Raw genomic sequence first — 144179 nt, forward strand, 5'->3', positions numbered from 1 at the left:
TTTAAATCAGGTTAAACCTAGGTATTTTCTCAAATATTTATTTTTTTCTGCAGTGGTAGAATAAGATTTGAAATCAGGACCTTGGGACTGCTAAGCAAGCAATCTATGGCATAAGCCTGTACACTCCCAGCCCTTTTGGCTTTTATTTATTTTTCAAATATGGCTTGAACTTTTTCCCAGGGCCAACCTGGGGCTGAGATGCTCCATAGTTGTGTTTCAGGAGTGAGTTACTACACCTGGTCTTTTATCATTTCTCTGTGTGTGTGTGTGGCACTGGGGTTTGAACTCGGGGCTTCACACTTGCTAAACAAATAAACAAATACTCTACCACTCGAGCCATGCCCCCAGCCCTTTTCCCTCTGGTTATTTTGGAGGTAAGGGCTTGCTTTTGGCCCAGGCCAACATGGATGGCAATCCTACTTTATACTTCCCACCACAGTTGGAGAGACAAGTTCATTCCATCGTGCCCAGATTTTTTTTTCTGTTGAGATGGAGTCTCACAAACTTTTTTGCTTTGCTTGGCCTGGCATCACAATCCTCCCATTCTCAATCTCTTATGTAGTTAGGATGCCAGGCGTGAGCCACCAGTTCCTGGCACTTTATCTATGGTGAATACAGTAAAATATGTTTCTTCTATCTTTTAAAAATATATATTACATTGTAATTATGTGTAGTTATCCTACTATGCAACAACATAGCAGAACTTCTTACTCTTGTATAACTATAACTTAGTCCACATTGTTCAATTGTCTCCTTCTTTGCTACCCTCTCCTTTCTGCTAATCACCATCCCACTCTCAGTTTCTGCGAGATAAACTTTTTTAGGTTTCACATATGAGTGGGATCACACAGTATGTGTGTTTCTGTGCCTGGTTTATCTCGATTAACATATGATCTTCAGATCTATCTATGTGTCGCAAATGACATTCTTTTTGTGGCTGAATAGTATTTCGTTCTTTACACCACAACTTCCTTTACCCATTCATGGACTCATGCTTTTTCCATTTCTCTGCTGTTGTGAATAGTATTGCAATGAACACCAGAGTGCAGATGTCTCTTCAGTATGATTGCATTTCCTTTGAATAGATGCCCACGGTGGGATTGACAGATCATGTGGTGGTTTGGCTTTTAATTTTTTGAGAAATTTCCATATGATTCTTCCTAATGACTGTAATAATTTACATTCAGTGTGCAAGGAAGGATTCCTTTTCTCCACATCTTTGCTAATATTTGTTATTTTTAGTCTCTGAGTCATTCTTATAGGAACTTTGCATTTCCTTGGTAGGAAAATGGTATCGACCATTTTTCATATGCTTATGTGTCATTTTTGTGTCTTCTTTTGAGAAACATATATTTTGGTTTATTGTCCATTTTTAAATCAGATTACATAGTTTTCTTCTGTTGGTGGTGGTTTTATAGGGTGTTGTTTTAGGGATTGTTGTTTGTTTTTTGCTCTTTAATTATTCTGAGTTTTTACTGTATTTTGGATGTTAACCTCTTGTCAGATTTAAAGCTTGAAAATATTTTCTATCTGTGGCTGTCTCTTCACCCAAATGTTTCCTTTGCTATACAAAAGATTTTGTTTATTTCGAGGAAATTTTCTTTATTTTTACTTTTGATGTAATTTCTTTATTTGGTGGTACTGGAATTTGAACTCAAACCTTTGCATCTCTAGGCAGATGCTTTACCACTTGAGCCACAACTCCAGCCCTTGATGGAATTCTTTTTCCTTTTATTTTATCATTTTTACATTTACTTACAAGTGTTTACATTGTTTGGGCCACCTCCCCTTCCCCCTACCCCTCACCCCCCTCCCCTCTGTCTCCTCCCTCCTCTTTGCCCACCTGTACTTCCCAGCTGAATCTATTCTGCCCTCTTGTTCTCTGATATTGTTGAAGAGAAAACATAAGAGATAATAAAAGAGACACAGCATTTTTGCTAGTTTAGAATAAAGATAGCTATACAAAGAAATTCCTGGCGTTGCTTCCATGCACTTGTGTATTGCAACCCACATTGGTTCATCTCTGTCAGACTCTTCACTACTTCCTGGTCCCCTTCCCACAGTGGACTCTGCCAGTTTAAGATTACTTGATTTGCTCCTGTACAGTGAGCACATCAACCACATCCAAGTTTTAGGTTTCCTTCCCTTTCCCTGTTCCTCCTGTGCACATTCTCCTCTTAGTGTGTGAATCATGTCCAATAATATTACTGCATTTGTTTTAGGTCTACAATCTGCATATGAAGACAAACATGCGACTTTTTGCCTTCTGAGCCTGGTTAACTTTGCTTAAGATGAAGTTCTCCAGTTCCATCCATTTATTTGAGAATGACAAAATTTCATTCTTCTTTGTGGCTGAATAAAATTCCATTGTGTATAGATACCACATTTTCTTGATCCATTGATCAATATTGGGGCATCTTGGCTGTTTCCATAACTTGGCTATTGTGAAGAGCACTGCAATAAACATGGGTGTGCGGGTGCCTCTGGAGTAACCTGAGTTGAATTCCTTGGATTTATCCCCACGAGTGGTATTGCTGGATCATATGGCAGATCTATGTTTAGTTTTGTGAGAAGACTCCATATTGTTTTCCAGAGTGGTTGTACTAGCTTACATTCCCATCAGCAGTGTATGAGGGTTTCTTTTTCCTGCATCCTCACCAACATTTGTTGTTAGTGGTGTTTTTGATGGTAGCTATTCTGACAAGTGAGGTGGAATCTTAGTTTTGATTTTCATTTCCTTTATGGCCAGGGATGGTGAGCACTTTTTATGTGTTTTTTTTTCCATTTGGACTTCTTCCATTGAAAAAGTTCATTAATTTGGGGGGATAGTTTAGTTTTTTCTGGTTATCAGTTCTTTGATGTATAGCTAGCAAATATTTTCTCCGACTCTGTGGGTGTTCTCTTCAATTTAGAGACCATTTACTTTGTTGTGCAGAAGCTTTTTAATTTCATGTAGTCCCATTTGTCCATCCTTTATCTTAAGTTTCTTGGCTGCTGATGTTCTACTGAGGAAGTCCTTGCCTATACCTATTGTTTCCAGAGTACTCCCTGCTCTTTTGTGTACTAATTGCAAGGTTTCAGGCCTGATATTAAGATCTTAATCCACTTGGAGTTGATATTAGTACAGAGTGACAAGTAGGGATCTAGTTTCAGTTTTCTGTAGGCAGATATCCACTTTTCCCAGCAACATTTGTGGAAGAGGCTGTCTTCTCTCCATCATGTTTTTGGTGCCTTCATCAAATATAAGGTGGGCCTAGCTGTGTGGCTTCATATCTGGGTCCTCTATTCTGTTCCACTGGTCTTCATGTCTGGTTTTGTGCCAGTACCATGCTGCTTTTATTGCTATGGCTCTGTAGTATAGTTTGAAGTCAGATATTCTGATACCTCTAGCATTGCTCTTTTTGCTCAGTATTGCCTTGGCTATTCGCAGTCTCTTGTGTTTCCAAATGAACTTTAGGGTAGATTTTTCGATCTCTGTGATGAATGTCATTGAGATTTTGATGGGAATTGCATTAAACATGTAGACTGGTTTTGGTAGTATAGCCATTTTTACTGTGTTGTGTCTGCCAATCTATGAGCCTGGAGATCTTTCCACCATCCATAGTCTTCCTTGATATTTCTTTAGTGGTTTGTAGTTCTCCTTGTTAGAGGTCATTTACATTCTTTATTAAGTTTATTCCTAGGTATCTCATCTTTTTGAGGCTACTGTAAATGGAATTATTTTCCTATATTCTTTCTCAGTTTGTTCATTTTGACCTAAAAAGTTCCAAAGATGTTGGTTCTTTTGTACTGTAGGCACATTAAATATGTCATTCCATTTTCTACTGCATTGCATTGCTTCTAATGATAATTTATCTGTATCTTATTAATTCCCTTATATATAATGTATGTCTTCACTTTTTAAGGTTTTTATCTTTGATTTTCAGCATCTTCAAAGATGTGTCCTCTGTGTCTGTATGTGTGTTTGTGCGTGTATTTTCCTTGGGATCTGTTTAGTGTCATGAATCTGAAGATTAATAATTTTTACAACATTAAAAATAGTCATTACTTGTTCAAATATTTTCATCCCAATCACCTCACACTCTAGAATTCTGATGACATATATTTTCAGCTTCTTTACATTGTCTAACCTCTTTACATTGTCTAAAACCTCAGATGAATTTTTAAATTTCCTCTTACTGCTTTGAATCAATTTAGAACATTTCTATTGACCTGTCCTCACATTCAACAATCTTTTCTTCTGAATGCCAATTTGCTCTAAGTCCGTTCTGTACATTTTTTCAGTGTTAGGATCTAGACTATCACTTCAGTTCTTATTTTGATTCCTTGTCTACTAATATTTCTCTGTACAGTCCGTGTATGAGCATATGGGATTTACTCTGTCCAATTTTACTTTAAGCTATGTTATGGCTGGTGTAAAATGGTTGTTACTGTCATGCTGTTGGGGACCTCACTTAATGAATGTCCTCTCTGGGATATCAGGGTACCTGAAACTGGGAAGTAGTGCTGCTATTTATAAAATAATTGTCTTATACAGAACTGTACCCTTCTGCTGGCCAGTCTTTCATTCTAATAAAATGATGACACTTCTGCTTGAACTTTGCAAATAAGAAGAAGCACACTTTCATTGTTTCTCACTGTGAGCCTTTGATTTCCACCCTGAGTTACTTAACTTTAAATCTGTCCTCTCCAGCAGTAACCACTCTCTTACTGGTGGATTCTTTATCTTCAACCTTCTGTTTTCTGTTGGTTCCTTCCCATCCCTTAAATATGTGTAAGTCTCTCTTCTCTAAAAGATTTCACTCACTGAACATCATTGATCCATATGGAATTCCAGCCACCTGTTGTCTCTTTCTTCCCTTCCATATCACAGCTTTTTGAAAGTTTTTTCTGTAGTCTTCAGTCACTCTACATACACTCATCAATTCATTGCTCCCTGATATATATAATATAAGCTGGTCTTACCAAGATCATTGTTGGTAAATCCACTGTTCCATTTTCAATCTTTTCTGCATCATTTGATGCTGTTCAATTCTTTCTTCTTTCAAACCTAAGACTCTGTGCCCTCTTGGCACTCATCCTACATCTGGTTGAAATTATTTCCATCATAATCGCCTCTACTTCCTCTAATTAAATGTTAATTTTCCTTGAGGTTTGGATCCTAACCCTGTTCAATAGACAAGTTCCTTTCTCAGAACTTCAGTTGCTCTCTCCATCATGCTCTGAAGACTTCTCCATGTTTTCTAAGTCTCTCCAATTTCAGACATGAGATCCCCACTGAACTTTTATACTTATAAGTTTACAGATCCCTTAAGTTTACCATATCCAAAACTAAACTCGGCATATGCTATCCTTCCTTTGTGTCCTCAGTCTCAGTGAGTGCCATAGTCACCCTCCCAGTGGCCTAAGTCAGAAACCTGGACACAATGTGTCACTCAATTTTTTTCCTTCTTGTTTAGTAATGACTGTCAATTCTTCATCCAGTGAATCTCAAGAATCTGTTCAGGCTTCTTAACCTTCATAGTTATTCCTATAATCAAGTTATTGTCACCTCCTAACTAGATAATACTAGTGTAAGTACAAATTCCTCCTGGTGACTCATTCCAATACATAATGCTGCCCCAAAGATCTTTTGTAAGTGCAAAGCCTTCTCACATCCTCTCCTTTTGCTAAGAAACAGTCCAACCTTTTTTTTTTCTTTTTTTTTTGTATTTACAGAGCTTGTGTGACCTGGTCCCTGCTTATTACTACAGGCTTATTTCTCACATTCATCTTTTCTACTTATCATCTAAACATAAGCTTTACAGAACTTTCTTCAATTCCCAAAGTATATCTTACATGTAGTAGCTTCCAAGGCTACTCTTACCATTACTCATCCCGTCTTCTGGAAAATTCCCATGTGGGTTTCCCTGTTACTTACCAGTGAAAGTATGTATCACTTTATTTGCTTATACTAATAAATAACAAAAAATATGACTACAGCACTGAGACTGTCCTTCATCACTGTGTCCCCAAAGCTAGCTGTTATACACAGCATATAAATGCATGTGGAAAGAGAATACAGGAATGAATGAATATCTGCATTAAAAATGTCTTAGCAAAACATTTTTCAAAACCAAATTAATGACCTTTGTTTTTCTTTGTGCCTCTTTCTGCCCTTATCACCTCCACATAGCCCAGCACGGTACATTATACATACACCTATGGTTTTCCACGTGGACTGTGCTCTCTCTTCGCTCTATGGGCATATCCCAAGCCCCTTCTCGGGCATACCTCCAAGTCACTTCTCCACATAGATTACTGAGTTGAGCCTTTTCCTCTCCTGGACTCTGACTTTTTCAAACATTCACTGACATGTAATCTTCTACCCATGGGACTTCTTTATTATTACACCATTTTCACTGCTTTACCAATAGGATTTTTCTGCTCAAAGCTGAAGGAGATATTTTGGTATACATTTGTTAAAAAATCAAATATCCTGTAGCACATGGTAAGAACTAATTACTGCTCACTGAATGGGAGAAGAAATAGGCAGTCACCAAGACTCAATTTGTGCCAGTGCCATGATTGGAGCAGAAAGTTTTATCCATGAACCTAAATGGCTAGGTGAGAAAAAAGGCCAATTCTTAGGTGAAACTTAGTCAAATAAAAATGAAATACTAGCTTATTTTACACTCTATGTTCATTTTGTCTAATCATTCCTTCATAATCTTGAAAATGAACTATTTACATGTTAGAAATAAATGTTAAATCCTAACTCCTGAAAAATCTTACTTGATTCCAATTGATCATGCAAGCCTTTCTAACTTTACTCCCAGAGACAACTCCTATTGCCAACCATATTGACATTACATGGAAAGGAAGGAAGGTTTCATTTATTCAGCTACTCAGTTATCCACCAGCCAGTTGGAAGGGGACTGTTATTTTGGTGTGACTTTTAAATATTTTACTATTTCCACTTTTCATATAATATTTGCATGACAGAAAAGTGATACTAAATGTTTTGTATACAGTACATAAACTAAAATAAGATTCTTTATACTTCTATGGATGTTAAATTAAGAAAGGCTAAATGATTAAAAAGTAATTCACAAAAAAGAAAACCAGAAAGTAATACATAAATTCTTAGAAAAACAGAAGATAAATAAGGTTGTGATAACTTTTGGATTTTTTAGTGCAAAGGGACATTAGTTATTCACTGCTGCTTTGAGCAGTTGATGTATTCCTGTCATGATTAATTTCTTTTCATGGTTATATCATGTTTGAATTTGCTACACGATCCAGTTTTTAGGTTATAATACACCAAAAAGAAAAAAGAGAAACGTGTCATGTGAATTGCTGGTGATATCGTGATGTTCAAGTTTGAGAGTCATTAAGTAGTTTCCATTCTCGCTTCCCCAGCATCAATTACTCCACTCTGCATTTACTTACTCCACTCTGTATAATGAGCCCCCAGAGCATGTTTCATTGCAGGAGAAAGCACACATTCTTCACTTGCGGTCAGTGGGATGTGGTTAATTTGAAATCACTTAAACTATTATATCTGTCAAGTGCAGTTATTTTATTTTCAATTCACTCCCGTGTTTTAGTATGCATGTCGATTACTGGGTCAAACTGGCAGATTAATTTAGAAGCATTCTGTTGCAATGCTGTTTGTCACTGCCGTTGTATGCTGGCCACTGCTGAAAGTGAATACCTGTCCATTAAAACTGGTTGCCAAAGATACCACACTTAACATAAACAATAATGTATAGATAAGGAAAAGGTGCTAAACCAGAGATTATGGCTCACAGCTCCTACAGTATGGAACAACCAGTTATAGAAAATGTTTCAGGAAGATTAGAACCTAAAAGCAACAAGATGCCGAAGGAGACCTATAGAATATAGAATATAGAATATAGAATATAGAACTGGAAAGAGCCAGGTGAGGTTTTGTGTTGTTGTATTCTGTTATTCTTCATAATAGCCAGGATAGCAAAATCAAACTCTGTGTGAGTGTGTGTGTGTGTGTGTGTGCGCGTATGTGCGCATGTGTGTGAGTGTGTGTGAAAGAGTAAGATAGGGAGAGAGACAGAGAATGATGGAGAGTAAAGGCACTTCAAGACCTAATTGCTTAAAGTTGAATATTGGATTCCCAAAATAAATGATCTAAGTCAAACTTGTGAAAAGCAAAAGTAAGGATGCCAAACATGGGCTTAGCATATTTCATTCTAAATGGTCATGTATTAATAAAGAGTAAACAAATTTAAATGAGCACCTGAGGAATATACTGCTACCATAGCTCATATTCTGCATGAATAAATGTAATTTACCCTACGTACCAAGCTTTCATCACTTTATAATACTGTTGATATTAAGAATTCAATAGAGTAAAGCATTCCTTAATAGTTCTGTAAATAACTGGTTTGTAGTATTGTGGTACTAATGACACAAAATTCACAACAGTAACTGATGGGACACCAAAAGATTTCATTTCCTCAGGAAGGCAAAAGGATATACTTTGGAAATAATGCTTTGAAGTTATGCCTTTTCACTAAAATTGTAGGACAGCAGGAAATAGAACACCGCTTTATTCACAGACACCAAGGAAAGTGCTACCTTCATACACGGGCAAAACTGGGAGCTATGTACAAAAATAATGATGAAGAAAAGTCCAAAACCAAGAAAGGTATACACAGATGAAACCTACATGAAATCTTCTGAGCTGGGCACTGGTAGCTCACACCTGTAATCCTAGCTACTTGGGAGGCTGAAATTGGGGGAGGGTATTACAGTTTGAGACCATCCATGGAATAAATGTACTGAGATCCCATCTCAACCAATAGTTGGGTGTGGTGGTGCCTGCTTATCAACTTGGTGACAGCAGGAAGTACAGAATAAGAGGATCATGGTCCAGGATGATTTGGGCAAAAAGTGAGGCCTTATCTCCAAATTAACCAGAGCAAAAGGACTGTAGGTATGACTAAAGGAACAGAGCAACTGCCTAGCAAGTGTGAGGCTTTGAGTTCAAACCACAGTACCACCCAAAAAGTAAGAAAAAAAAAGAAATCTTCTGACCATCATAGGAACTTCAATTCAAAAGCAATTACTTTGAAAGGCTGCACAATGCTATATCAAGAATGAGTGTGCAAGGAAGCATTCTCATAGAAAGTAGTCAGGTCTTTGTTATCAGATGGTGTGGGTCAGGACCAAGCCCATTTCCAGTCACTGTCCTGATGTTTATCTATGAGTGTTGATCCTTTACAAATAAATACATATCTCTTTTTAAAAGTCATACATAAAAATCATAAGCTATATCTTTAATAAAATTTCTGTTTTAAAGTAAATCTGTTAACAAGAAAATGTGAACTTTGTTAAATTCTGAAACACTGCTTTAGGGAATATGCTTATATCCTTAATTATTCCACTGAGTTAAAGGTTGGGAGAAGGAACTCCAAGTTTGCTTTTCTTGACGTCTTTCTAGGTCTTTTGATAGTGTCAATTAAATTCTACTGGCTACCTGAAAAGCATACATTTATGGAAGAGAAGAGGGTTGAACAGGAGACATCATTCGCACTCTCTTTATCTTAGTGTTAATAATTCACTTGATAGGCTAAAAGTGGAGATATTATGATAGATATACTTATTGTGTCAGATGTAAGTGAAGACAGCTCTGTGAAACCCACCAAACACTGAAAAGGTGGGAAGGAAAGGGAGAATGGAAATATGATGGAGGGTGTGATCTTGTTGAAGGTATAGTATGCGTGAGTATGGAATTCCCATAATAAAATTCCCTGTATTACTAGTGCATGCAAATTCACTAATAAAATAAAAATGTCAGAGGTCAATTCTTCAGAAAATATGATAATACTTAACATGTATGCTCTTCACAAAGCATCAAATGACCTGAGGCAAAAACTGATAGAACTACATGAGCAACAGATGAATTCACTATTACAGTTGGAGAGTTCAACAACCTTCTAGAAGAAATCGATTTGTCCAACAGGCAAAAAAATCAGTAAGGATACAGATGAACTCAGCAAAACCATCAAGCTACTGGGTAATATTGACACGTGTAGACTACTTAATCCAATAGCAACAGAAAATATGTTCTTCTCAAGCTTATATAAAACATTCACCTACAATCATAAACCATGTTCTGGGCCACAAAAACCCATCATAATAAATTTAAAAAAACAGAAATCATACAATGTTTGTTGTCAGACTTCAATGAATACAGAAAGATGATAGAAAAATCCCAAAATATGTGGAGATTATATAACATGCTTCTAAGTAGCACATGGATCAAAGAAGGAGCATCAAGAATGATTATAAGATATCTTGAACTAAATAAAATCAAAACATTTGTGCTATTCAACAAAACCAGTGTTTAGGTGGAAATTTATGACATTGAATCCATATATTTAAAAAGAACAAAGATACATAAGCAATAATATATATTCCATCTCAAGTAATTAAAAAAATAAGAGAAAATTAAAACCAAAGTAAGCAGAAGAAAATAATAGTAAGAATTTGAGCAGAAATCAATGGGATTGAAAATAGGAAAATTAATAGAGAAAAATAAAACCAAAAACTAGTTCTTTGAAAAGATTTTTAAAAAGTCAATAAAGTTCTATCAGGAACCAGTGTAAAGATCAATTAGAGATGAATCAACTTGGGTTGTAACATATTTGTACATGACAGCAATGCTAGGAATCTCTCTGTATAGCTATCCTTCACTTAACTAGCAAAAACGCTTTGTCTTTCTCATTATGCTTATGTCTACTCTTCAACAAAAAAGTCAATAAAAGTCAATTTTTAAAAAGTCAATAAAGTTCTAGTCAGGTTAAAGAAGAGAAAGTATACAAATTACTAATGTAATAAATGGAAGAAGGATCATTGCTACAGATCCCATAGGCATTAGTTAGATAATGATAACTTTATACACACAAATTTGATAACCTAGATGGAACAGACCAATTCCTTGAACTACTTAATCCACCAAATTTACATAAGAAGTAGACTTCTATCTAGTCTATTACTAGAATTGATAATTAATAATATTCCAAAACAGACACCAACAGTCCCCAGATGGGTTTACTGATAAATTCTACCAAACATTTAAGGAAGACAATTACCAGTTCTATACCACCTCTTTCAGAAGATAGTAATAGAAGCACTATTTCCTAACACATTCTTTGATGCCAGCATTACTATAATGTCCCAGACACACAAAACATTACAAGAAAATAAAAGCCACATATGAATATCTCTAATGAAAAAAATATGCAAAATTCTCCAAAATATTACCAAATCAAATCCAAGAAAAAAAAACCACATATACAACCAAGATGTATCCATTCTAGTTATTTTTATTTATTAAATTTTAGTTAGTATATATTCATTATACAAGAGGGGGGATTGGAAGTGATAATTCCAATCATTATTTATATATCCCCCATTGTCTCTCCCTCTCAGCCCCCTCCTCATCCCACCCAAAGCAATTGCAAGAGGTTTTTAGTTCTGTTTCATATAGGTATATGAAGTCCATCTACCATATACCATCATGTTAATCTCCTTCCTTCGCCCTCCCCCTTCCACAAGTGCCACCCTCCTGCACACACTGTGCCTATTTTACAGTCCTGGTTTTTGTTATTAATATTTAATTTGACTTTCAAAAGGGTGTCTCAATGTGTGCCCACTGTGGGGATGCTTTACTTTGGGCTGTTAAACCCCTTCAACTGCTCTCTCTTACCTCTTTACCTCCTACCCCCTGCTTTTCAATAGCTTGGCCATTGTGAATATTGCTGTGATGAACATCTGTGTACAGGTGTCTCTATTGTATCCTGCCTTACATTCTTTGGGGTAGATGCCCAGGAGCAGTTTCACTGGATCGTATGACAGGTCTATCTCTTGTTTTTTGAGGAATCTCCATTCTGCTTTCCATAGTGGTTGTAAAAATTTGCATTCCCACCAGCAGTGTATAAAGGTTCCTCTTTCACCACATCCTCGCCAGCATTTTTTGTTGTTGGTACCCTTGATTTTGGCCATTCTAACTGGGGTAAGATGAAATCTAAGTGTTGTTTGATTTGTCTCTTTTATAGTCAGGGCAGTTGAACACTTCTTCATGTATTTTCTGGCCATTTGAACCTTTTCCTTTGAGAATTCCCTATTTAATTCATGTGCCTATTTCTTCATTGGGGTGTTGATTCTTTCAGGGCTCAGTTTTTTGAGCTTCCTGTAGATTCGGGAAATAAGTGTCATTATCGGATGAGTAGCTTGCAAAGATTTTCTCCCATTCTGTAGCTGTCTTTTGAGTCTGGTGACTGTTTCCTTTGCTCTTTAGTACAGAAGCTCTTTAGTTTGATGCAGTCCCATTTGTTCATTGTTTCTCTTAGATACTGAGCCTTTTGAGCTCTGTTTAGGAAGTCATTCCCTATACCGATCTGTTCCAGTGTATTACCTATTGCTACTTGGAGTTGTCTCAAAGTTTCATGGATTATGTTTAGGTCTTTGATCCACTTTGAGTTGATTTTGATACAGAGTGAAACTCAGGGGTGGGGGATCAGGTGTGTTGAGCTGCCAGTTGTTCTTCCCATTCTTCCCATGGTTAGTTGGTTCTCTATTTGAGGATGAGATTGCATACTCATCTACATAGAGAACCCAAAATTATCAATAAAAGAACTGGAAGTAGTTAGTGATTACAGCAGGGTTGCAGGATAGAAGGTTAATATATAAAAAGGCTCACACTTTCCTATTCACCAGCAAGAAACCAGTAGAATTTGAAAATAAACCCCAAGTCCTTTACATTTGCAAAAAATAAAATACACATGTATACATCTAAAAAAATATGTACAAAATGTACATGAGAGAAACTTCCGTTACATTTAGCATTTTGGTCTATATTCAACTTTTCATAGTATAAAAAGGCCTAAATGTTTAATTTCCAAATGTTTAATTTCAAATAAACATGACCATGATCAGTAATTAAATCAGTGTGCATAACATCCATCTGTTAATAGCCTGGATTGGTTGCCAGCTACAAGAGCCCAAACCAAAATACTTAGCCAAAACTGGAACACATTGCTTTTTTTCATGGAAAACAAAGGCTCAAGCAGGCATTGGTAGAGTTGAACCGAAGTGCTCAACAAAGGCATCAGTAATCTTTCTCATGTTAACACCTCTGCATCTTTTATTTCATTTTTTAAATTTTTTGGTGGCACTGGTGATTGAATTCAGGGACCCACACTTGCTAGGCGGACCCTCTACCACTTAAGCCACCATCCCAGTCTCACCTCTGCATTTCTTCATTTGTCAGACTGACTCTCCTTATTAGGAACAATAATGGTCAACCAGTAGCTCTAAGTTCCCAATCCACTTACTTAGCTACTTCAGAGGCCAGAGAATGCCTCACACCGAAAGTGAAAAGCAGAAATTCTGGAGTCAACTCTTCATGGTTCAGCTTCAGTCACAGACCCAGCTCTGAGACAATTACTGAAGCTAGATGGGTTGAATATTCTGATTAGTCTGATGCTTAATTATATTTTTAGAGATAAGTCCTTTGTCCCTTCCCCTCCCACCAAATCATTGAAACATAAGGTTTGGTTAATAGCTAATCTTTCAAGTAAATTAAATCTCTTAATTCATTTATCAAAATTATCTGCTTTGGCACATGAAAGATGGTTAAATAGGTATATTTCATAGTCAGGAGACTTAAGTGGATGATATCCCAAACTACAATGATACCAATTATTGAAGTACCTACATTGCAAAATGTTATATTTCTGTGGCTTTCTTTCTTTCTCTCTGAAACTTAGCAAGTAGACTTCTAGTTTCTTGGAGGTACTGGGGTCTGAACTCAGGGCTTCATGCTTGCTAGGAAAATGCTCTACCATTTAAGACACTGTACCAGCCTTTTTGTGTGTTAGACATTTTTGAGATAGGATCTTGTGAACTATTTGTCCAGGCTGGCCTCCTACTGGGATCCTCCTGACCTCTGCCTCCTGAGTAGCTAGGATTACAGTTGTGAGCCATTAGGTACCCAGAAGCTTCTAGTTTTTTTTTTTTTATCTTAAAACCAAAATATCATTTACTTAACTAAAATCAGTCATATCAATTCTACCTTTAAAAAGTGCTAGAGGATAGACCCTGGATTCAATCCCCAGTACCTTAAAAAACAAAGACTAGAATATTGTACCTATGAATTCTAAATTTTAAAAACAGAGAAAAATACAAATACATCAAGGAAGCTGATATAAAAATAGTATCTTTATAGTCCTCACCATGGCATATTTTACTTTCTCTCTTCAATGTTCTGCTATCTTAAGACATGTTTTTTTAAAAAAAAATCCTTTTGGGAAAAGCTTTTGAGACCAGTTTATGAGCATTTGAGGAAACCATCTTTGTTATTTATCATCACATCACTCATATTATCTACAATGAATCAAAGCCTCTTAAATCCATACTTAATTCAACACATTTTACATCAAATGATGTCTGTTTAATGCCTGTTGCCCTATATATCCATTAAGACCTGGCATTGTGGACTATATTCAATGAACACACTACTTAAAGTCAGACAGCTCTGAATAAAATATTTTACTCACTTAAATTATCCAAAAATGTTTTAAAATTTCATCTTCAGATTAAGTGGATAACATTCAAGAACACTGTTGCAGGAAAAAACAATCGTAGCAGGTGTGGAATTCACTTAGATTCACCTTTATTTACATATTTGTTGCAATAAATTATGCAACTTGGCAATAAATTCAGTTATGTAGGTACACATACTTTAAATCAAAAGATCTTATTGAAGGTGAGGCCATAAAAAGAAAGGATAATATGAATTTATCAAAGGCTAAATGTCCTTACTGACTCCAGTGTGCGAGGAATTATATATATATATATATATATATATATATATATATATATATATATATATATATATATATATATATATATATATATATATATATATATATATATATATATATATACACAAGTATCTTTTGAGCTGTTTTTCATTAAATCTTAAATTTTAATATATATTTTTAACTAAAAGCTATCTTCATCTTAGCATTCTAATACATTTTTTTCTGCAGAGAAGCTGAGATCAATCAGCTGATAAAATGGCAGATTCTTGTCTCTGCTAAAGGATCACTGTGCTGATGAAGCCAAGTTCACAGGTTTGAGCCCTAACTGGGCCAATTTACCTTGCTACCGGCAACTCCTCAGACCCTGGTCTGACATTCTGCAAATGGGAGCCATCCGTCATAAGGACAAGCTGAGCGGAAAGTGGGGGGTGGTGTAGAGCCAACCCATCCCCACTGTGGGAGAACAGCTCCAAGTCCAAACCAGCTCAGGATACATACACTGTGGCATTTCTCGTTAATGAAAGAGAGAACTATCTTCCAAATGCAAGTGAATTGTTTGGCACAGGTCAGAGTATAAATCTGATTTCCAAAATGTACTTTTAACAGCAAGTGTGTCAACAATTACTGAACTTAGTCATCAATAGTGTGTTTGATGAGGGCTAAAGACTAGTAGGAGGTGTGGGGAGAGCTCAAAATAATGTACAGATTTATAATGCACTTTTACCAGTTTTCAAAACAGATTGCTTCTCAAAGAGAAAATGTAGTCATTAGATGAGAAATTGTAGTCATAGGTTAAATAAAAAAACCAACAAAGCATTGTAAGTCAAAGTTTTATTTTACTCATTCATAAGGAGAATGCAAGACGGCAAAGTCAGTTCCAAGGGAAATTTGAGAAACTGGCAATTTTAGTCAATAGGAAAAGAAAGCTGAAATAAAGTGTCAAATTAGATACAAAGTTGATTAAGCACAATACCACAAAAAACCCATCACATTTTACCAGTTTATAGAACTATAAAATGGCCCTGATAAGTTGTGTAAAGAAAGCAACATTCCCTCACAGCATATCAGGAACGTCTGGGAGATTTTCTGATGACTTGATTTTACTTTTGACTTAAAAGTGAGTGAAACTTGACACGGGAGAGTTTTTAGACATCCCCAGGTGCAGCTGAATTTGGGACTCAGTGACCAGCATGATTTTTTCCATGGGCTTTTAAAAGCTTGTCCTACCACCTTTTATCTCAATGGGTGTGCTGTGGCCAGTCACAATGCTGTCACCTGACTGTTATTTGGAATTCAGAATCTGAGCCCTCATCTAGGCTACCAAGTCACACTGCATTTTACAAACATCACCCTGGGTTTCAGGTGCACATTGAAGTTTGAGAACCACTTCTCTGACATGTTGAAATGGTTATAATCATCTTTTTACCTTATTTCTGAGGTTAAGAAAATTCTGTAAGATAACTGCAACAAGAAACTGCCACTGAACTAAATGCTTACATGAAATAAATGAGCAAATCTCTCTCAAAAGATCACAGGCAGCACTTTAAAGGTCAGAATGTCTGTGCAGAGAGAAGTTGGCTGTATGCTGGGAAGGCTGTACCGCACCAGTCAATGGTCCCAGGGTTTAGGCTCCTCAGCCACCAGGAGATCCTGGGTGATTGGACTTGAAGTATTTAAAATCAACAGATGGGCACTTGGGAGCTCATAAAGCTAAGCATTATGTTTTATGTAGCCATCAATTAATTACCTTTACTAAGAGCTGCTAAAAACAGTGCCAAAGCTTCCCAAATGTGTAAATCACTTTTAGTCACTCCCAAATCATGTGATTAGGAGATTTTAGCTATGAAGAACAACAAATCAATCAATAGAAAACATTGAGTTTGAATGTCTAATTAGGGTAGAATACAAGGTTTGGGGAAAATGTTGTAAATTTACTGAACATAAAACTGTTAAAATGTTGTGGGTCAATGTGCTAAACCAGACTGTTAACGACATTTTGTGAAGTCCATGAAGGGAATTCATGGCCTTTTGACTACTAAAATTTAGGCATAGCAATAAGCAACAAGACCGTCCATCTGTACAGCTACTGACACATCAGAAAAGACAATCTCCTAAAACAGAATTAAAGTCATTTCACTTTGACATGTAAATATGATTACCATACATCCTGAATTTTTCAGAATCACCACCAATTTTCAAAATAAGACTGTGTACTTTCCTGGATTGACAGTAAACAAAAGCATGGCCTCTTTGTTGTTTTTCCTTATGAAGCTTATACTCTGGTAGGGAACAAGGATATTGAACTAATCAATAAGGTAACAAATATTATAACAAGGTTATATAACAAGGTTGATAGTGTGATAAAAGACACAGGATGATTTCCCATGAATGTGATTTATTAGGTGTGCAACTAAATGAGGCTTATTACCTATACCTTTATAAGGTTTATAAATAAGTTTGTAAATCACAAAACAATTTTAATCATAAATTATGTAAAATAGGAGCTACATATTTAATTAAAGCTGTCAAAGGCACTTGACTCAGCTTAACTCCTCACGTGATAGAAAATATCAAAAGCTTTAATAAGACTTCTCTGATCTTTGCCTCTTCACCATGGTTAGTATTGATGGCATTCACTGAGCAATAGAATCCACAATGGCTTCCAAAAACCTAAAATCACAGGGACTTAAATTAAGGTCACAGAGATGACACACAATATCGAACATATGTACACACATATGCACACACATATGAACACACACACGTGCACACACTCACACATCCACCTCCATGCATATATATAATTAGACATACATACCTGCTTCCACCTTTACAGATGCTGATTTGATGTCATAGCTTTTGTTGACCTGGTAGAAAATTGCAAATAATGCCACAATTTAAAAGATACGGCAAAAAAGAGACCGAGATTTGCCTGGCTTTCTGTTTCTCTGTGACTGTTTAAATATGTTTGACATCTCTAGATAATATCCTCATTTTTATTACACTTAATTTCAGCCATGATAGTAGCCGCTATCATCTGCATTGCTTATCCGAAATGATTTCACTCCTCTTAAATGATTTCACTCCTCTTAAATGATTTCACTCCTCTTAACCCATTTCTTTCTCTCATCGTTCCTGGCTTTTCAATCTTTTAACACCAAACTTCAACTCGGTGCCTGTTTCCTAACCTCTTTGTTCTTAGTAGTTAATTAAAAACATGCTTTACCCCTTTTCACTAAAATGGCACTGAAAGCAAAGAAGGACTCTCCCACCTTCCCAAAGCCAAAGCAAAGACTTTGGAGGTCAAGAAGGCAGTGCTGAAGGTGTACACGGCTACAAAAAGAAGATATACAGGTCATCCCCCTTCAGCCAGCCCAAGATGCACAGCTCCAGAGACAGGCCAAGTACCATTTAGAAGAGCGCCCCAGAGAAACAAGACCTATTCCATTATCAAGTCCCCGACCACTGAGTCAGCTATGAAGAACACGAAAGACAGCAACAACACACTCGCTTCCATTGCGATGTCAAGGCCAACAAGCACCAGATCAAACAGGCTGTGAAGAAGTTCTGTGACACTGATGTGGCTAAGGTCAATCAATACCTGATCAGACCTGATGGGAGAAGAAGGCACATCTCTTCCTGGCTTCTGGTTTTGATGCTTTGTATGTTGCCAACAAAATTGAAATCATTTAAACTGAGTCCAACCGGCTAATTCTAATATACCTTTTTTCATCATAAAAAATACGCTTTTCGAGTTGTGATCCTCAGATCTAAAACTCACATTCTGTTTCTGCCAAATAGCTCCAGAAGAGGAGAATTTGCTAATGAGTATTTATTAAGGAAAGGTACTTACACATACTCCACAGAGAACTGGATCAAGTAAAGATGCTTCTACGTTATTAACTCCTAAATTGTTCTTATTAAGGTGAATGGACCAAATGCAGAACAAAGCATGAACTTTCTCAGTAAAAGAAATGGAGGTCTTTTGCTGTTGAAAAAACATGTATGATAGTGGGAATTCAAACTGTGGAAATGCTTGTTTCACTCACATAATTAAAAAATATGAATGTTTGTTGATTCCTGTTGTAATGATAGACACTCTGCTGACATGCAATATCGAATTGCCCAGCTTAGTTTCTGTCTCATAGAGATTGGGAGCCAATGATAAAGATAGACAGTACAGTCATAACAACAGCACAAAAAGAGCACTTAATTTGAAATTTATCAAGGTGCTAGGTAAGAAAGAGAGTAATGGAGTGGGGGCTACTTTTATGGGGTATTCAGAATATCCTTTCCCATATTAATTAATACTTCATACTTCCTATTAAAAAATTAACTCAGCAACCTCCTCTTCCCTCACATCTAACCTGAGGCTCATCTCTGAGAAACATCAAGTCACCATTCTTTCCAGAGCCTGTTGTTTTATTTTTTTCTTTAACTTATTCCAGTTCTTGGGTCTGACTCTACTCTGGAAGATGAATCATATGACAGTCACTGTCTTGTCAATAAAAAGTCAACAAACTCCACTCTCCTGATACACAGATAGCATTAGGTCTATATCTTAGCTTGCAATTATAGTCTCTTCTTACTCACACCTATCATTTTATGTGTCAATAGAATAAAATTTGGGGCCAGAAAATTCTTTGCAGGGGAGGTGGCGAACTATCCGGGGCATTGTAGAATAATGACAACATTCCTGGCCTTTGTCCATCACATAACAATGATAACTCCCCCATACACACACACACACACAAAGCTGTGACAACCAAAAATGTCTCAGCATTGCCAAACATCCCCAGGGGAAGAAGCAAAATATGCTCCCCCATCTCCGTGGAGAATCAGTGAATTCATACTTTTGCTACTCGTTGCAAGGTAGAAATGCACTGCAATTCGACATTTAAACTACACAACTTAAATTCTGAGAACAGAATTTAAGACCTCATGATAACTAACACTCAATAGTTTTGTTGCTTATCAAAACTGCAATCTCACTAAAAATAACTAAATTTAAACACTGAAAAATTAAATGCATTGAAACACTGGAACAAAAGTTTCAATAAACACACATGAAAGTGCTTCTCACACTATAGGTGACTACTCTCTATCCTATGCCTGATGCACAGGAAAGGCACCCTGGTCATTATTTCCCTCAGTTGCTACAATCTGTGCCATTTCTACAGGAGAGCACTCCATCTACCTGCTCACCTGGATCAGTGAGGAGGCCTATTGACCAGTGTCCCCACTACTCAATCTCCAAATCTTTAACACTTTGACTCCATAGAGATGAAGCTGGAAGAAAAAGAACAAACAAAGTAAAGGAAGTTGTAAGGCAATGAAGCCTGACTGACATTGCTGCTAATGGGGCTGCAAATTCTCACCTAACCAAAGGAGTAAAGGAACCACCTTCCAAATTCTGCTTGAGTCAAAATTTTATTAAATTAATTTGCCTGTGATGCTTAATTAATTAACAATCATTTCAAAAACTGTGCCAGTATCAACCTGCAACTTCTACAAACTATCATAGCAGGAGCTTTGAAAATTGACAACATTTTAGCATGGATTTAAATTAAAATGTATCATGAATGCTTAAAATTATATAATTCTCTCAGAAATTTCTTTAGAAAACAACTACTTTCCATTTTAAAATATTTTGCATGTTGAATTTTAAATGACAAAACTCTTTTCCAGAAATGTTAACTATTTCATAAAGTAAGATTACATGTCTCTGTGGTCAGCAATTCCACTTCTATCCAAATGAAAGCATATGTCCTCAAAAGGTTTGGGCAATAAAGTCTATAGCATCATTGTGTGACCTTATGTAATGATCTAAAATTGGAAACAACACAATAGCTTCAGAAGACTATAAACTAACTGTGATGTGTACCTATCTACAAGGGAAAACTATGTAACAATAAAAAACACATGAAGCATTGAAACATGAAGCATGACTCAATCAAGTATTTCATAGCAGTCATCTGAGAAAAAGCAAAACAAGTCATTTATATGCAACTCTGACAAAACTTATCTGTGTTGATCAGAGTAAGAAAATTATTGAATCATGGAGGGGGTAAATTCAAGTATGATATATTTGATATATTGTAAGAGCATTTGTAAATGCTACAATGTGCCCCCACCCAGTACAACAATAAAAAAGAAAGAGAAAGAAAATTATTTAAATTGTATGTGTGTGTGTGTGTGTGTAAATGGGGAACAGAACTACAAGAAGACATAATAGAATTCTCTGTGTTCATGAAAAAATATATATGCTATTTTATAAAATAAGAGAAATGGGGGAAAAATAAATATAAATTATTCTGCTACCTGAGGATTATTGTGCACTTGTTTGAAAATATCCTTGTATTGCCATTACTTTTCTAGATTTCCTAAATATCCAAACAGGAGTGCACCAGGTCTCATCCCTGAATTCCATGTACATATATATATATATATATATATATATATATATATATATATATACACACACACACATACATGTATATGGCCCCCAAAAATATATATGGCCATATATAAACACATATAAATATATGTATATATATGTATTCATTCTCAGTCTTGTTCTCTTCATCTAGCCTCAGGCTTTGATGTGGTCTGTATAGTAATGGCTCATCAGTTCTTTCTGCCTACTTGACATCTGTGAGGCATCATCTTCTTGTGCCTTGAATACACAGGATCTTTGCACCTACTATTCCCTCAGCCTAGAAACTTTGTCCCTGAGACATTTGCATTACTTTACTCTTCATTTCTGCATTGTATTTATCTGTCACCTCTATGGGGCCTCTCTACTCACTAATGAAAATTGCAACCCTCCCCATTCAACACTCCCAATGCACAAGGTAATCATCCAATTTCTCTCCCAATGTAAACAGAAGCATCAAATCATTTTGCCATGACCTTCAGTTTGTATTATCAAATCCTCTACTTTCTCCTATTATAGGAGAAGTAGTTACTATTCTGCAAAATATGAACAAGTTTGCAAAGTGACAGAAAGAGGCAAATCCATTTGTGGAGTCAAACTCAGGAGTGAATTAGGAGGATACACAACAACTAAAACAAAAGAACATGCATACCCTGAAAATAGGCCTCAGTGTCAGCTTCTAGTATTGGAAAGATACATGACAGAACAGGAAATTTAATTTAAAAAGTCGTTTAAAAACCTGGATATGTAGAACTGAAGGTCAAGGAATTGTGTAGCAGTAGAGCAGAGAATTCGTGAAGTGATTATAAGAAGAGAAAAAGAATGCACATCCAACTAGTCTTGTCTTCCTTTCTTCTAAGTCTCATATAACATATCTCTGGCTAATTCTACTTAGTCCCACCACAGAGCTCATCCTCCGGGAACACTTTCATTCTATTTATATAGATTGACTTGAGTTAGGGAAATGCCTAATTCTTCTGCATCAGCATTACTGCAAGTGGTTACAAGACTCAAAGTTAATTTACAAAAAATGAAAAGTATAGCTCACAATAAGATTAAATAAAAGCAAACAAAATAGAAACAAAATGGTTAAGTTACAAAGTGGAAGAATGAGTTTTAGTACAAAAAAGAATCAGTGACTATTGCTTCTGTTGTAAAAGTGGGTGGTGTGAAAAGATCCCTCTTCCCTGCCAGTGTTTACACCACTGGTACAGATTTGTGAATTGAACCACTTTCCATCCTGGTATTTAAGACAAAAATGGATGGGAGGGATCCTAAGCTCCATTCTGCACCTCATTTTCTCCAGCTGAATTGCATTCTCCTGTAAATCACTTATCACTCAGGCGCTGTTAGTATTTAAGAACCCACCCTTTCTTCTCCATTTCCACTATCACATCCCTTGGTGTATGTGGGTTTGTATGCAAAGGCTTCAAACCCCCACCATGTCGTAGCTCACCTAATATGAAAACCTCCTCTTGTTACCCACTCTGCTCCTCTTGCTAGTATGAATTTTCCAAATGGCAAATGAGATCTTGTTACTCTCCTTTCAGAATTCTTCAGAAATCCTTCCACAGCTCTGAGGCTAAAGTTGACAAGCCCTTAACTGTTTCCCAAGGTCTTTGCCTTCTTTGTCCTTGCTTTTTTTCCAGCTTCCTCCAGTTTTCTCTACTCCCTCTCAAGCATTTATGTTTTGGACCATCTGATAGATGCCTCTGAGAGTACAGAAGGAGTACACAATACATGGTCAGTGAGACCATGGAAGGAGCTTGGTGGGGAGAAGGGAGGACAAAGGGAAATTCTTTCTAGACCAGGATGAGCAAAGACATGTGCAAGAGTCTTAAGGCCTGGTGAAGAACCAGGACCAGCTTCAGTGCAGCTGGGGCTGAGCCTCATGGTACAATGTGAGGTGATGGGAGGAGAAAATCCTGAGTTAAGGAAACAAGTTGGTAAAATCCCAGAAGTCTTTGTATGTTGAATTTCAATTTGAATTTGAAAAATGGAGAGGCTTTCATTATTCTTCTAAGAGCATTGCAGGCTAGTTCAGAAGAGAGGTGAGAGATGAAAAAAGCACAAAGTTAACAATGTCATCTCTGAAAATAAATTATTTCATGATTGATCACAGTCATGATACGGTTAATAATTGTAAAGCATCATATGGATGGCCCCCCTTCTTTCTTTCATCCACCATAATAAATTATCATAGTAGCTAAAGTGAGATTTTAAACACATCCATCAGATCATATCACTTCTGTTTAAAAAATTAAATTCTACCTTGACTTCCCAGGCATTTAGAATAAAGTTAAAAATTCTGGCAGAGAATGGTGGTACTAGCCTATAATCCCAGCTACTCAGGGGGTGGAGGTAGGAGGATGACAGCCTGAGGTTGGATGGGCAAAAGTGCAATACCTTATCTAAAAAGCAATCTAAAATAAATGCTAAAGGACTAGGGGGGACATTACTCAGGTGGAAGAATGCCTATCTAGCAAGCACGAGGTCTTGAGTGCAAACCCCAGTGCCACCAAAAAAACCTGAAAATTCTCTTTTTTTATAAATTTTTATTAAGATATATTTATTATACAGTTGGGATTCATAGTGGCAATTCTGATTAGACTTACATTGTACATTAGTTCCATTGCCCCCATCATCCATTCCCCTCAGCCCCCCTCCTCAACCCACTTAAAACAATTGCAAGAGGTTTCTTACCCTGCCATCAAACGTCCTATGTAATCTGTCCTGACTACCTCTGCACTGCATGGAGCTGTTCTCTCTGTACTGCTGAGGGCTGCTTCTGTCTCTTCTTTCTCAGCCACACCAACATCAGTCCTGCTGTAGTGACTTTGTACTTTTTCATCTCCCTGGAATTCTTGTTGCTTGACTAGTTTTACCTAGGCTCTTGCTCTTCTTCAGTTTCAGGTCACTGGCTTCCTCTCACAGTAAACTGAGCATTTGCATACTTATTTGTTATGTGTCTTCGCTCATGCTAAACTTCAACTTCTTTGAGAAGGGAATGCTTTTCACTTTTTACCTTAATCCTGGCACTCGGAAGAATTTCAGGCACATAAAACATGCTCATCAAATATGCGGTGAATGAATGAAAAAGAAGATGATATTTCTCTTTATAAAAGTAAAGGGGAAAAAATCTATACTGAAGTAACTTGTCATCCCATGCTTTACATATAATTGAATATCTTATATGTTCATTTACATATTTTTCCTGCTTTGTATGAACTAGCAAAGCTGGGGGGGGCAGGAAATCAGCAAATATGGCAGCTGCAAATATAAATAACATATAAAACAACATGAAAAGGCAAAGAAACAAATCAGGAAAATGTAGGTGGCCATGTGTGTGAAATATCTAATGTGTGAAGTTCACCTCTTCCTGTTCATGCAAACGAAATAGTTGTAAGGAGAGTAAAATGTGGAGCAGAAAGATCTCATCCTTGATCCCATCTGGAGAGCTAGTACAAAGACTTAGAAGAAAGGGGACGAAAACATGCTGGGGTCACAGAAGGAAATTGAGTTGAAAGGAGGAAAAAAAATCTGCATTCTGAGTCATTTGGAACGAGGAAGGAAGAGAGACATTATCTGAAGACCATGTTCACCAGAGGCAAACAGGCTGAAAAAGAAATCGACATCTGTGAAAGTCTCCTGCCCCCAGATCTGAGGGCCCAGATGAAGATTGTTTATGTAGCACAAAAAGGTGTTGGGAGAAGGAAGGAACAGTCTCACATGGAAACATGTGCTCTGCAAAGCTACTTGAAAAATACAGCCTGCCGTCGACAGAGAAAGAAACATCTGTGTCACACACAGGCAGACCACCAATACTGCAGTAGGCTCAAGGTAGAGGAAAAGGCATACACAAACAAGATCGGACATTGTGCCTTGTCCAAATGACATGCTAGGACATTGGGTCTGCATCCTATTCCCTGGTGAGTAGGTGGGAACTTGGCCATCTGGGGAAATCAAGGATGAGGAACATAGCTGCTCTGCTCTTTTCATGGTTTTGCAGAAATGACAAAGCATTCACAAAAGCTTCCAGGACTTTTTTTTTTTCCTACTGGGAAAAAAATTCTTTAGAATACGGTTCATTTATGTATATTTTTGAGAAATATATTAAGGAGTCTTTATTCCAAATCTTCTGCAACAATATAAGCAGCTGGGTTTCTTATCCCCTGACCCCAGGATTTCAGTACATTATAAGTTCTGAAAGCATAACTTCACACTAGTCAGTAATGAGAGGAAATTTCTGTACTACCTGATATAAGTCCCCTTTTAGATATTTAGAATTGTAGAGTGTGAAGTATTCATCATAAGGATATATACAGAGTTTTAGATGTATACTTAGTGACTAAAACTACTTATATCATTCAGTACTTTACTAAAGTACAGACATATATTCTCAACTCTTTCTGCTACCTCCATTTGATTGTTTAAACAAAAAAGATAAAATTAGAGATCAAGCCAAATGCCTAGTGAAAATTACATAGTGTAAACTAAACTTGGTAATAACTTATTATGACTTCAAAGATATCTATAGGTAAGTTTATATATAACATACAGCCATATAAATGCATAAATATATTTATTTAAACTACATACATTTATAAATATGAATATATTTCTAAAATCTAGGATCTCAGATGAACAATAGTGCCAAAATGGGAAGAGAGAATTACTTGAAGGCTGTGGTATCTGATACCCACTGTGCAATTCCTGAAACTATTTAGAACAAATTTACACAAAACATACAGAAAATGCACGTGTTTAAGGGAAGGAAGAAAACTGTTGAAATCATTGAGCTATATTTTTCTAATATCTTGATAGTGGCACAATGCCAAAGATCTAAGCATACACAATAATCAGAGACAAAAGATTACACATGGTGCTAACAATAAAATCATAGAATAACTTCAGAGCAAGTGAGAGTTAAGTGTAGACCAAATGTGTTTGAGAAAATGAAACTGAAAAAAAATCATTGATCTTTACTGTAGAAGTAATAAGCCAATTCCAGATAAAAATCACAAAATTTGAATTAAGGATGTTTGACTTTTGTAAACATGTTGGAGTCATTTCTGTGCTTCTCTCTAAACAAGTGCCCAGGACTGGAGGTGGGGCTCTACTGGTAGAGTGCCTGCTTCTCAAGGGTGAAGTCCTAAGTCCAGATCCCAATTCCATCAAAAAAAAAAAAAAAAAAAGTGCCAACATCTAGTACTGCATTAATGCATTGGTCTGTTCTGTGTGGGCCCAGTATTTCCTCTTCTTCTTTTATCCACAGGACTATTTTCATTCTTTTCCACTTCAGCTATCCTTGATTCCTGCTATGCATGGCAACCTGACATGTATTGAAAACTTACTAAATGTTAACTTTCTACTAAATTAACTTATTTAATTCTTGCAAAAACCCTGTATTTTTTAAGACATGGAAACTAAGATTTGAATACAGAAGTAATGCAAAACATGAAATTAAGATATAACTCACAGATGTGTCTAACTTCAGGAATCATGGTATTTCTCTTAAACTCTAAATAAATCGTTCCTGGATGAATTATTAGTATCTGATAATGACATTATGCCACGACTCCAAATTATTGCCAGAAAGTTCAAAAAGATACTGCTTCTCCACCCTTGTGACCATTCAAGTAATACGTTAATCATAGAAATTGCTGGCACATAGAATGGGAAGACAAAAAATAATTGTCACTGTGACCAAATCGTTCAGAGTGAGAAAGTCACTGCTAACATTGCAGAATAATACCTTTTAGATTTTATCTGTGCCATGTGGGTTTTCTATGGTCCTCTTCTCTGTCTTATCTACACAAAGAACAATATAGGTCATTCTCCTGCTCTCTCTAGAGGTGACCTGCTTTCAGTCAACTGAAAGTGTATTCCTTTCCTAATAAACTTTGCTATCACTTTCACAATAAGTAAATAAACAAACAAGTCTGTGGGGTGAAGTATCAGTGATCAAGGGGAGTATTTAAGAAAAAAAAAGAACCAATTTATTTGGGAAGTTCTGAGTAGGATAACTTTTGAGAATCATTGCTCTGGTGAGGGAGATATCTTTCAATGTCCCAACAACTTATGTCTTTTAATAGAGAACCTTCCAGAGCAAATGGCACAATTCTATGTTCAAATGAAGGACATTCGGCCTGGCATAGTGGTTAAATCCTATAATCCCAGCATGTGGGAGGTGGAGGCAGGAAGATTGTAAATTTGAGGGCAGTCTGGGCTATAAAGCTAGAGCTTGTCTCAAAAATAAATTGATTAATAAATAAATAAAATGAAATTGGACTTCCAGATTGGTGGAGTGAGAATCTCAGTGAACCACTCATTCTCCAACAAAATAATAAAATATGACAAAAGTCACCATTTGTAGAACTGGATTAAGCCACTAGTTGACTAACAAAAACTGTACTATGAGGTCTCCTATCTCTGACCATAGTCTAAGACCATGTGTTGCCTGGGTGGCTTTGAGCCTCATAGGGACCCCAAGATTCTTGCCAGGTGCTGCCTGGTTCCCCACTGATTGCCACGATGTAGCAAATATGGTGTCCAAATATCCAGTTTCATGAAATCTCTGTATTCCCTGGTTTTTAGATTTAACTCAGACTTCATTTAAGTCTGGGGAGCACTAACCTCAGTTCCTGACTAAAACAATACAGTCTGGTGGCAACACTGTAGCAACAACAAAATTTGGACCATAGGAGGAGGCCTGATGCCAAAGTTGTTACAATATTGCTCTTGACTAAAAGTTTGTGTTTCCCACAAAATGCACATGTTGAAGCCCTAACCCCTGTTGTAACTGAGTGTGGAAATGGCTAAGGAAATGTTTAAGGTATTTGGAATCAAATGATATCATAAGGATGGGGTCCTGATCTGACAGGATTTGTGTCCTTATAAGAAGAAAAAACAGAGCCCTCTTTCTTCTCCTCCTCTTTGTGGGCACAGATCCAAGGCCTCGTGAGCTTTCAGAAAGATGATAGTCAGTTGTAATAGAAGGAGTGAGTCACTGTCAGACGTTAACCTTTCTGGCACCTTAATCTTGTACTTCCATTTTCAAAACTGTGAAAAAAATCATTTCTGTTTGTTCAAATCACCCAGTCTATAATATTTTGTTATAGCAGCACAAGCTGCTATATATCAAATTTTATTATCTAACACCATCTAATTTTGAGACATGTAAACCAAAACAAGAAAGTGTGCCACATAAAAAGTGCCCTGAGGGGGCACTGGTCTTTTTTTGGATTTAATTCAAAGACTTTAAATCACCTATTATAAATATGTTCAAATAACTAAAGGAAATCAAACCTAAAGAATTAAAGGGAATATACTTATGGGTCACAAAGAAAATCAATAGTTTTAAAGAACTAAAGAGAAATAATTCTGTACTCAAAAAGAATTATAAATTAAAATAAAAAATGTTAGAGGGACTCAATTAGAGAGTTCAACTGACAGATGAATCAACCAACACTATAGTTCAAGAGTGATTACCCAGTTTGAGACTGAGAAGAAATGAAGACAGGTGAAGGGTCTCACACCTGTAATCCTAGCGAGTAGAGATGTGGAGATTGGGAGGATCATGGTTCGAGGCCAGCCTTGGCAAAAGCTGGGAGTGGTGGCAAACAACTATACTCCTAGCTACCTCAGAGGCATACGTAGGAGAATTGCAGTCTAAGGCCAAGGCAAAAAATTGCAAGAACCTATGTGAAAAATAACCTAAAGCAAAAAGGGCTGGAGGAGTGGCTCAAGTGGTACAATAAAATAGCAGATGTAATCTCACCTTAGCCCTAATAACATTAGATATAAATGTAAACATTAGATAAAAAGTAGAGTATGATTCCAGTCAAAATGCATAGATTAGAAGATAAATTTGAAAATCACTTCATTATTTGTTGACTGCAAAATGCATACCTTAGATTCAAAGGCACAAGCAGATCTACAGTAGAGTGGAAATGTAACAAAAGAGAACACAGGAAGCTATGTTATTATCAGACAAAATAGACCTTAGAACCAAAATTACCTCTAGCTGGCAGTGGTTCAAGTGGTAGAGCACCTGCCTAGTAAGCATGAAGCCCTAAGTTCAAACCCCAGTACTGCCAAAAATTAATAATAATTATCATTTCTAGAGATAGAAGCAATTGCTTCTACAGATAATTTGATGAAAAGATCAATCTGCAAGGAAGACTGAACAAGTTTAAATATATATACATTGAACATCAGAGCCCCAAAATATATGGCTCAAAAACTGACAGAATTGAAGGAACACATAGAAAATGCAGAAATAGTAGTTGAAGGCTTCAGTACCCCACTTGCCTAACAAAGATTGCATGAAGAATGACTAACTTCTTAACTAAAAGCACCCTATAGTATCCCACCAGGAACCAAGAATTTAGGACACACCAGCTCTTTCCTCCAACATGATGTCCAGTGAACAATGAAATCTCAGCATACATCTTAAATTGACAACTCATTCTCTCCACCACTTAAAAAATAAAATATGAAACAGCTAAAATAGAAACACTACCTTAGTCTAATCCACCATCATCTCTGCTTAGACTTGTCTAATAAGTTTATATATACTAATCATTCCTTTCCTCTGAAAGCATTTGCAATAGAAAGTGCAACATGCATCATGATATTCTTTACAGGGTTTACATCCTATTTAAATAAAAATCAAATTCTTGTTAGTGGCCTGTAAAACTCTGCAATGTGTGGGTCTGCCTAATTCTTGTAACAATGCATTCCTGAATTCTTTTTTGGCACATGGCCTCTTTCTGCTTATCACCCCCATTGAGGTCTTTTAAATTTTTTTTCTCATTTGGTGGTACTGAAGTTTGAATTCAGAGCCTCACACTTGATAGGCAGGCACTCTACCACTTGGGGCACTCCACCAGTTCCTAGCTTTGCTTTAAATCCACCTGGACCCCTCCAGGTCTCAGCTGAAACACATCTTTCTCCAGAGAGGACTCTCTTAATCCCATAATTCAAACCACATCCCTCAACACTCTGTTTCAGTGGTTTCTAGACATCTTTTTTCACAGAATTTACCACTCTGCTTTTTGGTATTTCTCAGTGGTGTTATTTAAAAGATTCTTTAACAACTGAAACCAACCTTCATCAGTTTTTATCCAATATTTCAACAATGCAATTAAGGAAAAATTTATGAAGTATATTTAAATTTCACATAAAAATAATTATAAAAGGCAAATGCTTCCTGTGACTTCTTCAGACTGTATCTGTCTTCTGTGGAAGATTTTCCTTCTGAGAGGGACTATGAAAGATTTATGAATCTCTTTAGCTTTTAGTAGCCTTAAAAATATGTTTTATGGCTACACTCTACCTGGATGTCTCCTTCCCTAGGATCAAAAAACCTTTTTATCTCTGATTATTTCATTTCACTCACTGTCAATATTCAACATCATCAGTATCCTCGATTTTTATAAAGGTCATTCAAATATTCTTTAATCAGACTTTGAACACGTTCTTTCATGGTCTTCACTACTAACAATGGCCAATGGTGTCATGATGCATGCTTACTTCAGACAAACTTTGAGGTATGTTTATGGAATATAGGGCTGAGGAACACCCGTGAGTACAGCTCAGAATGCTAATGTATATAAGTATAAAATCCATATATGTTTTGAGAATGCTTTTTCTTTGTAAATTTTTTTTAGTTTCTAACAAGTGAAATTGAAACTTTTTCACCATATTTCATTTTAATAAAACCTTAACAGTCTCTTCAATTCCTGCTATTTAAAAATAGTGGTGGCTTCACTGGAAAAATCCTTTTCCACTAAAGATGATTGATCAAACTGAGACTGTTTGGCTAGGATGAAGTACACTACATTCATTCTCATTCCTTCAACATTTGGTGCCATTAGCATAACAAATGTTTCTGGCTGACATAAACACATGATTATGCCTAGGAATTATTTATCAGATATTAATCTTTTGTATTAATATTTTTGGAAGAGATAGAATTTAATTAATTTTCACTATCAATGTACAAACAGGACATACCTTTTAACCATAAAGCTACCTACTACTTATTTGTACAAGAAGTTAACTAACACCATATAGGGTTTTTTTAATGTTATAATTTGCTGCACAAGCCATAGTTTCTCTCTCCCTCAGCTAGAAAATATTTTTCTATACATACAGACACATATGTGTGTATATAAAATGTTTCCATGCATTTTCAAGGTATTTTGCTGAAAATATTTTATGAAAATTAGCAGATGACTAGAAGCTGAAAAATCAAGAAGCTGTATTTTAATGATTATGCCTCTCTGATCTGATACTCTTGGGTCATAAGTTTCAAATTCAGTTTCCTTGTCATCCCAGTCACATTTCTGTCACTGTGACAAATTATCAAAAAAGTCAACTTAAAGAAGGAAATATTTAATTTGGTTCACAGTTTCAGATGTCTCATTCCATGGTCCTCTGGCTCTATTTCAGGGTCTTTGAAAAGTCAGAACATCATGGCAGAAGGACGTGGTAGAAGAAAACTACTCATATCATGGTAAGCATAAGACAGAGAAAGACAGAGAGAGAGAGAGAGAGAGAGAGAGAGAGAGATCTCAAATCTGTGCAAACCACAATGTAAAGGTCTTAAAGAAATCACTCCTCAGAAAATAAATACCAGTCCTGACTCTTCCTGTATATAACACAGACTTTTAAATTTTCAAATTCATGTAGACTTGAGGGAAATGACTTATTCTGTTGCCTAAAAGTAACTATAGTCATCAAAAACATCCAGAGGGAACTCACAAATTCCCAGGACAGGGAAAAACTATGAATAGAAAAATAGGTGCTGGGAGAATGGTTTGCCTTTTAAATGTGAAAGAATCTTTAATGGGGAGTTAAAGATTTTAGTGCTACACCTGGGTCAAGTTCCTCGACATGCTGCTGTTTGCCACTGGTATTACTTTGAATACCAGGGAATCCATGAATACTGTGTTAGCCTTTCTGTCACTGTGACAAAATACTTGAGAAGAAAATCTTAAGGGAGAAAAGATTTATTTTGGCTGATGTTTTTAGGGTTTGATCCATGCTGGCTGACGGCACTATTTCTGGGCTGTAGTGAAGCAGTACCTCGTGGTGGAAGTGTCTGCTTACCTCATGGGAACTAGGCAGCAGAGAGGAAGGGTCCAGGGACAAGGTATAGCTTTCAAAGATCACAACCCCATCCCCACCCCCGTGTACTGCTTTCCATAACTAAGCTCCACCAGCTAATAGCCAGCTCGGCTATGAAGTCATAGATGGACTAATCCAGTGATGAGGTTAGTGTCCTCATGATTCAATCACTTCTCAATAGCATCAGCAGCTGGTGACCAAGCTGTCAACACATGACCATTTTTGGAGGACTCTCCATAGCCAAACCATAACAAGGGTTAATTCTGAGCTTCAACTTCACAGATAACTTTTTAGTTCACATTTTTACAATATTATTGTGAATAGTTGAAGCATTAGCATTGCCCTTTTGTACCACTTTACAATAAAATAATGACAAATATAGCTGACACACATTTATAAGACTAAGTCACTGTGGTGCTAGGAGCTGACAACCCATTAGAGATTGAGAGCATTTGGCAAGGGACTCTCTCAATGTCACATACTCTTATTGGCAATGACAAATCCAGAATTTTATAAATATGAATGTAAGGAGCAAAAGCCTAATGGTCCAGAAATGAGAAAAGGTCATAGTTTTTAATGAAACAACAGAAATTTATTCTTAGAGTGGTGAAGGCTACAAGTTCAAAGTCAAGTTGCTGTCAGATTTGGTTTCTCTTGAGACTGCTCTCCTTGGCTTGCAGATGATGACTTTATCTCTGTGTCTTCTCTTTGTACATCTTCGTGTCTCCTCTCATTTTTGGGGGGGAGCTTGATAGTTAAATTTCACATATGTTCTATTTACAATTTTGTGAGGTTTCAAAGCCAATTATCATTCTGTGGCTACATTAACTATTTTTTTAGTATGTATTAATTGTACAAAGGAGTTTCACTGTAACATTTGCGTACATGCATGTAAAATGTATTAATTGTACAAAGGAGTTTCACTGTAACATTTGCGTACATGCATGTAATGTACTTAAATCAAATGCTCACCCTCTACTATTCTTTCTTATCCCTCCCCATTTTTTTTTACAATTTTAATGGGTTTCATTATTCTGTTTTCATATATACATGTAAAGTATTTCAATCATATTCACCTCCCTGCTCTTCTTTCACCCTCCTCCCTCCTGTTGCTCCATCCCAATCTCCCAAGTCAATAGTTTTTATTAGGTTGCATATTTATTTGAAAGGATTTGAATCTGTATTGCTTAGGAAGCATAATTTGTAAGTTAATGCATCTTTATCTCATGACTTGGTGAACATAAGGAACACAGCTCAGGACTCTGAATAATCTACTCTGTACAAAGAATTAAGACCATAATAATTCCTGCACTCTACTTGTTTAATCATGACAAATATCCATACAAAAAAGAAGTATTACTATCATGTTTTGTCTGTGACTGAGAATTAGAATTCTAAACATGTTCTTAAGAAGATGTGCTTGAGGCATGGCACAAAGGGTAAAGCACTTGTTTAGCAAATGTGAGGCTCTGAGTCCAAACACCAGTACTGCCCATAACTGGAAATTAAACATGTTCTTAAGAAGTTTACCTCTTAACATCCATAACCATTCATATATTGTTACCTTTATGCCATACATAAAGGCACTTCATAGAATTCACTTTTATACCATCAGTCATGTCCTTAACTGCGGTCGTTATGTCAACCCTGGTGCGTGACTATATCCTCGTGGTCAAGGTCTTATAGGCCTGATTAATTGTTACTTAGGACCTATGATCTAGTCAGTACACCTTGTGTCTTTCATTATAGTCAGTACTGATGGAGTAAAGGTTTGCAGAATTGAACAGGGAATCTACCTTCAAGGGAAATGATTGGTTTAGGCTGGTGTTAAAAACATTCTAGAAATATTCAAGCAGTGTTTTAAATACAAGTAAAATACTGATCTTTCCCACATGGAATACAGGCCAAGTTCACATCTGGCTATGTTTGAAATGTTCTTCTCTGTTTCTTAGACCTCTTCTACATTTCCTTCCAGTTCTACCATCTATCTATCTATCATCATTTATCTATTTTTCTCTACATCTCTCTCCCTGTCTCTACACCTCTCTCTCTCTCTCTCTATCTATCTATCTAATAACTCCTTTCCTTCTTACCTATTTCTCTGTTTTGGAATAAGAATGTCTGTTCAGTGTGTGTCACAAAAATATCTTTTGGAAATATATAACTTTTGGTTTCAAAGGTTCAAAACGGAAGAGGAATTTTGCCTCAGGATGAATTATACTCATCTCACCCACATCTGATTTAAATGGAATTTAGATGAGTCTTTGGACTTTAGAGTTGATGCTGGAATAAATTAAGATTATTGTTGGCTGTTGGGATGTGACAAAAATATTTTTTGCAATCCCAAAGGACATGAAATTGTAGAACCAGGGGAATGTTTATGCCCACCCCTACCAAATTCCTATGCTGAAATCCTAAACCCCAATGTGATGATATCAGTAGATGTGGCCTTTAGAACATAATGAGGTTCAGATGAGGTCCATGATGGGATTAGCTGCCCTACAAGAAGAAATAGAGAGAAATAACCTTTCTCTCTATTGGCCACATGAAGATACATGAGAAGGCAGACATCTGCACATCAGGAACAGCCCTCCACAAACCACAGATCTGCCAGTGCCTTCATGTTAGACTCTACAGCCTCCAGAACTATGAGAAATAAACATTTGTTCTTTAAGCTGCACTGTGTATGGTATTTGGTTTGGGTTTTTTGTTTGTTGTTTATTTGTTTTTGAGACAGGACCTTGTTATGTAGCTCAAAATGACCTGGAACTCATGATCTTCCTTCCTTAGACTCCTAGGGCTGAGTTTACAGGAATGAACCACCATGACCCACTTTCTGAACTTTTTTCTTTCTCTTTAATTAGTCATGATTGGCACACCACAACATTTCCTCCTTTGTGCCTTTCTGTTGACATATGCCACTTTTTGCCCTGTATAATGGTCATTTTTATCCTGACTTTCTATCTTTAAGTATAATCTTTTTTGAGGGAAAATGATAGATATTATTCAGACTCTTAGTAGATTGTTTCAAAGTGTTGTTAACTGACCTGCTTATTTATCAAAGTGACGGTCCTCTGCTTGGCATGCACATAATTGATGGTACCAATCATGCTGCCATTACTACAGTGTGACATAAGCTTGCTGGAAGCAGGTCTCACACCCCGCTTAAGGTCCCTGAACCAAGATTTATGCTTTTATAATATAATTTGGTTGGTGTTGCATTAGAGGCTTAATAATAATTAAATAATTAGAGGCTTAATAGGAGAGATAAAGACTTTAGGTATAAAGCAAAAACACAAGTACAACTCTTATTCTCTGTAGCCCATTTACTTATTATCAGCCATCTTTTCTATGGTATCATTTGTGAAATGAATTTCATGGTCTATTTCAATTTGGTAAGGATATATTGGTTGCGTTAGTTATAGAGAGAAATCACAATGTTCAAAAAATCCATGCCATCAAGTATATGCATAATTTTGTACTTTTTCTTGACTTTATCTCATGGAAGCAATTTAAACAAGGCTTGGGGGAAAATGTATTTTAGGAGCTTCAACACTCTAACTTTCTGCTATAGTTTATCACTGTAAAAATCATTTCTGTAATTGTGCAGTCTTGCTTGAATTACTTGTTAATTAGCTTTAATTATACTTTCAGCCAATTACTCAAAATGTGACCTTTTCTAACAAAAGTCAGGCAAGAAGAATGTGGGTGAGGTTCAAGAACTAAACTGTGCATAATAAAGAAATTGATGATAGTAATTTTTTTATTTTTTGCTTATCTATTCTACATTTGGGTAATCCATTACTGATTACATTTTTTCCTTCTCCATTTTTATGAAGTCCATTACCTTTTTCACCAAATTCCCTAATAAACTAGTATATATGAAAATGTTCCTTAACCTTTACAGAGAATGTAACTTAAATAGACTTTTGATCATCTGGAATGAATTAAGTTGATAGTTGCCATGTAGTTAATTCTTCATTTATTAACATACATTTGAAATAAACATACTATATCATACAAACAGAACTTTGAGTTATATTATCTGTGTGGAAATGTATCTCTCATTCAATTTTAGTATGCTAATACTATTGTTTTTCAGAAAAACATTACCAACTGCATTACATTCTAAAATGAATAAATTTAGTACAAGCTGCTTAGTGGGACATGGTAAGCTGACAGTGCCTTTGTCTTGTCCTGGTCCTGTGCCATCAGTGAACTACACACAGACGATAGATAAGTAGAGCCTGACATTCATCCTCACCAAGACCTAAGAGCAATCAAAAATTCTGTGAACTTGTGAATTGGGGAGGAGATTAAAGAGCATGTCATCTGTTAAATCATAGATTAGATTAAACTGAAGTGCATGTGGTACTTATTTTAAATAACTTATATTTTTACCACTAATAAGTATAAATTAAAATCACCAATAACCTCTAGAGTATATGTCATTTCTGGGTTTTTTATGACTCTTTGTACATGGCTAAGATTACACTATATCATCAGGTTTACATCATGGTTTTATACCAAGAATTATATCCAAAAGGTTTCAATATCTTTTAAGTATTTCATAGAATTATTTTAGTAGTTGTATGCTTGTATCGGTAGAGTCCACAAGTTGTACTTCCCTATAAAATTTACTCTTCAGTCTGCCTGGTTCTAGGTAGTAGACTTACAAGGGAGGTGTTCATGGCTTTAATCACATTTTAAGCACTTAATCTTTAATCTTTTTCCAATGCTGTGAAGTTCGTATAAATAGCTTGCTTGCATTTTAGATATTTTCTACAATTATTTAGAAGTCTTTAGTATTCTTATAGGTTTGGCCAGTGTATTAACACAGGAATGAATGACATTCTGTATAATTTGATATTATTAATAAAATTAATAAAATTAATGCATATCATCTGGCATGATATGGGAAAATATGGGAAACTTTGCTTAGAGCCAAATTCTCCTTAATTTCTTCCTCGATGCATGTACTTCACTTTTGATGTCCTTTCTTTCCTCCTAAGTTCCAAATTCCACTGAGATTAGGGACCATTTCTTAACATTCTGGAATCACAGTTTCTGATATAATGTTCTTTATATTAGAACGGTAGTTATTAAAGGTGTTATAAGTGATAATAATTATAATGAAAACACAGGGGAATGAAGGCAAATGTCCAAACATGAGCAATCAGACCAAAATTGATTTGGTTTCATGTGCAGTACCACAGAAACTCTTTTCAAAGCTTCCCATCCCCCATACAACTTTCTTACTGAGAGACACAACACGCAGAGCACTGAACATGCAAGCAACTCCTCGGCCTGCCCTCCTATGTCTGCTTCTTTGGTTGAGTTGCATGTCTAATAAAAGTAGGTTGGTTTTGGACCTGTGCTATTTATTTTAATTGGTCTTTTTAGCAATTTACATAGCTTAATTATTTTGCAATTTAGGGGGATTTAAGTATGGGAAAAAGATCATTTTTGTTTTTCTGTGAAAGATGAATAGTTTGGAAAGAATATCTAAAGATCAAGATCTTAAAAAAATACAGATTTACATATAAGTATAGAAAAAGAACCTTTTTATCTTGAAGAGTCCTAAATTCAGCTTACTTCAAATGCATTCTATTTTTTTTATGGAAACGTGAGTCGTTGGACTGTCAGGATAGTATAATACCAGTTGTATGGTGTGTTTTTATACTGCGCTAGATTTTATGTGAGAGATTTGAGAGGACAGTACAACATAAAAACAAAATAAACAGTAGCATGTATGTATATAAACATTAGAACAATCATTACCATTTTTTAAAAACAGGAATTCACAGAAATCATGAGGTTAGAAGATCATTAATGTATAGTGTGCAATTAGGCTTATCATTAATTTGGTTGTAGAGCTAGATCTTCAGGGCTGTGGAGACACTGATTCAGTTGGAATATAAACAGAGCACACAGCTTTTATGAAGCCACAAGGGCTTCCTTGGGCAGCAATAAGAAGGTTTAGGGACATTTTATTTTGAAGAACATTTTGTTGTGGTATTTTCACTTTTGAATTTAAGAGAGACATGTTTTGGACTATGTCATAGAAGGTCTTCTGAGTAAAGTTGGTGAAGGATTTTGTGTATTGTAATTTTTTATTTTGATGTCACTTGGGCTTGAACTCAGGGCCTCATGCTTGCCAGGCAGGCACTACAAGCCACTGCACCAACCCAATACACGTTGTATTTTTAAATGTTATTAAATGGATAAAAATAGATGCTAATTGATCATACCAGTGAAAAAGAGATCTTTTTATTTATGATGAAATACTGGTAAATTAGTAGATTTTGTAAGGTCTTTGTCTATTGTTTTTCTATCTAAGGAAGTGTGATATTACATTTTCCTATGCAACAGGGGTAAGGTAGTGTCATAGGTTTCTTTTTTTTTATGTCTCTATCGTATGTAAATGTTTTGTTGTGACTCTTTGCTTTTAGATTTTTTTCCTTATTCATTTATTCATATGTGCATACATTGTTTGGGCCATTTCTCTCCCCTGCCCCCCGCCCCCACCCTCTCCCTCCTACCCCCCTCGTTTCCAGGAAGAACCTGTTCGGCCCTTTTCTCCAATTTTGTTGAAGAGTAGACATAATCAATAATAAGATAGACAAAGCATTTTTGCTAGTTGAGATAAAGATAGATGCCTAGCATTGCTTTCATGCACAAGTGTATTACAGCCCAAATTGATTCATCTCTACCTGACCTTTTCACTAGTTCCTGGTCACCTTCCCATACTGATTTCTGTCATTTTAAGGTTACTGTATTAGATCCTCTGCAGTGGGGACATCAAACACTTCCAAGTTTTGTGTTTCCTACCTATTCCCATTTCTCCCGTATGTGGTCTCCCCTTGTCATGTGACCCAAGTCCAACAACACTACTGTATTTGTCCTTGATCTAAAATCGGCATATGAGGAAGAACATATAATTTTTGTTCTTCTGAGCCTGGCTAACCTCTCTCAGGATGATGTTCTCCAGTCCCATCCATTTATTTGTGAATGACAAGATTTCATTCTTCTTCATGGCTGAGTAGAATTCCACTGTCTATAAATACCACATTTTCTTAATCCATTCATCAGTAGTGGGGCATCTTGGCTGTTTCCATAGCCTGGCTATTGTGAATAGCACTGCAGTAAACATGGGTGTGCAGGTGCCTCTGGAGTAACCTGAGTCGCATTCCTTTGGGTATATCCCCAAGAGTGGGATTGCTGGATCATATGGCAGATCTATGTTTAGTTTTTTAAGAAGCCTCCATATTATTTTCCAGAGTGACTGTACTAGCTTGCATTCCTACCAGCAGTGTGTGAGGGTTCCCTTTACCCCACATCCTCACCAAGACATGTTATTGGTGGTGTTTTTGATTATGGCTATTCTAACACAAGTGAGGTGGAATCTTAGTCTGGTTTTGATTTGCATTTCCTTTATGGCTAGAGATGGTGAGCATATTTTCATGTGTTTTTTGGCCATTTGAATTTGTTCTTTTGAAAAAATTCTGCTTTGTTCAATTGCCCACTTCTATATTGGTTCATTGATTTTGGGGGAGTTTAGTTTTTTGAGCTCCCTGTGTACTCTGGTTATCAGTCCTTTGTCTGATGTATAGCAAACGTTTTCTGTGGGTGGTCTCTTCAGTTTACAGACCATTTCTTTTGTTGTGCAGAAGCTTTTTAATTTCATGTAGTCCCATTTGTCCATCCTTTGTCTTAGTTGCTGAGCTGCTAGGGTTCTATTGAGGAAGTCCTTGCCTATACCTATTACTTCCAGGGTATTCCCTGCTCTTTCCTGTACTAACTTCAGAGTTTTAGGTCTGATATTAAGGTCCTTGATCCATTTTGAGTTGATAGTAGAACAAAGTGATAAACATGGATCTAGTTTCAGTTTTTTTTCAGGCAGATAGCCCCCTTTCCCAGCAATATTTGTTGAAGAGGCTGTCTTTTCTACATCGTATATTTTTGGTGTCTTTGTCAAATATAAGTTGGGCATAGCTGTGTGGCTTCATATCTGGGTCCTCTATTCTGTTCCATTGGTCTTCATGTCTGTTTTTGTGCCAGTACCATGCTATTTTTATTGATATTGCTTTGTAACATAGTTTAAAGTCAGGTATTGTGATATCTCCCAACATATTTTTGCTAGAAAGAGAAATTTGCCTTGGATTTTTGCAGTCTCTTGTGTTTCCAAATGAACTTTAGGGTAGATTTTTCAATTTCTGTGATGAAAGTCATTGGGATTTTGATGAGAATTGCATTAAACATGTTGATTGGTTTTGGTTGTATAACCATTTTTATTATGTTGATTCTACCAGTCCATGAGCATGGAAGGTCTTTCCACCTTCTGTAGTCTTCCTCAATCTCTTTCATCAGGGGTTTGTAGTTCTCCTTGTAGAGGTCATTCACATCCTTTGTTAAGTTTACTCTAGGTACTTGATTTATTTTAGGCTATTACAAATGGAATTGATTCCATATAGTCTTTCTCAATTTATTTGTTGTTGGTGTATAGAAAAGTTAATGATTTTTGTAAGTTGATTTTGTTTCCTGCCACCTTGCTGTACCTGTTTATGGTGTCTAGGAGTTTTTGCATAGAGTGTTTTGGAGTTTTAAGATATAGGATCATCTTCAGATTGCCAATTTAAGACTTCTAAATCTGGAGAAAAACGGACTCCTTATTTTCATTTTTTAATCTTAGCATTGTCTGGATTAGTAAGCACAATTATAGAATAAAAAATAAAGACTGCAATATAGTATGGAGAACAAAAGTTCAAATATAATTGACTGCTTTGACTAATTAATACTTTTAGAGTATTCATATAAATTAGGTCTCTATTTGCCTGCTTCTACTACTTAAAAAAAAACTGGAGACATGTTGTAAGTGAAGAAAGAAAAGGAAAGGAAACAAGAGGTCGGAACAGGTTGGGGTCCCAAATAATGTATACACATATAAGTAAATGTAAAAATGATATAATAACATTTGTACACACACACACACACACACACACACACACACACACACAAAGAAGCCTACCCCCCAAAAAAGAAAAGGAAGGTAACAAGAAAAAGAGACAGACAGACAAGCAGATAAAAGACCAAGCAACAGAGACTGGTTACAATGGTGACAGCAATTTCTAACTTGACACCTGCATTCTGTATTTTATGGTTTCAGGATAGAGTTGCATTCTGAGACCAAACTCATTGCAGGAGGCCACTAGCTAGAGACACAAAAATCACCTGGTGTGGTGGAAAGCTATATTCCTAGCCAGGAAATTAAAAAATGTAAACAGATTATGCATAGTCTATTTTTGCCAACTTTGGGTAATTATCACATTGACTTGCTTATATTTCCACTTGTTACTCCCATTGTCTGATAGTGCAGTGAAAAAGCAAGTTGCCTTGGCCATTTATGGGAATTTTCTTGTTAATTTAAGGCAGAAATATACTCAGTGCACCTCACTTCTTAGTCTGTAATCATTGCTCAAGTAGGAGACTACAAGAAAAGGTCTAAGAAACATGAAAATAGATCAAATAAAATTGATGCCTTCAAAAGTGAATAAAGAAAACTTAAGGAACAACAACAACAACAAAAAGATATAGGGTCATGTCGTCTGCAAATAGGGGATATTTTGACAGTTCCTTACCTATTTGTATTCCTTCTATTTCTTCCTATTCTTTAATTGCTCTGGCTAGGAATTCCAGGACTATGTTGAATAGGAGTGGGAGTAGTGGGCATTCTTGTCTCATTCCTGATTTTAGGGGAAAAGGTTTCAGTTTTTCTCCATTAAGTATGATGTTGGCTATGGGTGTGTCATATGTAACCTTTATAATGTTGAGGCACATTCATAGTTTTCTTAGAGCTTTTATCATGAAGCGGTGTTGGATCTTATCAAAGGCTTTTCAGTATCTATTGAGATGATCAAGTGGCTTTTGTTTTTGCTTCTATTAATGTGCTGTATTACATTTATAGATTTACATATGTTGAACCACCCCTGCATCCCTGGGATGAAGCTGACTTGGTTGTGGTGAATGATCTTTCTGATATGTTGTTGGATTCAGTTTGCCATTACTTTATTGATGATATTTGCATTTAAGTTCATCAAGGAGATTGGCCTATAGTTCCCCTTTTTGGAGGTGTCTTTGTCTGGTTTTGGGATAAATGTAATACTGGCTTCATAAAATGTATTAGGCAGTGTTCCTTCCCTTTCTATTTCATGGAAAAGTTTGAGGAGAGTTGGTATTAGTTCTTCTTTAAAGGTCTGATAGAATTCAGCAGAGAATCCATCAGGTCCTGGACTATACTTTTTTGGGAGACTCTATTGCTGCTTCAATTTCATTTTGTGTTATAGATCTATTTGGGTGATTAATATCCTCTTGGTTCAATTTTAGATGGCCATTAGTATCTAGAAATCTGTCCATTTCTTCAAGATTTTCAAATTTATTAGAATATAGTTCTCAAAGTAATCTCTGATGAGAAGCTTTCTATGTGCTAAGGGCTCAGGGTGTCAAGAGTTTTGGTTCTCCTTGGTGCTTTATTTCCATCAAGTGTGACTCCAGCATCTCAGCAAGGTTTTTGATTCATGAGCTCACACTTTCTGCGTCTACACCCCAGTTGCCATCTTGGATCCTCCTCAAATGCATTCTTAAATTCTATCTCCAGTTCAATAAATTGAAACTAAAAATTCTAGATAATTTTCCAATGAGATTGAGCCAAGAAAGATGGGGATCTCCAGAAGGCATGTGCCATCCGTAAACAAATCCAGCTTTTTCACCACATACATGTTTTAAGACTAAAAGGGAGATAAAGGCATTTAAGTTAGAAATGTTTTATGATTTCATATTTTTAAACTACTTTTTGAAAATAAGTCATCTGAAAGAAATCAATTATAGGTTGATATCAGGGTTTAAATTTGTATCAGATCAATTATTAAATAGAAGAAATTTGTGTTGTGTAATACTCTTTAAACCATATTCCCCTCATCTACAAAACATAACAGATTGCCTTTGTGGTCACCTGGTGGGGGAGGAGAACTATGATTACAAAGCCAGTAAGTTACAACATAACATGGGAGAGAAAATAAAACCAAATTTGGTTAAACTAAGTATTAACACCATTGGGGAAATGAGGAATCAGACGATTTAGTGAAGTATGAAGTGATCCCATCTGCTGTCCATCCTTGTCTTCATTCTTTTTGTAATTGACTGTCTCCCATACCAAATTTCAGCAGGGAACATAATGCAAGATAGTTCTTTGGCAAACTTGGATTAAGCCAGTCCCACCCATCCCACTCACTTTCATGCTTGTAGTTCTCAAGAATTTCTGTAAACTATGCTGATTGAGAATGCAATATCCAGAGATGGGGAAGAACCACTTGAAACCTTATAGACCTGTTCTGTCCCTCTCAGTGAATGTAATATCATAAGTGAAGGAGAAACTGCCTGGGATAGTCTAGGTTTTACCCTTCTCTATCTTGGAAGCAGGATGCCCTTCAAATCTTTGCCCAGTGAGTCATTACCCCTGACTAAACAACCTAGGATTGGCTGCTTTTCTGAGTCTCCAGTTATGCAGTAAGTTAACCATGAACAAAGAAGACTGGATCCACCTTGGGCAGCTTTCTTGAGCACTGGGAGCTGGTTCAGAATAAATCGGAAACTCTTCTATCCCTTGCTGCTATCTGTAAATAACTAACCCACCTTGAATAACTTTTGTATGAGATTGTTCTACCTTATCTGATTCAGACAAATTGGTACCCAGTACATGGTGAACTTCACCAATATCCCAGGATGCACTGGGCAGAAGTATTTTTACTCCTGTCCATGGTGGCTGGCATTGTGATGATGTTGCAACTGTCCACTAAGTGAGAGTCCTCCCTGAAGTCAGTAATTCAAGAATCTGCTCCTTAATGTGAATTGCCAGGCTGAGATGAGTTTCCAAAATGCCTTTGCAACAACCGAAGCTAAGTTCTTATTAGCAGAATGTGATGGATGTAATTTATGAAACACTTGAGTGCTTTAAGGGTGCCAAAATGTTGATGTGCTATTCATAAGTCAGTCATGACCACACAGACCAGAGAACTGTGTTAGAAGATGGTGGAACTCCCACACAGAATAAACCCTATTCTTTGCCTGGCACTCCAAGCCAGAGAGTGCTTATTCAGACCGCTGAACTACCTGAGGACTATTACATGGATTTTAAATAAGCTTAGAACTTGCTTGAGTTTGGTGTTTTTGTAGAGTAGCTTACCCTATACTTGTATATCCATCACAGGTTCCACCATCACTAACTATCTTTCATCTACAAATGAAATAATTATTATCGATTTTATGATGCAATTTATTTATATTTACTTCTGCACTTCAATCCCTGACCAGTATAACAAAATTAACATTATTTAAATATATTCCTGAGCATCACTATAGTCTATAAACATTGTTCGATTCTCAAGGTCAGATTCTTCTCTTTTTTTTGGTACTGTAGTAAGGTCTTGCAATTGCTAGAGAAGTGCTCTACTACTCAATCCACACCCCCAGTCCTTTTTGGTTTAGTTATGTTTCATATGAAATCTCATGCTTTTTACATGGGAATGCCTCAGACCATGTAGCTGCAATTACAGGCATGCACCACCACACCTACATTATTTTTTGACATGGGAGGGTCTCATTAACTTATCTTCTTGCTGGTCTTGAACAGCAGTCCTCCCAATCTCTGCCTCCTGAGTAGAGACTCATACTTCTTTGAAATGCCACTACCAGGAACACATCCCGATAGTGACAATAGTACACATACTCAGAGTGTGTGAGAAACAGCTGGATATGTGGACAGAACATGGGCTGGGAGTAGTTCAACCCCATTGCTTGAGCTAACTTACCAAAGGACTTTTGGCTCACTAGGTGCTTAACAAATGCTGTTATCTAGAGTTACTTATAAAATTCAGAGACAATTGCAAAACAAGGTGCGCAACGCTTTGTAGATCATCACAACTTCATTTACCTGTTTTTCCCCTCCTATTTTTTCTTTTGTTGAGCTCTATCATAAACTACTTTGGAAGAATTTTCTAAGTGGATTCCATTTATGTTTCTGCTTTTTGCCTTATTTAGTTGAAATCCACTGAAAAGATAGTTTGTCTAATCACAGATACACAAAGCCTAATTCTCAATACCTCTTGGTTTCTTAATTACCTGGAACTTACGTTTGAAGATTTCCCCATTGTTTGAAATTATTATATTTCATATTTAAAAACTCAAATTGCTATAATAAAAACTATACAGAAAGCATGTTCTGGTGGTATAAATGTAATTTAAAACATTTATTATTTTTTAATGTTATTAATATGAAAACTAATACTCTAGCACTATGCTATTATTCAATCATATTTGTGGTCACACTTTTAAGAAATTTGAATTAATGTACGTGAAAGGCAATTGTTTCCATCTTTGTTTACCTGTTAATAATATCCTGTCCTTTGAAGAAATAAATATTAATGGATGATGCTTTGTCATACTTCAAAATGAATTTGAATACCACCATTTTTGAAATTTATTATCAACCCTGAATAAATACAGAATTTTAATGAATAATTTTCCAATTTCAGAAAGACTTTTTTTTTTTGCCACTCCAGTAATAGCATATTGGGGAAAACAGGTATTCATATTCAGCAGTAATGGAAATGTACAATATCATCACATGTTGTAAAGAAATTTTTCAATCGAGAGTAACAGCTTTTTTAAATTTGCACTCTTTCATACAGCAACTGATTTTTGGAAACTTGTGCTAAAGAAATGACAGAGGTGGACAAGAATTTATGCAAAAAAATTTTTATGGCAGCATTACTTGAATAACAAAATTCAAAATAACCAGAATACTTCATAGTATTCTGTAGCACACCAGGTAAATTCCATATGTAAGTGACTCAGTTAAAGTTAGATGTTATGAAGAACCTAGACTGTTTTGTAAGATGCCCATGATATAATATTATAAAGATTATTTAGACTAAAAATCTTCATAAAAATAAATAGGTCTTGATTCTGTAATTTTATAGCTAAGTGAAAATATACTGAAGGATTTTGCTGTACCTTTATGGTTTTCGTGTATTTCCTCCGATTTTACATTAAGAACTGTTGTATTTGTGATTTAGAGAGAGGTATTATTTTAAAAAATGACTCCGATCTCTCCTTTGATCTTAAATTTCACTATCTGTACAGTATTCAATACAGTTAATTATTGGGAAAGGATTTTCAGTATGCTACAAAAGATTATACATACCATTCTAAACACAGTTGCCATATTAAAATCACTATTTTATTATGTTTCTGGTACTATTTAAAGCAATATTTTCATGGTGGAATTAATCTTTGTTCCCATCGTCTCCTGACTAGGAATTCTCTTCTTTCACCTTTCATTTTTAAGTGACTGGTAGCCTCCAGGTTTTTCCCACACTTTCTATTTGCACAAGGCTCTGTGCCCTATTGCTCATGCTCCAGCAAAAAGAAGCAACATCTGGGTTTTGAAAAAAGCAAATATTGTAAGAACAAAGGCATGAAAGATGGATTTTATTTTAGTGCAGACTATTGTTCAGTCGTAGGACTTTCTTTTGCACATAAATGCACATGGCAAATAAAACATGCTGAGAGAGCCTGTTTGTCTCTTTCAGAAGTGTCTATGGAATGACAAAATTAAAGAAGAAAACTTAGAGAATGGCCTGAAATTTGCCTTTCTAAATATGCTGTAAAGAGTGAAATAGGAGCAGAGCACTAATTATTCAAAATTTTGCATTTTCCAGCATTTCCAACGGAAACTTTTTTGATGATGTAATGCTCTAAGTCTGTTGTCCAATCCCAAGCTGCTAGTCACATGTGTCTCTTGAGCACTTGAAATGGACCTAGTGTGAGTGAAGAATAGAATTTTTAATGTCATGTAATTTTAATTAATGTAATTCTAACCAGTCACATGTGTTTATTGTCTATCATATCAGACAGGGAAGGCCTATTCAGATTTAGCCCTAATTCAAAATAAATGTGCATAGCTTCACTATCACCATTAGCTATAATTGCTTATGAGCGACTATTTAAAAGAATTTTGATTTTCAGAAAAGTCAAGGAGTCATAGCTATTATTATTGCCAAATTTGATCACACTTAGAAAATTCAAGACAATTTATAAAATGTAACAAAATGAAATCATATTACACAGTACTTCTCTTTATGTAGTATCAAATATTTGTCTAATCAATGTAAAAATACAAAACTTAAAATTGTGTGACTGTAAAAAATCCAAAATGAAAGAAAAAGAAACTATGAAACCTACTTCCATTATGCATTCATGCATTAGTATGTCCACTCAGTCTAAGGAATTAAATGAGACTGAATTGAATTATTTTAAGTTTCAAAACACAGCTAACAAAATTTCACTTGTATCATATGCATATAAGGGGGTTTTATATTTTTTACAAAAAGTTCTAAATCATTGTTCAACACAAAATTTTTTGAATGTATAGAAAAGTAGAAATAGGCAAAAAAACCAACTATGCTCCAATTAACCAAAGACAGTTAATATTATCATCACACCTGTTTCCTTTGTTGGTTTAAATCACTTCCTGGCCTTTACCCATGCAATTATATAATATTAGTAAACATTTTAAGTATTTCAATATTTCATGTTGAAATAAAATGAGGATGAACACCAATATTTTTTAAAATATCATTTGTTATCATTGACAACTAATGTCATCTTCACATAAAAATATTTATCATGGACATATTCCAAAACAACTCTTTAGAATACAATGACAATTTCTAGATAGAAGAAAGAAAAAGGGGGCAATCTTCACAAAAATTTGTTTGAATAACTAGAATTTAAGCTTAGTTTATTGCCAACATACCACAACAAAGCAGCCATTAGTTTTGCCTATAAATTTAGCTGAAAGACATCAAAACAAATAAATCTGCACATTTACTTGCCCACAGTAACAGGTTACTTCTTTCAAATCTATTTGTTAATGACTGCATACACTTATGTACTCCTGCTCTGATCTCCCTCATGATAAATGATTCTTGTCAACAAGGAAAGCACAGAATCGAATCTGCCATTCCTTTCTGGTCATGGATCAGAAGAGCAAAGTAGAAATCTGTCCATATGGTCATGAACCCCCAAATCTTTTTTTAAAACAATTCTTCATATCAAATAGCAGACTCTTTGGAGATATTGAATCTATTTTGAATATAGAAAGCCAATAGAATTACAGTTTTCAGTCTTAGGGTTTTCAACTACTAAAAATGAAGACAAACTGTTCTGTTATTAGTCCTGTCCCCTAAAGAATTAAGTAAGCTTCCTGTTAAAATAAAGCAAATACTTCACAAAAACAAAATAACAGTAATGAATACAAAATGTCTTAAAGACAAGCCAGAAAAATATTTAGAAGGGAACATCTCTATGCCACACAAATCAGATGGAAAGGGAACAAGATGAATAACAGAGAGTCCCCTTTATTTACATTTATCCAACTTATTATCAGTGGTGATCAGATCTCGAGCAATTCTAATATTAAGACCTACAGATATATGTGCATATTCTTTATTAATACATTTCTTCCAGTTAATAATAAACAGGCTTCTATATATTTTGCTTCACTACATTTTTGGTCATGTAAAAGGTGTTGAAATTCAATTTGAAGGCTAAAACAAAAGCTTAAATGGTGTGCTTTCTGTTTTGTGAGTTGCAGACTCTGCTTTACTGATACAACACCCAAGATTCTTAGCTGACATCAAAGCCAAAAAAAAAAAATCATCTGAAATGACAGCAGCAGCTGCAGCATCCGCCTCTAAATGAGGATGTGTTTCAAAGTCTGGACTCAACTGCTAAGCAGTATAAAGACCCAGGAGGAAGGCTGCCCAGAAACGAGCGAGCCTTCCGACCTAACACATCAAAGTAACACATGCTAGGAAGAGCAATAAACGCATGTGGCTTACATTCACGTGCCGCCTAATTGCGCTGGGCTCAGGGAACCAAGGCAAACCTTCAGCTGATTCCTGGTTTAAGAGAGGATTTGAGAATTTTTTTTTTCTATGCAGAAAGCTGACACAAATTGGTTGCAGATTAGAGTCTGACTTTGCCATGAAGCACTTCATAATTTCAAAAGATGGCCATTTTGGTGTCATATGGCATCTTCAAAACACTGACTTCTTAATGTAGTAACACAAACTAACCATTAGGTATAAATAACGGTTAAAAATAAGGTTCATAAATGAAGAAAGCCTTAATTTGTATGTTCGAAGATAGATGCTTTGAGGAAAGGCTTTTTCACTTGTTTTGCATATAAATTACCAATTTTGAGGGCATTTATCTTCTAAGGCATAAGCTATTTAATAAGAACTTAGAATACTAATATCTATTAAGAGAGGAGATAAATAGTTATACCTTTTAAAAGTAATTTTTAGTAGAAATGCCTACTGTTATAGGTCTATATTAAGGGATCATTATTATATATATAGATGATGAAATATATTTAGAACACAATTTGCAATTAGCTACACACGTAAGAAAATCTTAATGTATTAGAACTCTGGATTCTTTTATTTTGTATACATAGCCTTTATGCTGTTCACTGTATTTTGCAGTACCATGTGCTATTATTCTACAAAAATTCTCCTCTGTATGTGTGAATTGCCAAAGTTAACTTGCACAATTACCTGAGACTTTAATTATAATTAGTGGAAGGCTGATAATTAATCCTATTAAGTGAAATATGCATGAGTTTTCACTGAATATATGCACTCCAAGAAAACCTCAGCAATAGGGTGATAAGAAATTGCTGGGAATCAAAAGAATAAATGTGTCTGTCCTAAAATCCTAGAATTTTTGGCCATAAACTTAACTAAACAAATATGATTTCATAGGATTCAGAGTCAAAATCTCTTTAGTGCTCAAGTGAGATATACCACAAAATAAATTCTGCAAGAATATAGTTTTTTAATATATTATGAGCCAGTTCCCAGAATTCTCACATTCCATTCATGTTAACCACCTCTGAGTTCATGTCTAGGATATTTGATAGTTTAAGTCATATTATCTCATTTCTTGGAAGATATAAGCATTGAACATTTTGTAGAATAATGAGCATATAATGAATCATCTTTCATCCTGATGGGGGGAATTGAAGGAATAAAATAAGATAACCACCCAAATAATTCATTCTGCAGTTTCTGTTGCCAATCTCTGGTACATATTATGATGTCCAAAAGGTAGGGAAAAAATACCTTTATGTTTGTGACAATTGTGGCTGCCGTGCTCCTCAGAACATTTATATGTTTTTTTAACATCACAAGATTGTTCCATTGTATAATGTACAGTTACCTAAGTGGATGCCTTTTGTCAAAGCCATAAAATTGGAATATGGCCAAATCTCAAAGAGTTCATGTCCCAAAAGGTTGAAATGAATTAGTCCCTTTGGGATATTGCCCTGAAGTACATCCACCCAGAGTCACAAAGCACTTGGGACCAGCACAGGTGGATCCTGGTACTAAAGAAGATCTGCCAGACAAGGTGTGCTAGGAAGAATGAAACCTAACAAGAATTTGGAATTTGCCTGGACAGGCAACAGTGCCTCTACTTGGCACACACGGAGCTCAGACTGGAATAGCATCATTCCTTCTGAGAGGTGTTGACTTTCCTGATATCTTAACTGTCTAGTAACTGTAGCCATCTAAATATCACTGCCATTGTTTGACGTTATTTCCATAACACAAGTAGCCAGAAATATGGCATCAGAGACAAGTCAGTGGCAAACAGATGAATGTGCATTGTCCTGTATGTGTACAGCCCACATTGGAGAAGGGTGAGGGCACGTTCCCTTCTTCCTTTGAGTTTTCATGGACATACTAGCATTTTATTCTCTCTAGTAGTGGTTCTGAGCTCAAGGCTGATGATGATTCTACACTTCTGTAGACTCTCAATAACTATAGATGATTTCAACCCAGAACAAACTCTTTTATGTAGATGCAGACCTTTGAAGAAAAAAATGACATTTTCAAAACAAGTACAACTGGCAACTGTCATGTTTCATTCCCATTATCTTATTTCTCATTGTCAACCCATGAGACATATATATGCCCAGTTATAGGTGAGGAAATCTGGTTCAAAGGGAGAAAGAGAAATACACTTTAACTCTGACAGCAAAGTGGCACATTCTACCTCAGTCCCACACTATTGACCTCTTCCTCCTTTGCAGTTTCTGTATCACTCACAGCCATCTCCAACGCATTCAGTGCCAGAGAACATTTCACCAGTGAGTTCAAAGGGAAGTTGTAACTCTTCCAGTGTTTCATCCTTGAGGTTATCATGAAAATCATATTTTGAAAGCCCTTTGTAAAGGCTTATTTGTGATCTTTCATTAGTTAAGGTCTTAAGTAGCATTATAATTTTATCTGATTTATACAATTATAGATCCATAATGGAACCTTGCTATATCAGTTCTTAATTTTCTCAAGCATGTACCATAATGTGTTTGGCTTAACCTATAATGAGGTAAGACTTAATAAGAAAATTAATAAGATGGAAAACCTTTGTGTTGGCTTCTTAAAATCTTATTTTCATTCCATTAAAACATGAATGCATAGTTTATCTTCCTTTCTTATTTTATAGTGTGATTAAATGTATTCTTAAATTAGGAATGTTATGTTCAGACAGCATTATTTATTAGTGAAATATTTAGAAGCATTCATCAACAAAAAGTGAAATCACATCAACTTTAAGTAGGGTGGCCCAGGGTAATCCTGTGGAAAAACAAAACGCATCTCAGTTTCCTTCATTGATACCCCAATATATTGACTTCTTTTTCATTATGGGTACACACACACACAGATGTGTGTGTATATACACATATACATACATATGCATATATTCTGCCTTCTTGAAGCACTTCGTCTATAAGTATACATTTGTCTATAAATGTAAATACAGATTTTGATAAGTGGTATGGAGTAAAGTAAATGAAAGATTGCAAAGGTCAGGATTGGCCTGTCTGAGGAAATGGCACTTCAGTTCACTGGGTGTTAGCCAGGTGAGAGTTGGAGACTCACTATGGATGACTATTCAAAGAGAAGCATTAAGATCCAAAAAACAATAATTGAAAGTTTATTGTACAGCAAGCTCCAGTATAGGTACTGGGTGACAGAAAAAGGCTTCACTAAGTGGGGGAGGAAAGTAAGAAAGACGGAGGGGGAAGGAAGGCCAGCCAAGTAGGAGAAGAAGGTTCTGAGCAAGTGAAAGAGCAAATTCAAGAGCCATGATGTGGAAATAAGTGTGCTGGGTTTAGGGAGTAAATAATCAGAGGCCAGCATGATTAAAACTGGTGCCTGGAGACATTTGCAGCAGTAGCAGAGCTTAAGAAGATAAGGTCACAGTCCTAACATAGAGTTTGGCTGCTATGATTTGAGAAATTCCAGAACCCCACTTAGAATGAAAAAACCAGAAAGGTAGGTAAGCTAGAAGAGTAATTGGGGATGGGGTTAAGATTTTTTAATTTTACTTAGTATAGAAGGAGACCATTGGCAAATATCAAAGACAGTTTACCTGCCTTTGGTACAGCTAGAGAAAGTCTCATATTGGGAACAAGAACAGAAGCAAGGTGAACAGTTAGAAAGTCATTTTAGGAGCTTAGACAGAAATACTATAAGCACAATTATAGTGATGGAGAAAAGTGGCAGACTGAACATTCTATGGTTCTTACAAAAGACAGTTAGAAAAGGGCCCTACCTAAAGATTCCAGCATGCATTCTTTCAAAAAATATTGAGTATGCTGTAGACATGAAAATAATTGTAAGTAATGCACCCCAAATAAATCCTATATATAGTCTTCTTTTCTCTTAATTTTGGAATTTTCTCTCAGGAGTAGGCTAAATTGGTTCACATCATTATTAAAGCTTTCTGTTTAAAACAATTTTTTATCATCACATTGTAGATCCCTGAATGCAAAGGGACACACTGTAAAGCTCATATGCATCTCCAACTTTAGCATCAACTTAGTTAAATGGAAATTTCTTTACTTTTCCCATATTTTAATAAAAACATTCTGCTTTGTGATAGACAAAAAAATTATATGACTGCCAATAGATTATAAACCTTCTAATTGTGAAGAAATAATACATTATAATATTATTTATTGTCTTATAAGCAAAGCTCTACAAAGGAACATGAAACTCAGCTATTTGCATTCTTATCTGAAGAGTTTCAAATCAAAATGTTATTTTCATCACTTGCACAAAGAATAGCAATTGATTCTGTCAGAATGTAATTGATGTACCTACAGATTGTCAAAATATTCTTTTCCCTCTCCTACCAACTGGTATAGAAAAATTTGGTAAAGGTATAATTTTAATATAGAATCTTTTAAAGCTTAAACCTTTTATATTGATTCTAATAGAGATTCCTTCTACTGTGCCTTCTTCTAAGGATATAGACCAAAAGCAAAAAGCACACTCCATTGGGAGACAGAACATATCAAGATGTTCTCTTAGTGTTGCTGACTATGATGACCTGTATGTTAAATATGTAAATGACAACATGGTTGGAAGGCTTTGGGAGTATAGTGGCAAGCAGCGAGCTGGTGATCAGTCACAGGGAGGTAGACACTCTTGGTAGTTTTTACACTATGTTCTAAAGATCAAAATAAGGGTTAATTTCTGCATCTTCAAAGGTTTAAGTCACAAGAAGTTAAATTTAAGGATGTGAATTATTTTGAAAAGTTTTCTGTTACTCCCAGGAACTGAATACTTTGGGGATCCCCAAGAAAATTGCAACCAGCTAGAGGACTGCTACTGGACAGGAGCTAAACATAAGCCATAGGCTGACTCAAATGTCCCTTTCTAGTCAGTAGACATGAACTTTACCTTTGTAAGATAATGAGCAATGAGTTTCAACTATGGGCTATAACAGGTTCTCTAAGGTTACCTTCAAAGGTCACCAGACACTTTGGGGTTTCAGGGAAGATTAAGTGTCCTTCCTAGATGTTACTTCTGAACCCATTCTTGGCATCTAGTTACAGCCAATGAGCATAGTCTGACTTTTGGAAAGCTCACATGGCCCCAGTGTGTTACCCTAACACAGTATACTAATAAAAGCCAATTTTTTAAGGACCATTTCTGAACAGGCCTTAGGATTGTGTTTTACATACACAGTATAACTTACCTTCACAATCTCTGTTCTTTATTATTTTAACAAAACTATTCATTATAATTGGCAAGTACTATGTGGCTGTATATGAAGTAACCAAAACACAGCTTTATTTTTCCCTTATCATGACTGTAAAATGTATTCAAGGGCTTAGATTCCTGCTTCCAGGAATTTTGTGTTCATTCTTATGCAACAGGTAATCTTTTATAATTTCATAAATACAGGACTCCTTAAAGACCCTTGTTATGGAGATCTCTTTTCTGAAATTCCCTTGACTTACCTAGATGCTTTTGCCTTTGGACAGTGTTCCCAACTCTTCCCAAGGCCCCTATAAATCCAACATTTCTCCTAAGCTTCTTACAGCTGAGGTCACTCTCCTCCTCTATTCAGCTATTAAATAAAGTGAAAAAGAACCCATGTCACTTCTGTTTCTCTCAAACATCCCATCTCTGGTTTTCAGGAAATACACTTTAGTCTCCTTGACAAACTGAAGTTTGGATCCTCTATGTCCTTCTGGAAACACTTTCAATATAAACTGATCTCCTATATGCAGTGGACATGTTTCAGGATGCCCAAGTGGGCCCATGCAACCACCTGTCTCCTTGAGATGAAGAAAGCAACCCTCCTTCTAATATGTCTTTGAAGGGGAGGAGACATACAGGAGAGGACTAGGTGTGTCCAGATAATTTTGCTCATTAAATCCTGTCCCCTTTTCTCCCTTCTCTCAGCATTTTCTAGCCTTAAAATGAGCCAAGATATTCTGGAGTCATGAAATCTATTCTCAATAATTTCTTTAGTAAATTCAACTTGTGGTGGCATATCTCATGCTGACTTCCATACCTGATATATATTTATTTGCATAAAATTTTAAAAAGATAACAGAAATTCCAGTCTCACATCTATTTACTGAGCATCTACTGTGTTGTGGATACAGTGTTCCATATTCTAAACGCAAGGCATAACCTGTGCACTACCCTTTATTTTAGTTATCATTTATCTTCATATCCAAATAAAGTTAAAATTAAGCATTTTTCACTAAGCAATAATTTAGCATACTCAAGTGGTATGAACCATGATTCTTGATGGATCTTTCTAGATGATCTACCATCCAAAGAAACTACACATTAGTAAAAAATTTAAAAGGTAAGTAATAATTAAAATCTCAATAAACGAAGGTAATAATACAACACAGCACATGATTTTGGAGTTCATAGGAAGTATGCAGCCCGGCTTGCAGTGAGGGGAAATCAGGAGGATAGTTAGTGAGTCATTCGGAGGATATCACCATCTGCAGAGGTGTCCTAAAGACTGTACGATTTACATTTGTGCATGGAAGTAATGCTAGGAACCTCTCTGTGGAGCTGTCCTTATCTCGACTAGCAAAAATGTTTTGTCTTTCTTAATATTGCTTATGTTTTCTCTTCAACAAACTTAGAGATAAAAGCAGAACAGATTCTGCCTGGAAGCCAGGGGAGGTTAGGGGAAGAAGTGAGGGGGTAGGGAGGAGAAATGACCCAAACAATGTATGCACATGTGAATAAATGAATAAAAAAAGACTGTACGATCTACAGAATACATACAAGCTAGACAAGTGATGAAGAGTGGAAAGACAGCAATCAAGACCGAGCATAGTAGACATGGCTGTTTATAAACCCAATAGTTTCCTTATTTCTTCTGTCAGTTTTACCCTGACATCCAGCCTTCCCCTATGTAATTATATGCCTCAGAAGATGCAAAGCCCATCCTTAAACCAAGACTGATTCTGATTCTTCTAAGGTAGCTTCTCAACCATGGCACAATTGACATTTAGTTCCTGGTTTGGGTGGACAGGGGGAAACAGGGGATGAAGGTACTTTGTAAAATATTTAGCAGCATCTTGGCCTACTTCCATTAGATGGTGCTAACATACAACAAGTCCCTTCCCTCCCTCCCCAATTTATGACAACCAAAACCATCTTTAGACATTGATAAGCATCACTGGGAGGGACGAAATTCCTCTACTTGAGAACTACAGTCCTAAATTCAATTGATTCTGGAATGATATGTGACTGTTTTCTGGGTTTCTTCTTGTTTTGCACATCTTGGTGTAGTGATATTTTGCAAATACTATACCCATGTTGCTTCAGGTTTTAAAAACAAGTAGTGACGAAAGATAGTAGAGGGAAGAAAGAAAGAACCTGGGTCATTTGTTGTGAGAACCTGGGTCCTGAATGTCCTGATATATGAAATAATATATTTATTGTCCTTGACAGTTTTATTGATGTTTTCACAAATTATAGACTAGAGACTTTTGGTTTTCTGGTGGTTCTATGATTTGAATTCAAGACCTCAAGTTAAGTAGGTGCTTTACCACTTGAGCCACAACACCAGCCCTCTATGTTTTAGCTACTTTGTGAATAGGGTCTTGCATTTTTGCCCAGCCTGGCTACTCTGTGATCCTATCTATACCTCCCATGTAACTGGAATTGCAGTCATGCACCACCACACCTAGCTTTATTGAAATGGCGTCTCACTAGATTTTTGCATTGACCAGCCTGGAACCATGATTCTCCCAATCTTTGCTTCCAAATTAGCTGGGATTATAAGCATAAGCCACCACACTTAGGCTAAACTCGAGAGTTTCAACTAAGATGAGAGGAAGCAGGCATGTGAATCATCCTGAGCTGGGAGCTTTGAATAATTCAGTGTGGACAGAGTGCAGACATTGAAATGGTGACATGAAGAAATTTGAAATAAACAATGATTACAGATAAAAAAAATTCTGTGACTGGAGGTTTCAGCAGGGTCCTGGTAGGGTTTATTGCTTTTCTTTCCATTTTTGGTGATACTGGAGTTTGAACTCAGGACTTCATGCTTGCTGGATAGGCACTGTATCACTTAAGACACCTCTAACCTTTTTTGGTCTAGTTGTTTTGGAGATGGAGTCTCATGAACTTTTATCCACAGGTCATCCTGGACCACGATCCTCCAAACCTCAGCCTCCCAAGTACCTAGTATTACATCCATAAGCCACCGGCCACTGACTATGATTGGGTTTTTGAATGCAGGTTTGAATGTGGGCTGAGAATTGAATGTGATGAAGAGAGGGAGACTCAATCCAGAGATAAGCAATAATAGGGATTTGTCATGGCACGGGGAAGAACAGATGAGGGGGCGTCTTTACTGCCACTTCCCAAAAACAGATTGTCATCATAACATTCAGAGCCCAAAATACCAATTTTCCATTTTGTAGTATTTCTGCAAGCTTCCTCATTTGAGGAACATATCTACAGTTACCAATGCAAGTCTAGTGAAAACTAACAAGGACACTGCTACTTTACTCTTTCAAGAAAGGTGACTCCTGCACACAAAACTCTAATTCTTATCCTTCCCTATCAATACAATAGTCTCTTGTCATATAATAATTACAACATCAAATTTTCATGATGTTAGAGTGATACACATATGGACCTCTCATGAGTAGTGACTTTCTGTAGGGAATGAGCACTGAGAAAAACAAGGTATAAACACAGGGTTTTGTTCCAGATGTCTAAGCCTGCTGGGGTCTGCCCACTAGTTAAGTAAGGTATTGCTAAAGTCAACCTTCTTGTTGAATTGTAGAGCTGTATGCAAAATCTGTAAATGGCTATGAACAGAATTTATAGGAATTTATGTAAATTTTATGCCAATAAAAGTTATATGACTTTTAATCAACAAAGTTGATTTATTTATTTTTAAATAAATATTTATTTAAATAAATAAATAAATATATTTATTTATATTTATGGTTATACTATGATGTTTTGAAATATGTTTACATTGTAGAATGGTTAAGTCAAGCTAAGTCATACATGCTTACCTCATATACCTGTCTTTTTATGTTGAGAACACAAGTGATTTTCAAGTATACCCTCCACTGTTATCAACTGAGGTTACCATCTTGTAAAATGGATCTCTTGAACTTATTCCTCCTGTTTAACTAAAATGTTGTGGCCTTTGAACAACATTTCCCAGGGCCACCTCAACTCCCCCAGCTCCTGGTAACCACCATTCAAGTCTTGTTTCTATGAGTCCCACATTTTTAGATTCTACATAAAAGTGAGATCATGCTGTATTTGTCTTCTTTTGAAAAATGTCTACTCAGGTCTTTGGCAGTTTTTAATAGGGTTATTTATTTTCTTATTATCGAGATGCTGGAGTTCCTTAAATATTTTAAATATTAGACATCTGTTAAATGAATGATTTGCAAATATTTTATCCCAATCACTCTATAAGTTGCCTCTTTCATACATTGATTTTTTTCCTTTGTTAGGCAGAAGCTTGCTATCCTATTGGTCTATTCTGGTTTTGTTGCCTGTGCTTTAGGATTCATTTCCAAAAATTATTGTACAGACAAATGCCATAGAGTTTTCCCCATAAGTTTTCTTCTAATACTTTTACAGATTGTCTTATGTTTAAGTCCAATCCATCTGGAGTTGATTTGTATATGTGGTGAAATAGTTTCGTTCTTCTCCATGGGGTTACTGAGTTTACCATACACCACTTATTTGAGAATATTCTTTCCCTGTTCTGAACATCTTTGCTGAAAATCAATTGTCCATAATACATGGATTTATTTCTGGGCTCTTTATCCTGTTCCAATGTTGGTTGGTTTTCACACCAGTAGCCTACTGCTTTGATTACTACAGCTTTGAACTATATTTTGAAGTTGTGGGTAACTCCAGCTTTGTTCTTCTTACTCAAGATTGTTTTGGCTATTTGGGGTCTTTTATGGTTCCATAAATGTACTAGAATTGTGTTGAGTTCTGTGAAAGATGTCACTGGAATTTTGACAGAGCTTGCATAAATCTCTAGATTATGTTTCATGGTATGGACATCTTGACAATATTCATTCTTTCAATCTGTGAATATCTTTCTATTTGTCCCTCCTCCATTTTCTTTCACAATGTCTTCACAGATCTTTCACTTCTTTTAAATGCATTCCTCATTTTCTTCTTTGTAGCTATTGTATCTGGGATGATTTTCTTTATTTCTGCTTCAGAGAGCTTGTGGCTAGTATATAGAAATGATTTTTTAGTCTGCAACTTTAGTGAATTTATTAGTTCTACAGTTTTTTGTGGATTTTTCAGGATTTTCTGTGTGTAAACTCATGCTATCTGAAGACAAGGATCACTTAACTCTTACCTTTGCCATTTGGAAGCCTTTTATTTCTTTTCCTTGCCTAATTATTCTAACAAGGACTCCCAACACTATGGTTAGTAGAAGAAGTGCTTATGGGTGTGCTAGTCATAATCATAATCTCACAGACCTTAAATTTCATCACTGAGTGTGGTGCAAGCTTGTCATTTATGACCCTTACTGCATTACAGTAAGTTCCTTCTACACCTAGTTTGTTGAGAGTTTTTATCATGAATGGGTGTTGAATTTCGTCAAATGCTTTTTCCACATGTACTAAGATGATGGGATTTTTCCTTCACTCTCATACTGTGGTGTATCACAGTAATCAATTTTCATGTGTCAAAACCACGTGCATGCCTGCAATAGATCCCAAATGATCTTTGGAATGTGGTACTGAATTTGGTTTGGTTGTATTTTGTTGAGAAATTTTATGTCTTATGTTCATCTATGTTTGTTGGGGACCAGGCATGACCCTGAACTGTGAATAATGGAGTTTGCACAGCCTCTCCATGTAGAAGTTTGCACAGCTTCTTCTACCATAATTTCCCCAGTACCTGGTGTCTTGACCTTTGTTCTCAAATCTCCTTGAAGAATACAACCTGCTGTGTCTGCATGCCAGCCCCCTTATGCAAAACTAAATAAAGTACCAGAACTGTTAGGAAACTTCCCGATGCCACATTTATCAATACCTTAGATAAGGTGTCCTGTGTACCTTGATGGTTCCAGAATTGATGTGTCATAATTTAGCTTCATTAGCCTCAGGAAAATTAGCCCACCAGACCTCATTTTCCTTTCACCTTGCATCAAGAATTGTTAAAGCTTGATTTTTACCTTAGTCTTTTCCTTGTACTGACCTATAAAGTAAACACTCTGGCTTAGGTAGGCACTCATGTTTCCCATCAGGAACGTGCAGTCCTCCTGATTCCAGCATTCTGTTTTATGTTTTATGTCTGTATGTCTGTGTGTGTTTTATTTCTCATTTCCTGTCACCCTTAGTCAGGTTCATGCAGCATACCCATGTAGGCCAGGGGAAGTGGCGCCCAACGTGGGGCCTTAGGCTTGCTAGGCAGGTGCTCTATGTCTTGAGCAACTCCGACAGCCCTTTTAGTGATTTTGCATTTGAAATAGGGTCTCACAAACTATTTTCCTGGATTTGCTGTGAACAGTGATTCTCCTGATCTCTGTCTCCTGAATAGCTGGGATTACAGGTGTGAGCCACTGGTGCTCAGAGCAAATTGCATTTTAAAGTTGGGTGGTATGGTCTTCAAATAGGCTTTTTTTCACTCTTTCAAGACAGTTCATATTTCTTCTTTCTAAACAGTATTCCTCTAAACATCTTTTATGCCTCATCCACCTCTGCTTCATGCAGTTACCTGGAAAAGTCCTTATAAATCAGTTTTTACTAATGACTCTAAGCTGGTAGGTGGTCACTCCAGTGGACACCTGGTTCCTATTTTCACTAATTATAATTTTACAGGACAAGCTGTTGCTTTACCCACATGTCTGGGGAATTTGCCTTATTGTCTCCTTCTCACGCCTATTTGGAAAAGTGCTCTGTTATGGAGTGGTACTCAGTTTCTTGATAAAAAACTAGAATTTTTCAGCTTTAATGCTACTGAGCCCTATAATGTTACACATTTGCCTCCTATTCCCCGCTGTCCTGACAAATGCAATCCCTGGCACCCCCATAAGGGAGCCTCATGGTAGCAATGTCTATTTGCTTCTCCAATGACTATTAATGTTGCAGGCTACAAGCTTGTGTATTTGTCTTATAATGGCACTTCTGAAACTAATATTATGGGGTATTGGACCACCCCTCTGGTGGGACCAGATGGAGGAACCATTCAGTCAGATATATGGAAACTCAGAGCTGCTACTGCTAATATCAATCTAACTAGCCATTCAGGCAGCTCTGTTGTTAAGAGATTGCAAACTTGTTTTCAACATCTTTTTGCTTTAATGGCTGGATAAATTAACATTTCTAAAAATAGAACTATTTTTGGTATCTCTTGTTCTAATTGCAATTTAACTTCATGTGTGTACAATTACATAAATGGCAGCCTACTTACGGTAAAACAAAGCCCCTATATCTTGGTACCTACAAATTTCACAGGAACATGGTGTCATAATAGAGGGCTGCAGGTTGTCAAAGAAATAAAATCATTATTAGTAAGAGAAAAAAGATTTGTAGGGCTCTTGATAGCAGGCATTGTGGCAGCCATCATTGCTATTGCCACCATGACTACTGCTGGTGCAGCCGTCTCCCAAAGCATTCAAAATGCTCATTATGTTAATACCGTAACACAAAATGTCAGTTATGCCTTCCAACAACAAGTTGCTATAGATGAAAAATTGATATCCACTTAAATTCTCTAAAAGCTGCTTTGCTGGCTATGGGAGATGAAGTTCAAACGCTGAAATTCCATCAAGATTTACTGTGTCATGCAGGCTTCCAACATATTTGTGTCACTGCAGCACCCTACAATGCCACAGACTTCCCATGGAAACTCATTAAAGCACATGTCATGGGAGCCTGGGAAAATAACAATGACTCCCTTAACCTACAAGACTTAAGAAAGCAAATTTTAGCCATGCAGTGAGCACACGATCAGGTGGCAGCTCCTGGAGATATAGCAAAAACTATATTGGATGAATTGCAAGGATTTAACCCTTTTAATACTCTAAAATATTTCTTTTTGTATTTCATTGGCATTGTATTGTTAATGACTTGTTGTTTTTGCTTACTTTCAGTCAGGACTCAAAAGATCAAAAGGCGACTCCTTGGATTAAACATAGAAATGCATCGGGAGCTTTTAAGAAATAGAGTAAGGGGAGATGTTGGGGACCAGGCATGACCCTGGACTGTGAATGATGGAGTTTGCACAACCTGTCCATGTAGAAGTTTGCACAGCCTCTTCTACCATAATTTTCCCAGTACCTGGTGTCTTGATCTTTGTTCTCACATCTTCTTAAAGAATACAACCTGCTGTGTCCACATACCAGCCCCCTGATGCAAAACTACATAAAGTACCAGAACTGTTAGGAAATACCCTGATGCCAGATTAATCAATGCCTTAGATAAGGTGTCCTGGATGCTTTAATGATTCCAGAACTGATGTGTCATAATTAAGCTTCATTAGCCTTAGGAAAATTAGCTCACCAAACCTCAATCCTTTCACCTTGCATCAAGAATTGTTAAAGCTTGATTTTTACCTGAGTCTTTTCCTTGTACTGACCTAATAAAATAAACACTCTGGCTTAGGTAGGCACTCACGTTTCCCATTAGGAATATGCAGTCCTTCCGATTCCAGCGTTTTGTTTTATGTTTTATGTCTGTATGACAGTGTGTGTTTTATTTCTCATTCCCCATTGCTCTTAGTAAGGTTCACACAGCATACCCACGCAGGCTGGGGCATATGTTGACCACTAATTTTCTTTTCCTGTAGCATCCTTTTTTGACTTTGGTGTCATGGTAATACTGGCTCATCACATAAGTTTGGAAATATTCCTTCCACTTCCATTTCAGGAAGAGGTGGAGCAGGGCTGGTATTAGTTCTTCCTTGAATATTTAGTAGAAGTCAGCAATGGTGCACACAGAGCCTGAACATTTCCTGGATGAGAGTCTTCTATTATTGATTCATTCTTCCTTCTCATTGGCTTATTCAGTTTTTCTGTTTCTTCTGATGTTTTCTTTGTCAGTTGTATCTGGGAATTTATCTACTCTTCTAGGTTACACAATTTGTTGGTATTTAATTGCTAATAATAGTTTCTTGTGATCCCTTATTTCTGAAGTATCCATTGGAATATCTCCCTTCTTATTTATGATTTGATTTGATGCATTTAATTTTTCTCTCTTTTTCTATTAATCTAGCTAAAAGATTGTCAATTTTATGTTTTCACAAACCAACTCAACTTTAGTGAATTGCTTCTGTTGTTTGGCTAGTCTTTCATTTACTACTGATTTGTTATTTAATAATTCTTTACATTTCCTCCCTTCTAAACTGCTCTATAAATTATTATTTCATCTGTTTGGCACTGATACTGCTTTATTTGGCATGTTATGGAGGCATTTGCTCCTATCAAAATTTACTTTTATTTTCTTTCTCATAATCCTGATAATATTGAAATTCTATATAAAAAATCTTGGCCTTGAAGACAATGCTACTAGTCAAAAAATGCTTACTTCACCTTTATTTTATCTTCAATAAAGAATAACTGACCATGTAGAGAGAAATACTATAAAATAGATTATTTTCTCTCTGGTATTTGTGTACTCTTTTGGCTTTTGTTTTGTTTTTGTTTTATAAATAATCTACTATTTGCAGTCCTTTTCATGTCCTAACTGACTTGTCAATTTAATTTTGTACTTAGAAAAATTAAAACTGCTGCATTAATTGGCTTTTATTCATTTTTAGTTGTCTGTTAAAAGAGGTAACTGATATGTACACGCCCATCTCCCATGAGAACAGCTACAAAAGTCTGCAAAGCTTTGGAGGTGGTTACATTGGGGAGGAACACATCAGAAGCAGCTATGAGGAATGTCTGATGTGCACATACATGTGTGTGTTTATAAGGATTTTAATCTTTCACCAATGAGCAGGTGATGGTTACAACTAATGTTTCTTAATCCTTACACCCTGAATGGAAGCATCAATTATCATTTTATCTTAGGATTCCAGAAAAAAAAAAAGACTTCTTACCTCATCTGTGGTATCCTTTACAAATTTAGGATTAGTTCTAAGAGAATGTCTCCCTGAGTTTGCTCAAAGTTTGGGTTTCTTTGGCAGTGAGCATTTTTCCATGTTGTGTAATGTCAAAGGTCTGGTGAGGTAATGTTTCTAAAATGTTTAGATTTGATCAGTTCCATCTTATCAGCTCTAAATATTCACAAGTAAAACATCCCTTAACATCTTTTTAAGAATCAAAACATCTTCTCCATTAGAATATCTTAAACATAACTAATAGTTCATATAAGACAGATAATTCAAGAAAATTATTTAAAAAAACAACCACCACGTCACTGTAAAATGTCACTATATTTCTATGTTATGAATCCTACTAGCCAAACAATGCTATAGGCTTCATCATTCTTTGTAAGCAAATAATCATTTTGATATGAACACATTAAAATGGTTAAAAATAAGTCAGGAATTCCCTCCCCCCTCTTTCTCCCCCATCACCAAAAAATGCTCACATCTTTGGAAAATAACTCAATTTTGGGTAGCTTATCCTGAGGATATAGTACAGAAGAAGGAAAATATATATATTTCAAAGAGGTTCACTTAATGGAAAATTGAAAACCACTAAATGACTAATGATATGGGAATAGCTAATTAAGCTATTTTTCCCACTTAATAAAACCTTACATGAGGTCTGTGTGTGCTATTTAGTACTGACTGTATACCCTGGCATATAGTAGGCACCCAAAATATATCTGTTGAATATATGAGTGAATGATGCATCATTGGCTTTAAAATTAAACATGATATCACTAAATTTCAAACATGATTCTGACACAAAGTGCAAAGTTTAGCAGAAAAACTAAAAATAAGAATATATCTATAATCTAGCTATTACCAAAACTATGTGGGCAGGTACAAAAGAATCAAATATAAACACATTTATCAAGATGATTTTCTGCTTACAAATTTCCTACCACATTGGTCTTCTGTAAAATGAACCAGAGAGGGGATAAAGGAGAAAGATGGAGAGCGTGAATTCACCTAAGAAATATTATAAGAACTTTTATAAATGTACAAATGTCATAATGTACCTATCCCCAGTACAACACTAATATGATATATATATGAACAAATCAAGAAAGATGGAAGATAAATTTTAAAAATGAACAGAAACAGTTGTGTACATGAATGGCTGTGCCTAGTCCTTTCGGTCCCTCTACGAGATCAGCCAGGAGGCCCCCTCCCCTAGTTTCTTCTCCATTCCAGCTACAAACATTGACTACTTCCTGACTTCCTCTGTGCCATTCTCTCCCACCTTTTCCCCTAACCCCTCTTATCTATTCTGCCTTTTCTACATTTGCAATAGCAACAACAAATCATCTTAATTATTTTTAGTAGAAGGCTCTGGCATAAAATTCATGTATGGCTTTGATTACCTGGGAAGATAAAACTGTAGTTTTACCTCCAGCTTCATGGGAAGCACATCTAATTTCTGAGTTCCACATTGAAAATTCCTAAAACCAAATAATTTTTAATTAAAAACATGTTACAGAGATGGAGTGATAACTATTTATAGATTGAGACAGGGAATAACAAAAATAAGGAAAAACCTTAGAATTCAGATAAAGATTTGTTTCACCCCATATAACTGAAGTTAAATTTAGAGCAAAAGTGGGAAGATAAGTATTTAATAATTGGAAAATATTTCGGTAAACAAAGCACTCACAATTTACCCCCAACCAGGCCATATGAGCACTTACCTCATTGGTATAAAATATTTTCCAGAAACAATGAATTATTCCAGAAACAAAAATTATTCTATTGCTGACTCTAGGCAATGGTCCATGCTTGTAATCTCAGCTACTCAAGAAGTTGAGGCGAACCCCAGTAAAACTAGTAAGTAAGAGCCCATCTCAACGAATAAGCTGGACGTGGTGGCACTTGCCTGTGATCCCAGCTATGTGGGCAGCACAAATAGGAGGATTGTGTTCCAGACTGGCCCAGACAAAAACGAACGAGATCCTACCCAAAATAATAACCAAAGCAAAAAGGGGCTGGGGGTAGGGCTTAAGTGGTAGAGCACCTGCTTAGGAAGCACAATACCCTGAGTTCAAACCCCAGTACTGCCAAAAACATATTCTCTCATCTTATGGTATGCAGTTTTTCAAGGAAGTTATTCATGGTGTGAAAGAAACACTGTGCAGAGTGGAGAGGCACTTATGATGGGAGTCGTCTGGGCTAGAAGAATACTCATTGTGATGCAGTGACTTCATAACATGTATGACACTGTTGTCTTTTTAGCACTTCTTCATGTGGTTATATGTTCAGAACAGAAGCTTATGAACACAGGGGCCAGGTATCCTCAGCACACAGCACATTGCCTGAGATGTTCTGAATTCCATCACTCCTAAGACTCTGCAGAGAATAAACCAAGACACTATTTAATGTAACTATAAGGAAAAAATGCTGCTCAAGTTTGAATGACAGCATGCCACAGGGTGTGAGGCCAATCGAAGTCTCGTAAGTATTGAAATGCGGGGAAAGGTTTGCCTTACAATTGCTTTATAGAAGTCTGAATTGTTGAAATGTATTAAATGAACCACAAGTCCTAAATTTCCTCAGAGCACTTTTAGAATTTTGATTTACTTTATTCTGTTTGATTGGTAGCAGCACAGCTAAGCTACACAATGTCCTCTTGGTCCTTAAAGGCCACCGGAATTATTCAAGTTTAGAGTTGAAAAGAATTTTACCCTAGTCCATACCCTTCTTCAATAAAAGAAAAACTGAGGCTCATGGAGGCTGCATGACTTGTTCGAGGATCAAATTCTGCTACGTCATATGGCAATCATAAAATACCTAAAAATGCTAACATTTATTTTTTAAATTGACTATTGGCTCCTGCAATTGGAATAATAAATTAAATGATACTTTATATGAGTTATTAATGCTATAGCAAACAATATTCCAGTAAGCAATAGTACTATGAATTTTTAAATACAATGGTTTATCTTCCATTCTATTTATCACTTATATTATTGCCTTTTCTGTCAGACAGGCCCTTTGTAAATTTTTCTAACAACATGGGACATGAGAGAGTGTATTGCTATTACTCCAGGAAAGTACTGGCCAAAGTTAAGGAAGCATTTTATAAAGAATATATTTCCTGGCAGTTCACCCTTAAATAGTCATTAAACCAAGCATCATCACATTTAGTTATTCAACCTATGTTTTCAAATTCAGCCTTTAAAACAACTTTGTAGTAATATCACTATAGTCTAATGGATGTATCTCAATTCTTTTGTCTACTGACGGAACAGACCATAGCTATAAATGACACAGATGTGTTCACTAAGCTATCTGTAGTGATGTAAGTATTCTTGCCATGAAGTATCGGACACAGCTGTGGAGAATGCAAGTTTCATTTAAATAAGTTTCATGAGTCTGAAACCACAGATTCCATTGAGATGAGTCTATGGTCTTTGGGTATTCTTTGGAATATCATGTTCAGAATTTCAAAAGAAATAGCAAACTCTGGGGAGCTCACTAATTTTGAAAGCCTTCTAGGACTTATCTTATTCCATCTGTGGTTAATTCTACCTAAGTGAAAGCGTTAACCTATAGTGACATCTTAAAAGTAATATAGGATTTGTGGGCTAGTCATTCCACACTACCATAATATTTTCACCCAAGTGAAAAGTGTGTCAAATGAAAATTAAGAACTGTGTGAGCAGAAATGTTGCAAACACAGAGTGGCATGGAGACTGGTCACATGGATGTTGGTGGAAGTGCTGAGATGGGTGTTGAATGGTGACCTGTTGTGTTCAGACTTCTCTCTCTTCCTTATACCCTGAGATAATGCACATCCAGAGGATCTACACTCCTGCACTAATGCATGTGGCTCTGGATGAATTACCTTCCCATATGCCATGTACCAGAGTTGGTTCTTCCATCCAATAAATAAGATTCAGATCAGCAGTTGCTCTAGTGACAATTCCTATTCTCATAAACCTTTCAAAACATACTCAACTGCAACCCAGACCACCACTGAGCACTCAGACCACTGAGCTTTTCTTTCTTTCACTATTCTCCTCACCTCGCCCATCGTTACCCTCTTCGTCCCTCCACTACCTTTTCCTGCTTAAGGGCTCGCTCGCTCTCTCTCTCTCTCTCTCTCACACACACACACACACACAGAGACTATTTCTAACAAGAAATATGAATCTTCTTCAAAAGATAATGGGTGGAGGAGGTACTCAAGTATAAGATTCTGTTTGATGATGTGGGAAATCTAAGATGTGTGAACTAAATATGTGCCCCAAATAATCATGATTTAACCTTTTCCACTTCATAAATGCTTTTCTCATAATATTGTAATTGCTCACCAATTCCTGTATTTTAATGTTCAATATAGAATAATCTGCATTCTTACTGTAGTGGGAAGTAAGGAACTTAATTTTTTGCCCTATACTGTTAGCCAGTTGTCACACTGCTTTCTGAATGAGTTAGCCTTTCTATTTTAATTTGAAATTATATCTGTAATGTGAAACTCATTGGTTAGAAAATTTTCCATCTTTTGTAGCATATAAAATATTTCTAAGATATGTGTCCTTCATAGTTAATTTCTAGATATGCCCTAATATAAATGGGATGTTTCCTCCACTGTATTTTATAGTTTGTTGGTGATAGTCTATAGGCAAGGAATATAAAGAATCTACCCCATGGAGTAAGAATTATATTAAGCACCAGAGACAGGAGAACCAGAAAGAGGAAGAGGAAAAAGAAATGCCAACTCAAGGGCCACATATTTTACTTAAGTGAAGCTATCACATGGATTAATGACAAAGTCACACAGTTATTGGGAAGGCACAAGACAGGGCATGGTGGTGATCTTGACTTACCATGGCTACCAATCCACCATCTTTGCTGTCTCTACAGGCTTTAATCCCTAAAATATTTCAGCCAAATCATCCATATCATTAAATGGACTTATTCTATGTGGTATATACCATTTTTCTTGTCACAGAGAAGCTCATTACTTCACCAATATTATTTCATTTAGTTACTTTGAATCTTTGTGCCTAACATTTTGGTGGGTAATAGGGATACAGTGGATAAGATAGATACACTCCATATATTCACTTCATTTATGGTGTATCTGGTCAGATATGAAAGGCTTTTTAATTAGCATATATTAATTATCAGAGTAATGAGTTTCAGCATGACATTTTCATACATGCATAACATATATTCATCAGTTGACTCCCCATGACCCTTCTTTGCCTTTTCCTGCTTTATCTCCTTTAGTTGTCTTTAGAATCACCCTTCTATTTTCAGATTTTCTCTTTTTTTCATACTCCATATACAAGAGCAAATGTGCAATAGCTGTCTTTCTATATCTGAACTATTTCACTTAATAGGATGAACTCCAATATCATCTGTTTTCCTAAAAATGACATGATTCCTTTTATGGCTGAATTTTGTGTATATATACCACATTTCTTTATCCATCCATCCATTAACAGGTACTTCACCTGAGTCTATAATTTGGCTATTATAAATAGTGGAAAAAGCTTTTTTGAAGACATTACCTAGGCCTGAGTAGATGATTTTTCAAGTTTTTTCACACACACACATACACACACACACACATATACACATAAAGCACATGCACACATGTACACATACACACTTCTATAAAGAAGTAAAATATTATACATGAGAAACACATCCATCTTATCTTCCTTTTACAGACCTTTAGCAACTATGTATCATGCTGATGTAGGATGAATAATATCCCAAAGTTATCCACATCTTAATCTCTGAAAATTACCTATATATTACTTTAAAAGGCAAAATGACTTTGCAGTTGAATTAAGATAAGGACATGGGATTGGAAGATAATCCTGAATTATCCTTGTGGTCCCAGTGTAATCACAAGGGCAACGTGGAGGACAAGAATGTCATAGCAGAGAGATAGCAGTGTGACAACAAAAGCAAAGTAAGACAGAAGTGATGAGCTGACAGAGTAAGAGTTAGAATGGTACAAGGAAGGGGACAGTAACAATAAACACAGGAGACACAGAAACTTTGGAAGACAAGGAAATGGGTTCTTCTCTAGAGCCTCCAGAAGGAATCCAACTATGACAACCCACTTTAGTCTTCAGACTTCCAGAACTGGAAGATAGTCAATTTGCATTGTTTTTAGGCACCAAATGTGTGGCTGTCTGTTACAGCAGCAATAGAAAATTAAGACAATCCACACACTTTCCCTCACCATTGATTCACAACCCTTTCAAACAACCTCAGTGAAACTATTTCACTTTCACTTTCATGGCAACTTAAACTTGGCCCATTCAACACAGCACCACCATCAGCCCTATCTCCTTCTTGCCTTTCTGACCCCTCCCCAATTCCATCATGAACTGTGACCTTTTCCAAGAAATTCCTGTCCATACCCTGCTTGAATCCAAGTCTCTGTGTCATTTTATCCCAACAGTTAGAATCTTTCCTATCAAAGTGGCATGAAACTACTCTTCAGCTTTTTTAACTCATTAATTGGAGCTTGTAATTGTTTTTAAATGATTTAAGTATTCAGTCTGCTGGTCTACCAGATTATAGTTTTCAATGAAACAGAAAATACAAGTGCCTTTGGATGTTATTCATCCTGCCAGGTCCTCCCATGTCATGGAACATACAGAAAATAGTAGAATTTGCACCACTCACTGAAGTACACGTGTGAGGTTCTTCCTGGCCAGGTATGTATCTGGCTATCTCACAACCTGCCCAAAAGTGTGGTTACTTACTCTGGACCTGGAATTTGTAGGTTCTTAGCCCCAGGCTGCCCATGTTTAATCCATTTGCTATCTCATCTTGTTAGCCAGGAAAAATAAAACCACTGGCATTTCTAAAACCAAGTATATATGGCCATCAGTTTAAAATATCAGTATTCTAAACTTCTTTAAAATTGTTATTTAATAAAGCCCTTTATACACCACTTCATTTGGGTAACTAAAGAATCCTGTGAGATGAGAAGATAGACAGTACTATTGCTGTTTTAAATGAAGCAACAAATTTAGAGAGGTAAATTGCTTTCCAAAACTATCAAATGGAAGAACCTGAACTAGAAACCCTCACTTCTAACTCCATGTTCTCTGTTTTCTCCATAGTTACATACAGCTCCTAAAACTAATAATGATGTCCCAAAAAGCTCACTTAAAATAATAAGTGAGTTCATTCTTTAAGTTTCACTTAAAATCTAGTCTTCTAAGATCATGATCATTTTATTTTTAAGATATATTTTCTGTTCTAATTTTTAAAAAAACACTAATTTGTATCAGAAATTGATACAAATGCTCTTTTGTCACATTTATCACTTAGGAGAAGGACCCAAGTGGCTTCACACTATTAAACATAAATGTTTTAGGTTTTATAATGAACTTGCTGAGGCAGCAGACTGCAGCCTCATTGGGGAAGTGCTACAGGGATTTGAAGATAAGAGAACAAGAACGACTCAAATAAAGAAACCATATGCATTATAAAAAGTGCTTGGGGTCGGTGTGGCTGGAGGATACAGAAGACAGATAGTTCTCTGCCCTCAAGAAACATGAACAGCTAAATTCTTTTATTCTTCTATCACCTACTGAAGTCAGCAAGTTTCTCCAGGAGGAATCAATAAGATAGCTTCATATGTGGGATGGAGAGAATCAGGCTCTCTACTACTCTTCTTTTCAGACACAGAATGAAGAAAAATGTAATGTATTCTAATTATGGTAAACTACCCTAAGCGATATGCAAGCTTTCTTAAAATAATGACAACTTCATTGTGGGTGCTCTCAGGATCCTCACAAATGCAAAAGAAAACAATTCTTTGAAATTCTTTGTTCACCCCTCTCATTTAATTATTGTTAATTTAATAAGAGCATTCATTCCTTTAAATGAGTGTTTGAGAAGGAGGTTAGCATTGCTCCAGGATGGAAAGTTTCATTCTCAGTGTTCACTCCAAGGAATCTGGTTGAGGCACCTCTCTATATCTCTCCCACACATGCTAGCTGGGGTAAGTGGTTACTATTTAAATGGAAATGACTTGACAGACCAATAAGTACCACACAGGAAAACAAGTTAAGATTGACTTTGGAGGAGGTGGATGTCTGGCTGTGCCTCTTTTGAATGGGTGTCACTACGAAAGTTATTTACTTATCCTTGAATCTAGGATTCTCATCTACAAAATGGGTGCTCTCAGGAGAGAAATCATATAGACCCAACATGGGAATGTTGTTTCTTATAAGATGATACATTTAAAATCCTCACGTGTACCCTTCCATGTTCCTCAGTTAGTTTCCCTCCCAAATTATTTTTTAAAAGCATTAAGACCACTCTATCTGCTCCAAGAAACACAATACCATAGAGTTGGTGGATAAAGAAACTTCATTTTTGGAGAACAAGAGGGCGAAACGTGTCCAGTCTAGGGGGAAGGTGGTAGTACCAGTGGAAGGGGAGAGGATGTGGGGAAAAGCTGTAGGATGGTGAATGTGGTGCAAATACTGTGTACACACGTGTGCAAATGGAAAAATGAGACCTGTGGAAACTGTTCCAGGAATGAGGGTGGGGAGATAAAGGAGGATGATGGAGAGTCTAAACACAAGTATGATGTATTTGATGCATTGTAAGAACTTTTGTAAGTGCCACAATGTATCCCCAGCACAACAATAAAAAAAGAGAGAGAGAGGAAAAAAAAAAGAAACTTCATCTTACACCAGGAGGTTCAGTTGTGTTAAGGTAGTTAGTACTTTTTACACAGTATCTTTTGTATCTCCATTTTGAAAATAATGGTATTTAGCCAAAATACTTTAATCAAAACTAGAAACTTGGGTGTAATTTCTTAACATGGATCAAAACTCTTTTATGTTTTCATTTGTTCAGTGGTGAAAAAGAATAAAATATTGCTTTTAGGCAAAACCTGAAGCTACTAAGATATATCTAGATAGTCATATGCTAATACAAAATGTGTTTTTATTCCATGGTTTTAAAGCTTAATCTTTAATACTTAAAATAAGTCAATGGAATCCTACCATATCAGCAAAAGTAATAGCCTTCATTTGTAAAGTCATTTAATCCTCTATGAAACAGTCACTATTATCATCTTTTTTCTTACACATGGAAGAGATTAGTTAATTCACTGTACATCTTACAATTAGGGGATGGCAAAGACCAAATTCAAACCCAGGTTCATTTACAAAGGTCGATGACTACAATTTTCTATTTACTAAATCTAAATAAAAATGTAAGGCTGTTTTCTGAAATATAAATGCAAACTTAAAGCCAAAGAGGAAAATTAAACTGTGCATCATGAAGTACAGTTGAGAGAAAACAGGCAATCAAATCTCTATTCTGGCCTCTCCTACAACCTTCTCACTACAATCAAAGTAGAGTCTGATCAACCCAGCTCCTGTATCCCTGCACAAGTCATCTCATCTCTTAAAGCTTAATGTTCTCACGACTCCAATGACAACAATTACTACCCCTTGCAGAGGTGAAGTAAAGACTGGAGGTGAGCTGTGTAGAGCCTGGCACTGATAGATGTTCAATAAATAGTAGCTATTGTAATTAAGATGCAGCCCCTGGCTCAAAGAGCTCTTGTGTTTTCAGCCTATTTCATATCTACAGATAATTCTAATAATACTCCAACATTTGGTATCATGTCATATTCACAGTCTCTTCACATTTTTGTAAGGGCAAAAATTTATGGATATATTGTTTAGGTATACTCTGAATGATAACTAGATCTATCAGTTCTTATAAGGATTTTCCCAGGTTAACATAACAACCAAGAAAAATTTCTAACAACATTTTGAAGTATAGTGGGGGGGGGGAGGAAGCAAGCAACAAAAGTTAATAAAGTAAGGATGGGGGGGAGTCAAGCAATAGAGTGCTTATCTAGCAAACCAAAGCACTGAGTTTAATTCCCAGTACCAAAAAAAATTTTTTTCAGTTCATAAAGCAAGACACAGAGGCGAAAGGTTTTCTTCTAATCAGTAGGCAGGTGCCTCCTTTCTATTCCCTGCCACCTTCAAGAACTCTGAGATGGAACTGGAACCTATCAACTACAACTGGATATAAGGCAGCATTCTTGAGCTGGAAAGAACGGGGGATGAACAGAATAGTAAAAAGGAAGAGCAAAATAAGATAAATCAATAAAAACCACCTGTTTATACTGAATAGCTAGAATCAGCTGATACCAGCACATTTTTCAGATGTTACGAATTTTCCTCAAGGTCTTTTAAACTTGAAAGTGAATCTTCAGTGAGGACCCATGATGTTTGAGACCTGGACCACTGTTACCTGCTATTTTCTAAATATACAGAGTTGAAATTGACCAGTGATAGTACTCTAGCACCATAGCCCACACTTACTCTGTAACATCACTGAAAACAATGGCATAAATCCCCTAAAGACACAAGCTTGAATCCTATCATTCGTCTTTCCCACTCATACTTACTCTCCAAAGCTTAGTAAATGAACACCTAGTCTTCTTCCCACAGCAAGAATACATCTCATGCAAAAGTCATTTACGCCAAAATCTCTGAATGGTCTCTTGTTTAATTTTGTAAACTTAATTTCTTAAAATTGTTTCTAGTAAGAGTTTCCTCAGGCTGCCATTAGAGGGCATGAAAGCATAATGTGCAGACTGAAGTCAGATGCCCCCAAAATTAACCCCAGAAGGAAAGTGCTACCATTTCTTTCTGGTTTCAAAAGAAGAATTGAAAAAAATTAATAGTACAAATAATTTATATTTAAGGAGTTTTGCTTAAAAAATAATAGTCATCTATAAAGAAACTAAAGTGCTGATGGTTATTTCATGCAGAAAAGACAGAAGCAAATAATTAAGTTTTAAGAAAATTAGTTCTTATCCAGTAGTAATCACTAGGTATAAAAACAAAAGAAAAACAGAAACAGAGGGAAGGGCTGGTGGGGAGTCAGGGAGCAAGAGAGAAGTATAGACAGAACGGCAGCAGTAAAATATCAAATTTTGGCTTACAACATGAAAAAGTATGGAAGAAAAAGTATTTCTCTTTGAAAAGCTTAGGATCAATTTTGTGGCTTCAGAGTCTACTCCCATTTATCCAGCCCTGCTCGAGTTTTCTTACAAAACTTACTTCTTACCTAGGGGCAATAGCAACACAAATTCAGTCAAAGGAAAAATGGATCTCAAACATGGAATGACATCCCAAATGTTTTGATCACTTGGTGTTTTAAGGAATTTTAGATGTATGCTGCATTCTTAAATGCCATGTTTAAAACTTGCAAAATAAATGGACCCATATCCAATTAAGAACATAAATTTTCCCCTAAAATAAATGTTAATGAAGCCAATACTACCAATCCAGCTAATCTATTTTTTAACTCATGGGAAAAAAATGTACAGCTTAATTTCAGGACAACATAAAACCCTGACTTATATAAGATTTCTTTTTTGTAGTAAGCACTCTTACCTTTATTGAATTCCAGGATAAATTTATGGTATCAATCCGTTTCTTTAATTTACAAAACAGTAAAATCCCAAGACCACCTTCAAACAGAAGGAACGCAGCCTCAATATGTTTCTATCACACTATGAAGACTGTTAAGACTCCCCGTAGGGCACTTTGACTTAAATCCTATAAATTTCCTGCTTAAATTTTCAAACAGGAGAAACCAGGGATACATATGAGAACATAAGCCCACCTTTCAGTGACTGTTCTATATAAGTCTGTATGGCTGAAGGGTATAAAAGAAGCCATAAAGGAGTCAAAATTATAGTGAACAGCATTTCAGACGCTGTGCCCTATTTGTAAACAGAATTCCAGTAAGTGCACAGATACAGATGGGAAAAATATTTTCCTCTCTGGAATGGAAGAAAGGCACTGAGCAAACCATTGGGATCCTTTATTACTGGCCAATAAAATGTATCTGACAAAATTCAACAGATATAAATGAAATAGGTAGTAAACACTTCATTTGTTATGTGGACAAAAATAAGAGTTAAAAGTAATACACTTTGCTATTTGATATCCCATGTTAAATTCCATTACAGAAGATTTAAGATAATGTCTTTGTCAGTAGTTCCTGTCTTTAAGAAACAGTAGTAAGTAGCTAAGACAAGTTGTGGACTGCCTTTACTAGATTGAAAAAAAATCAATCACTTATTTAATGACAGATGCTAACTTCCAGGAAGAGAAGCTGGCACAGGAGAGTTCCTCAATACCTTTGGCATATTAGTCTGATTGAGAAACGTTTCAACTGCCAGATAAACAAATAAAAATAATATAGACTTGTTTGTTCTAGTTGGTAACATTTATTGAGTATCTATAATGTACCAGAAACCATCATAAGATAAACCACAGTGAATATGATGATAAAAAAGGATCCCTTTCCATTATGCAGTTGACTTTATTTGGGAGTGGTCAATAAGACAAAAGTATCTAAACACAGACAAGAAAATCCTAAAAACAGAATTGCAAAACCTGAAAACATAAGACTAAGCTAACTTGTACAGCAAAAATCAAAAGCTTCTAGCATCACACACACAAAAAACCTTTTTGAGAAACATGGAAAAGAAAGAAAGTAAGTCTACAGTCTTAAGAGGGCGTAGGAGAAAATCTAAAATCAATAGTATGTGTTCCCTTGAGTTCTGAATCCAGGGCAGTCTGGAATAGCCTCCTAAGGTTCAATCCTCATTTTGCTCCTGCATAAAAGATCCTCCAGGAGGAAGACCCTCCTTACCAAAGGAACCAACAGCAGTTCCTGTTTGTCCCTCCCAGCTTGCAGAATTATTCAGTCGCACCCTCCCACAGGAACGAAGGGATATCTCACCCTCTTAAAACTACAAAGCCACCTCTTCCAGCCGGAGTTTATTCATTCTGTTCCCCCACGTGGCCATGCACACTGTGTGATGTCCTCCTCTCCAAACTGTGGATATATGTGTCTAATAAACTTCTGCCAGTCTCTTCTGTCCAGTGTTGGCTGTGGTATACTCAGCTACCTCTATGAACCCAGGGTGAGAATCCTGCCACAAACAGGGTAAAGAGGAGGCCACCAAAACAAAGAGTTCTGAATTTGCAGCTCAAGGTCACTCAAAGAAAGACAAGGGCATTTCATGGAATAAATCCTGGCCATGGACTCAGAAACTCTAGGACAAATATTTTCACCTTTCTTAGCCTCACCTAAGAAGGATGAGTCAATGAAATGAGGATGAAAGAAGACCCTCATACTTACATACAAGTCAATTGCATGTAAAGTAATGTATGAAAAGTTTTTAGGTACATTGTAGATACAACAGAAAAAAAAAAAAGTGCGCCTGTCTTTCTTATGCCCCTCCTTTAGTGGCATCTTCACACGGAGCTGTCCTCCATATCCTTGTTGTCCAAATAGCATTCCTCTCCCTATCTAAAACCCTTCCTAGATGTGGCCATATTGAAGTGTTCTTCCAAATTGTATTAATACTCATAAATCTGGCACATGTCGGACACTTCTCACTCACTAACTTCTATTTTTCTTCATTTTGATGAAGTCACTTCATCAGGACATGAGTGAACACCTTACCAGCAAAGGCGATATAGATAGAGCCTTTCACATATTGTTTTGCATCTGCGAAGTCTTGTACACGTGTAAATGCTAAATATTTGTCAATAAAATCACCGAACATGTATCTTGCATTTTTTTCTCCTCTTTTGCTTATTCTGGAATAAAATCACTGTTGAAAATCTTTTGATTTCTCATCATCTAAACATTAAATATTATAGTAAGGGCATGACTCATAGTGGAAACATTTAAACAGATTCTCAAGTCTTGACATGTGGTTCAAATATATTGAGTTGGTTTTTATTATTATACTCTGGACTTTTAGGTTCCTTGTATTTGAATAGAAAATTCAACTTTTAAAAAATGGATAGCAAAACACACTCAGACCATCATTTACTTTCCACAAGCAGTTTCTCAGTCATCAAAGCTTGGCTTTTTCCCAGCATTAAAAAGCATGAAGCCTTCTAGGTACAGCACAGCCTACAGCAGTGATCAGCCCTTGAGACTTCTGATTGACTGGGTGGATTAAACAGACTTCTAAATGCCTTCAGTGCTATCAATTAAAAAAAATGAAACTAAGTTCTAGCAATGATAGGTACACTCTCAATTATTCAGTAATCTTTATGAAATCCCTTATTTAGAATTTATAACATGAAATATCTGGCCTCTAATTTAAATTGTGTTCCTATTTACAGATACCCCTCGATGAACCCATTTTAGAGCTAAATATTCCTAAGCAGTTGTAAAAATGGCTTTAGAGTTTCAAGAGACAGTTAGCTGCACTGTGGTTTATTTTGGCTCTATGCCAGAATGCCATAAATATTTGAATTTTAATGCTTTCAAAGATGATAGGTACTGTCAACTTTCCCCAGGACTCAGTAGTGTCCACCCTCTTACACCTGGCTTGATTTCTGTGTGGACAAGAACCTGCTCTGTCACAGGAATCTGAGTCTGCAGAAACATGTCCAGAAGGCAGATGTACTAAAATGGAATTCAGATGTCCTGGATGCTTCCTGTGCCTGTAGCTTCTTGTGTCATGTGACCTTGGGCAAATCACCTCATTTTTCTGGACCTAAGTTATAGCATTAGAGAAATAGGGGATTTGGTTAACTACCAACATTGCTAGTAATCGTATAAATCCCCAGTAGATTCTTTATACTTTATTCACCATAACTAGAATTTGTTTATCACCAAAAGCAAAAAGATAAAAAAAAACCTGGACTTTTCCACATGAATAAATCATGCCTTGTATTTTTATTTGTCTTTGATAAATGTCTAATTACTAAAAAGCAGTTGTTGGACTATCTCCTGATGAATTCCATAGTATGTTTTGTCTATCTAAAATTCATCAGTCAAATTTTTTTAAATCAGTAGTGATATTTTTAAATTACTGCAAACAAATAGGAAAATATGGTGCCCTGTAAATGTAAAATGCATACAATTATTTCTTAATTCAAAATAAAATAAATGAAAATACAAATTCCTTTAAGCACTCATTCTCTATCACTTACTAGAATGTCCTTTTATAATTAAGAAGCTAGTAAAGTTTGGGGTTTGGAGGGTTTTCCAGCAGTACTGGGATTTGAACTCAGGGCCTTGTGCTTGTTAGGCAGGTGCTCTACCACTTGAGCCACTCTGCCACTCCTTTTTGAATTTTTGAGATAGGGTCTTGCCTTATGTCCAAGCCAACTGGGACCATGAGCCTCCTACTTATGTATGCCTCCCCTTGTAGCTGGGTTGACAGTCTTGCCACTGTGCCCAGCCATGATATTTTGGGCTGGTCTCCAACTATGGTCCTCCCAACCTCTACCTCCCAAGTACCTGGGATTACAGGGTTGAGCCACCTTGTCCAGCTTGTAAAGTTTTCTTAAAAGAAAAAAATAATGATAATAACGTCTTGTGTTTTAATATTATAGGAGTTTCTTTACTGAAATCACAGTGCTACTCAGACCACATTTTGTTGTATGATTTTTTTCATTACAGGAGTCCTTTAAGTAAGAAGAAACATATAGGAACTGCTTCAAACTTTCTAGGAGACTTCAAGGAGCAGGTGACGGAGTCATGGTGGCATTTTTAGAGCTAGTCTATATAGAGCTGTCTTTCTGTCAGGCAGTCAGTACATGCCAACTCACCTTGTAAAACACATTGTTGGAAGGTGGCTGACGAGTCACTGGGGCGACAAACTCAGGAGACATCCTCAGAAGACACTACCTCTCTGCACTTTTCTAAATGTTTTCTTAGGTACTTTCTCATTTTCTGAAGCAAACTTCTTCATCACATTCAAGTGTATTATAATTCTGTATTGTTGATACAATAAATAGTTTTTAAATTTTAGGATTAAAGTAATTTTATATCCCTAATGTAAAGACATATCCAAGGCTCTAAGAAGAGCTTCCAGGTACATTGATGTCAAAATGTGTAATCTTCTCACACTTCAGAACAACTTTGTTTTAAATGCAGAATGCAAAGCCCAAAATAAAAAAATAGTGAAGATACAGATTACACAATAGCAAGCATTCTTTCCAGAGTTAATTATCAACCTAAGCTTAATTAGATTTGTAATATAGTAATAATATTATGCAGTAATAATATAATAATAACATATAATATACATAATATATTATACAGTAATATGTAGTCATATATTACATAATATGCAATATTATGAATTAGTAATATAATATAATTACATTATGTAATATATTGTGAACTAATATTATAATATAGATTTTACATATTATATAGTTATATATTATGACAATAAATAGATTGGCTATATATAGTAATATAAGTATATAATTTAATATACAGAAATAATATAACATATGTTTATAATGTTATAAATATTATATTTACATTTATAATAAATTATATTCATATTTTTATATTTATAATAATATGAATAATAATATTAGAAAATGCAAATTAATGACTTACCTTTATAAAACACAGTAACAACAGGTGTGTAGAAATTTTATGATGGACAAATTTCTGAGCAGAAATCAGATGGAAAGGTTTGTTATGTCTTTATTTTCTTTCTCCTTATTTTATGAATAATGAGATCCATAAGCGGCTAAGTCGTGTCAGTTAAAGTATTAAATAAAATAAGCTGAAATGCAAATGTTTGGGAAAGTCTGCCACCACAGGGAAGAAAACAGTATTCCAGAAATGTTTTTCTTACTGGTAATTATATTACATATGAACTAATAGGAACCCTGCTTTCTTAAATAAGCAACCGCTTCAGTCATAACAGAGGCATTTATTTTTCTACTCACAATTATTTGGTTCTTTTATTTGTTTAATACCTGCTGGTTAGAATTCACTTATACTGAATATATTTGGCTGTCCCGTATTCAGCAAAGCACATAATGGGTAACAATTTATTTTTGAAACAGACCCTAACATGATGACCTTCTAAAGGAAATGTATGTCATAGGACTGGAGAAAACCTGTTGGGGACAATATGCCAAAGGAAGAGAAAAGTGAAGGAACCAAGGAAGGAGGTGATATCCAGAAGGATGGCAAAATTTGCCTAGAGAGAAAATATAAAATAACTATGAAAACAAACATTACAATAATCTGGCAAGGAACCGTGGGACAAATTAGAGGCAGGTGGTAACAAACCTAGAGGGAGATCACTATGCCTGGACTCCTCCCAAAACAATGCATGTCAAAGGCAGAAGTGATTATAGGTTATACAACTCTATCACATCTTGAGTCTTGAGAAAGAAGACTCTCAGTAGAGAAGTAAGGATAAAATACAATGCAAAGGAAGTTAAGCAAAATAAATGTATAGCCCTGAATCTGAATAGGGAATACCCACATGGATTCAAATGCAGAACTACGGAGTGTATTTGTGTATATAAAATGTTCTACCCTAAATTAATGAAAAATAAGTTTTCCTTGTGCCCACCCAATGATAGCAAAATGCCATTTCTCAGTAAGAGAGCCCAAGGCTTCTGAGAGAAACGGTCAGTTCCAGGTTTAAGGAAGAAAACGTCCAAGATGAGTCTGGAACACTGTCACATTGAATGAAGATGAAAAGATGAAAGACTAGTAGGGTCATTTTTCTTTCTCCTTGTTAACGTACATTAAGGGAGTTTCATTGTGATAATTCCATAGGTCTGCACAGTGTACTTTAGACAAGCCCATCCCACTCTGTTGTATCCATTTATCAAGCAGTATTTGGTGAGCTTTGTTAAGCTCTCTTCATACATATGTTACATACTTGCAACTTGAAGAGGGTTCCACTGGCCAGTGAGACAACACTAGCTTTGAAAAGAATAGCAATGGAAGTAGAAAAAATAAGAACTTTAATTAACATAAAAAATTTTCAATCCATGAGGATTTTTTAAACACATACTAATAGGCCATCTTCTGAGGGTCACAAGGAGTCAACGTTAACTGACAATTACAGGGAAAGAATTGAGAACTTTGTCAGACTTTCCTGGGTGAACTTCCCTGCTAGACAACCAAATAGATGGGGAAGTACTGCCTTTACCCACTCCATGTTTGAAAAAGAAATGATAGATTGAGAAAATCATAATTTACAATTCCCAATAAATTAAAATAGATCTAGACACTGAGCATTAATAGCAGATAGCATCAGCAAAAAAGGAGAAAACAGCATCAAAATCTTGCTGGTGACAGAAAAACAAAGAGGTCACATCTGTATCGTATCCTAGCTCTGGATCCAACTGCTGGGTTTCAGGGAATTTGGAGGACAGAACTTACTTGACATAAAGTCAACATCCTCCCAGGTTCTTTAACAACTACGTTGACAAGACAAGGATAAGAAGAAGGTTAAATTGTAGATCAAAAAAGACATAAACCTACCTACTTGGGAGGTTGAGATCAAGCCAGCATGGACAAAAACATTTGCAAAGTTTCATCTCAATGGGAAGAAGCTGGGCATGGGGTGCTAACCTGTCATCCTAGCTACAGTGGGAAGCATAAATAGGACAACTGTGGTCCAGGTCAGCCTGGAAAAAGTGAGACCTAGGTGGTAGTTAAAAACATGTAGGTATTACATGATATATACAGGCCTGAAGGACCAAGGTGAACCCCCCCTTGGATTATCAATATATACTTAAAAAAAATAATAAATGAAGGGTAGGGAGGAAAAGTAGGTCTTTTCTGGGGGTGAGTACCAGTGGGAAATGGGTAGGTACAAGGAAAGGGGGAATGAGGGTGAATATGGTGGATGTATTTTGTATCCATATACTAAAATAGAAGAATGAAACCTGTTGAAATTGTCCTAAGAATGGGGGAAGGGAAGAAGAGGGATAATAATGGAGAAGGTAAATCTAACTAAGATATATTACAAGCACATAAGTAAATATCACAATTCATCCCCCAGTACAACTATTACATGCTAATAAAAATTTTTAAAAGAAAATATAAATAAATGTATGCTTTAAAAAAATCCATAAGTCATAGATTTGCGTGTTTTTTTGTGTTTATTCTTTATGTATAATGAAAGGGTTTTAAGAAAAGTTTTGGTGAGATAGTTCAAATAATACGAGATGATAATAAAAACAAATTCAGGAAATTCTCTGAGAAGAAGAAAACCATTCATCGTGAAGTAATGGGTAAAATAACATTCCAAATTCTTATTTATTCTTTAAAGTAATGTAGAGCTTATATGTGAAACAAAGTGGTACCCCCAAAGTCCACTGTCGTTAGAAAGACTGGATCATTAGAGTCATTTCGCAAGGATGCTGTGCTCATTGCTTGCTTGGGAGTCCTTAGCATTTTCTGAGGCTGTTAATGCTTATTATTGCTTATTGAATTAAATGGTCAGCTGTGAATAGAATGTAGACTTTGGAAAAAAATCTTAATAGTTTTATGGGAATTAAGAAGCAGAGAAAGGGTTCTGGGTGTAACTCTGGCAGAGATGTGCCTAGCATAAGCAGGACACTGAGTTCAATTTTCAGTACAAAAATAAAGGGTAAGGGAAAAGGAAGTCTTGTAATAATTGAAAAGCCAAATGTATAGATTAATATATCTGAAGCTTCTTTTGCTTGAAGAAAACGTGTCTTCTTAAATCACATACATACATGAATCTGATACTGTTCAGCACGCCAAAGACTGAAACCAGAACCAACCAGTGGGTGACACACATAAAAGACAGACCTTGTGCAGTGAGTATGGTCAGTATACGTGATACACTTCTATGAAAACAGAATAATGAACCTGTTGAAATTGTTCTAAGAAATAGGGAAGGGAGACAGGGAGAATGATGGAGGGTGTGAATCTCACTAAGGTACATTGTAAGCACATATAGAAATGTCACAATGGACCCCCCAATACAACTAATACAAGCTAATGAAGGTGGATCTTAAAAACCTAGTCCTTACAGTGAATCCATGAGTCACAGAGCCTCAATGGAAATTCTGTCTTAAACAAGAAAGTCAATCACCAGCAAGACAAAAGTGACATTTTATAAGTGAAACATAATATTCAATGTCTAGGGAACAATTAAATAATTACTTTGCATGCAAAAAAAATCTCAACTTGCTTGATGAAAATCAATTAACAGACATCAGGACAGAAAGAGACAGAAAGTGGAATAAATACTTTTAAATCAGCTATAACTACACTCTAAAGAAGTAAAGTTTACCAGGCATGGAGGCACATATTTATAGTCGTAGGTCCTCAGGAGGCTGAGTCAAGAGAATCACGAGAGCAACATAGTAAGAACCCATATCAAAAACAAAAAAGAAACAGGCATGGTGGTACACATTTGTAATCCCAGCACTTGGAAGGCTGAGGCAGGGAGATTATAAATTCAAGGCAAGCCTGGTCTATGTAGTGATATCCTGTCTCAAAAAATTTTTTTCATAGGAAAAAAAATAAGGGTGAGGGTGAATACTCTTTAACAAATAAATGGAAAGACAGAAAGTCTCAGTAAATACAAAAAGAAACAAATTTTGCTACTCACAGGTAAATGGATGGAACTGGAGAACAGCATCTTAAGTATTCAGAAGGCCAATTGCCATATGTTTTCTCTCATATTTGGAATATAGACCCAATACAAACACATCAATATTATGAAAAACAGATCCCGCGAAGAGGAGGTCACATATGAGAGGGGGAGGGTCAAAGAAGGAATTTAAGAAGGTAAATATAGTTGAGGTATTTCCTATACATAAATGAATATAGAATTTTTAAGCTTGTTGAAATCACCATAAGGCAGACAGAAGAAAAATAGAATAGATGAACCAATTCAGGTTATAATACATATAGAAGTGGAAATGTCACAAGAAAACTCCCTGTGTAGCTATCTTAAACAAACAAAAATGTCATTTTTTTTTCTTTTACAAAAATCAAAGAACAAGAGGGCAAACAGGTCCTGCCAGGAGGAGGGGTGGGGGTATTGGTACCAGTGACAGTGAGGAAGATGAATGTACAGTGCAAAAACTGTGTTCACATGAATGAAAATGGAAAAAATTGAGACCTGTTGAAACTATTCCAGGAATGGGGGGAGGGGAAGATAAAGGAGAATAATGGAGGGGTGAATTCAAGTATGATATATTTGATATATTGATACAATATTGTAAATATTTGTATATTGTAAGATATATTTGATATATTGATATATTTGATATATTTAATATATTTGATATATTTGATATATTGATCTAGAAAATGCACAATGTACCACCAGCACAACAATAGAACATAATTAATTAAAAAAAAGAAGAAACAAAGGGAAATTGTAGAACTAAAAAATACCAAAACATATAAAACACACAGTCATCAGGATCAATAGCACTTAAGGATAACCATCAACTTTGAAAGCCAATCAGTAGAAAGGTGTCAATTCAAACAACAAAGTAAAAATGAAGAAAGGAATTAAAACTCATAGACTATGAGACCTTTCAAAAAAAAAAAGTCACTCAAGTACCAAGGAGAAAAGAAGATAGAATAAATGCAGAAAAGGTATTTGAAAATAAAATGACTGACAACTTCCTGTGTTTGCAAAACACATAAAGCTACATACTCAACAATCTTAGCATACTCCAACAAAACAGTCAAAATAAAAAATTACCTATATACTTCATATTTAAACTGCTAAAAACTGAACACAAAGAAAAAATCTTGGAAGCAACCTAAGAAAAATGGCATATTAATGGCAGAGAAAATACGAAATATGACTTGAGTAGCTTCACAGATCACATAAAAAGTGGTGGTGGCAAAAACGGACACATAGACCAATGTAACAAAACAGAGGGTCCAGAAATAAGGCCATGCAACTACAGATATCTTACTCTTGACAAAAGTTCCAAAAACATACCATGGAAAAAAGCCTCTTCAACCAGTGATGCTGGGTAAACTGGATATGCACATGTAGAAGACAGAAAGTAAGGTCCTATCTCTTACCCTGTACAGAAATCAATTCAAAATAAATCAAAGACCTTAATTTAAGACCAGAGTCTTTAAAACTACTGCAGAAAAACACAGGGAAAATACTTGAAGATATAGGTGTAGGAAATGACTTTCAGAATAGGATTCCAATAGCTCAGGAAATAAGAGCAAGAACTGACTAATAGGATTGCATCAAATTAAAAAATTACCTGAATTGAGAGACAATCTATAGAACAGGAGAGAATGTGCCAGCTATTCATCTATAGATAATTATTATTCAAAATATATCCCATTTGTTAATGTTTGGTGTATATTCAAAGAAGTCAAAAAATTAAGTATTGAAAGAGCAAATAATCAAATGAATAAATGAGCAAATGACATTAAAGATATTCAAAGCAAAACGACATTGAGATTCCATCTCACCTCAGTCAGAACAGCTATCATCAGAAAAGCAAACACCAACAAATGCTGGGTGTGCATGGAAAAAGGGAAACTTATACACTGCTGGTGGGAATTTAAACTAGTGCAACCACTATGGTAATCAGTATGCAAGTTCCTCAAAAAAATAAAAGTAGAACGATCTTATGACCCTGCTATGCCACTCATGGGCATACGTCTGAAGGAGTGTAAGTCTGCATACAAGTGACACACCTGCACACCCATGTTTGTTGTACCTCTCTTCACAATAGCCAAGGGGTGGAAATCAGCCTACATGCCCAAAAAATGTTCAATGGATAAAGAAAATGTGGTATATATACAAAATGGAGTATTATTTAGACATAAAAAAGAATGGAATTATGCTGTTTTCAAGAAAATTGATGGAACTGGACATCATAGTATTGAGTGAAATAAGTCAAGCTCAGGAAGCCATATATAGGGTCCAAGATAGTGGTTAGGCATAGGACAGAAAGATCTCAAATAAACAACCTAATGCTACATCTCAAACTTGTACAAAAACAAGAACAAGCAAAACACAAAACAAGCAGGATAGAAATAACAAAAATAAGGGCCCAAATTAATTAAATCCAGGGAATCATCAGAAACTACTTTGAGAACCTATATTCCAATAAATTGGAAAATCTTGAAGAAATGGACAAATTTCTAGATACTTATGACCATCCAAAACTGAACCAAGAGGATGTTAACCACCTAAGCAGATTTATAACACAAAATGAATTTGTAGCAGCAATAAAGAGTCTCCCAAAAAAGAAAAGTCCAGGACCTGATGGATTCTCTGCTGAGCTCTCCAGACCTTTAAAGAAGAACTAATACCAGCTCTCCTTAAACTTTTCCACAAAATAGAAAGGAAAGGAACACTGCCTAATACATTTTATGAAGCCAGTATTACACTCATCCCAAAACCAGGCACAGACACCTCCAAAAAGGAGAATTATAGGCCAATCTCCTTAATGAACATTGATGCAAAATTCCTCAATAAAATAATGGCAAACCGAATCCAACAACATATCAGAAAGCTCATTCACCACAACCAAGTCAGCTTTATCCCACAGATGCAGGGGTGGTTCAACATACACAAATCTATAAATGTAATACAGGAAATTAACAGAAGCAAAGACAAAAACCACTTGATCATCTCAATAGATTCAGAAAAAACCATTGATAAGATTAAACACTATTTCATGACAAAAGCTTTAAGAAAACCAGAAATAGAAGGAATGTACCTCAACATTATAAACGCTGTATATGACAAACCTATAGCCAACATTATACTTAATGGGAAAAATTGAAACCATTTCCCCTAAAGTCAGGAAGGAGATAAGGATGCCCATTCTCCCCACTCCTATTCAATATAGCCCTAGAATTCCTAGCCAGAGCAATAAGGCAAGAGGAAGAAATAAAAGGAATACAAATAGGTAAAGAAATAGTCAAAGTATCCCTATTTGCAAATGACATTATCCTATGCCTCAACGACCCAAAAAACTCCACCCCAAAACTCCTAGAGACCATAAACAGCTTTAGCAATGCACCAGGATACAAAAACAACTTATAAAAATCAGTAGCCTTTCTACAAAGCAGCAATGAGCAAATTGAGAAAGAATATAGGAAAACAATTCCATTTATAACAGCCTCAAAAAAATGAGATTCCTAGGAATAAACTTAACAAAGAATGTAAATAACCTCAAATAAGGAGAACTATAAACCACAGAAGAAAGATCGAAGAAGACTACAGAAGGTGGAAAGATCTCCCATGCTCATGGATTGGCAGAATCAACAGAGTAAAAATGGCTATACTACTGAAAGCAATCTACATGTTCAAATCAACTCCCATCAAAAATCCCAATGACATTCATCACAGAGATGGAACAATCTACAATGAACTTTTGTGTTTCCTAAAGTTCATTTGGAAACACAAAAGACCATGAATAGCCAAGGCAATACTGAGCAAAAAGAGCAAGGCTGAAAGTATCACAATAACCAACTTCAAACTATACTACAAAGCAACAGCAATAAAAACAGCATGATACTGGCACAAAAACAAATATGAAGATCAGTGGAACAGAATAGAGGACCAGGAAATGAATCCACACAGCTGCACCCACCTTATTTTTGACAAAGGCAGAAAAAACATATGATGGAAGTGGCTATCTGCCTGCAAAAAAATGAAACTAGATCCATACCTATCACACTGTATTAGTATTAACTCAAAGTGAATCAAGGACCTTAATATCAGACCCAAAACTCTGAAGTTAGTACAAGAAAGAGCAAGGAATACTCTGGAAGCAATAGGAATAGGCAAGGACTTCCTCAATAGAACCCCAGCAGCTCAGCAACTAAGAGAAAGTATGGACAAATGGAACTTCATAAAATTAAAAAGCTTCTGCACAAAACAAAAGAAATGGTCTCTAAACTGAATAGACCACCCACAGAGTGGGAGAAAATATTTGCCAGCTATCCATCACACAAGGGACTGACAACCAGAATACACAGGGAATTCAAAAAACTAACTCCCCCAAAAATCAATGAACCAATAAAGATGTGGGGAGCCAAACTAAACAGAACTTTGTCAATGGAAGAAATCCAAATGGAAAAAAAAAAAAACACATGAAAAAATGTTCACTATCCCTGGCCATAAAGGAAATGAAAATCAAACCACACTAAGATTCCACCTCACCCCTGTTAGAATAGCCATCATCAAGAACACCACCAACAACAAATGTTGGTGAGGATGTGGGGAAAAAGGAACCCTAATACACTCCTGGTAGGAATGTAAGCTAGTGCAACCACTCTGGAAAACAATATGGAAGCTTCTTAAAAATCTAAACATAGATCTGCCATATGATCCAGTAATCCCACTCTTGGGGATATACCCAAAAGAAAGTGACACAGGTTACTCCAGAGGCACCTGCACCCCCATGTTTATTGTGGCACTATTCACAATAGCCAAGTTATGAAAACAGCCAAGATGCTGCACTACCAACCAATGGATTATGAAAATGTGATATTTATGCACAATGGAATTTTACTTAGCCACAAAGAAGAATGAAATTTTGTCATTTGCAAGTAAATGGATGGAACCGGAGAACATCATCTTAAGTGAAGTTAGCCAGGCTCAGAAGGCCAAAAATCGCATGTTCTTCCTCATATGTGGATTACAGACCTAAAACAAATGCAGTAATATTATTGGACATGGGTCACACATTAAGGGGAGAATGTGCACAGGAGGAATAAGGAAAGGGAAGGAATCCTAAAAACTTGGATGTGATTGATGTGCTCAATGTAGAGGATTAAATAAAGTAATCTTAAACTGGCAGAGGTCACTATGGGAAGGGGACCGGAAGTAGTGATGAGGTCTGGGAGAGATGAACCAATGTGGGTTGCAATACACAAGTGCATGGAAGCAATTCTAGGAATCTCTCTGCATAGCTATCCTTATCTCAAGATACCAAAAACACTGTCTTTCTTATTATCTCTTGTGCTTTCTCTTCAACAAAATCTGAGAACAAGAGGGTGGAACAGGCTCTGCTGGAATGGGGGTGGGGGGAGGGGGAGGCAGGGAATAATGTACACACATGTGAGTAAATGTAAAAATGATAAAAATAAAAGAAAAGCCAAGTATGATGTGTTTTCTGTCACATTCAGAATCAAGGTCTAAAATTATAAAAATAGCAATAATAACAGACTTGAATGCAGAAGTGTCAGAGTTAGGGCGCTGTCAGCAGGAGGGGAAAGTGAAACGGAGAGGGTACCATGGGTGCAGAGGACCAAAGTGTGTTACTGATTTTTGTATGGAGAAAGCATAAGGAAGCTCACCAAATACTGTTTTTAAAGGGGTTAACGGAATATGGTAGAGTGTGCTCAAAATACACTGTGCACATCTATGAAAGAGTAAATGCTATTTTTTATCAAACCTATGATACCTTTAAGTCATAGTAAACTGCTTCTGAAATTCAAAATTGCTAAATTGTGGTAAAACTGTGCATGTAGGATCAATGAAATGTGCTTATAAAACTGTTTCCACATACATTATGCTACAATAATGTCATAAGAGAAGAACAGTAAATTATGAAAGAAAGATAGCATCTGATGGAGAAACATCAAGTTGGAATAAATACCAACTGAATTTTGTAAAATTAGGAGCTCTTCATAAGTAATGGTTGGAATTACCATAAAGCAAAACATAAAGAAGAGAAATTCTAGCTCATCAAAGAGAAAGTAAGAAGGCATTCAGCAGTCACCAGAAGTTCTGGAGAAAGGAAGTGGGCTGATCACATTGTAAAGAATAACCTGGTTGCACTAGGCAAAAAATGGGTTCTAAATAATAGATACTGGGAAATGAGGTATTTACACATTTTCTGGACCTAAGATGCAAATAGAACATCCCTAGAGAAGATGTCATAAACCACAGAAATACAAGTAGAAAATCATTCAAAAACAACAATGTCAATTTAGAAAGATACTCTTTAAAGACATAAGGTGAAATGATAAAAATAGATATGATAGTCAAGGGAAAAATGTAGAAAAAAATACCTTGAGGATACTTACAACTAAGTATTTGCTGACCAAAGAGAATCAAAACCATGAGAGAAGAAATTTTTTTTAAAGGAGGAAGAGAAAAGGGAAAGGAAAGATGCAGAGTCCAGTGGGAGCAGTGTATCAAAGTTCAACGTCAGTCAGGTTAATGACAAAGAAGGGAACCATTCTTTTTATAGGTAAGGGCAGTGGTAACTCATAAAAAAAGAACAACTTTAGAAGAAAGAAAACACAAGCTTAGAGAATCTCACTGAATACCGAGTGATTCCAGAGCTTGTTTGATTGCCAATGGCTCTTGTGGCTCTTGCATCACTCTCCTCACAAGATTTGGTAAAAATTTTCAACTGCAAAGAATGCACAGAACAGTGCAAGATCTTCCAATAAGCAAAGCATTTATCTACTTCAGCAAAGATTCAAAATTGAGACCATAAACACAAGGAAAGAATATGAGCTCATCTCTACACAGAGTAATACCTCCCACATATTTTACAGGGAGAAAAACTGATTTTGCTCTATTTAACATGACACTGACTAGCATTCCCCATGATATAAGTGAATAACTTTGAAGTTGGAAGGGAAGATGGACATATCAATATGAAAGAGAGAGAATGACAAATGTAGGAGAGGAATGCCATAAACTCCTCTACTCATGAATTAGAAGGAAGAACAAAGGCATGCGGTCTGGGAAGCTGAGAGGTGGTGAGGCATGGGAAGCAGATGTAAGCTGTGTAGTGTTTCACATTCCTGGGCAGCTTCAGAGGGAAAAAGGAGGAGATATGGAAGGCTCGGGATGTCATGTGACTGCACATCTATCTGAACGCCAATGGCTAAGAGCAGAAAAATCTACATAATGCTTTGGAATAAGAAGAAAGCACTTTAATAACAGATTCTAGTTCAGAGGATACATATTAATTCTGAGAGACTGTGTAAGAAAAGAGAAGACTTGACAGGAACCGACATTGGTTTTGTGAGTTGAAAATTACCTGGAAGACAAGATAGAGAAAAGCTTTGTAAATCAGAACTAGGATTCTTCTGCTCTTTAAATTATAGGTCACAGAAATATTTGATTTAACCAGTCTCTAATGGTGCCAGCCTGTCAGGCTGAAGATTGCTTACATGAGTTGCTTACAATGCAAAATAATAACCCTGTTAAAATTAAGAAGGTTTAAAATGCATTTCCTTTTGATGGGATTAAGAAAGTCCTAATATTTAGAAAAAGGAAATTAATATTAATTTTCTGAGGAGACCAACCTGCTTTAAATATATTTAAATAACAAAAGAGTTACTTTTATCTTTTCCTAAGAATTTACCCAGGTGAATAGTGTGTGGAAATTTTTGTTTTTTAATATTTGCAAGCATTTGATAAATTTTAAAGAATTGTTGTTCCCTATTCTTTATTAATGTGCCTAGAGAATAATAGCAGAGGCAAGAGAGAGACAGGGACAGAGAGGGGAAAAGAGGGAAAGAGAGAGAGAAAGAGAGAGGGAGGAGGAAGAAGGAGAGAAAAAGAAATATCAACAGAATACTTTCTGCTTTTGCAAAATATACATTTATTATTTCCCATAAATAATTGTCATTCTCTTTTAGAGATTCCAATGAGAACCTTTGCTCTTTATACTATATCCTTGTACAGTGAAACAAAAAGGTACTAGCAAGTTGTGTTCTCTAAAGATTGAAAATGTCAAAGCCATGTAACCACATGTTTCCTGCCTCTTGTGCTGTCTGCCTGAGTCAGCTGGTAATAAGAGAGCAGACAAGACAAACACTGAGGAACCGAGTTCAGAGAAAGAAATGAGAATGGGGCTTTTAGCTCAAGGCATCTGTGCTATGATAATCTATTATCAGACTGTCTGTATTATTTATATTTGCAAAGACTTGTTTTGTTTTCTAAGTCCACTCAACTGAACAATCAAATGCAAACTTCCTTTTCAAAGGGAAATATCTGTCCATGATAAGGACAACTCTTTCAGCCCGTCAGAGGATAATTTAATCACCTAGAAGTGACTTATAAATTATAACTCTTAGACTCAGTACCATTGCTTATGTTACTTTTCAGGGCAAGAAGAATAATTGCACAGGAGAGAAGGGGAGAGAGAGAGTGAGAGAGAGAGAAGAAGGAGAAGAGAAAGAAAGAAGGGAAGGGAAGGGAAGAGAGTTGGTCTAACCCCCAAATTTCTCTGAAGTTTCATGTGTTGTTTTTAAAACGCAAGTTGATTTTATACTTTGTTCCCATAACATATTTGAGTCGGTTCTAATGTAATTCTGTTTTAAATTATTTCCCATGGGATAAATAAATGCTTCCAGAAAACACACCACTTTCATATGACAGTCTCCAGCACCCCAGGCTACCCCAAAAAGTAAAACAAGAAGAATTTGACCTCCAGTTTGAAAACAGAGGCCTATTATATTTAACTTATTTTTGAATAAATTAAAGATCTATAGCACAATATACCCAAGTATGATGTTTCACTACTGCTTTACAAACTTTTCTATAACCTAAATGTTTGTGAAAATGATTACACCACAAAAGAAATCTCAGTTAAGGAAAATATAGGGGTCAGAGAGAAAGAACGCACTCCATAAAATCAATACGAAAATAACAATTCTTTGGCACAATAGGTTTAAATCTTCAAATTCCCTAAACTATAAGAGAAGCAGGAAGCATCCTCAAATAAAAATAAGACGGGCTGCAATAAAATCCGGGCTCTGATCTTTGACGAAACTTCATGCACAGCTCCTCCTATTAACTCCACTGCCATCTACATATATTTCTTAATAAAGGTCATGCAACCTTCCAATATTAAACATATTAAAGATTCATTAGGAAAGGCCTTAAATTATCCAAGCAAATTCTCCTCCCAAATTGATGATTAATTAATCAACAGAGGATTTCCTTGTAGGTCTATTAAACAGATATACCTGAAGGGAGTTGCATTGTTTTTAACCAGAAAAAAAGAATTCCACATAATCCCAGATAATGAAGATGAGGTGTTTACTGTACACATGACTCACTTATGTTATCAAAAGGTAAAAGATAAACTACATAAAATTAAATTTTAACAAACTCTCCTTTCCTGCCTTGGGATAGTAATATACCTTGTGGATTAAGGTTCACATAGATAAATGGTTTTAGGCAAGAGGTTGGCAACCGAAGCATGGATCAGCAGTTACTTCATTCCCTCTGTTTTCTTTCCCTCTCTCTCTTTTCTTCTGTTTCTCTAACCTGCTTTCCTTCCTGTTGCTAGTTCTCCCCTTCCTCCCTGCCTCCCACTCAATTCACTTGCCCCCTCCCTGATCCTCAGGAAAAGAAATATGTCATTAGCAAAATTCATTTCAAATTTTCCTACCAGTTCACAAATTTCCCCTTAAACACTTCTAGTTTCCTTAATCCTCGTGTAGAATATTTAACCTCGGCAGTAGCTTACTTTCTATTTGTCTCTAAAATCTGAGGGAGATGATGGTCTAACACCCAGCCTGGTAAACATTAGACTCACAGATTCAAGCCCAGGTGCAGCTTAGCTTAGTGGAAACATGGGAGTCAGGCTTAGTAGCAGAGAGTGACTGTCCAGAGACCTGGGGAAAAACAAAAAACAAAACAGGGCCCGAATTAGGAATTTCCATGTGACACTACACTGCTATTTTAGCTTCACTGTTTGCTTTCCCACTTTAATTAGGCAAAAGTAATGAGCCTTTTGTTCTGCAGAATTGCTCTAAAAACTTCTTCAACAGAAGTCCTCCGGCAAAGTAACATATGTTAATTTTACGTATCCCAAATTCAACTAGCTATCTCTAAAAATGCTGTGCAAGTGGGACTTTATCTTCCATAAGTATTCAGCCCTTCTTCCCTATCACCTGTGGTAATGCATAGGCAATCCTGAAGGCCTTTCCCAGTTTAAAAAAAAGATCCTATACTCCAATAATCATGTTGAGAATAAGAAAAATGAAATCTAAATCTTTTTATTCCCACATAATCTTTACTACTGTGTGAGGAACATATTATGAGTTACATACAGATGACAGTCACATCTTCTGGGTCTCTATTTTTTGTGACACCTTCCCTCCAGGTTAAATAAACCCCATCCTAAATTCCAAACTTGTACACTAGATCCATTTAAAACAGCTTCAAACCTACTGAGTGCAACCCAAAGGCCCCAGAAAGCATTGAACTCTTAGTCATTTTCTTTTCTCTTTCTTTGTTCCACGGGGTTTAGTTGAGACATATGACAATTTAAACCATTTAAAACTGTGAAATGTCACAGTTATTTTATTTTAAATTCTTTTGCTTCCCTTATTCATTGGTAACCCAAGGATTACAATGTTTTTAATGATAGATTGCTATTCTGACTTAGGTCATTGGGTGATTTAGGCTTACACTATGTGATGTCACACATTGTACTTTGTCATCTCTGACTGTTGTAGAAAAGTCATGTTCCCAGAAAATCTCTTCTTGTAGCTCAGAGCCAGACATTGCAGTTGAAAACATTGTAGGCATCAAATGATAATGTCAAAAGTGAATTACAGCTTTCAAAATAAATTATCGCTGGGCTATACTCCATTGTGGAGGAAGTATAATTTTCAATTAAGGGTTTACAGTCACCTTCAATCTCATTCCTTAAAGACTTTCAAGATATTAACTTTCCAAATATTTTCAGGAATTTCAGCCCTTTTTGGAGTTTCGCCATCCCTTCTCAAATGTCAACCAAGGGGAAGGCACAGTGGCTCAGACAGAGATTGGAAGGATTGTTGTTGGAGGGCAATGTGGGCAAAAAGTTCATGAGATCCCCATCTCAACCAGTGACTGGGCATGGTGCTGCATTCCTGTCATCCCCAGCTAGGCACAGAAGCACAGCTAAGACAGACTGGCCTGGACATAATGCCAGACCCTGTCTCAAAAATGCCCAACACAAAGTGGTCTGGTGGAGTGGCTTAAATAGAGAGCAAGAACGAAGCCCTTAGTTCAACCCCCTGTACTGGCAAAAAAAGATTAAGGCAACTGAACTATCTATGAAAGCAACCCTAGCTATGACCTATATAACTGGAACTTTCAATGGTGATTATGTCTTTTTAATCAGTACTCATTAGTTATAGGGTTTCCTCTTAAGCTTTGATTACTAGGTGTTACTATATAAACTCTGTTTTAGTCACTACAAAGTGGATTAAAGAATTCAATGAAAGGCAGTAGAACAGTCAGGTGTGGTGGTGGCATGCTATAATTCCAGCACTAGGGAGGCTGAGGAAGGAAGATTGTGAGTTCCAAGTGTTCCTGATCTACATAATGAGACCTGGCTCAAATTTTAAAAAGCCATTGAAAGAGCTGTCAGAAAAATACGGAATATTCTCCATGCTTAGGGAATCTTTCACTTGGGTTGCTTCACATAGCCAGCTTCTTTAGGATAGTCACCAGCAAGAGGAAAACTAAGCAGAGGTCTGACTAAATAAAACAGTATGTGTGCCTTTGACACTGAATGCTCAAGAATTGTCTCAAATTTGGGACTTGTCATGGCTATCTATAGGTTTATGCATTTTATCAAAAATAGGGACTATGCTCTATAAGGGTTATGATCATTAGCGGTCTTCACCAGCAGTTTACACTCACTGTGTTCAAATCAATAGTGTTCACTGCATTTCCTCTCCTCGCACATATGACGTCATACCTTCCTCATCAATTGGTATCTAACTTCCCTCCACTTGTATTTAACAGAAGACCTTGTTCTTCAGGAAAATTAAGCTATTAGATATGGTGTCCTTCATAACACCTTCCTATAACAGCTGAATTTGCATCTTTTCCTTCCTTTCTAATTAAAAAAGAGACAGTGCTTTAAACCTTAACTTGACTGCATCTACAAAGACCCATTTCCTAATAAGGTTGCATTCACAGGTTCAGGGAGGTTACAACTTAAGCATACCTATTTGAAGAACACTGTTCAACTCAATACATCTTCTTGATAGCATTCAATACATCTGAAGGTCTTCCTTTGCCTTTTGAAACACTAAACTTATTATATTATCATATCTTTCTTTTGATAAGAAATATCTTAGCACAGTATCTAATTCTTTGCCTCTAAAACATACTATAATTTAAATTTAAATGTGCTATGCTTTAGTCTTTAATTGGTGTCTCTTTTTAAATTCTACCTAGTATCAACCACACCTATGACCTATTATATAAACCTATAAAGAAAATATTTTTCATGTGCCATATCCATTGATTTGTTAATATGATTAAGACAGAGAGAAAGAGAAAAAAAGAAAGAAAAGCCAAAAAAGAGGAAATCCTATTTGGTTGCTATATATGTGAGCAAAGAAATTGATTAGGCATTCCCCTTTATTTAAGAGACACATCAGTACATGGAGTCACAGTCTGCCCTCATTTAGTCTTTTCATTTGTGGTACTCCATATTACATGAGAGCACATCCATTTGAATCTCTTTAATATTCATGATCCTCTCACCAGCCCGAGCAAAAGAGGTAAAGCATTTGATAGCGATCTGATTAACAATGTACTAATCATCCTACCATTGACCTGATTCAAAAATGTTTTCAATTCATCCATCACTTTCGTAACCGAAGATGATTGCATTACTTCACCATTTTTTATTTAAATAAAACCCCATGAGCTGAAGATATCGAGCAATTTCTACTAAATGCACCTTGCAACCAATTTAATTTATTTTTAAACTAAGTTCTAAAGTGACCTCTAGTAACCAACTAGTACTTGAACAGAAGAGACCAGAGACAAGGGGTCTGGAGTGAAGTCCATTCACTTTGACTTCACATCACTAAGTGTTAAATTACACCAAGGAATTAATTTTGCAATAACTTGTTATTGTTGTTACGAAAAGTCAGCCAAAGGATATTACTAGGTGTAATTACCCATATATCAAAATGCATTGAATGTAGAGTGTAACTATAATTATTCCCCAAATTGCTTATCATTCAAATGTTAATTTTAAGGATTTAAATTTTTTTAACCATAACTCACTTTTTTGATTTTCAAGAATTTATTTTTAGTATATCCTAAAAATATTGTGCTGGAATGGCAAATGTAGTAATCTAAAAGTACAAGCATACAGTAACCAACCACTTTTGGACTGAATTATTACTCATCACCGTTAGGTTAATGTCTGAAGATACCGTGACACAGTGGTCAGACAACTTACCTTTGTGCCAAAATCTTGCTGAACACTGGGTTTATTGGTGATCTTGTGAACAGTCACATATTTTTAGAAAGCAAATAACACCATGAAATTGAATACATTTGAGAGAAATAACTATATCCTTCTCCAGATGATTGAAGCTTATTGCTATCTTAACAGGTCCAAAATGACAAATAATTCAGCTATGCTTCATGCACAGCTTCTTCCAGGTTTTCACACATAGATTTAATGTCATACACAGGAGCACACCTGTTGCAAAGCATTTCAAATCATGATTTGCATTTGTTTGACATAATTTTCTTCCCCACTTAACTTTTCCCTGAAATTTGATCATAAAGACAGTTTAGGTAACATTTATTATATTTACAATATCATATATTGAAATCACCATTGAATACATTATTATAACAGATGCTAATATAATCAACTGGATATTCCAGCTTTCAATGTGAGAATCTAATTTTTCAAATAATGAGATTATTTCACTGATTATTTAGCAAAGCCTACATGTAATTGCAGGAGAGCACATAAAAAAATACTTAACAAAGCAGATCATGTCTGTAAACTAATTAGGGCCTGGCATGTCTGAGAATGATGTCTATTAACTCTTAAGAAATCAAATATACCAAATTTAAACAATTACTGATAAGCTTACTTTTATTTGTTTATTTTTTGGCAGTACTGAGGTTTGAACTTAGGACCTTGTACTTGCTAAGCAGGTGCTCTGCCATGCTCCCAGCCCTTTTTGCTTTGATTAGTTTTCAGTAGACTCTTGTATTTATGCCCAGGAAAGCCTGGACCACAATCGGCCAATTTACACCTTCCAAGTAGCAAGGATGACAGGTACTCGCCACCACACCCAGCTTTTTATTGGCTGAGATGGGTTCACCTGGGTTTTTGATATGGGGCTGCCCTCTAACCTCAATCGTCCCTGACTAGCTAGGACGACAGGCATGAGCCACTGCACCCAGCCTAAGTTATTTTCTTTCCTAATTCCAACTCCATTATTTAAAATAAAAATCTCAATATAAAATTTTTATTCAATTGAACTTCTAATTCGGTCATTTAAAATAAAATTTTCACTATAAATTTTCCTATTCAATTGATTTTTTTCTATAAGTAGTCATAACATCAAATATTTTAATTAATAATGAGAAGGATGTGAAATAAGAATGTAATGATTATAAATATAAATAATTAAAAGTATTTGCTAAGGGCTTTTAATCATGAAATTTAAGTAACAAATACTTGACCTCAATATTTAATTCTTACCAAGCAATATGCCTTCTACACTCCTAGAAGAATGAAATCCTTTTGAAAGAGAAGTAACTTATATAAATGAGAGTTAATTTTCCTATGTGATGACATATCTAACAACCTTACATATTTAACAGTTTATACTCTTATTTAAAAGTGTGAGTTCTAGCTTGGAGGGAGTTTCCTAAACAACACATGCTTATCTGTGCATAGTAAGCCAAATGAAAATCATAAATACATTAGGACTATATTCTGCCCCTCTAAATATTAAACAAGATATGATGACAACACTACAGATATGACAGCAGATTAATTTCTTTATTTCAACATTTTTCTCCAGAATATTTAAAGGTATGTTAAAGAAAGATGACAAAAATATGCATATAAATAACTCAAAATTTTTAATATTTTCCTGCAATTGGAATATGCTGTTTTTACTATGTGTAAATAGTAATACCAAGTACAGTGCTTTTATTTTAAAAGAAATTTAATTTTTAACATTTTGTGAAAAATGCCTCTCAATAATGAAAATGGCTGAACAATCTAGGTCTCCTTGATTTCCCCCAAATTATAACTGCTTAGTGGATCATAAGTTGATGTACAAATTTGAGGTAAGTGCTGTCTACATAAAGTCATAAAAAGCTCTGTAAATTATCTGCCCTTGACTTTATCTACTGGTAAAGTGATTCATGATATTAAACAAGTGGAGAAAAAACCCTGAAATATATATGAATTAACGAAAAAATTCAAATAGCTTAGCAGAATCTCCAATCTTAATGAAAAACAAAGCTGAAATAGAATGTTTTTGAGTTCCTACAAATAAACTACTCTCTCCTTTTAGTTTTCAAAATATTTGCAAGCACAAATACACACACAGTGTGAGTTCATATATATAAATGAGCATTAAAGAAAGAACATACACTCTCACTTCATGAATGAAAACCATTCAGCCTATTGTGGGACACTAGCTGGTATTCCATGTGTGGCAACTATGTTTTGAAAATTTCATATGATCCCAGTGGTTAAAAAAATATATATCCAAGAAAACCAAAAGAAATAAGTTTGAATTAAACAAAACCAGAAAGAGAAGGAGAGAGAGAAGGGGCGAAAGAAGTGGGGAAGGAAGGAAGGGAGGGAGGAAGGGAGGAAGGGAGGAAGGAAAGAAGGAAGGAAGGTAGGCCTAAGGTTATTTATCTGTCACTAAAGACAAATATTGGCAAGAATTACATATAAGTTGATTTGTGTGAAGGAGCTGATGTGTAGCAATGTCTATAATTATTACATGGTTCTGAAGGATTTCTTTTATTTTACATCCCTTTAGATAGTAATTGAGATTCTTCTTCTGATTAGGCATATGTTCTTGGACTCACTGACTATAAGGTAACACAGATCTCTGAAGTGAGAGAACACTGGACAGGCTTTCCTGGGAGGTTAAAGAGCTTTTTGGCTCTCGCCTATATTTGTGGAAATTATACCTACCTTACTACCAAGGGTATGATTAATAGAATCTCTTTGTGATAACTGAAACAACCTTCAGTAAATTGAAACTTTTAGTTTTAAATAGCTTTAGGGGGCATTCAGGTAAATACAGCATATGAGTTTATAATTAGTCTGACATTTCTAGACACAATTAACTTGCAGATTCAAATAGTTGATTTACATATATAAATACCATGAAGCACTGACAATTCACAATCTTCCTTTGGGAAATGCAATTCTATCATAAGTCATTCTTAGGTAGATATCTAGTCCTCTTTATAACTGCAAACACATACACACCTACACACACTTGTGACATTCAGGAGATCTTAATCACAAAAAATTATTATTAAGCAATGAATTTTCTTGCCTAGTAGTCTGATAGATCTTATGTATCTTCAAGATATGAATATAAACTCTTCAAACCTCTGATTAAACAGACAATTTAGTAAATTAATTTTATATTATACATTCATTATGCCCTTTCAAATATCTTTTCATTTCTTCACAAAATATAAGTTCTTCATTATTTTATGTCAGGTTATTAAAATCTGAGTTTTAGGAAGTCATTTGTAAATGAACACAAAGATTATTTTCATTATGATGCTGAAGATAAGGAATTAAACTTCAAAGCTATTGTTTAAACACATAAATATATATGTATTTAATTAAATAAATAGTAAGGAGATAGACATGCCACATTATCTCACCAACTGTACAGTACTATATAGTTATAGTTGTAGGCATCTCTTTTATTAAATGTCCAAAAATAGATTAAAACTTCCTATCTGAAAAGTATGTAAGGCAGTGAAGAGAGTGAAGACTATCAAATTAAGTGTGAAAATCGAGTCCCAACTCACGTGTGTGGGTTGAAGTATACACTCACTGCAACTGATATATTATTTTTAAAAAGGCATGCATCTCTTTAAAGAGCTATTGTGTATAAACCATTTATTTTCCATTATTTTAAGAAAGTGTTGCCCAAATGGGGGTATTTTTGTATCGTAAAATGTTTAAATTGAATAGATTTAATTTTAGGTCCAGTCAAATGTGCAGTTGTCAAGCTTTAATGCTGAAATACATTGCTCTAGGCAATGTGATTTTAGAGCTGTTTGCCTTTTAAATTCTAACACTCTGTATATCTATTTGTCTAGCACCATCAAGGAGACTATTGTAGCTGGAGGCGGTGGTGTGAAGATGTCTGAGGGGCTACATCATATGTCAAGTTCTCAAGTAGGAATTACTGCCTTTCTTGCCTCTGTTCCCAGCTGTATTATGTCACCAAATCACATCACGGTGTAATCAAAGATGAATAAAATATTTTTTTTCTTTACCTTAAATGCTTTTTCTGTCAATTACAATCAAAGGACATGATTTCAGGTCTGTCACTTTGTGAGCCTCTTTTTCCACTGATGACTAAAGCGGTAATCTGCTAAATATAAAATGAACCAGAAAAGTCTTAGAATGATTTTGCTATTAAGAGGAAGAATGGGTTTTTTCCTCCTACAGAGGACAAAAAAGTAATTGGTCTTTAAAGAATGAAATCAAAGATTTTTTTTTAAATGATGCCTTGGGTTTTTTTTTTTTCTTTCTTGTCTGCTTCCCTCATCCTGCCTTAATTCTAAATCTTCTCTTGGAGCACTATTTCGTTTTTCTGAGAAAATGTTCATAGTTCTCAAATCAAAACAATATGGTTCTTGGTAAATATTTTATTATAAGCCCCTTGTCTTCATATATCTACAACTTTCTTGCCATATTACTGCCAATTAGGTGCTGTGTAATATTAGTGGTAATTCCGCTATAACTCAACTTGTAGGCAAGTTTGATTATTATCCCATAATCAAAAACATTTTCCCAGAATGATTTTAGCTTGGTAGTTGGAATTCCTTTCTTTGATCTTCTTAATGTTATTTTACGATAGGTTCCTCCTCATTTACACTACAAATGCTGGCAAAAATGAAAGTGGTGCCTCTGCTAGCAATGCTTGATAAAATAAAATAACTGGTTTAGTCTCCACCAGCTGCTTTCATCGGTGAAAATCAGGCTGTTCATAATGGGGGAGAAATGCTTCGAATGTAAATGTCTGTACCGTGAGAAGCTCTGGGTAACTTGTCATGAACTTCTGTCTCTTTCCCCAACTACATTTTTCTTATTTCTATTCTTACCATTACTTTAAGCATTTATTTGTGAATAAAGACACTATCCTTGCAAGTCACACAAAATATCATGCTTGGGTGCTAGTTTCAGGAATAACTCAGGAAAGGTAAGGATACAGATGCCATGAATACAATCTTAATTTATTTTCCCCTGAATTTCTCATAAGCCCTCCTCATTCTACCTTTCTCCTGTACCTTAGGTTATTATTTCTTCACCAAAGTGAGAAATACATTATTATCTCTGTTGCTATGTTGTAGGTTTTAGTTACCATATATATGTTTATATTCCTTAAAGTGGAAAGAGGAAGTCACAGACACTCATTATCCAGTGTCTTTCTGTCATTCGGCACACACACACACACACACACAAATAGAAATGAAAGATTGAGAAGAATGTACAGATACAGCACCAACCATAAACAGCTAAACAATATGAATATTTGTTTCAAATCACTTGCAACAGTGTATCATACACTGACAAACAGACTCAAGTCTCCTCAAAGTATTTTGATCAATGAGAGACAAACCAATGTAATACAAAAGATAACTCAGACATAGAGCATAAAAAGAGAGTTACACATGTGATTTTTGTCCTTGCACATGTGGTGTTGATCAAAACCTCACAAAATTTTAGTTTCCATCTGTATATGCTCTCAAATAAGTTGAGGATCAGATTCATGCTTGCAGCCCACTACTTCCAAAAGCTAAAGAAATCATACAACATTAAAGCCACAAAAACCTTGCATGAAACCTTGTGCAACCAGGTTTTACAAGTGAAAAATAAAGTTCCAAGTTGTTACTCAGCAGACTTAGAACTAAAGATTCGCTGGAGGAAAAATGAAAAAACAGGATGCCAAAGTTCACGTTTAAGTAAAAAATGCATAGGAACGTAACTAGGACTTTCTTTTGAAATAAACTTCAAGTACATGATTGATATACATTATTCTTGAAAAATTAAACATTTCACATAAGGCTGGAGTCTCTCTAACTACCAACTTAAATTTCAATCTCCTTCACTCAAGCACATCCTATGAAAAAGAAAAAATGGTGTATCAGAATAGTTTGTTTCTGAGAATAGTTTGAGTGCTGACTACAAGCACTCACCATCTTTCCCATCCTAATAGAATGAATTTGAACAAATCATTTAAGACCTCTGAGAATCAGTGTCCTTTCTCTACAAAACAAAAGCAGTATTATCTACCCAATTGAGTTCTTGTGATGACTATATAAAATTACATCCCAGGACCTACTCTTTACAAATTGTATCACTTATGATATAGTATCATCATTATCTTCCTTTCCATGGAAATGGCTACTTGAAGAATAATACAATGATGGATTATTCATCTTTTTAATACTCATATTTTTTCAGTCTCAGTAATATACAATCAATACACAAAACTTTAGGTTAACTGGCTGTCTAGATGAATGGATTGATTAGAAAATACTACAGAAGCCAAGTAAGGGGAACAAATTAGCAATTATTTGGTAAATTTGATGGATTTGTACATTATTGCTTTACTTTCTCCTTTGATGTTCTGTATGATAAGTTTTTCCAAAACCTTCCTTCTTCACACATACCGTCTGCATGATTTTTGCCACACCACATAATCACGTACACCAGTTCTTCTCAACTTTATTCCACCACATGAAAATGATAAATTTACAAGACTCCCTTGGGTGTACCAATCACTCTTCTCAAGACCAGAAATGAGTGGGGAGAGAATTGCAACCATCCCAGCTCCACCTGGGCCGCCAATGAGGGGAGGGTACCACTGGTCACTGATTATAGCACCACTGACTCACGAGTAAGGGCTCTGAATTCTCCGATGTGACTGTGACTGAATCACTGCACTACTTTAAGTATTGTCCTAAAGTCAGCTTTGTCTCAGTGATAATATCTATGAAATCACAGACCCTATGAGCTATTTTTCATTAAACATTTGTAAACAGTAGTGAACAACTTCAAGAATCTGAGTGAGATAAACAAGAAAGATGGATTTCTCACTCACACGTCTCCTGAAGTCTGGAGGGCTCTCTAGAGACTGGGCTCTGCATTGTCCTTACTCACAGTCTTTCCTTTTGAGATGTCCCTGGTCACTGAGCAATGCCCCTGGGTCACAGTAAATCATATGTTGGATATTAAAGATTTTTGTCCCAAATTTCATTGACATGACAAACATCAAGCATATTTAAATGATTGTACATCAAAAGATAATAATAAAAGCAGTTCTTTTATGAAATAGATACTCAGAGTGTGAGAGTGCTACCACAACGTTCAAGCCTAGAGGTGGAGAAAGTCACCATAACTTTACAACAAGATTCGTGAACCTGGCACCAGTGACTCGTGCCCATTATCCGAGATGCTTGGAAGGCTGAGATTAGGAGGATTGCAAGTCAAGGACAGCTCCAGAAAATAATTTGCAAGACCCCCATCTCAAAATAGACTGGGGTTATGACTCAGGCAGTATAACATCTGCTTTGCAAGTGCAAAGCCCTGAGTTCAAACCCAGTCCCACCAAAAAAAAAAAAAAAAAAAAAAAAAACACCCGATGGCTACTATTTGCAATGTCCATATTGTATCTGAATTAGCTTTACTTTTCAGTGTTTTATATTTTTCAGTGTCATTTACAAACTCGAAATTTCCAAAATTCTGTCTTCCAAATTATCATGCATGAAAGCATTCAACTATTTTTTGAAGATATCATAGCTCCATTAGCCAAGAAAGTGAGCGTATGCAAACACAGATACACTGTCGTTCAGTGCATTCCTGTGTGGCCTATCTCTGTGTGGCAGCTGCAGCTGCCCTGTGGTCCCATGGTGGGCATATCAGGACCACAGCCTATCCATGCATTAGCCATGGTATTTTGCTGCTGCTCCTCTGATGATTGCACATCGCCGAACCAGCAAACCTACAGCTAAGTAACACCTAGTGCAGGCCAGAGTACCATGACTAGTTAATAAAGTGTAAGTCACCTGACTAAGCCACAAAGACTAGAAGTAAATAAATGAATGTAATAAAATTCCCATAGCAGAAAAATTGCTATAAATAAAAATCTATCAGAGTAATGTCTGCAACTTAAAAAAAGTATCCAAATAAGAGTCCAAATGGCATCATATAAACTAGGTTTCTGGATATTTAATTGACTTTTGTTTTTTTGTGTCTCATTTGGATGTCTTAATACTTCCCTGTCTAATTCAGTGGAAATTATACAAAAATTACACACTCTGTATCCTATACAAAGTGTCTGCACTGACAGGTGGCAGGTGGAAAAACAACCTTAAATGGAATGTGCCCCTATATTTATAAATGCCCTGTGGCATACCTTGATGATACACAGTATGACCCAAAACATGTGCCCTAAATCTTCAATGTGGCAGCTGATTTCCATTCGAGTCACAAAGCAGATACAAAGCATAGAGACCTCGAGGAACGCGTGTCCTCCAACCTGGTAAATGCAGCTAGATTAACGAAAATATTTTAAAACAGCCAATAATTAGAAGAGTGTTACTTGCCGTTGCATAATTATTTAATAAACCATATAAGATACAACTGTTCCTCAGTCACAGAGGCCCTCTTCACACAGCACCATATGGCTCATGACTCTAAGCACACATCACACCATACTGAGGACTCCTTCTCGCCGTACTGTGTTGGCTACAGACTCAGTTTGCAGCTAGTGTGTGTGTTACCCTTTCACTGCAGGTTTACTTTAAGAGACGGTGGCGTCTGTTTGGGCAGTTCATTCTAAAATGATAAACTACGATTTTTATACCCTAGCGAGTCAACTACTTCAATATTAATTTTCCAAAGTGTACTTTAAAATACAATTTTTGTTATCTTTTTCCCAAGTTGCAACTCCACATTCTGGCCTTTTGCATTCTGATAAACACCAACAAAGAAAATATACCTTTATTATCATGTCAGTAATAGGTGTAAAAAAATAATCTAAATTAAAGTATTACTGGCATCACTTAAGTTCATTTAACTGGTAGCTTTCTTCTTTGTATCTACTATAGGATTTTAGGGAGACTCATTATAGGGAGACTCGGGGAGTCAAATAAGTTCATCATTCAGAGATGTCTCTCCATCTCCAATGGGACTTCCATGAGCCTGTCACTTACTACTGAGATTGCACATGTTGTAATAGTCCAGACACATGTCTCCAGTATATTGCTTTCTGAGTGAACACTAATTGAGCAATGATTAGTTTTGGTTTTAAGGATTAGGGAAAAAAAAAAAGAAAAATAATGTCAGAATGAAATGTTGCAAAAGTAATTTATTAATTTAGTTTTTAAAAATAAAACTAAATATTTGGCCAATTTATTTACATCTAACAAGCATCTAAACTGTTTGTGTTTTTTTTTTTAACTTTCCAGACCAGCTGTTTTGGCACTGCGCTTAGACTCTAAAATGATACGATGGAAGGGATGAAATCATCCCAAGAATAAGGAGAATAGCCATCATCTCTGAACAACAACCAAACATAGATTTTCATTATACCCAGAAAGTTAAAAAGCTGCTGATTAGCAGCACACGTTTTCCCTGAAAACAAAGGAAATGTGAAAAAACACATTTTGTTTTATTTGGAGTTTTTAAAAAAGAAGTAGTCTCAACTTCATGTTAGGAAAATGTATTTCTGCTGGAGAAATGTTCTGTTTCTACACAATAAGAATGTGCAAGCTAGCCAAAAAATATTTACTGTTTTTGAATTGAACAAATTTGTTGATGGCAGAAATTAGCCTTTCTAGTGCTTAGTAAAAATCTAAATGGTTACTCCAAAAGCTTCCAGTTTTTAAAATCTCCATGTGTGCATTTTGTATCTCAGCCAGCATGATTTTATAACACTTTGGCTTCAACTGTCTTTCAAATACGCAAAGAATAAATGATGAAGTTTTCCTTGTTCAATTCTGGTACTATTTTAGTTTGAGACCTAAACTCCGAATTCATACAAATTCACACATAAACCCATCTAGTTACATGAATAAAGTTCTCTCGGATTAGAAATTTAAAAACAACCAGTACAGTTTTCCCAGCATTCTTACTTTTGTGGGTCCACGCATTTGTTTGTGAAATTTGTAGATTCTTTACAGTATTTCCTAAAACTCAAATATAACCAGCTTCAAAAAACAGTAGAATCTTGGTTTACTCTCTGTTTGAAATCAATGGCTGAGTAAGTTCTAAACCTAGTTTAAAAAAGAATAAAGCACCACAAAAAGCATCAATACTATCCAACTATCCAAATTAGCAATTAAAGAAACATTTATTTCTCTCCAAACTAATTTAACCTACTAATGCATTAATCCTACTACACAAAAATGCATATATGTCCATTCTAAATAATTTATTTGCCAATACAATTGGCTTTGTTAGGTAGAACATACTCTAGCTAATTTGTAGGTGGCAGAGGAGGCAGGATTTATTAAGACTGTGAAGGTTGTTTTTCTATAGCTTTTCTGCTTCCTCTTATAAGGTCTTGCTATTAACCTGGCTATCAATTATTAGTTGTTTTTTTTTAAGGTGGTCAGTGATGAAAAACCACATACACAAGGCTTGTATTTATTAAGTGTCAACTTCCCGGTTTTTGCTTCAAGAAATAAAGGAGATTTTTGGTTTGCTTTCTTTTTCCCCAGTGAGCAAGAAATAAGGCTGAATAACCATGTAACACATTAAAAGGAAAGCTTGGGTGATTTAGCATCAGGGATTATTAGATCGCTCTAATTTCTCTGCCTTACAGACACTAAGGATGAGATTTGTGCTTCGGCTGTGGCAGTGCCCCGACTGATCTAACCACCATGAACCTCTACACCTCGCCGGGCTACTGTACCCTAAAATTTGTAAGATCTGCCTTTTTGTCACCATATGATTTTATTACGCCTGATCCTACAGTGACGTGGGGTGTGCAAGGACACCAGGATGCCCACAGTAAGTAAGTTGTTTCAGTGCACCTAATAGTACCCTGGTGCACGGGAAGTGTTAATTTACTCCACATGAATGAACAGTCTACTTCCAGGCAGCAGTTCATCCACCCAGGCTCACCATAGGCTTGGCCCATTATTAACAAGGCTTTTACCTTTGTTCATGTCCACAGTGGGTCCTGCCTTTGTTATACCATTCACAGAGCCATTGCTTCATGGGTTAGTTCATCGATATCAAAATCGTTTTTTTTTTTTCCTTTTAACCAAGATAGAATTAAGACTCATTGTAGTAAGAGAATCTATTAATTTATACCACAAGACAAATTGACACCAGTTTGTGTAGTAGTTGTGATTTCTTGGAAGTTCCTCAGGCATGATACCTCGGGAAAGAATAGGTCCAATTCACTAAACTCTGTTGTAGACGGTACACAAAGACACACAAAGAGAAAAGCTACCGAGCTTTAATTGCTTGTTAATAAGGTTTTTTTTAATTGACCTACTCTACTTTGGTGTATTCTATGTTATCTTTTGCTTATTTTATTCAGAGGACATGCTGTGATATTGCCTCAATGAACTCAAGACAAGGAAATACACAGCTTGGATATGTGTAAACTAAAACAGTTGGCATTTCTCTCTCCTGTGAATTTTATTCTTTGTAAAATCACTAAAATATTTTTCAAGAACAGATTAGAAAAATTTTAGTAGCAATAAGAAAAATCTTCATTTCTATAGATTTTCTCGCTTCTTGGGAAGTATGCTCCTATTTGCTCAGTCATGTGATTTTATTTCTACATTTGACTATGATATTTAGATACAAAGTTATACTTTCCTATAAAGAGTTGCATCAACAGTAAAGTTTTGAATCTTTTCTTGTTGGTAGTGTTTTGGAGAAAATTAGATTTTCTCAAAGACAGATACCTAAGTCAACAGGTTAAGTCACATCAATAAACAAATTTTCTAAGTTTTAAACTTAGAAAAAAAATCACAATTTCTGTCCAGGTCAATTAAAGAAGGTATTTTATATATTAGAGAGGTACCTTATATAAAATAGAGGTATATCCTTTTTTTTTTTTATTTTTCTTTTATTATTCATATGTGCATACAAGGCTTGGTTCATTTCTCCCCCCTGCCCCCACCCCCTCCCTTACCACCCACTCCACCCCCTCCTGCTCCCCCCCACCCCCTCAATACCCAGCAGAAACTATTTTGCCCTTATCTCTAATTTTGTTGTAGAGAGAGTATAAGCAATAATAGGAAGGAACAAGGGTTTTTGCTGGTTGAGATAAGGAGAGCTATACAGGGAGTTGACTCACATTGATTTCCTGTGCGTGGGTGTGACCTTCTAGGTTAATTCTTTTTGATCTAACCTTTTCTCTAGTACCTGTTCCCCTTGGTATATCCTTATTTTATATTTGACATGATGCCATGTTTCATCTGCATGCACATAGCTGTGAATGGCTACTACAAATATTCCATCTTCAGAATATGCATTTACAAGGACAGTGCAAAATGGAGGAAAGGTATAATTGTCTGAAATTGGGAAGATGCCCAACTGTGAGGAACGTGAGAATGGAAATGCATGATGTATGACAATAAAACTAATTTGCTTGCATGTCTTATAAACTAGTACTAAAGTCAGTCCATGAATAGATTTGCAAGAATGTTCTGAACAGAGGCAACATGGCAGAAACCACTTCATCACTATGTGAGTCCAGTATCAAAAGCACAGTCCATAATTAGGTGACATCATTTCTATTTAGGTGTAAACAAATATATCCTCTTAAATGTCTCACCTTATGGAATTTTCTTGGACCTACTCTTTCTGGAATTTCATGATAAATATCTTTAAAATATTTGAGCTTTACAGCTCCCAATATTTTTGCACAATTATTTGCATTAGACATAGCATGTCATATTCTGGTGAGGTTGCGTGAAGGAGTATACTTGTTTGTCTAACCGGAATGCCAGGAGTGTGAGTAATTATTTGCTATGAAGCATTTTAAGCAACTTGAGAAGGAAATGTAATTGGATCCATTAAGAAGTATCAATGAGCCCAGAAGAATCCCAGTACGCAAGAAAGTCTCCCAAAAGAGATCTACAGAAAGGAAAGGGTAAACAACATCTCTCTTCCTGATTGCCATTCATGTGGTGAAGTGACTGCAAATGGATTATATATTAAAAATTCAAAATATTATTCCATAGCTCCTTTGAATTTCAAGAGCTGAACCTTAAACACTAATTGATACTAATCTAAGTTGGGAAGGGTGAATGTATTGCACTTTTTATAATAGGCAGAAGATGGGCCTCATTCAATGGTTTTTGACATTTGATAATAATTACTTTATCAAATTGCTTCTTCACCTGAAGTTGTCTTTCTCCCATGTTTTTACATTAATTGCTGATAGTCACATGGTGTTTCTTTTTAATGAAGAAAAGCATTAAATGGTTTGTAAGCTATAGTAAGAAAATAAAATTTCTGCTGACATCTAATTTCAGTAAAATAATTTCTTCCTAGTCATTGCTCATATCAGCTAAGGTTGAAAAACTGATATGACAGCACATGTCTGTAATCTCAGCACTTAGGAAGCCAAGGTAGGGAGGATCATGAGTTCAAGACCACCCTGAACTCCATAGCAAGTTCCAAGCCAACCTGGACTATACAGAGACACTGCCACAAAAAAATAAAGAGAAAAATCCCTGATATGTCAATGCCTATAAATGTTTATGTATCATGTCAGAGAAAGAAGGAATTTTTCAAATTATATTGTGATCTCACAAGTAGGAAAACTCAAATCCAAAAAGTGAAGTGAAAAACTCAATATTTCATAGTAAGTAAGCTGGTGGAAGAACCAGAGTGAAAACCCACAATTGGATGCACTCTGTGGTGGACTCCAGTCTATTTTGTTTGCCAGGGCTTTGACAGTGATCACAGTCCTGATTCTCTTCTCTGGAAGACATGATTGGTCATGGTCAGCTGCAGAGTCTGCTGACCACTGGTCAGTGCACTAGTCACAAAATGATTTGGATTATGGTCCCCACAGGTTCTGGCATATGGCCTGAAATCCAGTATCAAGAATAATACCAGAGCAAGCAGTGTTCTGTGATTGGGCACGGGACAAAGGAGGTGAAGGGAAGCTGAAGTCCCGGCCAGGCTACATGATGGTCAATTTTATATATCAGTTTGGATGGGTCATGGTGCCAGATATTTGGTCAATATCTCCTGGTGTCTCAATGAAAGTGTTTTGGGGGTGAGGATAACATTTAACATTGAAGTTAGGGAACATTGAGTGAAGCAGATTAACCTGAATAATGTGAGTGACCTCATTCGAGGTTGAATACTTTCATAGAACAAAGATTACCCTCTCCCAAGGAAGAAGGAAGTCAGTCAGCTGGCTGCCACTTCCCTCTGAGTCACTGGTCCATATGTGTCATGTCATAATTTGGCCTCACAAAGCCTCTATAAGTGTATGAATCAGTTCCTTTTTAAGTAAATCCATTTCTCTATCTCTTATCTTTGTCTCTTCCTATCTCTCTCTCTGTCTCTCTCTCTCTCTCATCCCCTTTATATAAAACCTATGCCCTCAGTATCCATGACAGATTGGTTCCAGATCCCCACAGATTACCTACAGATGCTCCAGTTCCTTATATAAAATGGCATAATATTTGCATATAATCTAACATACCCTTCCATCTATTCTAAATCATCTCTAGCTTATTTATAATACTTAATACAATGCAAATGCTATGTAAATAGTTGTCATATTGCATTATTTAGGAAATAATAACAAGAAAAAGTCTGTACATGTAAAGCACAGATACTATTGCTTCAAAATTTTTCCATCTGCAGTTGGTGTAATATGGAGTACCAACTGCATACATACATAGTGAGGCATCCTGTTATTCTGGTTGCCATGGAGACTGCTGACTTGTACACTCTGCTCACCATTGTAGGGGAAGAGCCACTTTTCTCTAACCCTCATAAAGATACTGGTGACTGCTAGTGAGTGCCTGACTTTCCTTCATTGCCACTTGCTTTTCACCCCATAACGAATAACAAACAAAACACTCAGGATTATTTGAGTGGATTCTTTTTAAACATTAGACAAAACTTGAAACACTTCCTTTAAAGATGGCTGAGGACTCAAAATCACCTGTGACACAGAGCTACATGGGGAAGGAAGAAACCTAAAGATGCTATCTGCTGTAAAACCTTCTGCATAGACCCAGTTCCCTTTTCCATCCTGCAGCTTTGACTATTCCCCCTTTTGATCCTGTCCTCTCTTGTGGATGATTGTGCTACTCCCTGAAGTCCTGATACCTGTGTGACTTCTGCAGAGGTGATTGTTTGCTCTTCTCTCTTGGACTGCACTGTAACTTGAAACAGCTCAGTTATACCATCTCAATAGGAAGATCCTAACCTTATTTCTTGGCAAAATTAGGCCTCAGCATATTAGAATTTGGTATGGATTTATTAACTCATATTATCCTAACATACTTTCTGTGATTACTCCTCAATAAATTATTAACATTAATTTATTAGTAATTGAAACATGTTCACAGATTCTAAAAATAAAATGTTATCATTAAAGTTAACCCTACCTTGAACCTTTGCTTTCTCTGTCTGGAAGCATATTTGGTATAAAATATTGCTTACCTTACCTGGTCACAGGTGATCCACACCTATAATCCTAGCTACTTGGGAAGTTGAGAGCAGTAGGATAATGGTCAAATAGTTCATGAGACCTCATCTCCAAAATAACCAGAGGAAAATGTACTGGAAGGGTAGCTCAAGTGGGAAAGCATCTGCTTTGCAAGCATGAAGTTCTGAGTTCAAATCCCAGCCCCACCAAAATACATATATACACATATATATATATAGTTTCCTTACCTTACAGGATACATATCAAAAATATTTAAACTCAGTAAAAATGAGGTACCTAAATGCTTCTAATCAGTGTGACAAAATGGGAGATTTTGTGAGCATAATTATGACAAAATTTCTAATGAAGGATGTCAAGGTAGGCAATTACATATTATGGTATTCACCAGTGGAAGACAGGCTAAAATATAAAATATTGTACATGGCACTGGTTTTTGAGAGTTAGTTTTAGCAAAGAAACCAAAACAATGAAATCTTGGTATCTTTTTTGTTCTCCATATTATGAATAAAATAGTCTTCTAAATACCTATCAATATATATAATTTTTAATCTGAAGGGCTCTTCTAAGACATCATAGGTAATAAGGAATTGTTTGGTTTATTTATTGATTATAAAAAATAAGCCTTCTCTAGTGAAACATGAATTGCCCATGTTTTTGGAATGCAAATTTCCCATGTCCTCACCCCCCTGTCCCCCGCTTCCTAAGGCCTTTCTTTACCTCTCAGAACTAAGACATTGGATTTCAGGCCAGTTTTGTAGTCTATCTACCCTCTTAGTTTGACACTTACCCCTACATCTGTGCTGCTACATTTCTATAACCCTATTGCATTACTAAGATATTAACCTTTTTCAGGGCAAGAATTGTGTTTCTAAGAACTTCTTGTATCCTGCACATGGGTGCCTCCTAGTTGAGTGGGTCGTATAGTGTTTTCTTTTCACTTTTTTTTCTGTTTTATGTGGTACTAGGGTTTCAACTCAGGGTCCTATGCATGCCAAGCAGGCCTACCACACTACCACTTGATCCATACCTCCAACCCGTTTTGCTTTGGTTATTTTTGAGATAGAGTCTCTCATTTATGTCCCAGTTGGTCTAGACCATGATCTTCATATTTACCTTCCCACCTAGCTAGGATGACAACCACAGGCCACCATGTCCAGCTTTTAGTGGTTGAGGTGGACTCTTGTGAACTTTTTGTCCTATGTCTTGAATCACAATCCTCCCAATATCTGCCTCCCCTGGTAGCTAGGATTAGAGGTGTGAACCACCTTACTAGATGCTATTTTCTTAATGAAAGAGTGACACTTCCTTCTTGGGAAATACTGGCCCTATAAGTTGAGGTCAGCTTTCTTTTTAAAGAGGATGAAGATAATAAATATTGTAAATTGGATTTAGCCAAATGAAAAAAAATAAAAAGAATTCACACTTGGTATTTCAGAATAACCACATTTACGAATTTGAGATATCAAAATAAAAGTTGCTCTCATCTACATTCATGCTCCTCATGGCTCCATGGCAACAAGGACTTAGAGCTCCTACAGAAGAAATTCAGAAGAAACCAGCAGTGTAACAGCTCCTTTGCATTCACAGAGTAGTCAGTGCTATTAGCTTGATGACTTTCATTCTGTAATGAGTGTCTAACATCCCTTCAGTGTTCTCTGCATCAGCCTTCTGCTGCCACCCTCAAATCTTAAGCATTTTTAAAAACTGGTGTCTTCTGCAACTTCACTTTTACTTTGGGGGTCAGTATTGGAGTTTGAACTTGGGGCCTCATGTTTGCTCGGCAAGTGCCACTTGAGCCACTCTGCCAGCCCTTTTTTTGTATTGAGTATTTTTGAGACAGGGTCTCGCAAATTATTTGCCAGGGCTGGCCTTGAACCATGATCCTCCTGATTTCTATCTCCTGGGTACCTAGGATTGCAGATGTGAGCCACCAGCGCCTGGCTGCAACTTCATTTTTGAAATGAATAAAACAACTGATCATGAAGAGCTACACACACACTCACTCAACATTATTTTGGTAGATGCTCTGGCCATTTGGGTAGTACCTCAGATTCCTGTAAAGTTTGTTGGATGTATATTCTTTTTGCCAAGTCTTGAGCAAAGTAGAAAAGAAATCATCTCCAGATTTATTAATGAATTTAAAGAAATGTTTATTATCTATAAACTATACTCTAGGCACAGTCACCTCTGAGGAGGTAACTGTAAGCAAAGCAAGCATGGTATGAGTCTCGACGAGGCTACCAACAAAAGGAATAAAATTGTATAAGCAGAGGTACACAGCCTTGGGGGTTTTTAAGAAAACACTTCTGAGATGATAACATACATAAGACAATTGAATAAAACCCATTGATCCAAGTTGACTACAGTGAAATGTTCTAACAAGCAAGTGGTAATGAAATTGACAGTATCATATAAAATTATGAAGTTCAGCCTAGAAAAATGCTCAGTCACAGTATTTCCTGGGAGAACCAGTTCTGAAAGGTTTCTTTTCTGAGAAGTTACACGACTTGATTTAATGGGACAAGGACATGACCTAGAACAGTTTCAGCTCAAACCCAGGTTAGTCATACATATTCCCTCTGTCTCTTTCTACATCTTCTTTCTTCCAGTCCTTTCACTCCAGGACTCTGCCTCTCCTGAAAAAGAAATCACAGGGAAGACAAAGAAACGAAAAGCAGCATTGTTAGTGTGGATGGCTCCAGTCAAAGCAGACTTGACCTTTGAATCTTCTCAACTGGAAGACTTATTTGATTTCTTTCCTTTATATGTGATGAAAGAGAGAAACCATAATAGCATCTCTCAAGGAAGAAATTCCGCACATAATTTTTTTTTAAAAAAAAAAGAAAGGTTGCATTTTTCTCTCAAGGTCACATATTTGACACAAACTCTGGAAAAATAACTAGTCTACGCAGGATTGCTCAAGGCAATCACTGGCCACCCTTTAATAAATAAAGACTTTGCTGTTCATTCTAGAACAATCCACGAAGTCATTCCTCATGAATCCTAAGACCACATCTGTTTAACGGTCCCTATCCACTGTCAGGACCCCAAATTGCCTCTCAGAATAAATTTTCTGACACGTTCTGTGTTTAAGAGCACTTCAGACACATATCCAAACTTGAGGCAAATATGTTCTGCCAACTTCATGTCAGAGAGTAAAAAAGTACAAGACAGAAATCCCATCTGATGTGCACAGATTCACAGACCCGCACCTATCTCACAAGAGTCTGAAAGTCGGCTTTCCTCAAGCTTCCTGGGGACTTTTGGCAGCAGTACTGGTGTTTGAACTCAAGACTTTGTTCTTGTTAGGCAAGCACTGAACCACTCAAGTCATCCCTCCAGTCCTTTATGCTTTAGCTTATTTTTCTGACAGGGTCTTGCATTTTTTTTGCCCAAGCTAGCTTCAGAACGATATCCTGCTGCTACACCTCCCTCACAGCTGACCATACAGGGGTGCACTTCCATGCCTGGATCCTTCTCCTTGAGATAAAGTCTTAGTAACTTTTTTGCCTTGACTGACCTCAAACCACGAATCTCCTGTTTTTCTCCAGAGTAGTTGGGATTTCAGGCATGAATTACTATTCCTGACCTCTCAAAATTCCATGAAGTATCCACAAAACAAAGGTCAAAAAATGTTTTTAAGAGGATGTCATTATATTCACAACTAATAAGAAAATTGTAAACTCTTTGCCAACTGCTGTTGACAAAACATGTCATGAGTCTTTCTTTTTATGGATAATTTTTATTGTGCTTAAAAATACATAGCACAAAATGTACCATCTTCATCATTTTTAAATGTACAATAGAGAACTATTAACTATACACACATTGTTAGGTAACAGATTCTAGAAAAGTTTTGTCTCATAAAACTGAAACTATTTTTAAAAATTTTTATCAGGATATACTCATTGTACAGGGGGGCTTCATTGTGACAATGCCAAATAGGCTTACATTGTACATTGGTTAGACCACCCGACTACCTCTCCCCCTTGATCCTCTCCGCGCTCCACTTCAAACAATTGCAAGAGGTTTCATCGTTCTGTTTTGTATAGGTGTATGAAGTCCAGCAACCATATTCCTTCACTTTAATCTCCTTCATTCACCCTCCCTCCTCTCAGAAATGCCCCACCCCACCCCCCACACACACTGTACCTATTTCACAGTCCTGGATTTCATGATTAATTTCTAAGTCAATGTTCCAAGGGGTTTCTTGATGTATCCCCACTTGAGTATATTTTACTTTGGTCCATTCAACCCCTTCCATCACTCTCCCTTACCCCTTCCCTTCCATCCCCCTTTTTCAACAGCTTTCAATACATATCCTTATATCCTCTACCTTTACAGGTGTTATGATAGGGCTAAAACTTTTTACTTACTGCAGAACACTCCCTTTCTCCCAGTTCTGGCCCCTGACAATTATCTTTTCTAGTTATAAATGGTTGACCACTGTAGGTGTCCCATGTAAGTGGAATCATGCAGGATTTATTTTTTTGCGACTAGCTTATTTCATTTAGCAGAGTGTCCTCAAGATTCGTTGATGTGTCAGGATTTACTTCTTTTTAAGCTTGAATAATATTCCATTGCACATCTATACTACATTTTCTCTATTCATTCATCTGTCTGTGAACCTTTAGGGTGCTTCCACCTCTTGATTTTGTGAATAAGGCTGCAGTGAACGAGGGTGGGCAAATATGCCTTCCTGATTCTGTTTTTAATTCTTTGAGATATATAACCAGAATGAGATTGCTGGGTGATATTTCCTATGCTTTAGGGAAATTCTGAATGCTTCCCAGGACTTCATGTATTAACATTTAATCACCATTGTGAGTTATTAATGGGGGTGGAAACCTAACAGACTGTGGTGTTTCAAGGTAGGCATTTGAGAAGTGATTAACATTGGATAAGCCAATTATGGAGAAGTCCGTGTGTTAGTTCTTTGTTCCTTTGACAAAGTATCAAAGAAAACAATTTAATGGACGAATGATTTATTTTGGCTCCCAGATTCAGAGGCTTCAGTCCATGGTCACTTGATGCTTCCTGACCCAACTATGGACATTATGGTGAGGAGATGGGGTGAAGCAAAGCAAAAATGCTCATCTCATGGCCAGGAATCAGCGACAGACAGAGGAAGAGGCCAGGGACAAGACATATTAACCCCAGTGGCCCTCTTCCCCCAATCAGGCCCAAGCAACTATGATCAACCCATCAACAGGTCAGAGACCCAAATTCTATCACCTGGCACCACGCCTTTCACACATGAACCCTTTGTGGGGAACACTTTATATCCACACCACAACAAAACCATGATTGAATCCCACTAGATTTACAAGAAGACATAGAGACCACACACACACACACACACACACACACACACACACACACACACTCCCTTTCTTTTGCCATGTGATGCTCTGTGCCGGAGGCATTGGGTCTCTACCAGCAAGAAGTCCATCAGTGGATGTGGTCCCTTAACCTTGTATCTCCTTGCTGGTAGAGTGGCACCTGCTTAGCAAGCATGAAGCCCTGAGTTCAAGCCCCAGTACTGCCAACCCCCAAAATATCTTGTATTTCCAGAAACATGACCCAAAATAAGCCTCTTTTATCTATAAAGCATTCTGCCTTAGAGATTTTGCTATGGTAACAAAGACCGACTAATACAGAACTGTAATTCTATTTATAATTTTTTGACAAACCTCTGCACTGTTTCCAATAGTAGCAATATCATTTTACATTTCCACCAGTAGTGTGCAAGAGTGCCAGTTTCTCCACATCCTCATCAACACTGGCTATTTTCTGGATTTCTTGATAGTGGACACCCTAATGGGTTGAAGGTGATGCCTCACTGTGGGTTTGATTTGCATACTTCTGATGGTACTGACCATCTTCTCATATACTCATTTGTCATATATACGATTTTATATATATGATTTTAATGGCTATTCAAATCACAGCTCATTATTAATTGGGTTATTTTGTTGTCGTTCAGTTGTAGGACTTATTTTCTTTATCAGAAAGATGGTTTGCAAATATTTTCTCTCTGTTGATTATTTTCTTTGAAGCTCAGGAGTTTTTAACTTTAATGTAGTCACATTTGTCTAATTTTCTGATTTTATTATGCATATTTTGGGTGTCATATCCAAGAAATTATTGCCAAAATCCAATGTCATGCAGATTTTCTCCTAAATTTTCTTCTAGGAGTCTTGTAGTTTCAGGTCTCTTTGTCTTTGACTTTTGACAGTTGAAGTGCAATGTGTGTCACTGGGGAGTTCCTGGGGTCCGTCCTACTTGTAGTCTTTAAGATTCTTGAATTTTCATTTCATTTCTCAGGTATGGGATGCTTTTAGCCAGTTGTTTTCTAATGTTTTTTTAATTAGGATATATTTGTATTACCTAACAAATAGTTTAACAAATAGGGGGATTCATAGTGACATTTCTGATTAAACTTATATCATACATTAGTTATGTTGCCCCCATTTTCTCTCTCCCTCAGCCGCCCTCCCATCCCACTTAAAGCAATTGCAAGAGGTTTCTTTGTTCTGTTTCATACAGGTATATGAAGTCCATCAACCATACTCTCTCACCTTAATCTCCTTCACTCACCCCCTCCCAATAGTACCCCCCATGCACACTGAGCCTATTTTACAGTCCTGTCTTTCATTATTAATATTTAAGTTGATGTTCAAAGTTTCTCAATGTGTCCCCACTATTAATTCTTTTCTTTTTTTTTTTTTTTGCATATATTGCTCCCATTTGTGGATCACGTTCTGTTTCTCTTGGGCAGCACTGTGTTAGAAGGTGATGATCTTGATTATACAGGTTCTTTTTTTTATTATTTTATTATTCATATGTGCATACAAGGCTAATAAGTGCTGTGCTCCTTTATTTCTCTCTCTTCTTCTGGGGCTTTCATAATGAACATATTAGTTTGTTTGTTAGTGTTCTCATAATGCCCTTAGGCTTTCTTTTCTTCATTACTATTTCTTTTTGTTTCTCTGTCTCAATCATTTGTAATGATTTATCTTCAAACTCACTGATTCTTCTGCTTGATCAAGTTTGCTCTTGGAACCCTCTAGTGAGTTTTTTTCAGTTCAGTTATTGTATCCTTTGGTTTCTGGATTTCTACTTGATTCTGTTTTCCAGTTTCTGTCTCAATTGATAGTCCTGTGCTGTTAATTCAGCTTTTTAAAAATTTTTCTCTTAGCTATCTCTCTATATTCTCTTAAACACATGGAGCTTCTTCAAGACATTGTTTTGAATTCTTCATATAATCCACAGATTATGACCTCTTAGGTGTCTGTTTCTGGAGATTTATTTTGTTCCTTTGATTGGGTCATGTTTACTTATTTCTTTACATTTCTCATTTGCTAGGATGTGTACATTTGAAAAAATGCATCCACCTCTCTTAGTTTTTAATCAACCAGATTTATACAGGGTAACCTTTCAATCAGCCACAGTAGGGAGTATGGGGTTCTGTTCAAACCTTTTCTGGGGATACATCTTCTCTGGGATTATGTGTGTGATTTCCCAATCCAGAGGTCTGCCATTTTCTTTTTAACAGATTGAAATTTCCTGCTTCCTCTGGTGTCTGTCTGCACCACTGCAAGTTCTCTGACTTATCAACATGCTCTTTTGTCACAACAGCCCTTAGGCATTAAAAGTATTCCAGCATCCTCAGTCATTAGAGAGAGAAACAGTCCTCCAACAATCACCTGAGAAACCAAAATGGTGGAGACACATTCTGCTCTTCCCCGTCACGTGCAGGGGAAAAGCCACAGGCTGCATGTTCTTTCTCATCACATCCCACTGTTCTGGGATCTCTATGGCATGTCAGGTCCTCTGGAGCTACCACAAGATGCAGAGCTCTCTTGTTCCCAGTGACCTCTAGGCATCCAAAGGACACTGGTTTCCTATGATTACTCTATGGTACCCAAGATAATCAACTTAAAAGCAGGAAATGTATATATGATCCATAGTTTCAGAGGTTTCAGTCCATGGTCACCTAGCCCTGTTGCTATGGGCCTGGTAGCACCTATTTAAAATTAAGATATATTCTTGTACATGGGGGCATTCATTGTGCCAATTCCATATAGGTTTGTATTGTACATTAGTTAAATCACTCCCACTGCCTTTCCCCTTTGGTCCCCTCCCTGTCGCACTTAAAGCAACTGCAAGAGGTTTCTCTGTTCTGTTTTATATAAGTACATGAAGTCCATCAACAATATTCCCTCACTTTAATCTCCTTCACTCACCCTCCTCCCTCCCACAAGTACCCCCCCACACTCATACGCACTGTACCTATTTTATAGTCCTGTCTTTCATTATTAATATTTAAGTCAATATTCAATAGGCCTGTGGCAGCACCTTATGTCAAATTCATGGAAAAGAAAACTACTCACTTTTGGCAAAAAAGGAGTCAGGGGCCCAATATCCTCTTCAAGTGCACCTCTCCAGTGACCTAACTTCCTTCCACTAGGCTCCACCTCTGAACAGTTCCCGCTGCTTCCCTATTGCACTATGGGATAGTACCAAGACTTTAGCATAGGGCCTTTGGAGGATAGTCAAGATCCAAACAACAGAATGATTCAAGTCAGATAAGACAGAAATCACCACCTTGGACATTCCCCAAAAAGCTGAAATGTTAGATGTTCATTCTACTGTTCTATTTCCCTCTTAGGGGAGAAGCATGGAGTCACGTGTCTATTTCCAATTACACTAAGCTATGCTAACTTGGAGAAAGGACTACCATGGGCAAAAATGGAACAGATTTTCTTGTTAATTTCCATGTAATTTTTCTTGCCTTTGAATTTGCATGTGGTACTGTAACTATTTACTTCTGTAATTCTCTGAAGGGCTCTAAGATTTTGAGACAATATGGTGTCTCTGCAGGAGAATAAGGTCTAGGGCTTCTTGTTCTTTTTGTTATGCTATCTTTCTGATGTCACCATCATTGCATTTCATTTTTGTTTGATGAACTTAATGTTTTCTAAGTGCTAGTCCTAGATCAAATGCTGATAACGCAAAGATGAATGATATAACATTTAGGTTTTTATAATTGTGATTTTTTTAATCGCTTCTAAATTCTCCCAGAATGTCCTGATTCCAGGACAACTGTAAAGTCTTTTACACATTTAAAATTTTTAAATTCATTTTTTAAATGTGTATTCACAGTTTGCCTTAACTTATTGCTGGGTGTTTACTTCTTATCAAATCTAATCTTTTTCAAAAAAATTTTATAATATTTCCTAACAAAATGATACAAAACTCCACAATATAGTGTATTAAATTACTTTATATAATTTCTTATAATTGAAGCACTTTAAATGTGTTATGTAAACAAAGTTGAAGTAGAAACAAGGTCACAGTAATGATCTGTAGAAATGTCATGTATGTTTTATCTGAATCTAGCTTGTTTCTAAATCAATTTATTATGCTTGGCACCCTTGTATACAATTAATTCTGCTGTTTTGCAATATGTTAATAATAGCCAAATTAATAAACTAAATGAAAAGGGATTTATATTTAAGTGACCAAACAACTTTATCAACTAGCATATTGTAATCACTGAAAATATCATACCTAGCATTCTTTTAGTTCAGAGTAATAATGATATAGCAAGGTTTTATTAGGGGGAGCTCATCATTTATTTATTTTTTCTTTGTTTTGTTTTGCCAGTTCATAATTACTCTTTGAGCTAGGGCATGGCTCGAGTAGTAGATTGTCTGCCTAGCAAGCACAAGGCCTTGAGTTCAAAGCCCACTACTGTTGGGAAAAAAAAAAAGACTAATTTCTCTTTGATTCCTATTCCTTATAGTGGATACCTCTTGATGAGTCTGCCTGAGGCTCTGCTCTTTGACATGACTTCTATCCAAATTTTGTGCACCCCAGCACAAGAATTTAACAGGTGAGAGATGAATACCTAATCTAATCTGGACCTATTTGTACCTCCTGAGAATGTGTAGTTATAACTAAGAAATATTAATTAAGGCCCTTGTTTTTGTAATATGTGAATTCATAAGTTAAGGGAAAGCATAATTCAATCATGTAAACTAGCAAGTGTACCATGTTGGTTTTCCAAAAATTAAAAGCAGGATAAAGTCTGGAGATGTAGCTCAGATGTAGGGCACTCACCTAGCATGTACAAGGCCCTGGGTTCAGTCCTTAGTACTGTTTGAAAAACAAAAAAAGTAAAATAAGTATGGAAAAAGGAACCTAAAGATTTGAACAAAAAAATCATGGGAGATTTCCAAATCCTTTCTGAGTTCCCTCTGCATTCTCACACTTGAGATCTGTGAAGCTCCCATCTAAGATTATAATCATATTCTCCATGTAGTTAAGGTAGATCAAGCCAGTCTCTGCTTAACTCTTTAAATGCAAGTAATACTTCACTATGACTAATCATACCTCTAATACCAAGTAAATAACCAGATATTCTGTGGATATAAATGGCTATTTTAAATTGCCACTTTGACATAAACAATGAAACTCCCCTTTCTGGAGATCAATAATCTATGCCTAGAAGGAACTTCATGCAAGGTGAGATCAAACCCAGTAAATTTGTTATAATAAATTTATCCTAGAGGAACTCCATCAAAACATAAGCTAGAGTTGGTGAAATCACCCATCTCCCATGCCAACTATAGCTTATCATAATATCACATGAAAGAATGCTCTCTAGCTCAATCCTATGGACATATTATGGAGGCTGATAGCACAAGAAGACCTTATCTTCTTGGCATTAAGGAGCCTCTACCTAAATATGTCCTTTCTAATGATATCTCAAGTGAAAATCAACAACTATTAATAACTGCCCAAGGTGGACACTATGCTGCCCTATTCAGTAGCAGTCCTACTTGTAACTAAATTTCTTAAGGAGAGGGCACCACATCAGTTTGAGGGCTTTCTCCCTGCCAATAACTGAAGGTTCCTCTATAGCTGGAGAGTAGGGCAGAGTGGGAAAGGCTGGCTGTCACAAAATGATAATTAGATTTTTCCTACTAGCAGTATTAACTCAATGACTTTCTTGCCAGCAAAGCCCTTTTCAAAGTGATGATTAATTTTTGTATTTTAAATAAACTGAGACATTTTTGCTAACTAGAGTAGACTTAGTCTTCACAAAACCAAAACTCCATTTTATAGCCAACTAACTGACTAGTCATTGGCCAGTTGCCTTCATAATAAACAGATGTTCATCAGCAGAATCGATCCTTAGTGTCTGCCTCCACACTCCAAGAAAAGTACATGCCTTTCCACTGCATGAGACCAACGGCATGGTGTGTTAGTGATCTGTCTATCATCAGCCAAATTCTTCCTGATGCACTTCACTTCTACCTCTTTCCCTTTTTCTATTTACCCGTATTAGGCTTCATGCTCCAAAAGAGTTATGAGTATCACAGCAAATACTGTTTAAGTGATCTTTCTATAGTTTCCTGACTTCTTTAAAGAAAGTCAATATATAAAACTCACAAAAATAGTTTCAAAGCAAATTTACTTAGAGAAGATTTTCATTGACTATAGACCATGAAAGTCAGACATTCACTTGATGTTTATAAATCAAAGTTTGCTTAGCACATTGGCAGTATTGCTCAAATTCCATGTACACATTTAATAGTTAAGCACTGTGACCACATGGCTTCTTCATAGCATGCTTCCTGAACAAGGTGCCAATCAAGGAAAATGTTTAACCTATGGCGTGATCAACTTGACCTCATTTATCATCTCCTTAAGCAGGAGCTTTTAAATGTTGCCAGTGGACACAGTCCTAAGTTGTACAAGGCATATGGTAAAAGTATGGTTCTCCTGCTATTTGAGTATCATTGTTAATACCTCATTGCCAAAGAAGCAGAACACAGAACATGCTCAAACATAAAAGTCTTGCACTGTTCATGGGGGAATTCTGTTAGTCATTGGTTGTGTAAAAGTGCAATTTGTTCCTACTATATCGACCTTGAAATGAGCAATATCCCAATGGGTGCACCAACACATCTGGAAGACAGTCAGTACATGGTTCAAAAATTCTATTTTGTGAGTTTTCTTTTGAGACAGTTTATAGATGGATATCAAAATGAATAATTTAATCAGAATTTTAGATGTCTCTATGATATTTAGAACATATTTATGTAAACCTCACATAATAATTAGAAAATGACTTACTTATTTTCTGAAAACTAAATGAAATCTGGAGCCTTCTGGATCAATGTTTCTCCCAAACAAAACATCCTTTACAGTATACTAGCAAAGTGTTACATCCATTTGATGTTTTCATGATTGTTCCATGGCCCAAGGTCAGCATGTAGACAAGTGGTTCTCAAACTTTAAAATAGAACAGAATCATCTACAGGGTAATTTGAAGATGGATAAACCAGTCTTCCCCAGTGTCTTGATACAGTAATGTTGATCCTACTGGATCCAGGGGCCACACTGTAAGGATTAAAGTTATAAGAAGTAAAGGATGATCTGTGAATGCTTAGCTGACCCATGTGCCATTGACATTTATATGTGCAAAGTGGTCAGGTACTAGAAAATAAGGTGACAGGGGAAAACTCTTTTCCATGAACCATCTTCTCAGAAATCCATTCTAGAAAGTTCATTGAATCTGTGAAAATAATACAGAAATTACTACTTACTGGTTCTTAATACAAAGAATAAGCTAAAATGTATTATTCTCTTCCATTTCCTAAATTTTCTTCATTCTTCACAAAAGTAACAAAGTAACTTTAGACCTTTTTTTCAATCTGTAAAGAATCCTCTTATTTCTAATACCTGATGTAGCTGGAGAAAGAGGGGAGGAGGGAGAGAAAGAAGGAGGAAAAGAGAGAGAAAAAGGAAGGAAGGAGGAAGAGGAGCATAAATGCTTAATAGGAAAATTCAGTTATATGCAATTCTCAACTATACAGAGGTAAAGTTTTCTATTTTCAAATTAGTTATCAATTTTACTTTTTAAAGAACAGAGATTTTCACACATGTATACAATCTGATTTTTTTTTTTTTACTCTTCAGCCCATTGCTGTAAGGTCAAGTGAGTGTGTCCTTTGGCTCTATTCCCTCCTGCTGGTGCTGAAAGAGTTCAAGACATGCAGCTATTCCCACATCCCTGCCACCCAACTGGGAAGATATGAGCCCCACAGTCAATGGCCCTAAAGAGAGGTAGTGTTTCTCAGCCTGGTGCATAGTACCCAAAATGATAGTGTGGCTCATAAACAATAGGGGAAATTATTCCTAAGGGGAAAATAAAAAAAGAAATATAAGTAGATTTTTATAACAAAATTGGTTATTTTATTTCAAGTGTTTGAATTCTTAACAACTAGTCACAAATATTTCATTAAATCAGGCACTGATAGTTCTACCTTTGTGGTCATTTCAAATGAAACTAGTCTAATTTATCCTTGAAGCAAATGTTCTCTTAGAAAATTAATGATATAAGTAAGGTTATAGGAGAAATGTCTAAATAACTTAAAGGATATATTTGCTAATACCCCCAAAACTATCACACTAATCACAAATAAATATTAGCCACTCCTACAGACATTTTTTAAGGACTACTAATTCTTGCTAAAGTTATAATAAGTATGCTGATACTTGAATGGTATGAATTTCTCTGAAAATATACATAATTTGAACTTTCTCCCAAGTTATGCTGAAAAAGCTAAATTTCACTAAAAGTTTACATCAAAGAGCACATATAAATTACTGTTCAGTTTTCTAATACTTCAGTCTGTTCCTCCTGTGTTTTCTCCAGGTACGATGCCTATGGATGGCTCTTACCACTATGCCATACTAACATTTAGCTCACACTATCAGAGTTTCTTTTCTGAATCAAGCACTGTGAATGCTTCTTGACCTGCCAATAAATGAAATGAAATTCAATGTGCTTTTTTTCTATACGAAACTCTTCAGAAAGATTTTTTTTGTATTTTAATGTTTTTATTAGCCAAAATTCTCAAAAATGAGCTTCGAAGTACAAAAACATTCTAACTTGAAGAAAACCTTGACACTTTAAATTTCTCTGAAATATTCAACTTCAATATTTAGAGTTTCAAGACAAGAAATTAAAACTGAAAATTATGGAGGGTGGTAGCAATACTTATCTGGTGCTGAGAAGAAAGATATGGTGGTATCATTATTAAAATAGCTAACCTGAATTGATGAGAATCCTGAAAAGCATATCCTAAATTAGTTTAATCCCCCTATGTGCATAGGTCACTAGGAAATGAAAGTGTGATCTTTCCACTAGGTGTTGGCCTTACAAATAAGAACCTCAACAGTGTGTTTGCATGATGATCCACCATGCCACATGACTACCATGGGAAGGCTTATATAAACATGCAAATATTGTCAAGGATTATATATATATGAAATTATAGAAAAACTGCACCTGCCGCTCACCAAGGATCAGTCTTTACTCTGCTTTTATAAGGTTTAAATTTTAATTATCTCCTATGTCACAAGTGAACACATGTCAAAATGTATAAACTGTTTCACCTTATAAATTTATAAGCACAAAAATTATGTAATGCTTAATAAATATGTTATCAACAACTTTCAATTATACTATAAGAATTTTGGCTAGTATCTTAAATTATTTAGGGAAAAGGCTTAAATGTCAATGTGCCTTTTTTATATCAGAAGTAGAATTTTAATTATGTGCTCTTTTCCTGGAGAAGTAGAGATGAACATTTGTTCGGAGATGTAGGAAATATGATAGTAAAGCTGAATTCTGTACCTATAAGAATTAAGTGATATCTATAAGAGCAGCAAAGTCCCTTCTCATTTGAAGAAAATGATCTTAAGAGACCTTTGTGTGGTTTCAGAAGTTAAGTCATTAAGTTGCTTTTAAGACTTACTGCACTGACCTGTTAGTGACACACTCGTTTATAGTGTATATTATTAAATAAGGTAATATGGACTTGCTTTTCAGTATTTCTTCTTAAAATAATTATATAAAATTGAAGTCTCCTTCAGTCTGTCTATAGGCCATATAAAGATTTATATCTACTGACCAAACTAGAAAAGAATCAGAAACTTGCCCAGATAGTGAAATTGTTCTGACTTTGATCTTTCAACAGAAAAAATTTCAGTTCGTTTTCTTTCTCTCTTATTTTAATTGACCTTTACTAACTTACAAAACATTAAGCTCTGTCAAGAAGTGCTTCTATAACTTCGTCTTTGCATTCCTTTGTTTTAATGTCTAAAACATTGTCATTGACAAATAAAGGTTCAGCAAAAGTCTGCCAAAGTGTTATCTTCATAAAGATTATATTAAATAAAATAAATCATTTGTCATTACATAAACAGACAAGATTCATATCAGAATACTATTCAAGATCCCTACTTACAAGTCGACATGGACAGAGTATATGGACAAAGTCTAAATTAAACACCACTTTTGTCAGGGTTTTAAGGTCAGGAGTAGCTGCTTCAACTGTATGTTATTGTAAGTGTATTTTTTTCGCTATACTGTTCTCTGACTTCTGGAACACTGTTCTCTGCTCTCTGGAATTTTTTTTTTATCTCATATTCAGTTGAAACTAGAATATCCCTCATAAGATCAAAAGGTAAGACATTGAACTTCACCCAGTGAGACATTTAAATAATATCCTCCTTTAAGTATCTATTAGGCAAAATTGACTTTGTGCCATTTCCAATCAACTGTACAGAAGGCAGCATGTATATAAAATAAGTTCCTTTATCCAAGCTAGCAAAAATATCTCATCTATACGTTGTTTATCCATGGAAAGAAACTGAGCGTGTCCTCTGCAGTTCCACTAGAGGTCATCTGTAGGGCAGCCCCTGGATTCCTCTGATCCATGCAGACTTCCCAAGGGCCAAAGAACAAGGCCTGTTTGATCCAGCACCTGCTGTGAGCCCATCACTTGGATCCTTTTTCTGCAAATTTGTGCCAGACTGTGAATAGAGTAATACGCAAAGGAGGGGGGAAAAAAGCTCAAAGAGCAACAGGAAAATCGGCAGGAAATCAACAAAAATACCATTAATAATAGTAATCAATCACCCTGGCATTACTTTACTCACTTTGGTTGCATTTGAAATTGGCCATAAGTTGGCTCCAGGACTCTTAATGTTGTTTAAATGTTTTATGACTTAAATCTCTTAACTTCTTACATATCACTCAAGTACATAGCAAGAAATAACCATGGTTACTTAGCTTTCATTTCTAAATAGAGAATGTTGTGAGCACCTCGAACTTGTGCTTAACAGATAGTAACAGAGATGAGAAAGCATTTACAAAGAGCTTTTATTTCTGGCATTAGTGGAGAAGCAATATGATGCTCCATGAGGGAGAGAAAAGAAGCTCTGTATTTCTACATGTAGGAAAGAAATGGCTTTGAACTTGAGGTTAATAAGGTTAGGCAAACCTAACAGAAATCAGTGGGTAAAAGTGAGCTAAAACCTACATGCATTGCTTTTCCAGGCCTATAAATTGATGGAAATCTGTGTAAAATTATTTTCCACTGACTTTCACCAATGGTATCCAAATTTAAATGACTACAAGTACAAGGATACAGGACACTTAAAAAAAAAAAAAAAAGCAACATCTTGGTGTCATTTTTAGTTAATCTACCCTAAAATGCAGGCTTCCTGACTCAACTACCACAAAATCAATATGCACAGACTGGAAAACTAGAAGTAGCATCTAGTAAAAATAGAAAGCAAAAAATGCCATTAAAAAACCAGAAACCCCACTAACTCTTTTTCTCTTTTTCTTGTCTACATTCATTAAATTGGGTCTTCTGCTATTTATATTTTGAGCCATCAGAAATTCGCTCAGCAAAGATGATAGATCTGCCTTTTAAGATAGCCATGAAAGAAAGTAAAGTGTATAAACAAGTAGCAGCGTGAGGAGGAACACAGAGCATGACTGCTGTCCGGAATCTCCAGGAGGCAGCTCTGGAGCTGGGAGGTGAAGGGTAAGCAGAACGTCAGCAAGGACAAACAGTTGCCGGGTTTCTGAAGAGTGTAGAGGAGAAACCCCACGTTGTATTCCCTTGCGTTCCTCCGCGTTGACTGCAATGCTTTCAAACAGTAGGCACTGACATGGTCTGAATGCACCCACAAAGTTCTTATGTTGGAAACCTAACACTCCAGTGTTGAAAAACGGTGCCTATCAGAGGTGATCAGTTCATTAGGGGGCTGAGGACTCATGAATAAATTAATGTCACTGTCACAAGAGTGGTCTTTTCCACCAAATAGGTCCTCCCACCGCTTTTCTTTGTATCCTCCCCCCTCCCACTCCTCAGACAGGACCTGTTTTGCTTTCCTGTTCTCTGTTTTTATAGAAAAAGTGACATTTTTGTTTGTTTGAGACAGCTATACAGGGAGTTTCCTTATGACATTTCCACGTATATATGTATTATAGTCCCCCGTTTTTCTCTTTTCTACCCTCTTATGTTGATTTCAACAGGTTTAAAAATTCTGTATTTGTTCTTGTATAGGAAGTTGATCAACCATATTCACCTTCTTAACTTCCTCCTTTTAATCTCATATGTGACCTCCCCTTAGCATGACCTGTTTTTTATTCTGTATACATGTATGTAAATGGAAAAATGGGAATGTTGAATGGGAGGGGGGATAAAGGAGAATGATGGAAGGGATGAATTGAACTATGATAAATTGTAAGAAATTTTGTAAATGTCACAATGTACCCTCAGTGCAACAATAATAAAAAGTAAACTCTATTTCAAAAAAAAGAGTGGTCTTTTTTTTTGCAAAAGCAAGTTTTCCCACCTACTCTCTCTTACCCCTGCCTTTGGCAAGGGCCTTTGCCAAAAGTGGGCCCCTGTGATGAGTAATCTAAGGAGCTCCTAGGAGATTCTAATCTCCTTTCTAAGGCACACTTCTGGGTGTGTCTGTGAGGGCCTTAAGAGACAGGATTAACTAAAAGGAGAAGACCAGTCCCACATATGGTTGGTATCATCCCATAGGCTGGGGGCCTAGATGGAACAAAATGGGAAAAAGAAGAGAGCCAACTAGCACAGGCTTTCTCTCTCATTCTCACTCTCTCACTCTCTCACTCACTTTCTCTCTCTCTCTCTCTCTCTTTCTCTGCCTCTAGCCGCCATGATGTGAGCTGTTCTGCTCATCTACACCCTCCCCACCATGATGGACTGAAACCATGAGTCATCATAAATCTTCCTGCTCTAACTTGTTTATGTCAGGCATTTTGGGACAGAATCAAGAAGTCTAACTAATCCAGAAAATTGGTACCAGAAGTGAAGTTGTTGCTGGGACTAAACCTCCCTAGTGATTCTTAATCCTTTGGAACAGATTTGTAGAAGGAATTTGGAAGTGTTTGGAGATGTGGGCTAGAGGGCTGAATGGGGGTTCTAGTGGGACTCGGAAGACAAGAATGTCCACAGGGGTGCAGAGATAAGACATTGCGCTCATGAGGTCATAGGTGGGAATGAGACCTCTACTGGGGATTGCGCAAGAGGCCCTGTGGGCTACAAATGGCCTCCCACACCTTTGAGGGACCTTATTTCTTGACCATGTGCCAGACGTGGCACCATGATCTTTAATGTTTACCTTCTGGGTTTTGGATTTTCATGCGTATTTCTCTTACAAAAAAAGTAGTAGCATTAAAATGTACAAATCACATCAATAATCCAACACATCAACTTCTTTTAAAGACTTAAGCTACTTTGAAATAGAAACATGCATACAAATTATCACAATTACCCAAATCTCAGTGTCATATTTGCACCTAAACTACATCTAAATATCGATAGCTTGGGACATCATTCCAGGAAGAGGCTGACAAAGATCCAACCTTATGCCAGAATTCTCCAGGCCAGACTGTTTTTCTTTAAGCCAGGGTCATTTGCTTGTTGTTTCCAGTCCTCCCTTAGGCAGAATTTTCAGGTTTTTAATAAACAGAGTCTTTATGCCTGAAATGATGAGTCCTCTGCCATTAACTCTGTATCACTTCTCTAATAACACTTTTACTTTGTAAATTCAGGTATTAGCAAAGAGTTAATTTGAAACTGTTCTTCAAAAGTTGTGTAGTGAAGAATCTGGGCTCGAGATGAAACTCATTGTTTCAAACTATGTACAGAGGTAGTTTAGATGACTGCTTTTGGTATAGAATGAAATATATGTTTATTTTGGAGTTAATGAGCTCACAATAGTCATTGCAATTTGGTTTCAGCATTACTAAATTTTTTCTTGCTTTTGTTAAGTAAAAATGTTTTCATTTATTTTCTCCACTACAAGTTTCTAATTTTAACCAATCACCTAAGCTATAATTGTGCTTTCTTTTACAATTCTCTGTGTTATGTGCAGTACAATTTTGTAGTCATCTTATTAATACCACTAACTTTTTTGAGGAAGCTGGCCTAATCGTACAACTGTCTTAGGAAGGAACAGGCTGAACCTAATTTGGTGTCATTTAGCTGTGATTTGTACTTTACTTGAGCTCCTCTACCGTGGCGAACATTTCCTTGGACATGGTTTTCCCAATCAACTTCCTGCTGGCACAAGCTAAGGCCTCTTGCTCCCTAATCTGTCTTCTTCTCCATCGTGCTATCTCTAAATGCATCCTCAAATGGTCACTAATTCACCTCTCTCAAGAAGAGGGCTCCATGATTTTTTATGATTAATTCAGAATTATTATGTAACACTAATTTTATTCCTGACAAGATACAAATCATCCACATATAGAAAAGTCTGTACTTTTTTCCTAATTCCAGCACAAGAGATCAGTGCACAATGTTAGAGTTACATTTCCACTTGCTTACAATGTTCTAACTTTTTGATATATGGGAAAAGGGCTCCAGTGCAATCTTATGGCCTTTATATTGGTAATATGCTAATTTTTAATGCTTTTGTCATCTCCAATAGTACTCTAAGTGTCAATTTCCGTAAGGTGGTGAAGACATACCTAAATTTCTCTAAAGATAGGGGAAGTATTTTTCAATATGAAAAATAACACATATTTTGCTGGTTTTTAAAAGAACATACCTACTAAATAATAACATGAGCAATGAAATTTTCTGTTAGTTGAAAGCAGAATTTTGTTGAATATTATGGAATTTTATTTCCCACAACATAGCCACAGATTCTTTACTTTTACGTGAAAAAGTAAAACTTTCAAATATAAATATAATATTCATAATCTATTATAAATTTCATGCTGTAGGGATTCTGTGAAAAGAAAATTTGGCATAATTTTGCAGATGAAGCATATGGGCTTTGAAATCAGAAAGTTTTGAGGATAAATGTGGCTTTCCACATACCAGCTGTGGCATACTTCTCCAATCATATACTTTAATTCACTTTACTTCTATTTGAAATAGAAGTAGGATTTCAAAGCAGTAGTGTATTTAATGTTTATCACAATTTCTTGCACCTAACATTCATTAAGGGATAGTTGGAGCAATAATTTGGTGTTCATACCTTCTTTTTCTGTCTTTGCTTATAGATATCTCCTCTACTTTCTTCAGAATATCATGACACTCAGAAAATAAAAGACCCATAAGTTCCAAAAAGGATTCTATATTCTCTGAGCATCAAACAATGCAAACTTTGAGAAGGAAATTGTCAGACACTATTGTGCAGCCATCACTGACCCTCTTGAAATTATGTCAGGAGGAAGGAAATGTGTGTGATGGCTGATTCCTTTGAAGTGGATATCTGCACAGAATTTTTTAAGGCAGTGACTTATACAAAAGGGGAGGAGCTAGAAATGATACAAAATCTCTATAAAGTTTTTCAATTTCAAAATAGGCCAAATTCCAAAGGGACTACAATTCTTGGAGTGACCAGAGTACTGGTATATAAACAGATAAAAAGGAAGGGTAAAACTGAACCTCTCCTGAAGAGAGGTTATTCCACACATTTGTGTGATGACCACTTATGTATCTCTTTTTAAATATTCACTGCAGAGTCTAAGTTCTCTGTTTGCCTTTTCTCACCTTTTTAAAGTTCATGAATGTTTTTTAAAGAGTCAGCACAATAAATTGCTTGACAAGAGTGATCTTTAGTGACTGAGGTAGCCCTCTCTGGTATTCTGAATGTCAGATTTATGGGCACTTGGGTCCCTTTTTCATTACTGTTCCAAAGTCCCTCCGTTTCAATTCCAGTTGTTCACATCCTGTTTCAAGAGACACCCTGTGGAGCCAACCACATGCAGGAGAGTCTGTTTCAAAGTTTTTTATTTATTAGGGAAATTCTCCTTCAGGGTCCTGGCATCAGAGAGAAGACCCCAGGGTCCCAGGACCACCACACATGTGCTGATCTTCCTCAGCACCCAGACTGGCCTTCCTCTTTCTTTTCACCTATCCATCACTCCTTCCATTTTACAAATAAGAATAGAATTTCAAACTTGAGTGCCTTGCAAGAATGGGGGATCACATTTCTTATTAATGCAATGTGATTTTACATTAATTTTGGAATTTCACTATTTTCAGTTCAGTAAATCTATTATGTGTCTGATCTTACTGTTCCCTTTTGTGTTATTATCTTGTGAATAATCTTGGACCATTTTTTTCTGGCCAACAGAATGTGTGACTAGAGCAAAACCAAAAACTGACAAGCCACAGGTCAGCTACATCCCAGCAATGTATTCTGTTTGACCCTCGGAATATTTTTTAAACTCCTTTGAATTAGTGGCTACTGTGTTTTTTTTTTAATCATTAATTTATGTTGAATCTGGACTTCCTAGTTCTTGTGAAATACTGGAAGGCCTCCCACCACTGGATTAGACTTTCTACCTGACAACAATGAATCTAGGGGTCTATGGAACTATAAATGCCATGTTCAGAGCATTCATTCATTCATTCATTTACACTAACTTCCTGACCTTGCTCTGCACTGGCATTTGTGATGGTCTGCCTACATTAATACACCCACAGACAGCACAGTTGGATCTATTAGGCGCAGATATTTTTTTCTCAAATTCTTTGTATCATATGTTTTTCTCTCAATAAATGCTACCTCTTTCAATTGAAATCAGTTCCACATGTCCAAAGTTTTAGCCTCAGTAGCAAGCTTCCAAGTATAGTAGAGCTCCAGACTCAGGCCAAGCTGGGATTCAAATATGTCCAGATGTGCTCAGTGGCCTTAAGAGATGGTCGTGGAAAGGGATGTCCTAGGATTCTCTTTACATGGAAGTCTAAGAAGGCACATTCTGGGGGGGTGGGGGGCGGGGAAGAATAAGGATCACCTGGGTCCCAAAACAGGGTTGGAGTTAGAGTGATGCAGTGATCCTAAGACAGTAAACTTGTGTCGGGGTGTTGTGGGCCCAGCCCCCACTTAGATTTGCTTGGGTCCAGAAGAGCAGGAGGACCCAGTTTCAGACCTAGTTCTTAAAGACCTTTGTAGAACAATGGGACACACAAAACACTGCTCATGAGCCCTCTGCTAAAGTGCAGCCCCAGGAGGTCATTACATTACATCAATCAACTGAAATATTCTCAAAAGTTGAAATATTTACTATAATGTTAAAATATGGAAACAGATGAAGACATTACTTTACATGAATATTTGGATAATCCTGAGAGTGGAAAAGGTCAAGAAAGCATATGAAAATAGAATAGTGATCAGTCTGAACCTTTGAAACTTCTGCATGTTTAAAACATTTCAAATTAAAATGAAACTCCACTTGCAATATAAATGATAAGGTGAAAGTACTAATACATAGGGTGTTCCTGTGAAATCTTTAAACAATAGGAAGACTTATATAAAAGTGAACAAAGAACAAAAATTACAAATACAAGACAACCAAAGTTCTGGAAGTATATTAGTAAGTGTTTAATGTCATTAATTACTTGAAAATATAAGTAAACTAAATATAAGACAACTTTTTTGACAATCACACTAGCAAACATGAAGAGACAAATATCCTTATAAGTCACTGCATATGAATATTACCACAACCTTTCTGAAGGGCAATTTGACAAGAATTATCCAAAAATGTTAATTTTCATATTTTTAACAACCCCTAAATATGCATAGATGAATATACTGAAATATTCTAAAATATTCATTGGAAGTTTGATACTATTAATACTAGACTGCTGAAATTTTTTTTAAATCTCTTATAACAAAAGGAATCAAGGTAGTAATTTTATATCCATATAACAGTAATATTTCAGCTCTTTAAAAATTATCTATAGTATAGTATGAGGCAGTGGGGTAAGTACAGAATATATTGATTAGTATAAAATGTTTGCTAAAATATAAGCACATATACGTTTTTTTAAAGAAAAGACAGAAACTTCATGAAGAACTCACCAAAAAGTACTCATATAGATTTGAGACGGATTAAATTTTTTATTTTCAGTTCTTTCAAAGTCAGATGTATTTGTGTGTGTGTGTGTGTGTGTGGTGCTAGGGATTGAACCCAGCATACTAGGCAAACACTATTACCACGGAGCTACATTCCTTGCCCCTCAAAGTCAGACATAATTTGAATCAAGTCTAAATTATTTTAAAAGTAGATCAAGTAAGGCAATAGTTGAGAAAGTGTGCAGTAAAGTTCCAGACTTACATCAAAAGTTTCAGTTAAAAATGATGTGGTATAACCATTATGGAAGGTTCCCAAAAAACTTAAAAATTGAACTACTGGACCAGGCATGGTGGCTCAATCCTTTAACCGTAGCTACTTGGGAGAAAGATATAGGGAGTATCATGGTTGGAGGCCCGCCTAGGCAAAAAGTTCTCAAGACCCCATCTCAGTCAACGGCTGGGCACAGTGGGAATGTGCACATAAATCCCCATCTATGCAGAGAACCACAAATGGGAAGACCACAGTGTAGGACAGACTAGGCATAAAGTGAGAGCCTGTCTCAGAAATAACCAACACAAAAAGGGCTACAGGCATGAGTCAAATGGTACAGCAAGTACAAGTCCCTGAGTTCAAACCCCAGTACCACCAAAAAAAGAATATGGTATAATCCAGCAATCCCTCTACTGGGTATATACCCAACAGAAATGAAATCAGCACAACCATTTTCACCATAGCATTATTCACAATATCCAAGGCATGGAATGACCAAAGTGTCTATAGACAGATGAATGGATAAAGAAATTATGAAAGAGAGAGAATCTTTGATTTTTGGTGGGGTTATGTTTCAATAAATTAATCGCAAGTTGAAAATATCAAAAGATATCAAAATGCATTTCATACACTCCATCTACTGATTATTCTGGCTTGGTAACACAGTGCACAAGATTGCTTACCCTTGTGAACATGTGGCTGACCAGGAGCTGTGACTTTGTACTGCTGTCCACCAGCAAGGAACTGTGGCACCACACTCCACTGCTACCCAGGAAAAGATCAAAACTCAAAACTGAAGCCCAGTTTCTGATAAATGCATATCTCTTTGTCACCATCTAAAATGAGAAATTCCTAAGTTTATTGTTTACATAATGAGATATTTGCAGACATTTAAAAGGAGACACTGCCTGGGCCATATAATAAAAGAAACAAGCCAGATACAGAAAAAATATTGCCTGATCTCACTTATATATAGATGATTTAAAATACAAAAAGTTGAATATACAGAGAGGAGACTAGTAGTTACCAGTGGCAGGGAGAGAAAGGTGGGGAGATGTAAGTCAAGGGGTATAAATTTGAAGTTATTTGTAGAATAAATAAGTCTACAGTTCTAATACACAATAAGAACACTAGCTAATAATAATATGTGCGAAAATCAACTTGGGTTGTAACATTTGTACATGAAAGCAATGCTAGGAATCTCTCTGTGTAGCTATCCTTCACTCAACTAGCAAAAACACTTTGTCTTTCTTATTATGCTCATGTCTTCTCTTCAACAAAATTAGAGATAAGGGCAGAACAGGTTCTGCCTGAAAGCAAGGGGAGATGGGAGGAGAGGGTGGGGGTGGGGGGCAGGGAGGACAAATGACCCAAACAATGTATGCACATGTGAATAAATGAATAATAAAAAAAAAGAACCTAAAAAAAATTTTGCTAAGAGTAGGCTTTGGGTGCTCTTACGACAAAGAAAAGTTAGCTATGTTAAGTGGTAGAATAGTTAATTTAACTGAACTAATAAGTTCACTGTGTGTATGTATATCAAGAATCTTTTGCACCTTAAGGATATATAATAAAAATGTATGGGGGGGGTAAAAGATTAAATGTCTTTCACATTAAATAAATGTTGGAAGTGGTACTGGGTGGGAGGCTGTAGCTCCAGTGGTGTCCACAGCAGGGGTGGCAGGCTCTGTCATCCAGCAGAAGCTAAGGTACTCCCTGGTGGAGATGGGAATTCCCAGTGATATGGCAGCACCCACTTCAGACAGGTGGCCTAGCTGGAGTAATGACCCCAGAAGAAAGGGGGGGACTACCAGGCAGATGTCCTTTGACAATGCCTCAGATCTGATCTGATGGTGAGCAAATTGTTAGTACCATGAAGACTTCCCAACATTGCAAAGACCTGGTATCTTCCACTCAAACAAAGACACAAGAGCCTTCAAATTCTGGGTGATGTCTGTAGAAGAGAACCCAAATTTGGAGAACCTCAGGGAGTAGAAGTAGATGTTTTTTGCTTCTAATAATAATTCCTATATTCATATGTATATATATCTTTCATCAGTACTTTGGTGATCAATAAAATATATTTTGCTAAGTCCACTTCTGCTTCTGTATGAAATACTGAATTTAACCATTATTTGATGATCTGGACAGATGTTTCCTATAAACTAAGACCATTTTATGGAAAAAATGATAAAAGAATAAAGCCATTTTTTTCTATTCTAGGCTACCATATTGTAATATTGTATTATTGTGTAAGTATTGCCAAATCACTATAATTTTTTATCCTCTAAAATAGACCTGTCTAAAGTTATTAGTGTTCTTGTGCATGTAGCTCTAATAAAAGGTAAGATTGTGAGGGGTATAATTAAATAGCATTCAAATGCAAAAGAACAGCAATTCAGCAGCCCTCATGAACATTACAGATTTAATTCAAGAAACGTATGATTATTAAAACATACAAATATACCGTTTTCAGTCTCAGACTGTGTCTATGAAAATAAAATCCAAGGAATCACTTTAATCTTGCTATTCCACTTCTGATCCCCTGTCAATGAGTTATAGTATATCCAATTATTAGACTTTTTTAAAGTGTCAGTCATATGATTTGCTCTTAAATACTTCAGTGAAAGAAAGAAAAGGAAAAAGAAGCTAGATAAAGCAAATACTGCAAGTCTTGATCATTGCTCAAACTGCCTTATGGATACACAGGAGTTTATTGCACTGCTTCCTCTACTTTCATATATGTTTGAAACTTTTCTTTAAAAAATAATTTATCAAGATTTTTAACTACTGATGCAAATGTTATGTATTTTGACATCTTGATATAGGTACACTCATATGTCAACATGTTATTCTGAATCGTGAAAAAAAAAACCTTTTCTTTCAACCATTTAAATTTTACTTTACTCTATTTTATATTATTATTATTATTGTGCTGGCAATGCATTGCGACATTTACAAAAGTTCTAATAATACATCATAGTTGAATTCACCCCCTCCATCATTCTCCTTTATCTTCCCTTCCCCCATTCCTAGAATAGTTTCAACAGGTCTCCTTTTTCCCATTTTCATATGTACATAATATTTCACCATATTCACCCTCCTACACCCTTTCCTTATGGTCTCCCTCCTCCCACTGGTGCCAACCCCCAGACAGGACCTGTTTTACCTTCTTGTCCTCTGTTTTCGAGAAAAGACATTTTTGCTTGTATAGGATAGCTACACAGGTGTTTCCTTGGGACATTTCCATGTATATATGTATTATAACCCAAATTGGTTCACCCTCTTTATTTTATTCCTTTCTTAATTCCCTTTTTATGGTGATTTTAACAGATTTAAAATTCTAAATTCATTCTTGTATAGAAAGTGCATCAACCATATTCACCTTCCTAACATTTTCTTTTACCCTCCCTCTCTTGTATGTGACCCCCTCCTTAGCGTGACCTATTTTTCATAATATTGCTTGTATCTGTATTAGGCTGTATTCCACATATGAGAGAAAACATGCAAACTTTGACTTTCTGAACCTGGCTTATTTCACTTAAGATGATGTTCTGTAGTTCCTTGTATTTACCTGCAAACAACAAAATTTCATTCTTTTTTACGGCTGAATAAAATTCCATTGTATATTGATACCACATTTTCTTTTTTTTATTGTTGTGCTGGGTGGGGGTACATTGTGGCATTTACAAAAGTCCTTACAGTGTATTGAATATATCATACTTGAATTCACCCCCTCCACTGGTTCCTGGAATAGTTTCAACAAGTATCATTTTTACATTTACATATATGTGCACATAGTTTTTGCACTGTATTCACCCTCCTACACCCTTTCCCCAGCTTCTTCCCCCCTCCCACTAGTACACCTCCACCCCAGGCAGGACCTGTTCTACCCTCCTGTTCTCCGATTTTATAGAAGAAAAAAGAAAAAAAAGACATTTTTTGCTTGTTTGAGATAAAGGTAGCTTTACAGGGAGTTTACTTGTGATATTTCCATGTATATATGTATTACAACTCTAGTCGGTTCATCTCCTCTATTTTTCTTCATTCTACCTTAGTCCTTTTCTTATGGTGGTTTCAGCACTCATTCTTGTGCAGAGTATATAAACCATATTCAACTTCTTAGTTTCCTTCTTTTACTCTACCCCTCCCATGTGTGACCTCCTCTTAGTGTGACCTGTTTTTCATAACATTGCTGTATTTGTATTCCACATGTGAGAGAAAACATGCAGCTTTTGGCCTCCTGAGCCTGGCTAACTTCATTTAAGATGAAGTTCTCCAGTTCCATCCATTTACCTGCAAATGACAAAATTTCATTTTATGAAATTTCAATTTATGGCTGAATAAAATTCCATTGTCTGTAAACACCACATTTTCTTAACCCATTCATCAGTAGTAAGGCATCTTGGTGTTTCCATAGCTTAGCTATTGTGAATAGGGCTGCAAAAAACATGGGTGTGCAGGTGCCTTTACTGTAATCTGACTAACATTCCTGGAGTGGTTTTGCTGGATCATATGGAAGATCTATTTTTACTCTTTTAAGGAGCCTCCATACTGTTTTCCATAGTGGTTGTACTAACTGACATTCCCACCAACAGCATATCGAGGGTCCCTTTTTCCGGGCATACTTGCCAACATTTGTTGTTGTTTGTGTTCTTGATAGTAGCCATTCCAACAGGAGTGAGGTAGAAATTTAACTTGGTTTTGATTTATTTGTATTTTCTTTATGGCCAGGAATGTTGAGCATTTTTTTTACCTTTTTTTTTTTGGCCATTTGGACTTCTTCCTTTGAAAAAGCTCTAGAGGTCCAGCTCATTTGCCCATTTCTTCATTGGGTCATTAATTTGGAGGGAGTTTATAAACTCTTTTCTTTTTATAACAGGCAAGGGCTTTGCTACATTTCTTCTTGAACTCAGGTTTTCTAGAAACAATGAAGAAGGCTGTTCATTCATGCCCCAATTTTAATGATCAAAGTTAAAATGGATGAAACCCTCTTGGACCTCTGACATGTTCTGGTCCAATTCAGCCAGAGCTGAGTCTCCCTGGTCTCAGGAACACTGTCTCTAACCTCAATAACAACACAGTTAACTCTTACCACCATTCTAGATGCACACTTAAGAAAGTTTTTCTAGCACATATTCTAGATTTCACAATCCCAAAAACGTTTTCTAAAGCCACAGTCACTGGAAAATTGCACAAAAGTCTAAAAGATTGTATCACCTGAATATTTCATAAATTATTATATTCTTTTGGTGAAATAGAGAGCTATTGCACAGCACTTCACTAGGTAGTCTAGCCAGAATCCAAATGCCTCTTCTCTTTGGTACCTGTGTCATGGTCCCGCCCCTCTCAACATCTTAGCACTCTGACTTCTGTTTGCCCAGGACAAGTTGAGTTTATGCCTTTTTTCCCAACACAATATTAACATGCCTCATTTCTCCCAACTCAAACTATTCTCTACAGTTTTTAAATTTTTTAAATTTTGTTTTTAAATCATCATACATTAAAATTACAAGGGGATTTCATCATGGTAATTCCAGACACATGTACAGTGTGCCTTAAATAAGTTCACTCCCCTCCATTATATTTTCATGACCCCTCTTCCTGCACCCCCTTCTTTCAAACAGTATTTGGTGGGTTTCATTATGCTGTCTATATATATATATATATATATAATATTCTCATCCTCTTTACCCCTCATAAATCATTCTCTACATTTTACACAATCAGCCAAACATTTATTAAAAGTACACTAGTCCCCAAACTAACTTTGAATTCGAGTAGATATGCCTTGAAAATTGAATTTATATAAAACCTTTATATCATGTCAATTTTGATTTGGGTTATAAATTTGCAAACTAGTACAAAGCATGCAAGCTCTATTTAATTTTGGTTTTTCTAGTGGAGAGCTACATTTCAGTAAGCAAGGTTTTATTAATATTACCAGAATATCTCAACTTCTAAGAGAACTACATTCAACATAATTTTAACCCTTAAATACAAAGTTTACATATGCAAAGTTTTAGAACTGCTTGTTTTCTTGTGCATGTGTGCACACATGCACACAGAAGAAATATAACCAAAACAACTAATTGTTGCTGATTCTCAAACTTCTTCCAAACTATAGAAATAATCGCCTCTTGGTAAAATTATTTTCCTTTTTTATAAAATTTTTATTAGGATATATTCATTATGTGGGGGAGATTCAAAGTGACAATTTCAATCAGACTTATATTGTACATTATTTACATTTCTCCCATTGTCTTTTCCCCTCAACCCCTCCCCACTCCATCCAAGGCAATTGCAAGAGGCTTCTTAGTTCTGTTTCATATAGGTATATGAAGTCCATCTGCCAAATACCTTCACCTTAAACTCTTTCCCTCACCCTCCCCCCTCCCACTAGTATCCTCCACACATACACTGTGCCTATTTTACAGTGCTGATTTTCATTATTAATATTTAAATTGACCTTCAGAGGGGTGTCTTGATGTATGACCACTTACCCCTTTACTCCTGCCCCGTTTTTTCAACAGCTTTTGGCACACATCCTTATATCCTCTACCTCCACATCTTATGGTATGTGATATTACTGATGCTCGGTCATTCTCTTTCCCTTTGCCTCTTTCCCTGAGTTCCGTAGAGTAGTTCCACTGTTACAAACATGTTCTACAACTGAGTTTATACATGATCATGCTTGTATT

At 36.1% G+C, this 144179-nt stretch overlaps 2 long non-coding RNA genes across 2 annotated transcripts; both read right to left on the reverse strand.

Moving 5' to 3' along the window:
- Window positions 1-15668: 15668 nt before the first annotated feature.
- On the reverse strand, window positions 15669-20274 carry LOC141418527 (uncharacterized). The gene is made up of 4 exons (XR_012443155.1): window positions 20058-20274; window positions 18706-18840; window positions 17671-17719; window positions 15669-17522 (listed from the first exon to the last, which is right to left on the reverse strand). It is a non-coding gene; the product is annotated as an uncharacterized lncRNA (long non-coding RNA).
- Window positions 20275-22660: 2386 nt separating this feature from the next.
- LOC141418573 (uncharacterized) lies at window positions 22661-81111 on the reverse strand. Its single transcript, XR_012443201.1, has 3 exons — window positions 80916-81111; window positions 80111-80275; window positions 22661-23323 (listed from the first exon to the last, which is right to left on the reverse strand). It is a non-coding gene; the product is annotated as an uncharacterized lncRNA (long non-coding RNA).
- Window positions 81112-144179: the final 63068 nt, after the last annotated feature.

The sequence above is a fragment of the Castor canadensis genome, chromosome 17, assembly GCF_047511655.1.
Source record: "Castor canadensis chromosome 17, mCasCan1.hap1v2, whole genome shotgun sequence".
Lineage (NCBI taxonomy): Eukaryota > Metazoa > Chordata > Mammalia > Rodentia > Castoridae > Castor > Castor canadensis.